At 40.9% G+C, this 144179-nt stretch overlaps 1 non-coding gene and 1 pseudogene across 1 annotated transcript; one reads left to right on the top strand and one right to left on the bottom strand.

The window, feature by feature from the left end:
• Positions 1 to 300: 300 nt before the first annotated feature.
• Positions 301 to 84467, top strand: LOC129121179 (chloride channel protein A-like; annotated as a pseudogene).
• On the bottom strand, positions 33581 to 33653 carry TRNAA-AGC (transfer RNA alanine (anticodon AGC)). The gene has a single exon. It is a non-coding gene; the product is annotated as a tRNA-Ala (tRNA).
• Positions 84468 to 144179: the final 59712 nt, after the last annotated feature.

Below are 144179 nucleotides of genomic sequence, written 5' to 3' on the forward strand. Positions count from 1 at the left end.
TAAATGATGTGCCTTACTCGTAGATAGTAAAGTAAAAAAAAACATTGCAAGGTGTGAAGCTACCAATGGCCTTGACTGCTCTCCTCTTCCTGAATGCAAGCTGAGAGTATTTTTCACCAAGCAAGATAGAGTCAGCGGCACATCCCTCAGCTGTTATCAAATAAATGCATAATGCATATTCCTCCTTAATGTTTGTCACTGTATAGGGGATACCTAAAGAAAAATTCTAGTACTTATTATGACAATTGATCATCTATAATGGTAAAAACTGTATAATTTAGACAAGTGTTTGTGTTCTACATGGTTACTGATATGGTGAGTTTGTAGCTAATTAGTAGCTTTTGGGACAATATAGCTCAAGGCCTAAAAATATGTTACACTTCTATTATGCTCTCTTTTGATGCAGAAGGCACACTTAGTAGGCCACCAGATAATTGTCCTGTGGTAGAAGCAGGATGTCTGACTACTACTTGCTTTAATTCTGGCCTCTAGTTTATGAAAACTGAGCCAGATTGCCCTGGTGTGGCTGATTTCAACTGCTAGAGGAGGAGCAAACTGGTACTAAGCAAGTCTGAATAAGCATTACTGTACCAAAGAAAGATGACTTATAACTCCTGTTGGTCTTTTATGTGAGTAAAATTCCAGATAGATGTGTTTCTAAATAATGTGTTCAGAACTCTTTTGTGAAGCTTGAAAGATTTATGAGGTGGGGAGGTGTTGGAGGAACATGACTGTCTGTAGTCTTTATTTAATAATAATGATAATAAATTGAAAGAAAAAGCTGTAAAACTTGTTAATCTATCTGTTTAAACTCTCTCTGTTGAAACAGTTGTGGGAGATTTTTTTTTCTGTTTGTTGTTCTGCTGATTGCCTTATTCCTGAATCAATGTGCTCTACATTTTCTGTTGAAGACCCAACTGATCATGGGCTAAAGTATGAAGGATGTAATGCTGGAAGCATAAAAATAACATACTTGATGCTTTAAAAAACTCCCTACAAAATAACTTCTTACATTACCATAGTGTTACTGTCATAGTGGTTTATAATTTTGTTGTTTTTTTCTTTTTACTTAAATGGATGTATACTTTCAATTTCTAAAGAGCTGTAAGTTTATGTGCAGTCAATTCTGTTATTTAAAATACACATAAGCCAACTGTCAAGTAGCATTTCCATGTTCAAGCAGTTCTATAAAGTTTTTTAGTCTTTACCATTTAAAAATAGTAATAAATATTTTAAAATTATTTATATAAGTGACAAACTGTATAAATGGGTAACTTAATGGAAGATGTTGAGATAATGCACATATAACATAGAGTGTTTTGGATCTCTTGATAAAATTTGTGTTTTCTATACTAATTTATGACTTTTCACCACTTCTTAACAGCAGCATCCCAACCTTCTGCTTTTAATATAAGCAGTATGGATTAAATGTAAACATGGTTGTATAATTTATAATTTAGAAACTTTATGTAGTTTGGGTTAGAGAACCCCAAACTGTATATTTGTTAAATCAGAAGTACTGAAGGAATGGCTGTGCAGTCATACTATGAAAGTTTTCCTAAGCTGGTTTGTGTTTGTTCCCACTCTGCTCCCTGGTGATTGTTACAAATGTGTAGGTATGCTGATTTAACATGTTGGCTATTTCAATTTTAATATTACTATTATTATATCCTATTGTTATTTTTTTAAGCGTGCGGGAATGACAAGGGGAGGGGGAAGAGTTTGATTTCCCTCTGCAATTTCTACTAAAAATTACCAAGAAAAGAAGAAACATAGTAAAGGTAAACACATCTCTTACTGACTTGACTTGAAAACAGCACATGAAAAATTTTCTCTATTTTTCCAATTGTCACAGAAATAAAGATCTGTTTCAATTAGGATGAGAGCACCTCAAACAGTGGAGCTGTGAAGTTGTCATGAAGATATGGAAGAAGGTGTTTCTAGCAGATACAGCATCATAAAAATTGGGTTAGTATGGGAGTGATGGTTCAGCTTCACAGAATTACTTTGGGAAATGATGTAGCATTTGGAACTCCTTGAAGTCAGCCTCACATGATTTAACCCAATTCTCTTAATCTCTTACTTTTTTAAGATAGAGTATTCCTGCATAGAGTTGTTGGGAGTTGTTGCATACAGTTGGTGAAGTTGCATACAGTTGGTGAAGTACAGCAGGTTGAGATGACTTTGTTTCTCTTCAGTTTTGGCAAAACCTGCCACAATGAGGAGCTGTGTAAACCAAAAGCCTGGAAGTGTGTGGTGGTGGCAGCTGGCTCTTTAGTTTCCACATTCATCTAAGTGGTTGGTGATCAGCAGTTTCGGGTTTAAATGTGTGTGTGTAGTTAAGAGAGTCTATACTATTCTGAGAAAACCCTGTACTAAAAGCTCTGCTTTTGTAATGGTATTGGGAAATTGCCAACAGCCCTGCCCTTTTCTGGCTGACAGATTCCTCCAGGGTTTGTTGTTTGCACAACTGCAGTTTTGGGAGAGGGCATTATTTCCCATCTTTGGGAGGTACGTTGCACTTTGAACTCTGGGACTGTCTGCTTCTGAGAAATCTAAAATAACTCCTTGCCACAACATCACAATTTGAGGATTTGTGGAGATGGTCATGGTCATCTTGGGTTCTGTTTTCTGAAATGATTTCCTGTCATATGTACATTCTTTTTCTGTCTAAAGATTTGCAGATTAAATTTACTTTAATCATATGATACTACTAACTTGTTGCACTATGTGAGATTTATTACAGTGTTATCAGAAAATGTTTCAACATCTCTGTCCTTTAAGTCAGCACCATGTGTAGGAGTTGTTGCATGTATAGGAAAATTCTCATGCCAAGGTAGTACTATACTTTTAATTCCTTTAATGCTGTAACTTTGAAATAACTCTGAAATAATATGAAATGAAAGTTAAAAGCCATGACGTTTCTAGTTAACAATGTCTTTATATCTGTCCAATGACTGTGATAATTATTTGCTTCCTTGAGTTGTCATTCAGACTGAGCATTAAACACTCATTATTTGAAGTCTTTGAGTGTCACCTCAATTAGTAGTGTAATGGTTTTTGATCTTTGGAGTGGGATGCTGTGAACAGTATTGTTTTGGAAGCTCTTCATTCTACCACCTTGCTTTCAGTCTGTTGAAAAATACATCCTGAACTGCTCATGTTTCTTAGAGTAGAAACTATTTCTTCTGGCATTTGAAAACCTCTTGACTTTTACCTTCAGATTTGTTTGGAATTGATGTGTTACTCATGTAGTGTTAACAACATTAACTCACACTCTCTAATCCTTTATTGTATTTTTGTGATTGTATGATCCTATAATACCTGTATGATTCTAGTATTAAAACTGAAGCCAGCAAGAATGGTGCTCTGCTTTCCTTGACAGATGGACAAATCACATGTGCTCCACTAAACAAGCCTGTGGTTGAAGACAGAAGGGCAGTGGAGAGGGAAGAAATTACCCTTTAAGTATATACAACTCCTGACACCATTCAAAAAGTACGTGGTTCTCTGTCTACTTAAAACTGAGATGCCAACTAAGTATTTGCCTGGTTTTTTACATGTTTGCCACTACAGAGTTAAAATTACATTATAGAGCTAGAGATAGCTTCAGATAGAGGGGTGACCAGTAGCTTGTGCTCAGGCAGGAGAGGTTTAATGCAATCATAACAAGAATTAGAGTTCTGTGGCAGGTGCTTTTGTGTGTAAAAGCTGGAATCTGATTTATGTCTGTATTATTTAAAGTCAAGTGGCAAAATGTCTTAGTATTAAATTCATGCTATCTCTACTGCCATTTGGTGGGTAGTTCTTATTTGCTCTGGCTTCTAATTTAGCAACTCATTGTTTTTTCATAGTGTTAGTCAGGGTTATTCTTTCCTGGTCTTTTAAGGGATGAAGAACACATGTGATGCATGCATGCACATCCTCTTTCACTTACAAAGCATTTAGGCAAATAAAATTGTGTTGTTCTGTCTTCTGAGTTGTTTGGGAGAGGAGTTAGTTGAGCTAGCCCAAAACCTTTTTGGAATGGCCAGCTGCTGATAGTTGTAGCTGCATTTCTGCTGTGCAGCACACCTTGCCTGTCACCCAGTTCACCAAGTAGCAGAGGTACAATCCTTTGCTGGTCTTTCCTGTTTCAAGGGATCTACTTCCCAGGTCCTAACTGGGGGCAGCTTGGCTCAGCCTGCTTATGTTTACCAAGGAAGACAGAGCTGTGCCAGTGTCTGCCCACCCTCCTTATTTGGCCATCATCCTTTTGCAAAGAATCCCATGGCCTGCAATAGAAGCTGCTCGGGAGTGGAACAAGGAGCTCTGTGGCTCCCAAATGGGGTCTTGGCAGCTTAAAAGCATGGGTTCTTCCCACATTGGTCTTTCAAAATTCTTTCCTAACTGAGAAAAATTCAATTTATAACTTGACTCCTCAAAGCATTTATGCATAGAAGTGTGTAGGTAACTTTTAGTGGTGATGAACACAGATTCCTTCTTCCCCTCCTTGTCTCCACAGCAGCTATTCCCAATTAGGCTGTGATGAGGTAAGAACACTTTTAAGTCAAGTAGCACACCTTGCAGAAGTCAGAAATTAGTAAAAAATCTGGGAACTGGTTGCAGCCTGGATTCTCTGGTCTCCTTACATAGGAGGGGATGTTTTATCTTCCAGTATTGAGAAGGTATTTTTCATCATTACCTCTGGTTTTCTTTATCCATGGCAAAACTTGAGTTTTGGAAGCTCTTCAATAAGCAGAAAGATCCTTGTGTGATGTTTGGAGATAAAAACATCGCAGAAAGTAGGATAATCCTTATGCAAAATTCACAGAACTGAGAATATATGATCTGAAATACTTTTCAAAAGAAAGATGAAGACTCCTGTTCTTCACTGGGAGGTGTTAGTGTATGTAACAGTGACAGCCAAAATGCATAGGTTTTGGGTCAAATTCTTACAGGCTGATTAAGCAGTATGTATTAGGAGAGGAATGTCTGGTGCAGAAACTTTTACAAACCCAGTCTGCATTTGCCTACATGGCTCTCAGTCTTCAGGTTTTATCATAAATGGACAAAGCTTCATGTGTGTATGTGTTTTGTAAGGCCTTGTTTGTCTTGTGGAGATTTGTCTCAACTCCTGCATCTTAGGGATACAGCAATGCCCCCCTGCAACCTCAAATCTTGCTTTGTTTTTCACCATCTAGCTTTTTAACTGGCCATTTGTGCACTGCTTCTCAGAGGTTCATGAAATACATTTCAGATAAGTGGGTGTACTGGTGGGTTAAAGCTGACTGCAGAGGAGCCCATGGGGAACAAATAACTATGGGTCGAAGTTCAAAAACACATTCTTACTCTATTTTGATTTTTAAAATTTGAATGCACAAGAGGGTGTTCGTGAGAATTTGCAATACAGTCTGGTGGAAGAGGACTTGTCAGCTTTGGTTTTCTGGCAACTGGGGACAGCAAAGACAAATGCTCAGGTGTGCTCTTAGGGATGGGAATGATATTCCTGTTTGGGTAAAAGCAGCCATCCTGTTTATGTAACAAGTCATTGTGGCATGGAATGAGGAATATCTGTGTCATCTGCGAGCAGTGTGACTTGACCTCATCTATTTCCCCATGAAATGTACCTTTAGTTTCAGTGTTCCTCTCCCATCCCCTGTCTGTATTATTCAGTGGATTTTGTATTTTTGTTTGTGCTGCAATCTTTATAATAGCCAGATCTATTCATATTTGGTCTAACACAACTAGAAAATGACATTATACAAATTCCCATGTTCCAGAAATAAATGGGCTAAATGGCAGCCTTGGGGTAACCAGTCTGGCATACCTGAATGGGATCCCAGCCAGGAGCTCTGCTCAGGTGTCTGCTTTTCTTGCCTGGCTTCTGCTTTCTTTTGCTCCATTTTAAACTTGAAATAGGAGTAGTTAAACCCAGCTTTTGTGCAAGCAGAAATTAGCAATCTAATCTCATTTTTGTGTTTAAATACAAAACTAAGATTTGAGCTTCTGTTTGTGAAGTACCACTTTTTACATTATTAGTGTACATAATCAGTTGGACACCTGCTGTTACTTAATTCACCTTTGACTGGAGGGGTTTAATTGGTCACACAATGTGTATTTGTTGTCAGATAACTTTACTGTGGAGGTACTGGTGGCAGATACATTTATTTCCCTGTATCTGAAGGAAGGTAACTTTTCTAATGCATTTACTGTTTCTTGTAGCTATTCACACAGTTTCCAGCAACAATTATTTTCTGCAGTCTTTGATTTCCACCGAGATAAATTCTCTTCAACCTGTTCTCTTTTTTGTCAGATTGATTGTTGCCAAGTCTGCAATTTGCATAGTACTTTTGAAGTCTCTAGAATGAAATGCCTGATTGAGCTGGCAAAAAACCCCAGCCATGGTGTAGGAAATTTGGCTTAGGCCATTGCTATATCCTAACATGGATGTACCTCCTGCCCTGGGCAGTATTTCCTTCATGACCATGTGTTGTTACATCTGAGAAGGGTGAGTAGTGGGCTACAAGCAAACTTTCAGCATTGCAGAACCATAGGTCCAGAAGACTATTTTGGGTAATTTGCATGTGGCTTTTTTCTTCTCTCTTGCCCTTTAGTACTCACTGATTCACAACCAGGAGCTATTTATGTTTCTTCATTGCCTGGAAAAGAGAACGCTTTGGGCTGACCCAGTTGCAGCCTTCCAGTACCTGAAGGGAGCCTACACAGGAAAGATGGAGAGAGACCATTTACAAGGCCATGTAGTGACATGACAAGGGGGAATGGCTTCAAATTGTCAGAGGGTAGGTTTAGATTGGATATTAGGATGAAATCTTTCACTGTGAGGGTGGTAAAGCACTGGAACTTGTTGCCCAGAGAAGCTGTAGATGCCCCACTCATGGAAGTGCTCAAGTGTAGGGGGATAGAATATAGGAAAAATGGTGTAGAAAGTAATCTTACCCCTAAGGAGTTGCAGCTGGGCCAATTATCAAAGATTAGGAACAGGCCTGACTTTAACAGGCCACAGCTGTAACCAATGAGAAGAAGAGTGCTATAAAAGAGTGGGGTGGCTGGTTGAGAGGGGAGCTGGAGTCAGTTTGCCACTTTGTGAAGAAGAATGAGTCAGTGCTCTGAGGAGCTGCCCCTGAGAAAACACCAAGAAGGTATGGAACTTTTGTGATAAAGAGACAACAGTATGGAACCCCTGCAATAAGATGACAACACTCAAGGCCAGGTTGGATGGGGCTCTGAGCAACCTGGTCTAGTGGAAGGTGTCCCTGTCCAAGGCAGAGGGGTTGGCATAGGTGATCTTTAAGGTCCCTTACCCAAAACCCAAACCATTCTATGGTTCTACAGTTATTTGAGATAAGACCTTTCCAAATTGGTCCAAATTCCAGTTGGTGGAAAACAGCAGAAATCCTTTCTTACTCTTTCTTTGGTAGGCTGAGGTCATGCCTTGGAGGTGGGAAACACGCAGCATGCTACTGATTTTGATTTACAGTGAACGCTTCACATGCGTTGAGTCTTTTGCTCCTCTCCAAGCTGCCAATGTGCAAACTGCCTGGGGTAAAGCACCCAAGCTGTAGTACCTTTGGTAGAGAGAACACCTGCTAGCCCATGAAAGTCTGGGTTATTTGTCTTCACACAAAAGGCTTTAAAAGAAGGGGCTACAAGAGAAAACATACAGGTCAACTTACCTCAAATAGTGTAAAGTTGCCTCTAAAACTGTGTGTAATTTGGACACTCCAGGGATATGCCTGACAGCAGAAGGAATTAAGAAAAAGTTATTTATCGTTTCTGTGTACAGGAAAATATTTTGAATGTAGAAAGGGGCCAAGAGATTAAAAGCATATTTTGTGTTTATGTCTTTGCTCTTTATAACTTACTGAATATGAAAATGAATTCAATTATTAACTCCTCAATGTATACAACTTAAAAAGAAGAGACTTTGCAGAAGTTTGGGTAAATGTTCTCTTACTGAGACTTCTTGACATGAATTATAATTAAATTTTAAGTTACAATTAACTTTTAAAATTTCTATTCAAAGTAATTAGTTTTAATTTTTTTTCTCACAGCATAATCTGCAGGAACCATAGTGTTTGAATCTCAGTAGGCTTGCTCTAGTCCTAGGTGATTCTTAAAATAAATCTGTCATTATTACTGGTGCACGTTATTATTAGAAGTGTAAGTTTAGGAAAGACAGAAACTGGAGGTAAAAGTTTGCACATTTACGTGATGGGTGCTCAGTGCATTATTGCAGTTGAAGGAAACAGGGATTACTTTGAAATGTGTTCCAAGTGCTCTACCAAATGTTTAATTATGGGGTCATATAATTGATTTTGATATGGCATCAAGCATTCAACATCAGAGATCAGACTGCATTGGTAATTCTCTATTAAAAAAACCCAAACAAATCCAAAACCAAAAAATTCAACTGTATTCCTTACCCAAATGAAAATGATTTTCACCTGAAGGTAAATCTTTGTTGAGTGTACACTTTTAAAAGAGGTATTGGCAAGAGAAGCCTGTTGTTCAGGCAGTCACAGGTAATATTCAAAATGCTCTAAAAATGGAATTTTTGTCTTTGTGAGAGGAAGCATGGCAAATAATCCTGTTTTATGGTCTGAGAGGTAACTGTCTTCCTGTTTCTAGAAAAGAGTGGGATCATGGCTGCTGATTGGGCTAATCAGAAAAGCAGTGAGGGTGCTGGGATTTTTGATTCATCAGATAATTAAGTCTCTCATCAAATGGAAATGGAACCTGCAGGTGAGCAAGAGAAAGTCAAACTACCTGCAGGTGAGCAAGAGAAAGTCAGAGTGACATTTTCTGTGTTAGCTTATTAGAATATGCACAGTGTCAAGCTTTAACAGCCTGAAGGTGCTGCCTGTGGAGGGGAGTGTGGAGATCGGATCCCCTTGTGGTCCTTTGTGTACACACACGTTGGTGTTCTTTGCTACAACTTGGCCTATAGTACACTATATTATCTGATTTTGTTCTTGTTATGGGATTGATGAAAGCAGTCTTTGATATACTGTCACCTTCCTCTTCTTCCATGTACACCAGAGCATGTGCTGCTTTAGGTCTGGGTGACATCCAAGGGAAGGGATTAACTTTCTTTAAGGTACTTAGTGAGTGTGGACCTGGTATCAGACATATTATTTCACTCTATGCCTGGGTCAGCTTTATTTTCAGTAATAGATTACTGTGGAATTATTAATTTGTCCATATGGCTATCAGTATCTCTGTGATAATGATAGCCATCAAGGAATGGTGGTGGTAAAATGAATTGATAAAACCAATGTAAGTCTTAAGGCATCTCTGACCCTGACTGCTTGCTTTTCCTCACCTGTAGAGAGAAGCACATGGTAAAATTTTCACTTGGTTTGTGATATCTATGGTAGATGGTATAAACATTGAAGAGTTTCTTGTGAGGAGGGGTTTTTGAGCTTTTGTTCCAGCTGAATCCTGACCAGGCAGGGTCAGGAACCCTGGCAGCTGGTGCTGGGGGGAGCCTGTAAAACCATCAGTCATAGCATGCAGCCAGCAGCCCTTTGTGCAGGAGGAGGCCAGGGTCTGGGCTGGCAGCGCTCTTGTGCTCAGCAGCACTAGCAGGGAGCTGCCAGAGGTGGTCCCCAGCACTCAGCAGAGAAATTACCCCTGACTCAGCAGAGGCCACAGCCCAGAGCAAGCTGCTGAGGAGGGTGCAGCTCTGCAGATTTGGGGCTGGGGGTCTCTCACTGAGGCTGGAGCAAGGCAGATGAGCTCCTTGTCTGCACAGATGTGGAGGGATAGCTGACAATAGAGGCTCTGTAGGAAGGCCACACCAAAGTTACAAGTAGGAAAGGTTGGAGCTCTGCTTTGGGAAGAGATGAGTCAGCTGAGAGCTTGCAGATCAGTGTTGGAGGGCACACCAACACGTGGGGTGGTGTTGTGGATGCCTGCTCTAGACTGTGAGGAATTAGACAAAGCTGTCATCAGATATTTGGAAGAAGTCTTGTGGTCACTGGCGCAGATGCTTGTGGGAGTCTAGCCAGACGTCCCAATATGTGCTGGAAGGACAACACATCAGGGCATGAGCAATCCACGAGGTTTCTGGAGTGCATTGATAACAACTTCCTGATAAGGTGATCAAGAAGCAAATGATGGACCTTGTACTTGCAGAGAAGGAAAGACTGATCAGGGATGTGAGGGTTGAGGGCAGCAGTAACCATGAGATTGGGGTGTGTGGGGTCCTGAGATGAGGGGGTAAAGATGAAGGACTGGATTCAGAAGAGCACTTTGGTCTGTTCAGGGATTTGCATGGAAGAATCCCTGGGTTCTCCTGGATCCTCCTCTCCTTATGAGGAGATCATCCTGGAGAGCACTGGGATCCAAGGGGCTTGATTGGTTTTCATCTGTGGTGAGGAGCTGTCCATTCCAATGAGCAAATCAAGCATGGATTTACACTGGACAACAACTTTCTACAATGAAATGACTGGAATAGTGGCTGGTTTTTATTTCTGCATTAGCAAGGCTTTCATCACTGACTCCCATAACAGTCTCATAGACAAACTAGTGGTGTATGGATTAGATGTTTGGACAGTGAGATGGATTTACCTGGGAGAACTGCTGGGCTCAAAGCATTATAACCAGTGGCAGAAGTCCAGCCAGAGGCTGGTCCTCAAGAATATACACCAGGGGTCAGTCCTGGGGGGTCAAATGCTGTTGGATATTTTCACTAATGGCCTGGATGATGGGATAATGTTTTAGTGCACCCTCTGCAAACTTGCAGACAAAAGTAAAATAAAATGAAGCAGTGCTTGATAGACCACGACTGGAGCAGACACCCTCCTGGGCTGCATTCAGAGTGTTACCAGGAGGCTGAAGGAAGTGATCCTTACTGCCTCTTCAGTACTGGTGAGGCCACATCTGGAGTACTGGGCCCAGTTCTGGGCTCTCCAGTGCAATGGAGACATGGATGTGTCCTCCAGTATTCTGTGGACTCAAGATAATGGAATAATACCACCAACTGCTGAAGGACAGACCTCAATCACTTAGCAGAAATGCAAGGGAAGAGTTATTCTGCAGAACAGATGGAAGCTGAATTTATCAGAGGAAATATTAAAAAAAATGAACAAGTTTAGGTTTTCCATGAGGAAAGCATATATAATCCTCTTGGAAAATTATTTTCCTTTTTTTAATATACAAACTACATGTAAGTTTATAAAATATATAAACAGTGGATAAATACATATGCAAACGTGTATATATGCATTTGTATGTATATACAAGCATGTGTGTATATATACACACTAAAGCGTAAGTAAATAATACATAGAAAGAAACCACACTTTGACTCCAGGTCATCACAACAACTGTTACACACACTCTTGGTCCTGCTCTGTTATAAAATCTGTCCTATTGTATTATTAATACAGAAGGGCAGGAGGTAAGCTCTGACATCAGTACAAACATGTAATTCCTGCCCTGGAAGATCTCCCTACCTGAATACTCCTTCAGCTGCAGATGAGCAAAACTCCTTTTTTGTGCACTTTGCTGTTTGGCTGTGCTGCACGATGCATTTACAAAACACTTGATGGGATGTGCTGCTGGGAAGGCTGTGACTCTGTGGCCTCAGAAACACCAGGGATGTGCTTGACCTGCACCCACAGTGTGTCACAGCTGAGCCCTGTGGAAGGCAGCAAAGTGCGTGGGAGCTGAGGAGGTCTGGAGACAGCACGGCCGTGGTCAGCCCAAACACAAATAAACAAACCAACCAAAAACCTGGGGTGACCAAAACATGTGTTTTGAATGTGAGAATGCCCAGTCTGAGAGATGGCCTGCTGGTTAAAATAAAGCAGGAAACAGCTAGCTCACTTATATTCTGCCTACTAATAATAGCTTCAGCTTCATTAGGGTAATTACTGATGTAAGACTTTGAAGGCTCCATTCAGGAAGAATGCCTGAAGACTCTAGAAGAGTGTGGTTTTGTGCTTATTCTTAAGGTACTTGAACCTTGCTTCTGACCTGAAAAGGGCCTTGAGGAGTAACCATGTTTCCCTTATAAAGTTTTTAGAGATGGGCAGGAAGTCCTGGAAAAAAACCCCATGACTTAGCTCTGAATGTCATGATTCACCCTACTTTATTTGCTCCCTTCCTTCTGAAGAGCCTCCATTGCTTGTTTTGGTTTTCCCCTGCCATGTATCTTCTGCCTGCAGAAATTTGTAGTACAAAAGATGACTGAAAAGCCAGACCTGGTCTGTGGGTGCTGATGACCTGGCTGTGAGTGCGTCTGTCTGGGCTAGTGGTTCTCTGGGTTCTGTGCTGGCAAGTGTGAGTTCTCCTATGCAATAGCCAATAACACTGTGATGAACTAATTCTCTTACTCTTCCATATGCTTGTTGTTTCACTATTTTATTAAAAAAAAAAAAGAAAAAAAAGCCTCAATTATACAACCCCACTGGAGAGGTCTTTCTTGGCCTTCAGCCTAAACCTGGATTCCACCACCCATAACTTGTATAGAAGTGTCTGGGGTGAAATTAGTGGTGGTGGCAATGCAATTTACACTTAGCATGTGGTGTTTATAAAATAAATACAAGTGGCAGCTGGTATAACTCATGAAAACTCAGTGTTTGGAAGGGGTCTAAGCCAAAGACCATCAGTCCATATAAAAGTTCCTGTTGGTTTTAGATTGATCATTTAGCTGTGCTATGTGGGTATTGCATGTGGCCCAGGTTAGTACTTTATGAGGCACCAAAGCTAAAACATTGAGCCTTTCTGTCATTTACTATCCTGCTGTGTTCAATTTAATTATAAACAGGCAATTAACAGCATAGGTGAGAGAAAAAGTGAGTAAGTATTTTACTAGATTTACCCTGAAATCCACCAACAGTAGGAAAAGGGAATTTGCTGTTACTATACATACCATAACAGAGCAGGTTTAAACTTTCTAAAGACTGAACTGACTGGACAAATCACAAAGGTTCACATATACACCTTGCCCCACAGACAGCCTGTGCAAAGATGAGAGGCTGATGGGCTTCAGGCATTAGGATGGAGGCTGGGGCTTGGGACAGGCGCCCTTGTCAGTTGTTTTCCTCTCTCCTTAGCTCCAGTATGTGTATGGCAACACTGTCAGGAGCTTGAACTTCTGTGCATTGCCAGAAGCTATATGGGCATCTGTGTTGGCTGCTAATTCTGGGAAAGTTTATTTGTGAACAGAGCAAGGTGAGGGTCACACTGAAAAATTGTCCATAGACACATCTGACACATCAACATCTAATGATTGTTGACTCTGTTTCTTTTTTTTTTTTTTCCCTTTGCAGTTCTTTTGCCAGCAGCTTTGCTGTCTGGCTTGCCAGAAATCATTGGGTATTTTAAATGGCACTTCTATTCAACATCATTTTAACATCAAGATATTTTTAGGGACATTTCTCTCATGCATGATGGCTGTAGCCTACAGGCTCCTCTGTGAGCCAGAAGGTCCCATGATCCATTGGGGGTGAGAAATAGCAATTCTCAATGTTAAAGCTACCAGGCTGAGAGTATGGCTTTGCAACATCTGTCTTAGTAGCAGCAGCACTGGCTTAAAAAATACCCTGCACCAGTAGCTCTTTTCACCTGTGCTGCTCCCCATCCCTTTTTCATTTGCACAGCTATTTGTGCAAATGCAGGGAAGGAAAGGGTTTGTTTGCTGTGTGTTTTAAATGCTGGCTTGGTTCCTTAGTATGATTCCCTGAGTGATACTCAGCAAGCAGTTATCTGGATAACTGCAGTCAGTTTTGTTTCTGCAAAGCCACCTGCCACACAGCCATGGCCTGTGGTGAGATGGTTTACATCTCATGTTTTCACTTGTGCAAAGTCTGTATAAAAATAAAGCTGGTGTCAAATGGCTTCACACAACAGGGACAGTAATTTTAAAGCCTCCTGCAGAAGTGGCTGTGCAAAGTGCAGACTGATGTAGTTTGTGTGTCCAGCTTGGGAACAGCCAGCAGTGCCAGCTGAGGGACCAGGTGCTGCTCTGCAGGTGACAGATTGCAAGTTGGGTTGGAGATGCTTGTGGTTCATGCAGTGGCGTTACACCATGTTTCTAGGTGAAGTAGAAAACAGTAGAGTTTATAGTCTTTCTAAAGGATAATTTTTTTATGCTGCCTTCTTATGTGCAAAGAAAGAGAATCTCCATCACCCTGCTGTTGTCCTTGGCCTTGTGAGGGGGATAGAGGAGGCTTGCCTGGTCCTCCTGTGTAGGTCAGAGAGGATCTTAAAATTTACTATGTTGCAATACAATCAAATTTGGTAACTGCGGGGCCAGATTTTGGGCTTTTTGTTTGTTTTGGAAGGTGACATAATTTCCTTTATTCATCATTCAGAGGAGAATCCTGCTGCACTTTATTATCTGTCTGGAAGCATATCTTGAATAGGGATGGTAAAATTGGTCTCTGCTAAAAGTATATAGATTGTTTGCTGGCTGTTTTGCTGGTTTATTTCTGATCTGTTTTGGGGTTGGAAAGTGTTTATCCTTGAGGTTTGTTCTCCCTCCTTCACCACCCTGACCAAACATGTTTCTCCCCACGAGCCATTCGCATTTTCTGTTGCTCTGTTGGTTTATCCTTATTTATTTATTTGCACAGAGGTGCAGCACCCTGGGGGATGACTCAGATGTTCAAAAATAGGAGTGCATGGTTAGTCAGAGGTGGCCACAAACCTAGACAATGCTTCCCAAGGGTTAGCTCTCCCTTTTGGTTTCTTTTGTTTTCTTTGCTTTCAGACATTTGTCTCCAGGAGCTCAGAGACTGCAGCTGGGATTTCTTTTTTTCCTTTGTGCAGGGTTGGTAACCGTGATTTGTGAGCCAAAAAGTTGAATCATATTTCCATGAATAAAGTCATCACAGCATCAACGTGATGCCTTTTCAAAACACAGGAATTAAGAGCTAGTTTAATTTAATTTACTTGGAACCCTCCACCATTTTTATTAAATATAAACACAACGTAAGTTGCTAAAAGCCTCTGAGAGATTTATTAAGGCTCCTAATTTAAGTCTTGTAGAAAAGTCTTCCAAGATTATACAATGAATAGATTTTTCATTCCACTAAGGGTTTGGAATTTTTTTTCCCCATTTAAATGTAATTTGAAGTGCTGCCTGGGAACACACTGTAATAATTTAAATCATCACACATCTTGTGTTAGAAGTAGGGCTGCTCTGGCTGCTGTGGTTGTTAACCTGGGAACAGATGATTGGAATGATGGGCTCTAGTCTGATGTGTCACCACATTTGGGCAGATATTAACATGCAATTCTTCAGAGACACTGCAGGGACTATCATAATCTCTGCAAAAGAGACATTGAAGTCTCTGATAGTCTCTAGTAGCTTCCTCCTTTATGTCAATGGGACTTTGCATATTTAAAAGACATGTTCAGTATTTTCCATGCTTAAATCTGTTGAAACCAACCTGGCTTTGCTGCTGCATGTCAGCCAAGGCTCTGTCCTCCTCTGCCTTTAACTGACTTATGAATAATTTACTAAAGAGTGCTCTCAATTATGCAACATCACTTTTAATGCTCCCTTGGGTTGTGGCCTGAGCCAGCTGCCGTTGGACACCATTGACATCCACCTGATCTTCACCAGCTGATAAGTAAGAGATGAGCAGAGGTGTGGGGCTCTGTGAGGGCCACCCTGCCTCTGCCCTCGATGCCCCAGGGGTGTCTGGTGAGTCCCTGGTGAGCCCATTGCAACTGGAAGGGAAACAGAGGTGCTGCACCAGCAATCTTTCAGCATTCCCGCTGTTTGTCCCTTTGGAATGGGGAAAAAGCCACCCACTCTAATTAAAAAAAGGTTGTTTAATTAAAAGATAGTTCACGAGTTGTTTAATACAGAAGACATTTTCCTATTGCTTTCTGGGCTATATAGCGAGGGAGAAATAGCAGGATTCTTACACGTGGACTTCATCCTTAAATTAATGATGCTGTCCCAGGAAAAAAGAGATTATGGGGATTGCTCAATGTTCACAGGGGGTCTTTGTTTTATTTTTTGAGCTTTGAACTTTTTTAGTCTGGCTCTTCTTACTCATGTGTCTCTGTGAGATAATGCTGGTACAGTTCTACTGAAATTAATTACATTAGCTTCCAGGAAAAGAAATTGCAAGCACTTTATGACTTCTGGATGATATTTATTGTCATGTTAGCTTACAAAACCTTGTTTGTTTTTTTAAAGTAAGGATAAAAAAAAAGAATCCTGTGTTAATTTCCTCAAAAAATAGAATTCTAATGAACAGTCACTTGTGAATTATCTGTAGCTTAAAAGTATATCAAAAAGCATCAAAGGGAAGATATGGGATGTCCTTTACTTTTAGTATTTTGAGAACAGTAATTTAAATAAATCTGAGATGTGCTGGTTAAACAAAATGTTACTCATAGGAAAAATCAACAATTGTGGTAAGAAAAGTGGGCAAAATGTTTGTTTGTCTGTGCACAATCCAGTTAATGAGAAAGAAGCACTAGCTTGCAGTCAGGAGCCATCCTGGGGGAAGCAGGTTGTATGGAAGTCCCCTTCACAGAGAGGGCTGTTGGTGGGCAACAGAGACAAATGTCAGTCTAAGTGAGACTTCACTTCTTTACAACGCCCAGGGTGACAAGCTCCCACTCTCCTGGTACCTGCTGGTGCTGAACAGGCTCCAGAGATGTACCCACTCCAGGTACAGCCACAGGCAGGGCAGTCAGCAAGCATTAGGCTGTTGAAGGCACTTAAGGCCTTCCTCCATTGGAGAGCTCTACTGGATGTGTTGGAAGGGTCCAATTTCATTGTTGATACCACTGGTGGAACATGTAGCATGTACAGCTGGCTTGGAGCAAGAAGTTGGGGATGTCCAAGGAAAGCTTTCCCAGCTGGTGCTGAGGCATGCAGTACCTCTTGAGTTCCCTTCTGCTGGAAACAATGTCACTGGGAAAGCACCTCATGTAAGTAAAAATCCATGCACAAAAGTGTCTTAACATTTGTGAGTTGGGAAATCAGTCATGAGGTTCCCTGTGTGACTTTACTGGTGAGCTTTGTTGAGGGCTTTGACACAACCTAATTAATTTTTTCCCATACTTTCTCTCCTTTATCCTCACTGCTACCTGTCCTGGTACTGATAAAACTTGTGAACACTATGGAAAAGTTAAAAGGTCCTCCAGATGATTAGAGACAGCTCTGATTGTGATTTTTTTTTTATTCTGAGAATTTGCTGTTTGTTACTATTTAAAGTATTCAAGTGTTTTTTACACTCATTGACTTCAGCTGGTACCGAATGCTCAGCACGTCTACAAATTCCCCCTGAGGTGTCAGGTAGCACATCCAGAGGATGCAAGTTTTATAAGCTCTTGAGCACTATTGATTACTTCATTAGATGTATCAACATCACTCCAGTAACCCCTGCAAAGGCTGGACTTGACTCTGTTTTTCTAAGAGAGAATTCAAGCATAATTTTATTTCCCCCTTCTAAAGCCTTTCCTCTGTTTTGCACATTGTGGCCTCCCTTAAAAATGTAACATTTGCCTCATGCAGGATGTTGTTTTAATAGAACAAAATGGGTGTTTTGGAAAGAAAATTATGTTGTGTGTGCGAAAATATATAATATAAATTTTTAAGGAAGACTGCACATTAATGCCTTTTAAAATAATATTATAATTATTTTCCTTCCCCTTTTTTCTCCTCCTTTTTTTTCTTTTTTTTTTTTTTTTCTTTACTGGAACTGTCTCACAGTTCTGCTGTGCTCACAGTTCTGTCTCTGCTACTTGAGCTCCTGGTGCTGCTTACAGCAATGGAGTTGCTCCTTGGGGCACATGTGGGCTCCACACCTTTACAGGGAGGGGACAAGGCATATATGTTCCATGTGGCTTTCTCAGACATTTACAGACAGGGGCAGCATGCTGAGCCTTCATGAGAGATGTACTCTCATTCTCTAGTGAACCCCAAGCTGTCTCACCATTTTCTCACTGCAGTATCTCACTCCTGTGAGTGTGCTGTTCCAGGATGGGAAGTGGCACATCTGCCTTGGGCTGTTTGGTGCTAGTTCAGCAGCTCACTGTCCCATGATATGCCTGGTACCCAAACAGTGCTATGGGGCTGAGGACTTTGTCGAGGCAAACATGTCTGAACTCGCATCCTAGAGATGCAAGGCACTGTAATAACTCCATAATATACCAGCAGGCTTTGAGAGGAAATAATGGTGGTTTTTATTTCTCTTTTTTTACTCCTGTTGCAGACTCAGTTTCATTACAGCTGGTGCACAAGCAGGCACAGCTTTGGTATTTTGTGCTGTCATCAGCAGACTCTTCCTAGAAGAAGTGGGACATCAGGCTGGCCTGGCAAACCTGCTGCTGCTGCAGCTTGGTGGCCGTTTCCACTATGCATTTACTTCTCTCCTCTTCCTCTCCTCTTCCTCTCCTCTTCCTCTCCTCTTCCTCTCCTCTTCCTCTCCTCTTCCTCTCCTCTTCCTCTCCTCTTCCTCTCCTCTTCCTCTCCTCTTCCTCTCCTCTTCCTCTCCTCTTCCTCTCCTCTTCCTCTCCTCTTCCTCTCCTCTTCCTCTCCTCTTCCTCTCCTCTTCCTCTCCTCTTCCTCTCCTCTTCCTCTCCTCTTCCTCTCCTCTTCCTCTCCTCTTCCTCTCCTCTTCCTCTCCTCTTCCTCTCCTCTTCCTCTCCTCTTCCTCTCCTCTTCCTCTCCTCTTCCTCTCCTCTTCCTCTCCTCTTCCTCTCCTCTTCCTCTCCTCTTCCTCTCCTCTTCCTCTCCTCTTCCTCTCCTCTTCCTCTCCTCTTCCTCTCCTCTTCCTCTCCTCTTCCTCTCCTCTTCCTCTCCTCTTCCTCTCCTCTTCCTCTCCTCTTCCTCTCCTCTTCCTCTCCTCTTCCTCTCCTCTTCCTCTCCTCTTCCTCTCCTCTTCCTCTCCTCTTCCTCTCCTCTTCCTCTCCTCTTCCTCCCCTCTTCCTCTCCTCTTCCTCTCCTCTTCCTCCCCTCTTCCTCCCCTCTTCCTCCCCTCTTCTCTCTTCATTTTGGATTTTTGAAGCTGAGAAAAGAGTTCTGCTATGGGTATGTACTGTGTGGGTGTGGGGGGAAATAGATGCAGGGGTTTAGGCTTGTTTCTTTCAGTGTTTTTGCTGGGGGAGTATCAGAGAAGGGGGACTGAGAAGGGGGAAAGCTGGAATACGGACAGTTATCAGATCAGTGGGTTTTGGAAGCCTTCACGCTTTATGTCTGGAAATCACTGAAATACAACACAGAGTGTTTTGTTCTAAATCACAGTGAAGAGACAGAACATCTACTGTTTTCTTATTAGCTATTCATAAGATAATTTTCTGTGTTGGTGCTGTATAGAAGAAGATACTTCAAAGTAAAGGAAAAAGCAGAGAAGCTCTTAAATAAACTGTCGTCCCCTTCTGTAGCTGGCTCAAGCACTCTGTTGTTGTTGCAGGCATTGCTGTACTGTGCCCCTGTTCCTTGGTGCTTACAGATTAAACATTTGAAAAGATGCAATCACTGGTTGTTCCCACTTGCAAAATGGAAGTGACCTTCAGCCTCAGCCACCTTTGCTTTATTCCTTCCAGCATGACACAACCTTTTACCTTATGTCTACCTAAAAGTAGTTGCTTTTATTTTCATGTCTGTCATTAATTTTTATTGCTCCTGATGATGATGATCCAATAGTGATGTGCAAGTGTCTGGATCTTCACTTCTTCCAGCCTCAATACCCTTCTTTGTATTTGACTTGGAGATCAATTAGTGAGCTAGAAATAAATGCCTTGTATTCTGAATCCCAATCCCCTTTTTGCTACTTTTTACTATAGGTGAATTTTCCTAAAGTAGTGGCTGAATCTCTTTCATTGATCTCTGAATTTCTTCTGGCTTGTATCCCTCTAGGAATGCAGAAACTAAAGATCCTGCCATTTTCCACATGTAGCAGTACCTTGGTTGGGAAAATGGGCAATGTTTCTCACATGCATGCTCCCTGATATATTTGCTTTACCACAGGTTTAGCAGGGGAAAGTGGAGAATACATTGGGCTTCCACCCAAATCCTTTTTGTGGACCAACCCATAGTACAGGTGCCCCAACAGCTGCAGCTCCACACCAAGAAGATAAGAGTTTGTGGCAGAAAGGTGAGGCTATGGGGGCAGGGAAGAGGTCAAGGCTTCTGAAGCCAGATTAATTGTTGAAACCAAAGTATTGTGTAATGAACAGCTGCGTGCAGAGGGGAAAGTGGATTCGCTTCTGTTGCTATTTTACAATAAGCTTTGCTCTTTTAACACTCAGTTGAGGATGTTTTCTGAAAAGAGCAGTGGATTCTGTCTCCTTCTATCTTCTCTTAGTGTTACTAGAGGGAAAAGTTAGCTAAAATTATTAACGACATAACTTCTGGCAGGGTTCAATAAGTTTTTGGCTCTTAATGTGGTACAGATGAGCAGAAACATTTTCATTTCACTGAACATGAGGCTCAGGGGAAATTTTGTTTCTTGTATATTTTGTGGCATTAACAAAACACAGTTTACAGTGAATAAACTGAGTTGAAAGCTTGTGGGTTATGTTTCTCAAGAAATTATTTGGTTTTTTTAAGTTTCATTCTACCTAGCATAATGCTACCAAGGGAATTTATTGTACTCCAGAGCATGAGATTTTCAGGAAACTTCACTTTATTTTTACAAAGACCATAGGATTAATTCTAAAGGTGAAACTTACTCTGTAGGTACCATTTTTTTCTTGATGACTAGCCAAAGCTTGTGGTTTGTATTACAACAAAAACAAAGAGTATACTGTGCCACCTTTCATTTACAGCCTGTGGAATACTCTCTTGACTCCATCTTTACTGCCACACACATACAGTGTCATGTGCATATTTTACTTGAAAGCAAATATCTCAGGATATCTTTTCCTTAGCAAAAATGGAGGTAGAGAGAAAAACCAATAAAATCCTGTATGCCTATTTTTAGTTTTAGTGCAGGATTGGAATTAAGTAGAATATAATGCAAGATATTTGGACTCTGAAGTAAATAAAACAGATCATTTTTCTACTTCAAATAAAGCTTGTTCCCTCTGTATTCCAATACCTTAAATATTAGATCTCTTTAAATCCTTTGGAGAAAGATGGATATTGTTACAGCTATCGGTAAAAATAGCATTATTAAAGTTTTGCGTAGTACACAGGGTACCTATGTAGGTGCTTGTTATAATCCTGGTTCTAAGGCATGATATACCTTGAGTCTCTCCCTGCTCCCTGTGACTGCACATGCAGGTGTTGAGCTTCTGGTGCCTGGGAATGGCTGCTGGGATTCTCCCTCTTCCAGACCCAGCTTTTCTGTCTGCAGCACTCTGTGGACCAGCTCTTGAAGCCTGAATGGATTTTGACCCTGGTATTTCCCTTTTCAGAAAATACCACCCATGTTTAGTGCAGCCACAGGGTGAATTTTTTAAACTCTATTTGTAGCAAGACCAAGATTAGTGGCAAGAAGAAAATTAAGGAGAAAAAATAATTTGAACAATAAGAGGACCTCACACTCAAGCAATTTAAGTCAGGCTGACTGTTTGTCCAACACACTAACCCCAAGATTAGACCAGTTAAGGGTTTTTTGCAGGCAACTTTTGACATGTGACCTTCCCAGAGCCTGGCAGGTACCTTTTCATACAGCTTATGATCTCTTACTTTGTTCATATCCTAATTGTGACAAAAAGCTGTGTAACTCTGAACCTGGGCTAGGGAAATAATATTCTCACAGCTTTTAATAGATTATCACTGACCTCTTGACCCCATTTTGTTGCCTGGAAGATAAAATTAAAATGTGATTTCATCCTTGCTGCTTCTTGAGGAGTCAAGCAGAAAATTCAATTACTATTACAGCTGCCAGATTATGTTCTGTGCCTGTGATTTGTTGTTTTGTGAGTTGTTCTAGCTCAGCATGAATTTCCACAGTTTCACTTAAATAAATTTACTTATAAATTATCTCAGTGCCCATGGATGCAGATTGACACTTAAGAAATGAACATTCAGGAAAGCTCTGATTCAGGAAAGCTCTGATTCAGCAAAGTCTTTTGAAGTGCTCATTAAAGCCATTATATTGTGTTATTTAGATGTAACCTGAAGTGCTGAGTGCCAGTGGTAAGTGCAGTACATCACAGTTTTCTCCTATGTGTGCCAGCACCAGTGTCTCACCTGCTTGGTTCCACATCTGTGAGGTGTGCAAGAAGAGATCAGCTTTAAATGAATTAGCTGAGTTCTCTAAATCAAAAGGGAAGATTTATTTCCTCCATGGAAATTACTTTGAGGTATCAGGTTTTGTGAGAGAGGATGCAATGATTCATGTCACTGGCAGGATGCTCAGAACAGTTTTCTCCTTTCTTTGACTCAGATTACGAACTTGCTGGACATGAACATCTTGGCCTTCATTCCAACCATCCTCCTTGCAGTCTTTAGAAGTCTTCTAGGAGCTTCCTTTTTCCCCCTAAATTTAAAGATGAATCAATTATATATGCAGTTCTTTAATTCAATTCCAAAATTGTCCCTTAGAAAAACAAGCAACCTTTTGAAGACTGTGCTTATCTTTGTAAAAAAATAATATGGTTCTCTTAACTATATTACATTTACAGATACTAATGAGGGTGAGTCACAAACTGCTGGATGGGAACATGAATCTGACCTGCTGGTACTTAACAATGTGCAACAGAGTAAAGAAAACACGGATTTTCAAAATGCATGCATGTGTATTTAATGTTGGTAGGAATATAAGAATAGAGAAGATGTTTTTTTCTTTGTTTAGTTTGATTTGATTTGGTTTGTATGCTTGAAGTTTTTTACCTGCAGAGTCATTCTCCTGCTGCTCTTCTACTCTGCTGACACTTTATCATCTTAGTGGCACATAGCAGTGGTGTTGGTGTGCTTTTGCATTTATTTGCAATCTATGGAGAGCTCCAATGTCCTGATAAGACATGATGGGGCCACTTTACATCTAGGCTTTGGAATTTCCATTTGGCATCATACATTTTTGGGGAGAGTCATGCCATTGGTGAAGAAAGGGTATAGGCAAAGGGTTCCTGTATTTTGAATATTTTAATGCTTTTCAGTTTTATGCTTTGGTTATAGCTTAAGCACGTTGTTATGAAGAACATTATGACCTTAACAATCCTATAAAACAGGTTGAGAGAGTTAGATTTGTTCAGCCTGGAGCAGAGAAGGCTTTGGTGAGGCCTTAGAGCAGCTTCCAATACCTTAAGAGGTATTGGAAGAAATACCAATAATACCAAAGCCTCTCCAGAAAGGCTGGAGAGGGACTTTTTACAAGAACACATTGTGATGGAATGTGGGGGAAGGGCTTCAAACTTAAAAAGGGCAGGTTTAAATTCAATATTAGAAGAAATTTTTGGCTCTGAAGGAGGGGAGATACTGGACAAGGTTAATCAGGGAAGTTGTGTACTCCCCATCCCTGGAAGTGCTCAAGGCCAGGTTGGTCTAGTGCAAGGTGTCCCTGCTCATGGCATGGGTATTGGAACTATATGATCTTTCAGGTCCCTTTCATTGCAAACCATTCTATGATTAAATGTGAAGAAAGAAAATCTTCAGAACTTTTCTACTGCACTTTTAGTAAATTTAGCATATTTGAGAAGTCTCTTTAGAAAATACCTACTTGTCAAAAGTTTTCTATATTTCCATTATTTTTGAGGAATTGTTTCTGAGGAGTTTTCCAGTTTTTTTTAAGTGTTGAGATAACCTATCTTTAGGGAAACTGGTGCATGCTGAAGGCCCTTTCTTCTACCCTCTTACAGGCAGACTTTCCAGTATGTTTAATGTATGCTATATCTGGTTTTTTGTATATATTGATTTCTCTTCTCTCCCTGCTGGAGAGAGGATTGCTCAACTGAAGACCAGTGAGTTGGTTATAGAGATGCTCTCCTACCATCAGCCCAGACATCCCTTCAGCAGCTCCCACTCTGAGCCAGCAAAAATACATATGTTTCAGGGAAAGGCAATCACCTTGACTTGCATTGACAGCCTGCATGATCCTGGGAGGAAAACAAAATTTTGAATATGAGAGAGGAAACTTTTAGAGCTGAGAGTGTAAGTAACTGTAGGTTGAGGCACATAGTCAAGTCTCTGCAAGCTCTCTACAGACTGGTACAGATGCATGTTTCCCAATGGTTTACCTCTCCATAGGGTCAGGAAGAGAGCATTTCATTTAGCTTTTGGAAGTTCTATGTGTGCTCTGGCAGCCCACCACCTCCTCTGCCTAGTCGTGTCTTGGTCGGAGGAGCAATCTGCTGTTGGGTTCTCTGCTGGCACATCAGAGGTGAAATCTGACCTGGCGAGAAGGAGGAGGAGGAGGAGGGATCCCGGTGCAAGGGCTGTGCTGGAGCATGCCCGTGCTGAGGATGACAGCTGAATTTCAGCTCCTCTTAGTGGCAGGATGCTGGCATTTCTGTTGGCAGTGTGTTTGCTCACCCTCCAGTGAGGGAACACACCCCGATGAAGCTCACTTCAAGCTTTTTGCTTCTACGTTTGCAAGAGTGAGTAAGGTCAGTAAGGAAAACAGGAATTCTCAGCTTTAGGGAGAGCCCTTCCCCTGCCCAGCCTTCTCACGTTGTGCTACAGCTTTGCTCCCCCATCTCTCTAGATTCATGGTTTGTGCTGTTGAGCACTGCAATGAGATGTCTTAACCAAAATCCAGTTTTCAGTCCAGCAGGGCAAGGAGCAGAGTCCCATGTGTGACTCCCATTAGTCCTGTGGAAATGCCGTGGCTTCCCAAGGACCTCTGTTTGCCAGGGGCTGGGTTTGTAACCATTACTGTTTAACAATTTGGAGCTGGAGTCCTGTGCTTGACAGCCATTTCTCCTACCATTGGGAAGCCTTTGGCTTTCTCATGGTGCATTACAGAAACCTTGCACAAACTGCTTGAGCACGTAAAAACCACTGCTTTTTGCTCTCTGGAATAAAAACCAAGACATGCACCAACACAAGCCAGTGAGAGCCAGTGTGTCAGAAGACACTACAGAATTGAATGTAAGACCATCTAGCAAAGATTTAGTGCCAGACATAAAGAAAACACTAAGAAAACACCTCAGAATTATTTTATGTTGTTCAAGAAGTGATGCCTTGCTGGTTCCAAAAATTCATGGAGTGGTTAGCACCTTGCCAGCTCATACCTGAAAATGGGAGAACAGCATGTGTTTTGTAAGGCTGTGGTGCTTATAAAGCTTTTCCATATATATTTTTTCCCTTAATCCTGAATTTTTTTTAAATTCTGCTTTTTATTTTTTTAATGTTAACTTTGTAGCATGAACTCTTATTCAGACTGTTTTTCCTTTTCTGTTAGCTGTAGAAGATCCTGCTCAGGTCACAGTCCTTATTTTATTATAACTTGGCAGAAAAAGGCAGGAAAGAAACTGTTTGATCTGAGAGAGAACCGTGCAACTTTTTTTTTTTTTAATAAACTCACATAATGAGGCAGCTGAAAGAAACTATGTCACAGTGACTTTAACCAAAAATAATCTTGTATAAACCAGCTTGCATTTAAACTTGGAAAGAACCCATCACAGTATCTTCCACACCCACAGCATAACCCGGAGTCCCATTCCTTTGACTGGAATTGAATATCTAATCTTCAGCCCATAGATTAGATGAAGCTGTCTTCTAAGAGCCCTACTGCCCCTTGGCCTGCATTTGCTTCTCCTCAATTCATCACCTTTCTCTCTGTGAGGAAATCACAATGTAGATAATGTTTTGCCAAGAATCTGGCAGAGCTATCTTTCTTTTTCTATTTTTTTTTAAATCACGTTGATTAATGTTTCTGTTCCAAAAGCTCAGGGTTTCCATGGGCAGGGTGGAAGCTGTCAAAAGCTGTCAAAACTTTAAAGGGATAGTTGAGAGGATTATTTTCCTTTCTCCCTAGCTGTGAAGACAGGCTACTGCTTTAAATGTGTAGCCACTGGCTCTAGGCTAGCTGTCCTTCTAGCTCCCTTTGGACTTCAGAGTTCTGGCAAAATGTTGACCTGGGTTTGAACTGTCCCAGAGTCAAGTTTTCAAAAACAAAACCTGACCTGAGCTTTGTGAAGACTGAGCTACTCCCAGTTTCATCTATCTGTTGTAGATGTATTCTGCCCCTAAGCTTGTAATCTTTGAGATACAGGGGAACAAAGGCTTGAGATACAATTGTCTGACAACTTGTCACAGCTGCACACAGCTGAATCTCAGCTTGAAGGTTTCCATAAATGTGCTATCTGAGCTGTTTAATACCTATCCACAGAGGGGATGAAACCTTGTGCTTGGAAAATATATTATTACTCTGGTTGTGTGTTCCTGTAATTTTTCTCCAGACATCTACTGAAATATTTTCCAAATATCTTTTTATTTTGGGTGTATCTTCAATTGGTATAGAAATGCAAATTAATCTCAATTAAGATAAAACCCTGAAGATTAGTTTTGAATGAAATATAACTGTTATACTGAACTATATTGTGATGAAAAATGCAGCACTGAAATGCAGTGCAGTCATCTCATGTAAAAACTCCCTTTGCTTTTGGTGAATGCAAAGCAGCCAGTGAAAACCACTTCTGCTGTGCTGTGTTCTGTTTCAAATATTTTTGGTTTCATTCATGTTTACTTCATAATGAACATGTAGAAAACGAGAAGGACCTGATAAAGTATCTTCAGCCCTTTGGATTGTAAGTCTGTGTCTCCACCACATAGCATATAATTAGCTCTAGGCTTTATAGCTGTCTAGTCTTGCTAGGATGTCTAGGAACATTTTCTGTTGATTAACTGAGTATTAATCCTGTCATAACATCCTCATGAGAGAAGGGAAGCAATAAGTTTGCAAGTTAGAAACAAGTCTTTAACTGTTCATACTGACCAGGGACTTCAGATTTGCACAAATGGGGAGGAATTTAAATTGAAATAATGGACCCTTTCTGACTCACAGCATACTTGTAAGTACCAAGGAAAGATGCACAGATCCTGAGTCCCTGCTGTGCACAAGTGGCAGCCTGCAAAGAACTGGGTCTGGCTGTGTCTCCACCATCTGCCAGGGTGCAGGGTGGGAAGCTGGCCGTGTGTAGAGCATTCCATGGGCTCCAAATCTCCATGAAGGGACCAGTGGTCTCTGCTGGCCACAGAGCCAGAGGCCAGTTCCCTGGCTGCAGCAGTCGCATCCCTGAAGTTAGATTGGAGGAGTCTCAGCTTTACTCATTGCTAATGAGCAAATGTGGGATACATGGGCAGGACAAAAGGGTATGATTCTTGTGGTAAGTGGTGGCATTAGTGGGTTTAGACACTTTTCTTTCTTTGTTTTGTCCATCCTTACATCTCAGAATGGGCTGTTTGCTTAATGCCTGCAGGTATGCTTGACAAGTATTACAGGATATTTACTGTATTTCCTTCCTTGTGCTCTTGTCTTGAGTGTGAGAAATTGCCACATGAGAAACAACTCAGAAACATAAGTGGGGAGGATCACCATGAGCCTATCTATGTGAATACAGTTATTAACCATTTCTTCCAGTTAGTAAAGATTTCAGAGGGAAAAAATTCAAAGGTGTGTCAGACCTGAGTATTTAAAATGAATTCATGTAGAGACGAAAGTAACACTTAATCTTTTAATCACTGAAATTTAATCACACTTAAACTTTTCCAGTAAGAGGCATTTGCTGACATGTCAAAATAAGGGCGGGGGGGGGGAAGGAAAAAAAGAACTAAAGGGAACTAAACATGTAAAAGAGCATGAAACGTGGCTGTATGTATCACACAAGTTCTTCTTCAATTTGGAATCCTAATTCTGCTTTGCAAAATGTAAAGGCCTAGTAGATAGGTATATAAATCTATAGAAGACAGGCTGTGTTTGAGCTGGAAATCTGGAACTGGAAACTGATGAAAAATCTTTGTTGTTCTCAGCTCCAGTTGGCTGAGGGACATGATTTGATCAGTCCTCTCTGTGAGGACATGAATAGGTAACCCAGTACAAACTGTAATCCAGGAATTTAAAATGGCAAGTATTGTGCTAATAAACAGGCAGGGAATATGTGGCTGAATGGCTTGGGACTGTGTGGTTAAACACCTGAAGATATCCTTGAATCTGATACAGGCTTTGCAGTACAAGTATATTTCTTAAGAAATACAGGTGAGGAATCCAGAGGAAGTAGAAAACGACTTAGACTGAGGTTAAATTACAGCTTGATTTCACAGCCATTGCAAATGGCCACTGCCATCTTCCAGTTTTGCAAATTCACAAATTTGTAAAGTGTATTTTTGTCCTTCCATGAGGGCAGCATCATATACACATTGCATCAAACAAACTGTAAATACTGACTAGCTTGCCATTAGTGACTGGACTAATTTCATGGTTTAGGAATGGTGTTCCCCAATTCAGTACTCCCATTAAAAACTATGAGCTGCTCCCCTTCCCTCTCTGGTGGGAGAAAAAAGCAGAAATTGCACATTGAGATAAGAGCAATTTACTGGAAATAGCACTGAGATAAGGAAAAAGTAACAGCAACTAAAGTAATAACAAAAATATACAAAGAGAGGATGATTTACATGCCAAATGCTCATGAAACCCAAGTCAAGGAAAACAAAGGTGGACAGACCCTATGCCTTCCATGCTTACTCCTTCTTTGAAGAAAAAGAGCCCCTTTCCCCCTGCCCCTAGCTTTTCAGATGTCCCTGATATAAAATGGTATTGAATTCCACAAGGTCTTTGTCATGTGCCATCCCACTGGGCCAGAACCAAGACAATTCCAAACAGCTTATATATACTAAAATAAACTTATATGTACTTATATAAACGAATATATACTTATATAGAAAGGATACACACTTTCCCATGCTTGCCACCAATTCTAGTCTGTTATTTGACTTGTAATACTTGATTCAGTGTTGTTTGCTATAACATGTATTTACATTTGATTTGTAAAAGCAGCCTTTGTCACTTAGTACTAGGATTTGGTATCTCTGGCTATTTGGGTTGCTACAGGAAAAGTCTTTTCCCTTACTCTGACATACTTTTTTTCTCCTCCTCTTTATTTTAAGGACTAAATGCTTGCAAATGTTATTTTTCAAAACAAAACTATTTTTTGCTGTTAAGGAAAAAATATCTGAAACCACAATAATTATTTGTCTGTCTCTGAATCAAAAATAGTCAGGCTGATCCAATCTAGAGGCCTGGATGGGCTTAGTGTCAATTTTTCATTTGGTGGGGCTACAAGTTATAAAGAGTACATAATGTGGAAACTGGATAGATCTGAAAGGAATTAGCATCAAATTGATCTGAACTTTGAAAGGTCATGCATGTGCTGAAGGTAGTGATGATGTCTCTAATGAGCTTGTAATAAGACTAAATGTGGAAAAGTCGCTTGTTCACTCTTCTCTTTTTCTTAGGAATTGAAAAAGGGAATTATGATTGCAGCTTTAAGACTTTAGTTAGGACCATTTAAATTTGGCTCATTTCAGCGTAATGTGAGATTATCAATCAGTGCTCCAGGAGCAGATAAATACAATTACCCTTTTGAGATCCAATGGATTAGCAATAAGCACTCTTGCCACTTTAGGAGATGCAATATGAACCAAATAACAAAGAAATTGTAAGGTGCTGAATTTTGTCTTGTGTATTGATTGAACCCAGTCAAGTGAATGGTTTTGCTTTTAAACTGTGATAGTGAAAGATTGCAGCTCCAGGTGAGGCTGTATGTGGCTATGCCAGCATGACAGCTCTCCTTCTACCATAGCTTCTCCTCACACATTTACACTGAACAGTGCTTTTGGTAGTGTTTTGTAGCTCTTCTGGCAGGCATTGACATTCCTTGGAGAAGGAGGAATAGGAAGTCACGGGAAGGCAATAGAAGGGGTTTAAGAAGCAATGGGGTTTTTCCACCAGCAAGTCTCAGTACTGCACATGTATCCCTGCAGTGTGACAGTGCAGTTCTCCTGTTGCCACCAGGGAGAAATCTGTCTTTACTAAATGCACTGACTTCAAACAGGAAGAGCTAGTGGTACAAAACCCTGTGTGTAAGCAAGCCCTACACCTCCACTCTCTGTGCTTTGCTCTTCTTGCTCAACCATTTGTACTTTAATTGTAAAAACCCCACTTTCTTCTGTTGTTTCTCTCTCAGTTATTTTGGCATTGCTGCAAGCTTCGAATTGCTTCTCAGATGTGCTGGTTTTGAGTGTGCATTCCTTTACTGGTAGCAAAGACCTATGTATAGAACTTGAGGCTTTGATATAAATGAGTCACACAATCATATGGCTTCGAAACCAGGGCAGAGTAATCAGGTTTTCTTCTTTTATTGACCATTATGAATTTGGAATATATTCTTGTTTCAGAGGTTGGAATAATGTGAAAAGCAAATACAAGACTGGGAAGCATCTTGTGTCCCTTTGGTTGCCAATCTGAGGTCTGGAAGAAATTTTTCTTGTGCTAGATATTGGCTGCATTTTAATTTTTCCTTGTAGCTCTGAGCAGGGATCAGGTGGGTCAAATACCACAGATCTCCTGCTCTTTGTTCCAGGAACAGAGTTCATATTGTTACCGTGTAGCTCGTGGTGATGTCCAGAGCACGCTGGCTGCTTTCCAGACTGGAAGAAGGAAGCTGTACCTGCTTGGAGAGTTCACTTGTTCCGGATGACAGCGATTGAGAAAGCGTCCAGGAATAGCAGAGCTGTGGAGGGAGGCTGGTTGTGGCCAGCATGATAACTGGCAGTCTAAGCTGCAAAATGTTGAAATAACTGGTGCCACTGTTTACCAAAGGAGAGTTTCAGGAACGTGTGGGACAGACGTCTTTGAGGTGTGGTTTGAGTATAGCCTGTGCTGCTGTGGAAAAAGGAAACCTCTGTGTCCTTCCAGCTCTCCATGGCGCTCTCCAGCGCAAAGCTTTCTAATTGTAAATGCATCCATCAGCTCTGAGTGCTGTTCTTAGCCACTGAAGTGCTCCTCAGGAATGATAATTCTTGGTCAGCTAATCCCCTTTGATAGAGTTACAGTGTTGTGTGGGCAAAGCAGTCAAGGCCAGTCTCTATGCATTTCAATTTTTTCCCCCTCATTTTCTGTGTTCAGACAGCATAAAGTAATTCCTGGTTTTGAGAATTTGGGGTTTCAGCAGCCAGAAGTTTATTAGAGGAATATAAGCATTATGATACCAGATAGATTAGCACAATAAATAACAAACTGATCTAGTAAACTAGATTTGTTAGTTAACAAAACAACTTAATTGGGATATTTAAGGGAAAGTTGGCTTTTTGTGTAAATCGACACATCCTATACAGGCAGCAAGGCAAGTTATATTCATCCATTTAATAATTTTCATTTTGTTTTGCTTTTAATATTTAAGCATAAATCAACTCAAGAGGGAAATTTCAGAAACGAGCAGTTCATCAAGTGTATGGATTGGTCCAGATGGAGTCAGATATTCTAATCAAGCCTTCCATCAAGGGGAGTTATGTGATTGATACTTGAGAAGAAACTCAAATAACTTGAGAGTATATTAAACTATATTCACTCATAGGGCAAGTTTTCTTTAAAGTAATGTAATGCTCCCTTCTGACATATCAGAACTAGTTGAGACAAATATGCTGGGAAGATCCTGAGTTGCTACCTCTGAAAGGAAGCAGGAAAGAAGTCCTGCTCAAGTAGTCCAGTTGCCTGTCTTTGGTTTAAATCACTGCAGGTTCTCCTTATTTAGATCAGGATTAACATCACACAGACCAGACTGGAGAGAACATATATTCCTTGTTTTCCTGGAAGTGCCCCAGATGCTGAAGCTGTCATGTAAACTCATTACTTTTTAGAAATAAGGTTAAGGCAAATTAGGACTACTAAAAACTGCCTTTTTGTAGAAGGAACTTTTAATGTTTTGTATCTCTGCATGTCTCTTCCTCTGTGTTGCAGGTGCTGTGCTTCCAGTTGAGGGTGGGAAGCAAGGGATCACATCACTTTTTAACCGTGGGACTCATAAAGAATCTGGATGCACATCCCTCTGCATTGCTTTGGCATTTTATTTCATCCTTGGCTGTTGAACAGTGGGTTCTGGACTTGCCAGTGGCCTGGTTATTCCTATACTTCAGCTCTGCTTTGTGCTCTCTGTATGAAAGGCCTGTGTCAAGTAGCAACAATCTGAATTTGTAGATTGAAACTTGGCAATAGTAAAGCACCAAGTGCTTGGAGGAAGCTGTACAGGTAGAACAGGATGAGTTGCTTGGAAAAAGATGCTAAAACTGGGGAAAGCAATGAAGAAATATCATCTGAGAATAGCTGTGGAAGGACCATAGCCAAAACTGTGGACTTTCCAAGTTTAGATCGTTTGAATCCTCTGGGGATCCAGAAAGAGTCTCAACTTCTGGCTCCATCTCTGTAACTGTGGGACTATGGGTTCAGATCCAGACTTTTCATCTGTTTCTTATGTATGTAATAGCTTGAACCTTAATCTTGGACATAATGCCCTGAACTTTGGAGAAAACTGCAGCTGGGTCTTTGTCATAGTTTTTAGAAAGCTGTTGTGGCCTAGAGCAAGGTTCTTGCAGTAATGCTGAGAGGCTTAATGTTCAGCAAGCAAGGGGTCATGGCTGGAGAGGGCATAATGCCATTCAAAAATATTGAAAAAATATAGAAAGAATTAGTTGTGTGCACAACCTCCTGCCTTTGCCCTACCCCTGTGTATTCACCTCCAGCCCTCCCCAAAAATGTTGTCTAAATCAATTCTTAATATGCAGTGTTTGCTGAAACATGGTGTACTTGGCTGAATAGATACAGACAGTTAAGTCTATCAGTCAGCACTCGTGTTTTTGACCTGATAACCTAATTTTTATAACCAGTCTAGAACTACACAGAGTTTTAAAAACCATTCCAGAACTTTATCCATTAATAAAATAGATCAGTTGTATGATTAAATGGAAAAAAGTTGTGTAATGGTGCAAGATGATGCTCCTTAAATAACAGAATCATAGAATATCCTGAGTTGGAAGGGACCCACTAAGATTATCAAAGTCCACCTCCTGGCCCTGGACAGGACACTCCAAGAATCGTATCACGTGCCTGAGAGCATTTTCCAAATGCTTCTTGGACTCTGTCAGGTTTGGTGCTCTGACCACTTCCCTGGGGAGCCTGCTCCAGTGCCTAACCACCCACTGGATGAAAAACAATTTCCTAATATCCAACCTAAACCCCCCCTGACAGCTTCAAGCCATTCCCTTGAGTCCTGTCACTGGTCACATAGAGAGGAGACATCAGTGTCCATCCCTCCTCTTCCCCTCACAAGGAAGTTGCACACTGCGATGAGGTCTCCCCTCAGTCTCCTCAAGTCTGAGCAGACCAAGTGAGCTCAGCCACTCCTCATCAGACTTCCTCTTCAGACCCTTCACCACCCTTGTGACCTCCTTTGGATGCTCTGTAAGCGCTCAATGCCTTTTTTTTATATTGTGATGCCCAAAACTTCTCACAGCATTTGAGGTGAGGCCACAGAGCAGAGCAGGACAATCCCTTCCTTGCCTGGCTGGCCATGATGTGCCTGATGGCCACTAGGACAGGGTTGGCCCTCCTGGCTGCCAGGGCACTGCTGGCTCATGTTCAGTGTGCCATCAAGCCCTGGGGCCCTTCCTGCAGTGCTGCTCTCCAGCCCCTTGCGCAGCAAAATGGGATGCTGGAGAATGCGGGCATCGATCCCGCTGCCTCTCGCATGCTAAGCGAGCGCTCTACCATTTGAGCTAATTCCCCCTGTGCACAGGCAGAAAAGAAATAACTATATAATACATACAATAAAAATTACTATTGTATGAATAATAGTAATTCATGATTTCTGGGAAGTGAATTTACAAATCCTGTTCATTGTCTGACACTTGAGTCTGTATATCTAATTCCTTGCATTTGGGATGGAATGCTGTGTATCACATCAGCAATTACCTGCACAATTGTGCTACATTTTGGCTTAGCTCTTCAGTGTAGGTTGGTTTGAGGACTCCTGGGTTCTCTTCATTCATAGTTTTGGCCAAGTCATTTATACCTTTTACTCCTTTTTGCCCATTTATTATATGACTGTAATATTTTACTTGCCAGGTTTATGGAACAAATGCAGCCTTAATTTTGAGAAATTATATAAAACTAGAGTTCTAGAAGTGTGGCCTTTTAATCTGAAATATCTCAGTATGTCCTTCTGTGACCTATACTTTTGACTTTTGCTATAAGGTTAATTTTATTGTGCTTGGAGAGCCATGAAGACAGTCATGCTGTTAGTCCTATTTTATCAGAGTGTGGTAAATCTGGCAGCTTCATGCTTGAGATTGGCATAAAGTAAATGGTCATACTACGGAAGGTTGCTAGAGCTTTTTGTGGGAAAGTAGTTGCTACAGAACCTGAAAAAATTAATCTGGAATGAAAAGAATATTAAAGCATTTCCAGAAAACACCACTACTGGCAAAAGGATTGCTCTTTTTCTTCTTGTATACAGGTGCAGAGGAGCTTTGTATGGCAGAACAATGGGCTCAATCCTTGTTTCCCTAACTGCTGTTCAAACTAGTGAGTATGGATTGATACAGGTCTCTGCTGCCATTGGAGCTGCCTCATTTTTCAGAGGTGTTTTAAGACTGATCATCCCCCTCACTGTGATAATGGTAAGTATGTAGAGTTTCCAAGTATTTTTGTGGCCTTGAGTTGAGCTTTTGCTGCTGCAGCTAAAAGAAGCACTGGTACCTTGTGCACATTGAACCAGAGATAAATAAATTATTGGCCTGTCTGTTTCTGGTTTGCCCAAAAAGGGTTTTTTGTTTTGGTTTGTTTTATCTGGGAACTTTTAAATGTGGATTGTAAGTTTGGAAGTAACATTTTGATTGAGAAATCTGACCATCTCTTGTTGTCATCTTATTGTGAAACTCCCATACCTTCTTGGTGGTTTCTCATGGGCATCTCCTCACAGCACTGACTCCTTCTTCACAGTACAGCCAACAAACTCCAACTCTCTTCACAGCACAGACAACAAATTCCAATTCTCTCCTCCCCCAGCTACCCCACTCTTTTGTAGCACTCGTCTTCTTATTGGACACAGCTGTGGCCTGTTAAGGGCAGGCCTGTTCCTAATCTTTGGTGATTAGTACAGCTGCCACTCCTCAGGTGTGAGATTACCTTCTGCACTATTCTCTTACATTCTGTCCCTCCACAGTCTCTTTCCCTATTTTTAATTTTTTTGAGGTTAGAAAAATGATAATGCCATCAGTGGTTTACAAAGAAGAAAAGGGGTTTCTGCTGGGTTACAAAACAGTTGTAGGTCACACTGCTTACCTTGTAAATTCCCTTCTGTGGGGGATCAGGCCCTTGTAAAATTCACCTTTTAATGCTGGGGTTGAGTATGGCCTCATGGATGGAGTAAGGATTTACAGTATAGGCAAGTGATCTAATGGGAAACCTCACAGGTCTCTCTGGTCAAGTTATGCCTCAAAGATTTCAAAATTTTGGGATTCATTTGGAACACATTTCACATATCTGTTTCCCCCTCCTTTCGTAACAGAACATCTTGAGTCCACACTACAATACTTTCCAGACAAACTTCTGAAAGCTGAAGTATTTGCAAATAATTTTCTTTCACTTAGAGAGGGTGTTTTTGCTCTCCCTGATTGCAACACCTGGGGACAGCGAGTTGTAAGGCGCAGCTGAAATTCAGCTTAATCAACAGAGAAGTGAAACTGAGGTCACAAGGGGGAACTTTTCACCCTTCCAGGTCAGGACATTCAAGGCCTGTGAGTGTTAGTGTGTGTGGAAATTTCACCCATGACTAAACCCAGACTTGGCTGCCCAGCTGGTTTTGCCCAAAAGTATCTCATTGAAATCTTTGCAGATGTCAGAATTCACACAGAGTGATTAAGCCTGGATTTTCCCTCCTAGTGGGCTGTTGCACAGTATTGGATAAAATGGCTGTTCATTGGCACTCACACCAAGGGTCCTTGTTAGTGTTAGGTTGTGTAAATTCTGTAGGAAGCATTTATTTTTCTTATATTCTAGATTGAAAGTTGGTGTGTGTGCAAGAAACCCTCTCTATTGTGAAATAATAATTAGATTGATTATGGAAAAAGTCCTCCTTCAGTGTTCTCTTGGTGCTTTAGCACTTACTTATCCATTAAGTAATTAAGTAAAAATGACCTCTACTATTTCTGCTTCTGTTATTGCTGTTATGCATATCTTGGAAGTTACTGGGTGAATTGCTGGCCAACGAAGTCTGTAAGACTTGAAGAGGGGAAAGTTGATGCCTGCACGCTAGATGCAAGTTTTCTGAGAGCCCAAATTATGACTAAATGTAATGTCTTTTCCAAAGTAGGCCTGGATTTTCTTGTAATGCCTCAGTACAATTTAAGTATCATTTGTACACCATTACTTTACAGTCTTTCTGCAGGTATAATTCTTTAGGGGCAAAAGCAGTTGATTGACATTTTACATTTTCCTCAGGGGATGAGGCTGTGCTCTATCACAGAGAAATGAGAGGTGATTATATGCCAGAACACTTGCTGCTCTTAGGAGTGCCAGGAACTGCTGTCCATTCAGCTCTGGTACAGAGGAAATTCCTACATTTTCTTTCCATCAGTTTCTCCCTACCTTCCCCACTACCTGTACTTGTTCTCTGTTCTCTAAGTGCCTCTGCACATGCACATACAGCGTATGCAAAGCAGTATCTGGAAACTCTTAAGAACTGTAGGGAACCGAGTTGAAAAGGCCCTGGAAAAATGAGGAGGATTTCATTGCAGTGCGTTCTGAATTCCCCTAGGTGTCATGTTCTAACCCTTCTGAGCCTCTCTCTGCACAGGCAGATTCTGTTTCAATTTATGTTCATCCAAGATAAATAGCTGCATTGCTTGAGGAAATATTAATTTTTGAGGAGAAAAAAGGTCTTGGACATGACAATGCAAACACATAATTAAAAGGTTGTGCCCTCAAACCATAAAATGCACATATTTTTCCTATATTGTCTGATGGGTTCAAAAAGAATTGGAAATGTTTGTTTTGGCTTTTCACAGCCTTCCATTTGGAAACAGTTATGAATGTGGGACTTGTAGTGAACAGGTTTGTAAGATGCCTTTTTCCTTTTTTTTCCCTCATGGCAGACCCCACAGGCATCTGCCCACCTCTTCTTTCTTGGCTGCCTGTTTCTACCCCCCATGCTGACACTTGACCCTCATCCTCAGCTTTTTGTGGTAAAGGGTAGATGTGGTGACATTTTTTTTGGCAAGTACAAGGAACAGCCTTATGACTTGTCTTCCCACAGCCTTCTGTTTCCCATGTCTTTTTAAGTGTCATGTGTCCTGGGCTTGCAGGCCTCAGGGTGCTCTAGACGTGGAAGAGGAATAGCATCTTTCTACAGTGTGTTTGCTCTCTGGCTAATCCTGTGTTTTTACCATTCCTTTTATTTTTCCTTCTCAATAAAAATGTCTCACAATTGTTAAAGAGGAAAGGTGGCTCTGGGCTAGCCTAGTATCTGTGTCCAGTGCTGTTGATGTGCCTATGTGCAAGCTGAGAGAAGTTTCATTTGGAATCCAATTTGGATCCTTTGTCCTATAAGCTGTTTTTCCTTCTATTACACATGATAGAAGGCAACCCTGACTCTCTCCCCTTTCTTGCCTGTTCTGTTCAAACAGAATTAAAGCAGCATATCACTTTATTGGCCAAATTTATTTCTCCAATAAATCTCTTCTGATGGATATGGGAAATGCAATTAATTCTGAAAAGGTTAAGGCTCTAAACCCTTCTCTGAGTGTGAAACACTGGAATGTCAGGCTTTTGACAGATGCAGACTAAAGGAGAAAAGAGACTGTTTCTTAGGATTTGGAAGTGGAAGTGCAATGTTGTTATATAAATCAAAGGGAAATCTTCTCAGGGGATTAACTCTCCCAAGAGAGGCTCTGTCCCAGAGTCTCTTCTGGGAATGGTGGGTGTGGCTGCTGTGAATGAATGGGATGTGCTAAATGGGCATGATGTTGGTACTGAAATATGAAATATACTGACCATCTGATGGGGCTCCAGATCATTATGACAAGTTGCTTGTTAATGTCTGTCTGAGTCTGCAATATGGCAGAAATAAAAATCTTTATGTTAAATAATCTGGTTCTTAAGACAGTAATGAAGGCTCAGAAATGAGGTTTCTTCATGCTTTCTGTTGTTTGACACCTACATTAAAACATGTTATATATAATAAACTACATTGCTGTAAGTGACTACTGTCCTAGAGTTAGGAAATTTGATGTGTCTTTGCTATGCACTTTCCATTAGTAATGAAAATGAACTTTTCTTTTTTGTAATTTGAATACCTCACTTGTAATGTGTACTTCTGACATGTTCCACAGTATTGCCACAGGTCATCTGGACTAAGTGTCATGAAATAGCTCTGACAGCACGTAGTAACAACTAAATCCTCACCTCTCCCCTCTCTGTGTATTCCTTCAGTACTTCTAATTTAGGCAAAATGTACTTAGCTGAAATTATAGGCAGGATGGATTGTTGGAAATTCTGGAGTTGCCTTTCTCAGTTCCTCTGAGAGAGACTCTCAAGAAGCTTTTGTCCTCCTTTCACAATAAATTTAAGTGGGACATTGTTTTATGGGTGTGACGTGAGGATACAGCACAGCCAGCCACCCAGTCCAGGTAACTAGAGAGAAGTTATAACAAAATCAGAATGGTGATATAAGATGTTAAAAAAATAAGCTCAAAACTTCTAAAAGGCATGTTAAATCTGCCTGGTACCAGTGCAGGTTTTTAATCAGACAGCTGCTCGGTGGTTGTAAGATGCAGGATGCTTCATTTGAAACCCTTTGCAGTGATGATGATGCAAGTAGGAGGGATGTTTTAGAAAATGCTAGCACAAATATAAATTCTGAGTCTTTCCTTCTTGAGATGAGTAAGGTAATAGTGTATAGCTGATGTTTGAAGGCCAAACAGGGAAAATAATCTCTGGCTGCTAAACAGACCATCAGGAGGCCAAGAATCCTCATTGACTTAAATAAAGTTTCTCTTGAGGGAGTCCAGATCTAATGGACGAGAGCTCTATTCTACAGACAAAGATGGATAAACTGTACATTTACCGGGCAAGAAAATAGTAATATGTATCAGGCTTGGATTAAATGTGAATATTAATTGGGTGTAAATTCTCTGGTTTCTTCTTGACAAATGGGATGCTAGAAAAAGTCTGTATAGCTGTGCCTTTGAGCCTCATTGTGGGTCCCTTCCAACTCAGGATATTCTGTGATTCCTCATTACAGTGACACAGCAGTGCCTTGTAGCCTTGAGCAGCCCCTGCCTCCATTTGGGTGAGGGCTGTTTCTGCCACCTTGACCTCTGGTTTTTCCCTCTTCCCGTCTGCTCCTTAAGCTGGAAAGGGTGAAAGCAGCTCACAGTGGGAAATGGTTTATAAACCTCCCTGGTTTATGAGTGCCTGCTGGTACTTGGTGTGCTGTGGAGGCCACGAGGAGAGCCTGCAAAGGGAGCTTGGGGTTACTCCAGGAGGTGCTCTGGCAGAGCTGGCCAGGCTTGGAGGTGCAAAAGGTTTTCAGTGAAAACTATGTCTTATGTGAGACTTGCTCGTGCACTTGCTGCCTTAGAACTTGCTATGGTAAGAGAAAGGCCAAGGTCAGGTTGGATGGGGGTTTGAGTAACCTGGTCTAGTTGAAGGTGTCCCTGCGCATGGCAAGGGATTTGGAACTGGATGATCTTTAAGATCCCTCCCAACCCAAATCATTCTATGATTCTATGAAGGAAACAATAAAAATACTCTTCAAGCAGCTGACTTTAGAGTCAACTAGAGTGCAGGTGCCTTTCTGTGAGATTCAGAAAATGGAGACCAGTCAATCTTGATCCAGGACAGGTTTCCAGGGCAGGTCTTACGGCATGAGGAATTACAGGAAGCAGGATATTTTGCAAGATGTCATATTAAATTTTGTTTTAATCAGTCCTTTTGGTACTAAAAGGAACAAGTCTTGTTTTCAGCACACAAAACATGGTGTTACATCTGGCTAGTTGAAGAGGAGGGACTTCCCTTCCAAACTCATAGTGCCATCCAAAGTGCGATCCTTTCCTTGATAATGGTTATAGTTTGCTGAAGTGTGAAGAGAAAAATTCTCTGAGAGCTGAATATGCTTTTGGCATACCAGGAAGCAGCAGAACAGGCTGATTTGAACTAAGATTAATGTGATCTTATGGTCAAATATAGTAAAATAACTCTGTGGTTGGAGTGATGGATGCAGACTCTGAAGCAAGAGCTTGTTTTTTCCCCACCACCTGGTTTAGAATGATTTCAAAAAGTTTGCTTCTCCTCTCTTTTTGACCTGAAATGAGAACTTCAGATTTTTTTTTACAAAAACCTTGGAAATTTCATCAGAAAGCTGAACATCTGAAAAACTCAAACTACAAGAAAAATTAAAAAAATTTTACTTCTCTTGCTATAAACTTTGTTGTTCCACATTAACATTTTTCTTTAAGGAATGAAATATTTGCCTTGAAACACCAAAGAAACTTTCTTGGTCTATTCAAGAAGGAGGCCCAATACATGGTGCATCGTGGGAGATGTAGTTTAATCTGAGAGGCCAAACCAAATCCAATTTTAAAACTCTCAAGAGATGACAATATAGCATTCCAAATGAAAGCTTCTTGGGTTCTAACCTGAAAAATAGGGATGATAAACAATTTGTCAGGTCACCGGAACACTTGATAAAAGATGTATGTTCGTAGGGAAAATGAAATGAACTCTTTTTTTCTTTCTGGATGGTAGCCTTGTGAACCCAGCCCAAGAAGGTCAGAACAAGTCCCCTCTGAATCCTTCATTCATCATCTGTATAGAAGAACTGCACCACTGGGACAGTTGGTTAGCCTGCAGGTAATTCCCAGACTAGAAGAGAGTCCAGCTTTATCTCTAATATAGCTGTGTCAGCTTTGGTACCAGGTTTTATCAGTAAAATAAACAGACATGACTGAATTGTACATGGACTCAATTGGCACTGAAAGTTCTGTTGTGCATCTGAAATATTGAAATTGAGATTGCATCTCTCTTTTAAATACACACATTGGAAATGAAGTTGTAATTTGAGAAGATAACATTTTTAGATAGTCATTTTTCTGGCTCTAGCTATCAGTAGCTTTAAAAGTATTTTATAAATAAAAGGTTGAAGTGTATTATAACATGCAATGGTACATTTGGGACATGTAACACAAACCTTAATGAAAGTTCACAAGAATTTAACATGCAGAAGTTATTTTTAATTCATGTTATCTTATCTGTTTTCAGTTCTTTTGAATTACAAAATGCAATTGGGATGTCTTAAGTACTAATTCTTTGCCAAATTTAATTTGTTTCCATATTAAAGGTATTTCCCAGTTACATTGACATGAAAAGCATCTCAAAACATTAAATTTTGCTATATTTTTAACTTTAAAACCTTCATAATGCTGCCAAGAGTGTTTTTAAGAAATTTTGAGAAAATTATTTTTCTCTGGGACAAAAGCTACCATAATAAACTTTTTTTTTTTTTCCTGGCCTGAGGAGTTCATAATAATTTTGAATGAAACTCCCCATGTAAGTGGGTGCTCTGATGAATGGGGGCTTGGGGCCAGAGATCCCCATTTGATTACTGGGCCCTGCTGAAACAGGAGCAGGTGGTTACAGAACACAGCAGCAGCTGGGCTGGACATGGTGTGTTGGTGGGATGGAGGCTCCTACTGTCGGTCCTGAGAGAGGTAAATCCCTAAGGAAGGACCCTGGTCCTCACTTGGGCAGAGCAGCATGTTTTGCTGCTACAGTTTCTACATGTCCTCTGTGTTTTTGGAAGAGGAATAAGGCTGGATTCAGGACACACATGGCAGTGAACGTGGGTGAAAGGTGTACTGCTACCAGGAGCAAGAGTGAATGGAGATGGGCATCAAGGGGAAGCTGTGAAGGTATGTGGAAAAGTAGAAGCATTGAGGAAAAGAGGAGCATAAATGGTATCCAGTGGAACCTGTCCTGTTTTAAAGATGTCCTAATGACAGCTCTTCTCTCATTGTGAAATACCAAAGAGTGATGATGGAAAAACTCTTGAGTGTCTGATGGATGTGGCAGAGCAAAGCTTGCAGAGCCAAGCCTGAGCTCTTTTCTTATGTCTCTAAAACAAAACCCCACTAACACCCAAACTGGCAGTGGCCAACCAGGTTGTTATCCACTGGTGAGTTGTGCATCAGCAGGTGATTTCTGCAGTCCCTGGTGCAACGTGTGCCCAGCAGTGCCTGATTTGAGAAAGGACAAAGTTGCACAGACTGTGGAGATAATTTGAGTTGTGTTGTCTGGTGCTTCAAATCATGTAGCAAATGGTTGACATCAGGTCGCTCTAGTTATACTGCTCCCATTTCACCCTGTTCCTCAGTCTGACCCTTGTTTAAAGAAAAGATAATTTATTTGGAAGGCTTGAGTCATGTTTTTCCCTTTCTCCCACTTGTTTAGCAGAGTGTATGCAATACTCAGGAGGCAAGAGACGAAGACAAGGGAGAACTGGCTGTAACAAATGACTGCATCCTCACAGCACACTTTGGCAGCACAGACCTTGGGAGATTTCTGATTGTGCCTTCCTGTGACTTGCTCAAGATGGAAGGGCGTGAAAGGGACATTATGTTCCTGGAGCAGACATGGAGAGAAAATGATAGGGAGCACATTCTCTGTCAGGGGAGGCATTGCTGTGTGAGAATGCAGTAGAGGCTCATGACAGGTCATGTTGTGCTACATAGGGGCAGATGAGAGAGGATTTTGACCCTTGTTTTAGAATGAGTACACATGTGTATGCCCTGGATCAGGGGGCATTTTTTTGCAGTGCTGGCTAACAGGGCATGTGCTACAGAGTCCTCACCGAAAGGGCAGGAAGGCATATGTGCCCACCCAATAGGCAAGTTCAACTTGTCTCCTCCTTAGTTGCTTAAAAATAGTTCAAAAATAGATGCCTTAAATGCTGTTACTCCAGCAGGATTACTCAATAGTGAATTTAGCTCTGGATTCTCTCCATGGCCACAGTCTTAATTTTAACTCCTCATGAAAGAATGCCACAAGGCTGCTTTTCCATCTGATTTTGGTGGGGAAAGGAAAATCTTTTGCAGAAGCTGGGAAAAATGAGTAGTATTCAAGATTTTTCACATCGTGTTTCCTTAAAGAAGGCAGAGGAAGTGCATAATTATTTGGAAAATAATTTGGCAGGTTCTTCCCAGTGCTAGGCTGTTTAATGCATCAGCCCGTCACACTTAAACAGTTTAGGGATCACTTACCATTTTTTGATTACACCTGAGATGGTTCACAGAAGTTGTTTTGACAAGGGCTAGCTTTCTGTTACTGAGCTACCTGACATTTTTTCTAATGAAGAGATTAAACCCTAGTAAAACAATTTTTCAAAATCTTCAAGCCTGCAGATATTCCTAACAGGGTAAGCATTTGCTCTCCTTCCACTGCCTGTTGTGAGGAGCCCAGTGTGTTCAAATGGTATGTTTTGCACTTTTTCAGATTTCAGCCTTTTTACAAAGAAGAGATGCAGAATAGTGTGGTACAGACTCTAGCCTTGTTCAAAATAATCCCAAAATAATTGGTGTAACCATGTGTAATCAGCAAACACCTAGTGTTCAATACACTAGGTCCTACTATTTTCTGTTGAATTTACTCCAACTAGGGGAAGAGCACTGTGTGTTTTTTGGCAGTAGCTTTTCTGGAAAATGAAATAAGTGAAACTATTCTCACAGAGAAGGGGATGGGGAATGGTTTCAGGACCTCAGATTTTGTAATGCAGTTCTTTAAGAAACTGGCAGTGAATGAATATCTAGGCTCGTTTTAGAACACAGCAGGATTTTGTAAGTTTTCTATTATTTAAGGTCTAATCTCCCACTGAAGTTAAAGTTGAAATGAGTTTCTCAGCCTGGGGTGTACAGAGTTTATCAAAAAAGCCTTGGTAAAAACCTTGTGTAGCTGCAGTTGTCTGTAGTCAAGTGTCTCTTTCTTCTCCAGCCTTTTCTAGACCTCAGGAGCTGGGGACACTAAGAATTCTGGCATTCTGAAGATGTTTGTTTTAGCTTCACTTAAATTCAGCAGAGATTCACTGCAGTTGTCTACTTTATTTAAAAAAATGCTCATGAGTCATAATTAAAAGCATTCTGCAATACTGTGAGTTTAAAAAGTACCAGGTTGCTTAGCTGGGTTATTATACAGTACACAGCTTGTTTTGAAAAGATTTAATATGTGAGCCTGCTGAATGTTTGGGCATATCCAGCAACACACATACACAATGCTGCTCTTTTTATTAATAGAAAGTTCACTTGACACAACACACACCAGTGTTACCTTTCTGACACAGATTTAGGCGGCTTTGAAACCTCCTTTTAGGGTTTCATGTCTGCTGTGTACATAGGGTGAAGAGCCAGCTTACAGAAAAAAGCACTGATAGATGTCTTTCCAGGGGATCTTGGCAAGAGTCACTGCTATCACCAATACTGTTTCTGGTATCACTTGCATCCATTGCCACAACCTGTCAAAACAGGTGTATTTATAGGCCTTGAGGGACTGAAAAAAGAAATCAAACATTTGCATAGCATTTTCCATCAAGTTCCCAAGGACTGAGACTCAAAGGATTTTGATATGTTTCCAGGGATTACTTAGCTGTGCTAGTTATTTCTATCTTCTCTTTTGCAGTCAATGTCTCACTTCCAGGTCTGAGGAAAAAAGTATTCTCTCTTCTACCAACGAAATCATCAACAAAATGCTGGTTGGCTTCAGAAAAACTCACAAAAATATTTAAATTCACATCAGAGAAAACTGGCATGAGAGCTTACTTAACACTACAAATTAAGTTAAATTAAGATGTAGTGCACCAGTGTGATTAATTAGAACTACTTTGCTTAAAAAGTATGTGCCTTGCACTGAGATATTTTTTCGTGCTCTGTCTTGGCAGCAGTTAAACTCTAGGGTACGAGAGGCTGCCTACTCCTTGTAATGGCTTGGAATAGTTAATGGTGTTGAGTTCTGGAAGAGGAAGAATCCCACTAATTGTGCAATCCTCCTGGCACTGGGGTTTGGCAGGACGTCCTCGCAGTGAACCTACGCTGGGTGTGCCGCCCTTTGTAGAGTGTGATGCACAGCTTGGTGTGCCTCAGGCTGCAAGAAATAATCGTTTTCAGCAGGGTGAAGGAACTTGAGTGCATAACTTTTCAGGGCTAGCATGACAATCATGACTTTTCAGGAGATTTATGTTTACTGTAATGCAGCATCCCACTTTTCCAAAAATTTTTAGCGGTGATGGTGGTGAGTGATAAGGAGACAGTAAAGCAAATTGAGTTAATGAATGTAGTCCTAAGACTATAAAGGATTTCTTTAAAGGTGAAGTGCACAGGAAAGGAATATTTTTCACTTTGTTTTAAAGAGAGAGATTAATTCAAGTTCAGGAAGGGAGTATTCAGTTGTATCGATATGTGAAGAAGGTGCCTCTTTTGGCATAATCCCAGATGGAAATAGTGGATCATGATAACAGCATTTTAATTCATGGTTTGTCAGGACATTATTAAGTGGCAATTAAGTGACTCAAGAGTTCCAACACACAGGTTGCTGAGGGCCAGCAGATGATAAGACCAAGATTAAAGAAACTGAAATGCAGATCTACATTTTCTATGAAATGGTTGTGAAAATACAAGCAACTTAGTCCCGGTTGATGTTACTTCCATAAACTCCTATTCTCAAGAAAGCTTCATGTGCAGCTCTTTTACTTCTGTGACTAGGGAATTGTAGTCTCCTTCCATTCTTTACATCAAATTATTAGCTTGCAGCCTTGCTCGTATTTGCTCCAAGAGAAGAATGATCAAAAGTTTTCTGCTGGCTACAAGCCCTCCACCCTTTGGAAATTTTCTCTTGACCGTGAAAAATTTTTTCTTGGTGTCTTTTATGAATAGGAGCAAAAATTTCCAAGGAGGGAAGTTCTGGTTGTACACGTGAGAACTGAAAGGTGCTTTCCAGGGGAGTCTGTACTCTTCCATGAAATCTGGGAGAAGACTGGGAAACTGTGCCCAGAGGTAATGTATTGTGCCAGCTGCAGCCTCAACTCCAAAACTATTTGGTTTGGCTGGTAGTACCGAGACTTCAAGTCCCTTCCCATCCACCTCCTTTTTAAACTTGCTCCCATATGTACTGTCTTGTACCTTTGTCCTGCAGCTACTTGTTTGTTTTTTTTTTTTTTTCCCTAAATGTTTTCTTAATTCCAAGCCTTTTGGTTTAATGTAACCTTGTGAAAAAGGATGAAATAATTTCTTCTGGGTTGTTTGCTTCTTCCAAGGATGATGATTTTTATATTATCTGAAGGAAGGAGATTTTGCCTTTTCTTTGTTCAGTTGGCCAGATAGCTCTTCTATTTGAACAAATCTTGAAAAATTAATTAAAATACAAAATAAATATATATATTTTTCTCTTTTTGATGGGCCCTCACTTCTGCACTTGTCCTTGTAAGCTGCAAGTAGCAAGAAAGATCTCCAGTTAAGTGGGTTTTCAGTAGATGAAAATTGATTTGCACTATGTAGCTAGCTGATGATTTTTTCCTTTTATATTATTGGAAATATCAAGGGTTCAGGGAATATTCACTGTGTCAGCAGCCTTGCATCTAATGAGGTTGTTTGGACTCTGCTCTCTGAGCCAGAGTAAAATCTTTGAAACATGTTAGTCACGATTTAACTGCAACTGGGGGAGGTTTTTAACAGTGAGCTTTAAGTAAACTGCATCTTTTTGAATTTCCTGGGCAGCTGCTTTTCTCTCTTTGATGTACTGTGCCTGGTGATGCTGTTAATGAAATGCATAATTATGTGTTACATAATAAAACAGAGCTAACATGAAGGTGCCTAATAGATTATAATGATGTGGAGCCCTGAGAAACTAAAGACTATTGGGGTTTGTTGAAAAGTTCCTCTGGTGACAAAGATGATGTCTAAAGAAGTTTGAATAACTGTGCTGATAAATTAATTGTGGTCTCTTTGTGTGTAAATGACATTTTTCAGGATTTTGTATATAGAGAGATTATTGAAAAAAAAAGACAAGTACAATTTACTAGGCTGCTGATGTATGAAGTGTCAGCGCCGAGTGCTTCCAGTGCCTATTAGAGCTGCTGGCTTTGGACAGACGGGTGCCCTAGGCAAAGACATTTTTTGGCACAGCCTGTCTCACCCATAGGATCAAAAGGAACAAAAAAAAAAATCTGGCAATATGCACAGAGAGTAAATTGCATCCTAAAGAGCAGCCCCTAGAATGCAGTCTCGGAATGAATATTGATAAATGAAACATTCCGCTTTATGGCTGAAGAGTTGTAGGTGTTTTGTGACTGCTTCCAACTTTGATCCCTTCTTTCTCTGCTTTTGTCACCTACATTTTCTCTCTCCCTCTGTAATAATCTGTATAACTTGTTCCTTTCAGAGAATCTTTAGGAATTGGTTTCTACACATATGTATTTTTAAAGGAGAGGGTGTATAAGCTTCCAGCCCTGGACCACATGGGCTCCTGATGGTGCTGGGCTGTGGCTGGGCTTGCTTGGATGCTGCTCTGGGATCACAAGAGCGTGTTTGCTGGGAGAATTAGCATGCAGGGAGCTCCAGTATGGATTTACTGCCTGCTAGTCACTTGGCACTAATTCCCTTGGGTGGGTGATTCTAGTACCTACTAAGAGTGCTTTTGTGCAGGTTAGCTTCAAGAGTGCTTTTGTGTGAGTTAGGCAGGCTCCTTTTTGAAGGTGAAATAAGCTGTTTTTCACTTCTCAAGCACCAAGGGTACCCAAATGGGCAGTCAGTGCTGAGCAGCTAATATGCAGTAAATTCACACCCAAGCTCACTGAGCATGAACTTCCTCATGCAGCCGAATCCCGAGGCTCTGCACTTTGTCTCTCTCAGCAGGGAGCAGATGGCCCTTCTCTAAACAGGGAATACCAATAAAGCCTTATGAAGAGCACAGATACTGTGTGCATGAAGATTCGTGCCTGTCCATGTGCTTATATGAAATGACTTGAATCTATCACAGTTCTTGGGTTAACTTCTGCACCCGTGATTTTTGTTAAGATACTTTAAGGTGAACTTTGCTGCTGAATTGCCATCATCCTTGTCATTAGTAGACACTTTTAGTAGCAGGTTTTGATTTCTTCCTTATTCATCAGCAACAAGACACCATACTTTTTGTTATATGAATGACTACATCTTTTGTGTGTGAATCTTTATTTGTTGCAATTCTCTTTCCCAGAATTTATTTGAACTCCAATTAATGGCTTTCTCTAGGTTGCTAAGTACTAGGATGTGAAATCAAATAAATTTTTAGATAAAACTTTGCTTCAGGCTGGGATTCATAAATAAGTTGATCTATAATTACTGTACAACTTCACTTTATCTTAAGATCACATAATGGGTTAAATTTTCTTGCTAAGTTTTCTTGAAATGTTATAAATTATTTTATCTGTTTTTTATGCTTATGCTTCAAATATATCATTGATTTCTAAGTCATCTGCATGTTTTCTTTATGTTTTTCCTCCAGTATTGCCTATACCCAAGAAAATTTTGCATCACAGAAATTGCCTCTCCAACTTCCATCTATAGCAAGAGCTCTGAACAACTCCACCAGCACTATTGTCGCCAAAGTTTAAATTTACTTATGTACAAAAGATATTGCTCAAAATGCTTTTAACATGTCTTTTTAGAAATGACCTCAGCCATCCTAGCTTGCCAAAGATAAACAGCATTTCTGCTCGACAGGCGTTAACCCTTGGAGGAAGTGAAGTCCAATGCTGAATGCAGAGGCACTTGCTCTGAGCATTCAGGCTGCTGTTGTAGAGAGGAGCCATCCTCCCTCCAGATCCCAGCACTCAGGAAGGCTCCAGGGCTGGGGAAAATCAGCACAAGCCCCAGGGTTTCTCAATCGCAGATGTAAAATGCTGCTGAATGTTTCTGACAGTAAAGGAGGAGGGTCTGGCCCAGGTCAGCTTGACTGTTCCTCCTAGAGGATAGAAGGGTAGGAGGAAGGCATAAAGTGGGATGAAAAACAAGAAGGGATGGCTGGTGAGCCAGGCTCTGGTTCTTGATGTTCTGAATATATTCTGTATAGGTTAAAACAATCACTTGAAAGTATTTTTTAGAGTTTAAGTTTCAAGAAGTTTTATATTTAGAGTTTCAGAGTGCTTTTATAGCTTTTTATAGTCATTTTTACTGTTGGTTTTATTCCAGAAGAGTTTCCTGTAGTATGATACTTAAAAAAACCTTAAAAGGAATCCACAATAAGGATACTCCATTTGTGTGAATGAGTTGCAGCAGATATGATGAAGCCATTCTTAAAATCCCACAGTTGCTGTTTTCCTTTCAACTGACATGTTCCTGTTTTTAAATAAAACAGTTGAATGCTAGGTTTAAAGAGAAATTCAAAGAATGCTGTGGTGTTATTGGAAATCTCTGGCTATGTCCAAGCAGAAAGGACAGTTGCATGACTCTGTTGTACACGGCTGACCATGCTATAGGAGTTCTTTGTTGGGATATGCTGTTAATCATCCTGAATGTTATCTTTTCAAACTGAGAACAGAGACAGAAGGAGGCTGAAAATTTAAGTCTGGATAAATTTCCTACAGCTTATCATTCAGAAATGTGTTTATTGGCATTCTTTGAATGTAGATATTTGAAGTGCTTAACAATCTCTAACTGATGAGGTCTATTAAATGGCCATGTGCTGTACTTCACTTTGTCTGAATTGGAGAAAAGTTCCTGGGCAAAAGCCTCCTAGTCTTACGAGGAAAGGTAGCATATTTAGTCCCAGGGGAATTGCTAATGAATATACCTCTTTAATGGAATGCAATGATAGGGGAAATAGTGGGATGTGAAAGGAGATGACATTTTTTACTAAAAAACCTTAGTAAGGTATTATAAGGACAATATTTCTGTGCAGTGGTTTTCACTATGAAAAATATTTGACTTAATTTTGAGTGTAAGACCCACTTCATTGTGGGTCTAAATAACATTAATTACATCCACATGACTCTCTATTTTGTGTAGGAGGATTCACTCTGAATCCTTTATTCAAAGGCAGTTGTACTGGTGTGCTTTAAGTCGCTTCCCCCACAGCTGTTAGACATTTGCAGTAGCAGGTCAGGTGAACCTGGACTACCTTTGTGCTTGGTTATAGTGGTTGTATGCAGCCATGGAGGCAAAAACAACCAGTTCAAGGGAAACAAAGTATAAAAACATATTATATACCTCACCACTCTTCTGAACATACAGTCACTACACAGGGAAAAAGGACAAGTACACTTAGAAGAGGTGTTTGGGGTGAGATACCATAATTTGTACAAATGATTTTCTACAAGCAGAGCTTCATGCCAACTCACAGGTTTGTGATTGTGGGGACAGGGATGCCTGCACCGTGCCTTGTACTGCCCACCATTGCTCTGTGTGGTAATTGATGTTCCTGCTGCTTGATCTCCTGAGCTGGACTTCTGTTGGAAGCTGCTTCATCCCCTTCCTGGCATCCTTCAAGACAACGTTTGTACAAGGAGCTTGTTCTGTCAGGAAGCAGGAGTAAGGGAAAACAAGTTTATATCTCCTGAGCTCAGCAAGAAAGAAAAAAATATTTGAATTTGTTTGCTTTTTAAAATATTTGTCACAATGCCAAGCTATTTTAAGCAATCTGGCTACTTCATCTCTACTTACTATCCTCTTCTACATCCGAATTATCATAAGCCACCTGAAATATGGGAATCAGATGTGAATTTTAATGTAAGAGTCATGCTTCAAGCTGACAGGGGTGGGAGGGGGAGCTGTCACTGCATCAGCCAAGATTCTCTGGTGGAAGTGTTGATTGATAACCTATACCTGGGAAAGGAGGGGAGCACCCTTCCCCTTTCAGTGGACTGAGTTGCTTTCCATTCCCTTGTGAAAGAAGTAGGTAGCCCTTTGTAACCATTGCCTTCATCTCCAGATATATGAAAAAATGCAAAGTCCTTTGCTCCATTTTTTCCTTAGGTAGAGCTCATAAATGATCCAGTCCTCTCCACTGGTAGTGCTGGCTGTCATGCTGGCCAAGATGGTTGGTGTTCAACATGTCCCTGTAGGGTTCCCTCATGAAGCTGAAATGCATTCCCTACTTGGATGTGGAACCTTTTGTTCATTACAGGAGAAAATGGTGAGGTCTCTCATGCTGCTGATCTGTCATTTTTCTGTGTCGTGTTTTCCACAGAGGCTGTGTGACTTCTCTGAGACCTGGAGCTTAGAGAGAAAAAGGGGAAAGGGGAGACTCTGATCCTGAACAAGGTCCCCATGGTGTGATGTGCTGTACAAAGAGAATGAAAGACTCCTTTTCTCTTCAGGCTTGTGGTAGGTTTTGAATTACGACTGCCCCTGGAGTCCTGAGAGCAGTAAGTGCTCCATAGTGCCCAGCTGGATGCTGTTTATTAAGGGTCCAACTGAGAATCCAGTGGAGGTTTTCACAGACCATTGTCACTGTTTTTTGTGAGCAAAAGCTGTAGAACAGAGGAGCAACAGCAGAGTATGGTGGAGTGTGGTTTGACTTCTGGATGACTGGTCTGAGCTTCCTGTATGTTGGGTACCATAAGATGTACACTTTCAGGTGGTGATTCCTGCCATCTAAGGACAGCAATTAAAGGGAGGTAAGAAGAATTGTTTTTTGAAAGTGCTTGCATTAACTAAAGACTAAATGTACAGCTTGGAAAAAAAAGTTGCATCCTTTATTTTTTTTTTTTAATCTACATAAATCCATTAAGTCTTGTGTGTCTTTCAGTGTATGAACCAGTATCCAAATCTTCATTTTTTCATGGCATTGATGCCAGGTAATAAGTACTGTTTCCTCTCCTAAGTGTTGGTGCTGGGTCTGTATTTATCCTAGCTAGTGACAACTCTGTACTACTGCCTTCTATAATATAATTAGGAGAAATGCTTATTCTTTGAGAGGTTCTCTAGGAATTAATTAGGTATATATCCACAGCCAAAGCTATTTGCAGGACACTTCACTTTTCTCCCAGTACTGAGGTCTACTGGGCAATCTTCTAGCTTCAAATGACCCTCTAGAAAAATAAAATGTTGGCGATTCACTCTGTTCACATTTCTTCCAAATGTAGCCATGTCTGAAAGGTTTTAACAAGCACACTGAATGCTGGGTATAATCTAACTGTGTTTATCATGAGAGGAAAAATTGCCAGCAATGCAGTAGGAGGAAATAAAAACAATCTGTGACATTATGGATGACTTCTATATGTACCACGGCAGATAAAACAGAGGGGAAGAAGCCATAAAGTTTCCCATGGTATTCCAATTAGATGACAAGCCCATGGAAAGAATTATAACTGCTTTCCTGGTTCAGAGTGAGGTCCTATTCACTTGAAGGACATATATATATACATTTATATATATATAAAATTTCATTTTACTCCCACTCCTTCTTTTTTTTCTTCTCCAAGCACATTAAAGAAGGTTTCTGGACAACCTGATCACAGACTATACCAATACTCTAAAGCAAAATACATAGCATCACAACTTGGTAAGGATTTTATAGCTAGACACTTTGCAGACTGCCAAGTTTTAGCCTAAATCCTCTTAGACATAGTCTGAGTAGGCTGATATATATCTCAAATAGCAGATGTAGTTGCTAAGCTGCTCTCCATCATATTCAAAAAGTCATGACAGCCAGGTGAAGTCTTCAGTGACTAGAAAAAGGGAAACTTCATACCCATTTTTAAGAAGGATAAGAAGGCAAACCCTAGCAACTATCATAGACAGTGGGATTGTAACCTCAGCAAGTTAGTGGATGATGAAAAACTGAGTAGTGCTGTTAGTCTCCTTGAGGGACAAGATGTCATCCACAGGGGCTTTGGCAGGCCTGAGGAGTGGGCCACTGTGGACCTCATGAAGTTCAATGACATCCTGCACCTGTGCTGGGGCAATCTCTGGCACCAGTACTGACAAGGTAATGAACAGACTGAGAGCAGCCCTGCAGACTTGAGGATATTGGTTGACAAAAAATCAGATATGAGCTGGTAGAAAGCCAATTGTATCCTGGACTGTGTAAAAAGGAATGTGACCGGTAGGTTTACTCTGCTCTTGTGAGACCCCACCTGGCACATTGCATCCAGCTCTGGAACCCTCAGGACATGGATCTCTTGGAGCAGGTCCAGAGAAGGTCCACAAAAATGATCAGATGGTTGGTACCTCTCTCCTGTGAAGAAAGACTGAAAGAGTTGTGGTTGTTCGGCCTGGAAAAAAGAAAGCCTTGGGGACAACCTGTTGCAGTTTTTTAATGCTTAAAGGGGCTTATAGGAAAAATGGAGAAAGACTTTTTATCAGGGCCTGCAGTGATATGAGAATGGTCAACAGTTTTAAACTAAAAAGAGAATAGGTTTAGATTGGACATAAGGAAGACATTTATTATGATGAGAATGCCTCATCCCTGGCAGTACCCAAGCCCAGGCTGGATGGAGCAACCTGGTCTAGTGGAAGATGTCCCTGCCCATGGCCTGGGATTGGAACGAGATGATCTTTAAGGGCTCTTCTAGCCCAAACTATTCATTCTATAAGTATATCATTCTATGTCCCTGGACTCTCTCCATACTTCTTGGATGCTCTGTTACCTTGTTATCCTCTCAAACAAATGATGCTTCACCATTCAGCCACCTTAGACCTCTGGGATTTGGACTGATCCCCAGCTCTGTTGTAGCTTGGGCATCCCAAACCCTGAATAGTGACTCAAGAGATTTCTGGTCTGCCTCTTAAAGTAAAAAATATAACAACTGAAAAAAATTATGAGGTCTACCATTAAGTCTTTGTAACAATTCCAAGCCTTAGATCTTGTTACTTCACCTGGCATGAGAAATCCACATATAAGGATAAGACAGTAAAAAAAATTAGTCTCTTTACGTGTTACCTTATCTCTCTTTGCTCATTGCTTCTGAGCATCCTTGAAACTTTAGCAGAAGTTCTGGAGCAGAAATTCTAGAGAAAGGCGTCTGGCAATGATCTTTTCTTTCCATGTGTGTTCCTCGTGGACCAAGGTTTCTCTTTCTTTTTTCTCTCTGACTGATCCTGCAGCTAACAAGATGCTGTGGGAGCCTGCCTATTTGCTTCTTTAATCTTTTATCTCAGTGACCACACTGTTTATGTAAGGGTCTGCTGTTTCTAAGTTCCACTTATTTGCTACACTTTAGTACTATTTTAATCTTCAAATGCCTCCACTCAGATGTAATTTTACAGAGACTGTCCTCTTCCTCTGGTTGTGTCAGCTTGGTTGGGGGTTTGCTGCTCTGGGAAAGCGTGGGTGACACAGTTACATTTGTGCCAGATTCTGCATCTTCTTTGTTCAGTATTATTCTGAAAGATCACAAGATGTATAAACTGTGCATTGCTGGATTCCCCAAACCAAAACAGGGACAGGGGTCAGCTGTGTAGGAACTGGTAGCTAGCATGTATTTATAAACAGGTGATAAATTATATTTGCATATGCAGAGTGAAAGATTCAGATAACTAACAGCTTGCTTAAATGCCACATAAGTTTGGATCCTTTTTCAATGGAAACTGAAAAACCTTTGGTAAACAGCACCTGGTTGGTAGCAGAGAGGAAAAGTGACAGGCTCAAGAGAACATGTCATTTTAGCTCCTCAGCACTGGTACTGTCAAAGTGTGGATCTTCTCTTACTTAGTTCTTCATCAGTGTTGAGGATGATGAGACCTTCTGTGTTTGATCATCTTGTTGATTCCTCTTACAGGTCTGGATGAAATCCCTAGGCAGAAAATATGTTACACACTGAACGGAGAAGAAAAACAGCCCTTAGATGAGCGAGGTGGCGGGCAGCACTAAGGTCCAGCTTCACAAAGGAATGTGACTCCTAACTGCTGCAGAAGTCAGTGGGTACATTGAGAAGCTACCTTATCTACACTGTGAAGACATCTCTGTAAATACTGTTTTGTACAAAACTGGTGGAAGTGAGACCTGGATCTTCAGTGGTATTTCACTGCCTAATTTGTATTTAGGCACTGTCATCTCTGGATGCTCTACTTCCTATGGAGCAGGGAGGCTTAAGATTTGTTTTCTTAATACTCATTATATTTTTGGAACCTCATTGATCACCCTGCCTGTTTTATTCTGTGCTCTGGGTGATAAGGCTCCAAACACAGCTGTATCTAGTGCAGGGCTGCTACAGTGCACTATGATTTCCAGCTACATTGCACACCACTGTAAACACCCCCCTTATAAAATCTGGTTCACTGGAACATTCAAAGCTGCTTGCTGCCAGGGAATGTTCCTTAATGAGGGTAAGGAGTACTTGAACACATCTATGACTTGGCAACCCTTCCTGCTTTTTATAAGCTACTATACACTTCAGAGAGAAAATATCTTAGAGGCTACTTTTTAATGGGACAAGTTTACTTAAGAGCTGAGTGGAGTTGGTGCCAGTAGTTCTGTTTTGTTCTAGCTTAATATTAGCCTTGTCAAAGTTCTTATAGCGTCTCCTGTGTGTTTCTGTATTGCATACCATATAAAGCTGGTTTTGGGAGCCAAGAATTTTGGCTGGAATATATATTATAGTGGTCTCATTATATTTTTCTAAAGTGTATCAGAGGTGGCCCTATATTAAATCCATGGAGTGAGGCTGATTTTTTTTCTTTCTCCCTTCTGGTTTTGCCTTAGCCCACACTGCAGACATTGGATCCAGAATTTGAGCCAACCCGAGTCTGAGGGTTATTTGGGATCCAATGTCTTGGTTTGGCCTGTAATAAAAATGGGTAATTAGTGATTTTCTTTTTTTAGATGATACCTTAGATTTTGAAAATCACCAGACTTTAAGGAGGGTGCTTTTGGTTTGGGCCTGCACTAGCAACTACTACACGAAAATATTCCTTTCTCATCCTGCTGACATAAGTATTCACTCAAAGCCAGCTTGCCAACATGGTGAAAAATGTGGTGCATCCTGTCTTGCCTCTCTGAGAAGATGCGTGTTTTATGACTGCTTGGTGCTTTCTTACTGACAGACATCATTAGGTGGTGGACTTGGCAAAGTTTTCTTATCAGAGGGCATCCAGCCCATCTTTTCTAGAGTGTTTGTGTGGGAAGCTGGATCCTCTTCTGGCTGCACAAAGGAAAAAGGGAGCTGCTGTAACAAGACCATACTTTGTCTTGGAAAAATCCTGGCTACCACAGAAAAGATGGAGAGAATGTGTTGAGATGTGAGTGAGATTTGTTAAAATTATGTTTGGGCTTTAAGCCTATGTCAGGTTTAAGAAAACATGGCAAGGAACCATTTTGATTCCTCTTTTTTTGCCTATTCTCCTGTGCTGGGTTTTGAGTTTGGTGTGATCCCATTACCCAAAAAGCAGCTGTATGAGCCACAAACAGTGGAATTGAACCCCTGACAAAAATATTTATGGCAGAATCAGGTGCTGCTTTATGTGCATGGCAGAGCAGCAGCGCAGGCTTGCCTTGGTTTCAGTGTGGTGCAGTTGGTGGTGCCCATGTGGGATGGGTGAAAGGATGCATTGCTCCCTCCTGTACCTACAGCAGCTCTCTGTGGGACAGTCCAGCGTGTCTCCCTTCAGGATCCTCTTAACCTGGCCGGGGCTGATGCCAGCTTGCTTCGCTGTACACCAGCTTTCAGACTGTGCTTGCAACCAGGTGTCCTGGACTGCCAAACAGATAGTATTCTATTTGCCATCTGTATGGCAGCTGTCTTCTGTTAAGTGGGCAGTTTTCCTTATCTCTTCCACAATCACTCCTCCCTCCGGGGAGACATCTGTTGATAACAGGCTATTGAATGTCACAGCAGGACTGATAAGAACTAGAGCATCCCATTGTGAGACGCTCTGCCCAGAGGGAGGAGCCAAGCATTCCTACCCAGATATAATCTTGAGGTTCTGGAACATCAACATGGCTTCTTCACTGGATTTCCCAGAGGAACAGCTGCCTCTTCCACTGGATCTTCAGAGGAAGACTACACCTTTCTACAGGATCCCTGCTCCAACAGAACCACACCTGACACTCCAGGAGGACTGCAGCCACAATTCCAATTGGACTGCTACCAACACCCTGACCAACAGGGTGTCAGGTTGTATTCTGACTCTGTCAGTGTTATTTTAGTTTACTGCATTGTTTATTTTATCTTTTTATTTTCTTCCCTAATAAAGAACTGTTATTTCTGCTCCCATATTTTTGCCTGAGAGCCCCCCTTAATTTCAAATTTATAACAATTCGGAGGAAGGGGGTTTACATTTTTCCATTTCAGGAGAGGCTCCTGCCTTCCTTAGCAGACACCTGTCTTTCCAAACCAAGACACCAGGTTATCCAGAACTGCTCCTAAAAGCAACAAAACAAAGTGAGGAGTTGATGCACATGAATCTGTGTGAAGAATGTTAATCTGAACATGAATGTAAGGCAAACTTCCAGCTGGGCAGAGTTACTGGTGTTTATTAACCCAAATATTTATGTTATGGAGGCATGCTTTTCTGACAGGTGGTGGTAAACAAGGCTATTTTGCTCTATAGTTTTCAGGAAACCTGATTTTCTCTCTTCATAGGAGTTTTGGAAAAAATCCCAAAACTCAGTGATACTGAATGAGCTACAAAGATGAACTAATGGGCCTTTTCAGCTTTAATCCTTAGAGAACAGAGACACCATTTTCTACTGTTAAATTTCACCCTAAATTTCAAAATTTTCATGAAGTCATTTCAGTGTCTAAATCCATTAGGAAAAAAAGTCACATGCAACCAGTTTAATATTATGTGAATATTCAAAGGAGACAGGGAGAGGAAGGCTATATGGAGGGAGTTCTGTTTTCAGGCCTGCCCTGTTTTCTCACGTTGTTTTGGCCCAACCAGCTCATTTTTCAAAATTCTCAGTTACAGAGGGGAAAACAATGCCTCCATGTCTCATGTGGCTTTCAGTGTCCCTTGTCTTTGCCAAGTATTGTCAATTTCTTAAACAAAATGCCTTATGTAAAGGCAGAATTTCTTGTGAACTCTGGAAGATGATTTTTCACCTGGCCTCATTTTGATTATTTAATGAAGCTACTACCTAAAGGTAGTACATGAATCAAAATGTTTTTATCTATTTGGATTGGTGAAACCATAAAAAGAAGCCCAAGATTCCAGTTGCATTACTGTTTATTTTTAGAGCAGACTCTGAACAAATGAAACAAATTGCCTTTCCCATGCTAGAGTAAATACCAACAGATATAACCCTTCCTCTAATCTAAAATAAACCTTTCCCAGTCTTAGCCATTCCCTTTCTAAAATGTGATGAGAGCTGGCACTGTGCCCTCCAGGTTTGGAGCTGCAGGCTTCCACAGAGCGGTGGGTGAGGAGCAAGTGTGGAGCTGGCTGAAGTCAGGGATTGGAAGGGTTGGAGGGATTTGATTGGAAGGGCTGGAGGCTGAGTTTGAGCACATTGCTGACCTACTGCCCTTGGAAGTGCACTGGTAGTTACTGCAGTGCTCATAACCGAGGATATACAATAGAAGTTAGAAATACAGGGATAGTGAAGATGAGCCAACAATCCGTCAGATTGAAATCCTTGAAGGACCTCGTAAATACTTTAATGTTTACACAGGGCCTGTATATTTTCACAATTACCTTTCCATGAGCCCAAAATGTTTTAACACTGGAATGTTTTCAGGCTTTAAGAAGTTATATTTTCTGATACGTCTGAAAACTGCAGGCTCAGCTTCTCTGTAGGCCCATTTTTTCTCATGAACAATTAAAGCTGGATTCCTTTTTACCCCCAAATATGCAGAATGTAAATAGTGAGTTCTACTAAAGTTATGTATTGATTATGATCACCGTGTAGTGAGAAGAAAAGGTTTGAATTTACAGGAGAATGTTGTACCATAAATTGGCAAAAAGATGCTTCTACAATATTTGCCTCTATTATAATTAAGAAGTGATAAGAAAAATGACTTTTCTGTAGAGAGATTTTTGAGAGAAACAAATCCATAAGAAGTTTGAAAGGTTTGAGGCAGTTCTTTAAAACCTCAGGGTGCAAGTTTGGAGGCATGAAGACATAGATCAAGTGTAGGGAATTTTGCAGCAGCTGAGTGTTCCTCTGGTTTCTGTCACAAGGCGCTTCTCTTTTCTGTCCAAAACAAGGCTCCTGTTAGAGTGTGAATGGGACTGTCATGGAATTGGCACACCTGCTGCATGTATTAGACAAGCAGTGACAATGGATTGGTACTTAATATGAGGCTCTGGCTCTTGCTGTGAGGTCCATTGTGAATCGGCTGTAAGGTCCATAGTGAGTGTAACACAGATCCCTTTTGGCTCATGGACAAGACTTTCTGCCTGATGTTGAGAGAGGGATAACAAATCCACAGTGAATTTTGGTGGTGTTTTCTATTTCTGGGGAGTCCTGAGAAACCAAAAGAAGTGACTTCTGCACACTTTCTGCAGAAGGAAAGGCGCTGAAGCAGCATCTGGAACTAATAACCTGTGTTTCACAGCTCACTGGTGGGCAGCAAGGGAGCCGCTCCGGCTCCAGCAGGCCCTTACGTAAAACCTGCACACAGTGATTTTCAGCTGTGGGAAATCTGAAACGGCTTCTGCTGGCCCAAGGAGGAGGAGACTGCCTGACTCCCTGTTGGTTCACCTGGGACAACAGGCTCCCTGCAAGGGCATCACCACAGCCTTCAGATGTGGTAGCATGCAGGTGGAGCATGTACATACACACACACACACACACAGAGGAAAATCATATCCAGCCATCAAATGGGGTATTCCACTAATTGGAAAGTCTGTTCTGGTGTCTGGCCACCATTTGGCAGATACTGACAGTTTCCACTTAAAGGCAGCCAACCTCGCCAGAAAGCCAGCTGTGCGGCTGATCTCATGAAGATGTCATTGAACAACTCTTTGAACTCCTTCAAGAAATGGTGGGTCTGACTCGAGGCAGGCTGGAATCCCCTGGGGGTCTTTGCTGGATGTGGGAATACAGACATCCATTGACGTAATAGTTACACCTCAGCGTTCCTGAGTTGCATGTAAGGATATCATCTTCATTCTGGCACCAGGGACTCCTTCCACATTCACCTTAAGCTGAAACAGAGTCCCTTTGCTGTTCATAGGTCACTTTTTCTGTTCCTGTGAGTGTTGCTACGTCCTCATAAATATTGGTAGGTTGTCATAATGATTGCCATGATGAAAAGACTTATTTATTAAAAAGAAGAAACAGATGGCACAAAATACTTCAATGAATTTCAGCGTGTTTGAGAAATGAAATACCTGTTTTAGAAATACCAGTTTTGAGAAGGTGGTAAATGCTATCTCACATAATTGTGAGTACACTGAGTGTATACAGAGTGACAGCAGAAGTAAGGCAAAAGTAAAAACACATAGAATGGAGTAGTTTTATGAAAAGCAATGAAGAGATGAGCATAGTTTTATTCGCTGCTGCCATTTCAATACATGGAGTTCTAACAGTAGTGAATGGGACACAAAAGCCACGTTAGACAGAAAAAGCCTGAGGAAGCTGAATCCTGGTGTTGGGGAGAAAGGAGGAAGGAGAAAGAGAAAGCAAGTCACACACACAAAAATTCTGTTCCCAGAATTGTAGGTGCATATATCGACCACATTTCACTATAAATAAACTGCCAGGTGCAGAGACAGCCACTTATTTCCCGGAAGAGCAGAAAGTAATACCAGCATCCAGGGCACTATTTTTAACATGTTCTGCACTTGTAGTGGAGGGTCCTTGCTGTAAGGCATAACTGAGGAAAAGACATGTGCTGCATGTGAATGGTATGCAAAAAGCAGGGGAATTAGTTAAAGGAATTTTTTTTTTTAAGTGATGAAAGTTTATAGAAATTTGTAGCTCAAAGTATTTTTATGAAAAATTACTTATGGTTCGTAATGTGAAAGAGCTTTAAGAGGAATATAGATTTTTTAGAAAAGGGAATGCTGAAGAGTTGGAGGGGTTAAATGCCTTTCCCATGGAAGTTGATTGTACAGCTGGAAGGAGAAGTGCTTTTGCTTGAAATTCTGGTTAAAAATGTCAAAATTTACTGGACTGGGAACAGGGTATAATCTGTATCTCTAGGTAACTAATGTTGTGTTTTAATAATCTGACTACACTTTTCCACTACAAAGTGTCTGATTTTCGGAGGGATGGAGAAATTTGAAATATTTGTTGTATTTTTTTCCTATCTGTGTTACTTTAGTTTACTTGTTTTGTAATCTATTAGACCGAAATCTCGATATTCATTTTGACTAAAACATCAATTGATAATCTGTGCCTGTAATTATTAAAACATATACAGCTGTCACTGTCCATTCCCAAACCTTTTAAAGCCAGAATTTTTAATATACTAGTTGGTGCTTTCTTGGACCAGGGAGAGTGGAAAAACGAAGGTGGCTGGTGCAGTACATGAGGGTGGAGGCCCTGAATGAAGCTTTTATAAAAACTGTCTCACAGGAGATTTCCTCTCTTCTTTCCAGTTTGGATTAGGTTTTTTGGCATACGTTTGCAAGAAACTCATCATGTCTTTGCATTCAAACTGCAAAAGCCAGCTTAGTACTTTGTGAATTTCCCTTGGAAATTGCTCTGTAATGCTTCATCCAGAGAAGATGCATTTCCCTGTTTGTTTGGTTATAAGCAAATTCACAAAGCATTTATTTTAGTGCTCAATTTACTTGCTTCTGTCACTTCTCTCTTCTCCATTCCTATGGGAAGTTTGTTTGAAATATTTCTTTGAATTTAGATAGCTTGTACTGGTGTCTTTTTGAGAAATTACTTTCTTTGCCTCTCATTGGTTATAATGCCAGGGCAGATGGATTTAACACAAGCTTAACCCTTTTGTTTTTGGAAAAGATTAGTAGAGGCTTAGATAATAACTTGGAAAATACAAGGATAGCTGAATCATTGCCATTCTTAATACAGTAATAATCAGCAATGTGTTCAAGGGTTAGCCCACTGGACATTGAGATAGCTAATCTGACACTGGATCCTTCTGTCTGTGGACACTTACACACATTCAAACGCTCTCTCTTGAGCTGGCTCTGCCTTACTTGCAGGGATCTTCTCTCCTGACCATTCAGCTGAGCAGCCTTGGCAGGAGGGTGCTTGCTCCTGGCCCCCTGAGAGCCTGGGTGCTGCAGCATCCCCATGTCTTGGAGATCCCAGGTGAGGGCTCATAATCAATTCCCACAGCTCAGGTGAGAACCCATTTTGGATTTTTTTGATGTTTCTACCAAAAGTGTGCTTTTACAGGCTGGATGTCTGCTGGGTGCCACTCCTCAGTGGCCACGGTGCAGCGCCTTCAGCTGGACTTGCAGAGCTGGTGAGACCAGATGTGTGTCAGACAGCTGCTTGTTGGAAATGAGACATTTCCACACCTGCTACTAATCACATGGAGAAATGCCCAGTTCTGGACAGAAACACCAACTGAGTTTAGAGGCCTTCAGGTTTGGGTGGAAGCAGTGAGCAGGTACTGTTAATAGCTCTGAATATTTAGATGCCTGTACTCCCCTAAATACTGACATGGCTAATGAAGGCTGCTAATTACAATTTGTTATTTGTTTTTGGACTTATAGGGTGAAAACTTAGTCAAGAACTATGACTTTTATATTTTTACCTATGGCTTTGCAGGTGGTGAGTTGAGGCTGTAGTGGTTAAGTTGCTGTTTTTATAGTTCAGGCATGTGGATCCACTTCCATGATCCTTTACCTGTTTATCCCAAGGTCACATGCACATCCTAATTCATTTATTTGTAGCTAAATGCCCTTGCATAAACAACTGCATCTATACAAAGTGGGTAGAACCTGCTGTTCTTCTAACTTAGCAGTATTTTATACTGATGGTGCTGGTGGGAAAAACTTCATAAGAATGAAGGAAAAAAAATATAGAGGAACAGAAAAGCACACTTTTGGAAGAAAATCCCCAAACTCTCAACATTTTCCCAATCTTTCCCACCTCTCATCCTCCTTGTCCCAGTCCATCTCTTTTCCAAAACACAGAGACCCTTTTATCTCTGACCTTTTTTCCTTTTTGTTCTGCAATTTGTCAAGCATTAGAGAGAGACAATTTACCAGCAGATTATGAGACCTTGTGGAAATCCATTTTTCTTTAGTGTACAGTAGTTAAACATATATAACTTTCAAATCCTCTCTGGGAAATAAGTGACAGGGAGACATTCAGCTAACCCAAACAACACATTTCATAGTAAGTGCTGTTCTACCAAAGGGCCTTTAGACTGAATAGCTAAATGTCCCCCCATTTAAGGATATTGAGGGAGCCAGGATCAGGGGATACTGGGAAGCTTGTTGTCTTACAGTCAATGTAAATATTTGTAGATATTTTGAAGGGAGTCTGAACCCTGAAAAATTTCTGACTCCTGAATTAGCCATAAGGATTTCTCACTTGGTTTAGTGCTCAACTAAAATAGAGACAGCAAGGAGTCATAGGCCTGGTCTGCTGTGCACAGTTCCACTGAAGAATGATTTTCAAGAGAGCTAATTGAACAAAAGCACATCATAGCATGCATGCACTTACATCAAGGCACACAGAGATTTTACAGGTTTAATTTAAGTTTAAATCAGCTTAAATGTGTCTATTTCATGGGCTAGCACTGAGTGGACAAATCAATTTTAAATTTAATTAAAGTGGTGTTCTTTTCCAGTGTAAGGAGGTCTTATAGGCTTTTCTGTTTCCCTTTATTGATCTCAATGGTATTCTATGAACATGCTAAAAAATCTTTATTTTTCACACACCTTACTTGAAAAACTACTGAATTCAGTCATCTGCACATGACTAACATTTTTGCAGTATATATGTACTATTCTGTTACACAGTGAGATCCATGTTGGCATGTAATTTTTGGATAAGGTTTTTCATAGTTTGTTTTCACTAAATATCTTGTTGAAAAGAAAATTGGTGGGCCTGTGACAAGTATGTAGAAATCTTTTTTATGACTTTTAAGGCAAGGAAAAAAAGAATTTGTATTTAAATGTAAGCAATTTCCTGTGATGTTGTGAGTTTGTTCATAATGGGGTAACCTTAAAGGTGATAGATAGTAAGAAAGCTAATATAAAAATAAACTGTATTTATAATGTAGTAGCAGCTACAGGTCATCATAGCAGTGTGGCTTGTTCAATACTAGAATGAATATTCTGTTTTTCCAGCAAAATGAAATGTATTTAAAAAAAAAGAACTTTCTAGTCTCAGAAAGTGCATGAATAGTGGAGATTAGAACAGAATAGCTCTAATACTTGTCAATGTTCATAACACAGGTAAGTAATTTTAACATCCTTCAACCTGAGAAGTTCCCCTTAGTTAATGAGCCTGTCCTCTTAATTGCTCAAGCTTCTTACCATAATGAGACAAAAAATCACCACAAGAATTAAGCAACCCCCAAAACATTCTCCTGAGGACTATTTATACAAGATGCAGTGGTCAGTCATGGCAGTAAAACAGTGGTTTACAAGAAGCCTAAATAAAACCTAGAGCTGTCCTGAGAAGGATGGCCTGTGGCGAGTCAAATGGGTAAACATTCTCGGTGCAGAAAGAAAAAAAGGGGAGAAACAGCCTAAAACAGATGAAGGAAAGTCTGTCAATAAATCCAAGCAAGCTCTATTGCCTGTGTTCTTATGCACCTTAATCCTTGTCATGTGTTTGAATGAGGATTATGCTTCTCTCCCACCCACCTTTAAGTTCTTTTAATAATCTGAAACTTACATAAAATATGGAATAAATCTATTTGAAGAAAAGCTCTCTTGTACTGCAGGTTGTCTAAGGAAACCTCCGTGTTATGATTAGATCTGTTATGGTTAGATCCTTAACAATTTATTTCAGTGGGAAAACTTCCACTGGATTTAATAGCAACAGGGTCTGAACTACATTTTCATGAATCATTTCAAGACAGTTTGCCATTTAGGAATAGTGGCTTCTTACTAAATTACTTTTTCAGTTAGATCATAAGGCAGATTGTCTTCATTCCATGTTATATCCAGTCCCATGGATGTGGTCTTGAAAGCAACCTGAAACTTGGATATCATAACTTTGGTGAAATACCTTAGTACTTTAACACATTATGCTACTATAGTGAGTTATATTTTGGGAGAAAATGTTCTCACATGTCTTATAAAAGAAAAATTTGCACTGGATCTATTTTTGTAGTGTGGCTACAGCTCTGTGTCTCTCTTTGAGGTAAATTTATTAAAGTAAGACAGGCCTACTTGATAAAATCCAAATGTAAGTACCCTGCATTATTCCATAAAAAGGCGTTTTCAGCATGGTAAATGAAATGTCCTTGCTTGAAACTGCATTTCAACACCAAGACCTTTGTTGCATCAACACAAGCGTGCAGCAGCAGTGGCAGTCACCAGCTGAGCAAAGTGTCCTTTGGGAGGCATGTGGGCAAGCTTGTGGTTGTGAAGGTTAGCAAGGTTTTTGACACTGTTCTGCACCATATTCTTGTATCCAATGTCTTCAGTCTGGGGGCTGAACAGCCAGATGGTAAAATACCTGGTGGGGTGGTTTGCCTCAGAGGGTGCTGAGCAATGGGACATGCACTGCCTGGAGGCCTGACATGGGGAATACTGCAGGGTCTATCACTAGAAATGCTTAACAGTTCTATAAATGACTTGGAGGAGACAGTGGAGTGTGCTTTCAACAGAACTGCAGATGCTGAGAAACTGGAATGGTCAGGGCTGGACCGCTCATGCTGTGAGGCTGCACCACTGAGGCTTCTTCATCCTGGAGAGGAGGTGGCTTTGGAGGCCCCTAACAGCGTGTGCCCTTCTCCTCCCCATCCCCATAGTTATGGGGTTGGAGGCCCCTAACAGTGTGTGTCCTTCTCCTCCCCATCCCCATAGTTATGGGGTTGGAGGCCCCTAACAGTGTGTGCCCTTCTCCTCCCCATCCCCATAGTTATGGGGTTGGAGGCCTCTAACAGTGTGTGCCTTCCTCCTCACCCCCATAGTTATGTGGGGCCATTGGGGATGTGGAGCCATGGTCTCCACAACAGGGCATGGTGGACAAGGAAAAATGGCACAAGTTGAAATGAGATGTTCATACTGGATATGAGGAAATACCTTCCCATCATGAGGGCAGTGGGGTAGTGGCACAGGCTGCTCGAGGTGGTTGCATAGCCTTCATCCTTTGGAAGTCTTTAAGACCTGACAGGAGAAATGCACATCATTTGAGCTCATGGTGGAGCCCCACTTCAGCAGGAGGCTGGTCCAGAGAACTGTTGAGATCCCTTCTGACTTGAACAATCCCTGATTCTTGTGATCCTACAGGTGCAACTACAGTTTGGCTTGGTGCTTACCTGAGAAACAATATATTGGTAAAAGCTTTCTTTAGCCAATTCTTTTAAAAGATGCCTTGGCCTTGTAACATTCTTTCACAAAACAACTCTTTTGCCTGCTGGTTTCTTACACCCCCAAAGCAAAGTTATTCTTTGCAACAACAGAATGAAGACTTCATGAAAGAAATGTCACTGATGATGAGCAGTGAATCAGCACAGTCCTTTGTGTGTTCTCATCTCTGCAAAAGCTCACTGATGATAATGCAAGGGGTATAGTAGATGTAGGCAATAGACACACTTCATAATACCAGACAAAACCAAGATCACAGAAGCATATAACGAGATAACCCTCACATTTTTAGAAGTGGTTGCTTTGACAAAACAGAAGGATATTTCATAGGTTTCTACAATAACGTGGAATATTTGCTTTCCGTGCAACAGAGAAAAACTGTGAAGTTGAGAAGACTGAAAGTTTACACTCTTATTTCTGCTAAGAAATACACTCTAAAATTGCTGGAATGAAACAGTATTCACACTGCTCTTATTTAAAAAACATTTAGGGTTTGTACGTAGTTCACGTGATTCAGGAAGTAGCTATTCTCATTGATCATGTTTTTACATTGTGTTCACTGTGCTAGGTCTATCATATTCCTAGACAAAGCTTAAGGCAGGCAAATACAGATTTTTATCTGGCCTATGGAAATGAAAAAGAGGCAGAGGATGAGCAGGAATCTACTCATTTAGGAACAATGAAATTCCTTTGGTGGAGTGTTTTACACAACAAGCAGCCACAGTGGCACAATTCTGACAGCAGCTTGTCAGCATCTATGGTTCCCTTTGAGTTTCACCACTTGTAGTTCATTAATTGGTAGAACTCAATGAAGTTAAGAATGAAAAAAACACATCTCTTGGGGACTTAAAAATTTTGTTTATTCTCCACCCAGCCACTTTGATTTACAAGGTAAATTGCTTCTCATTTTAACTAAAAACAAAATGCAGTTCAGAGAGGTTCATTTTTTCCATAAATTGGTGTGCTTGGTCCCTTGAAATGTGGCTCTATAATAAGATGATGTTCCAAATTTATATTGCCTGAAGTCTGTTTCGTATAACTGGGGATGGGTATGACGTGTTTTGATGCACATAAGACTTTTTTTTGGGATTCATTTAAATCCATCCCAGTTTACAAGAAGAAACTTACTTCAGCTTTGTAAGTGCCATGTATGAAGTGCATTGTCTTCTCAGCTCATTTACTCTTAGACAGGTGGTCATATAACAAACCATCAGCATAACTGGCTTGAAAAAACAACTTTGTGTCTGTCAGGAGGGAGGACAATAATTAATAGCATATGGAAAGAGTTTCTTTTACCACAGGGATGAAAGGTACCATGGTAAAGCAGGATGTGGGCAAATGTATGCTCCAGTTGTCTCTGTCTGTGGTTTGTGTCAGCCTGTTTCTGACCAGGAGGTTCTGGCTTATGGTGTGTCCAGATGATAGTCAGAATAATTAATGGTATTTTTTTTTTTTTTTGAAAATAGAAACTATGAAACAAGCTTATAACTAGAGCAGTTACTTGATTTCAGTTTTAAGATTCTGGCCTACTATAATTCCATAGAAATTACTCTTAAATTTTGCAGAAAGTATCTTTATTTTCCATTTCACCCAACTGTCAGAAATAGGGGGTACACATGTTTTTCAGTTTTGTATGTTCGTATTTCCTGAAACTTTGCCTAGAACATGAAAATTATTAGAAAATACTGGAAGAGTCTGTATATGATTTGTGAACTATCTTTGAAAGGGCAGTTTTTCTAGCTGCTACTGCTGCAAAAAACCAACCCTATTGCAACGATAAGCGTAAGCATGAATTTCTCCAAAGTGCTTAACTTTAATCTATTTGATATCATCCAGAATTCCAGAGGATTTCAACTCAGATTAAAAATCTTTTTTTACCATGAAAAGTCATGCAAATTGATAAGTGGGTCTTACGACATCCTGCCTAGGATGACCAAGTCATGCATATGGTAGAGTTTATCACGTATCTCACACAAAGCAAGGCAATGCTTGATAAGCACTTTTATTGGGTAATTACATTTTTTTTTTACATTTGCAAATAAAGCAGATTGATTTCCATCTTGAAGTAATTTACTAACACATTATAAACTCGTCAAACGCTAACGTGGTGCAGCATGCCATTTCCTGTTTACTAAGTAATCCTTTGGCCGTCTGCTTTGCGTCTTTCAGGTTGAACCTGGAGCTGTTCTCTGCCAGGGACGTCATGGAGCCTGGCTTCAGAGCCCTCCACCTGAAGGAAAACATTGCCTCCTTGGCTTGGCTTCTTGCAAATACAAGCCCTGGCCGATTCCCAGAGGTTAGCAGGCCCAAGCCAGAACGTGCAGAGGTGTTCCAGAGAACTATTAAAAGGTAAAAATGGTACCAAATTGATGTCATGCGATGCTTCTGGCTGCTTATCAGATGATTTCTTTTTTTATTTAAGCATCTGTTTGTGAAGATTATTTGGGATGTATATGAAACTCGTTCTTACTTTCTTTAGCATGAAAAGCAGGTGTTCTTTAAAGAAAGGACCTAGGTCCTTTCTAGCACAAGGTCATCTATTGCATCAGGAATTTATGGAAAGAGCAACAATGAAATGATCTTATGGGAACAGCACAAAAAGGGAAAAATGCCCTTTGGAGCCTTAAAGGTTCACTGAAACAGTAATTTAAAAGGATTTGAATCCAGTTACTCATGACATTTCCCATGCCAATTCAAAGCTGGCCCGCTCTTTCTTCACTTTTTTTTTTTTCATTTTATTAGTGTATGCTTTTACAGGAAATGAGTTAACATAAATCATATTACAGACAAGATAAGCAACAAAGTCACTGGAAGTAACATGCTAGGGTAAACAAGAATCAGACTAAAGGAATCCTTGCCATATGGGGCACTCTCAAAAGGCATATAAAATTTCCTGATAAATGAAGTATTTGTGGTACTGTATTTCATATGACAGCAAGAGTGAATTCATCCTTTTAGGAAGGGATATTAAGACTGTCCTTTGAGTGGTGGGTCATGAGTGGGAGAGGCAGTGACTTAATTTCCACTTTGAGTATCCTAGAGAAAAGGAGAAGATGCATATGCATCTCCTACTGCATTGGAGGTCACACAACAAAGCCCTATGAATTCTGTTTCCAACAACAAAACTGGACACATGTAATAAAAACAGATGGCCAGTTTTGTTTTGTAATATTATAATTTTTCATAATTTATGGTTTCTTTTGTCCTGAATGGCTGTAGTATTCTATATCTTTTCTTGTACAGAGTTCCTTTTTGATCCACTTCTGTTTTATCTCCTTAACTGCATGGCACTTGGAGCTACCTGTGAGCAAACAAGCATAAAAGTATTTTTTTTCTGTCAACGTGGATTCTGGAAAAAACTATCTGTGCATTGTTGGTGGAGATTTGATTAGGACTTGCCCATTTGCCTACTTTTTAACAAATTTTCGAGGATGAACTACCAGCAGCTGAGTGAATACTTAATAAAAATTTTGAACTTGCTTCAGTGACAAGTGAAACAGTTTGTCTTCCTTTTAGGAAGACAAATATCTTGTTGCAATGAGAATTGTACAGTGGGAATTCTTTGAGTTTCAGTGGCCTGGAGGAGTAATGACATCAATAAGTGCAGTATTGTATACTTGTGTATGATACATATGCTTGTTTCCTCACAGTGATATTATCATAAACATAATTAATACAAAATGTGCTAAGGCCCCAAAACCTAAATTTCTGAGTGGTAGTCTGCAGTGTGTACCAGTCTGAAGATATTATAGAACATAAACTAGTGTGCTTTTTTAATTCTCAGCTGTTCACAGCAATAAAACTAGAAAGCACACTAGCAATAGCTACAGCTGAAGTTCCTTTAAAATTCATTTTACAGGCCCAGGCTGCTGAGGCATATGCAGAATTCATGTAAATACTGTTGTGCTTTATAATGCAGAGCAAATTGGTGTAGGAGGAAGCAAAAAGGTGGAAAGGAAGGCTGATCCTAGGACACTCCAAAGAGAGGTGCCTGTAGAGAAAAGCTGATGCTCCCTGAAAATTCTGGTGGGCTTGTGGTTTTCTGTCCTCAGAGCTCTTTGGTGATACATTCTGTTGGAACTTTTTCAAAGGGATGAAGGAAGAAGTTTGTTTCCCTGTCACTTTCAGCATAAATGAACTGCTGTTAGACTGTTTTGAATAAAACCAAGATAATATTAAAAATGGTTGACAAAGAAGAATCAAATAGCTTTTTTGGCTAGTTGGTACCTCACTCCAGTGAAACACATACAGAGAGGTTGTCTGGGAGCAAGAATTGTGTTCTGGGGTGCTGTGACAACACCCCTTCTTGCCCAAGTGTTTGCCCAGTGGCTTGAGGACTTTCATGATGAATTCTGAATGCCTTGTTCCCAGCATGACCACAGGTGACTTTGCTGTTCTTCTGTTCTCACCGACACTGGGAAAGGAATGTTCTGCAGACATCCTCTTAAACAAATCTCCAGTAATGTGATGTGTCATGGAATTTGTGTATTCATGACCAGAAGCAGTTAGGGTTTAGGTTTTCCATCTTACTCATAAAATTACAGCTCTTGCAGCACGTAACTCTCAAGACCAAGATGACAAATGCTGTGAACTCCTTAAAGGAGAAGGGTGCTGTTCAACCTCTTACCCTATGGGACCCAAGGAAATCCCATGTGGACCGGACGTGACCACAGCAGAAAAGTGATAAGTTATTTACCCATCTTGTACATCAATAATGTTAAAGTGGAGGATGTGTGGCTTGCCTGACATATCTTAAAAAGGTGGCTTGGGGAAGATGTAAAAAATAATTGCCATGATGTTTTTGTTGAGAGTTGCCTTGGATGTTATTATTGATTCTCAAATATGGTTGTTGAGTTTTTTCCTCTCTTGAACAAAAATGTTGTTATTAGGTTTAAAAGAATGGAGTAACAAACTAATGAAGGGAAAGAAACAAACAATCTGCCAAGCTTGTATGAAGGCAGTGGCAGCTCATAATTTTGAAATAATGTTTCTCATTTATATGTTTTTTTGTACCATTTTTTTCTCATTAAATAAGCATGGACAAAACACTGTATATTTGGTCCAAATGTAGAAGTACCTGGCCACACTTGGAAACTGTAGCAATGAGAGTTGCTGTATATGGATGAGGTGTTGTTATGTTTCATAACACATATGAGTGATTCTGACCCTTTGAAGAAAAAAAGTCAATGCCAGTTCCTACAAAAGCAAGGATGGTGGCGAAGCAATGTTGGCTGGAATTTGCATGGGCCTACAAATTCACCTTAGTGTTGGCCTGTAGCAAACATGTAGATATTCCAATTTTATTTAAGAAAAATACAGACGTGCCTCCCCCTCTCCCCCAAATCTTCCAGATCTGCCTAGCAGGGCTAGATTTTTCTCCTACCCTTTGTGATCTGGATGGTTACCCACTGGGGATCAACATGAGATCACCAAACACGTTTTTCCATGGGTGACCTAAATCTGAAACTGTTATCTTCCCCAGCTGAGCAAGCAGTGGAAAATAAAAACAAAAGCAACTACTAAAGAAAACTTCTTGGCCTTAAAATTGTTAAAGAGGAAGCAAGCTGTAGCTGAGAAGCAAGTTTCCAAAACAAAGATCTCCTTAGAGTAATACATTTGACACTTTGCCACAGTAAGAGCTCTGTGCATGCCTGGGAAACCCATGCAGAGTTCAGTTTGAGGAACGTGTGGCTACGTGTTCTTCAAACTGAACCCTGCAAGGGTTTCCCAGGCATGCACAGAACTTGGTGGTGAACTCGATGCATTGATGGTTGATCGATTTACTGTGTGCAGCACAGAGGGCTGAGGAACTGGCTGGCCCCCTTCATTTCTCCCATAGTAGTGATGATACTTGCACATCAGAACAAAACAGGCTATTCTCTCGCACCGCAGCTGAAATGCCTCCCCTGTTGCCCCCCAGTGACTGCAGCTGAGCTGAGCTGTTTATGAATGTGTTAGCCCTGAGTCTGCTGAGAGCTATAAATGTCATGCCCTCAATGACATGCCCTCCTGGCTAGGTGGAATTCATTCTTCAGAGTGACCTGAGGATAGGACTACTGCCTTCCTTCCCAGGCCGTTTCTGCCAGAGAAACAGCATGAGGCTGTAAATGCATATTGAGGAGTTGTTGGGAGGTCCCTTGGCTCTCTTTTGTCTTGGCTGCTCTAAATTGTGGCTCCAGATCCTCCTCCAGTGGGAAAAGATAGATTTATGCTTCTGCCTAATTTCTGTGAGACCAAATCTGAAAAAAAAGGCTATTTTTTAATTTCCACATGTTACAATGTACTGGTGCAGGGCCATTGTGGGGCAATGGAGTGGTTCTTTGACATGATGAAGAGATTAGACATATCATCACTTGTGTTTTGCTGCTCCATCTTCTTTGCCAGAGGTTACTTCATAATGTAAAGCACAGTAAAACCAGAAGACATGGAGGATTTGAGGAGAAAAGCTGTAGGTAATGAATTTCTTTTCCCTGTCTGTGAACATGTCTGGGATATAACATGGAGGGTGATGATACTCCATGGTCAGCAGCAACACCTTTGCTGCTGTGCTTTGCATCCTCTGATTGCTTCCCTCTACAGGCATGTGTAATGGATGACAATGTGTTCTCTACCTCGGTGCTTTTTTCCTGGGATGCTGTTTATTCCTTGCTTTATGCAGGTTTCCTGTGTCACTGATGAGTACCATGATCCTCCCAGGGACTGTTCTGATGTTGGTGGCCTTTTTTGCCTGTGCCTTCACTTTTGCCAAGGAAAATTAGGGAGCAGCTTTTCTGTACTGTGGTTAAATCCTCCTGGTGTCTGTTGAAGTAAAGCAGGTGCCTGCTGGAGTCTTGTTAGACCGGGAGCTGTCCCCTCTGTGTCCTTTGAGGAAAAATGGTGAAGAGAGTCAAAAGCTGGACTGCTGCCCAGCAATCTTAATTTCTGCCTTGAACACAGCTGCGAGACAATTTTCCTGGAGAAAATACGAGGTTGACAAATACCACTGAGTAGCCTGTTTGGGAATTTTACCATAACAAATAAGCCATTCTGTTCACGCCTGAGGCTCTCAGATCTGTACCATACGTACCTCTCCTCCTGTCAGGCTGAGGGCTGGATTCCCTGTGCTTGCCTCTGTATTCTTACCTACACAGTTGTTAGCCATTACTCTACATTCTGTTTGTCTATCTTTTAGATAAAGGAATTTTTTTTTTCTTGATTTAATTTGACTGGGATAAAGTAATTATGCAGAAACCACAATATCTCTGATGGTAAGCAGACTGTACAGAATATAACTGTCTAAGAAGAAGTGGGTAAAACTTGGTTTTATGCTACTTCTTTAGGGGGATGTGACATTTTTTGGCATTGTGTCTGCATTTTTGTGTGTATTTTTTCCCCCTAGGAAACCCCATCTCATCTTGAGATGATGGTGGGTGCATCAAGTTTACTGGAAATTCAGCATTTGTGGTTGATTGAAATAGGTACTTTGAAGCCAAAAAGAAATATAAATAAAATATAGAAGGTAAAGTTGTCAAAAATGCTTATACTTTACCATGCTTGTTCAAACTGTTTTATCACAGGTGGATGCCCCACCCCGGAAGCATTTAAGGTCAGGCTGGATGGGTCTTTGACCACCTTGGTCTATGGGAGATGTTCATGCCTATGCAGGGCTGGAACTAGATTGTCTCCAAGATCCCTTGCAATCCAAACCATTCTATGGTTTTACGATTGTATGTTATGGATATGCTATGCAAGAGTGTATTGACTGTGTGATTACCTTACTTAAGTTTGTTTGATATAAATGAAGTGTTTACAGTACTTAATTTTCAGGACAAAGCTGAGAATCTAAGACCCTTCCAAAAGATAAAATACCTCCAAAAGCTGTGGTCTACATGTAGCTAAAATGTTACCAGAGGTTGGACTTGCAGAAATGCATACTGACTGAAAACATGGCTTCCCATCCAAAGACATTTCAAAAGTTTTAATACCCTGGAAACCAGACTCAATCCATCTTAAAATAAAACTTAATTACCTCTGAAGGTCTTGTTCTAAAAGGTGAGTTAAAGCCTGCTGCTCTGTGTAATCACACAAATATGTTTTGTAAGCTTTCCTTAAAAATGTCCAGCTGGCCTGAGCCGAGCTGCACAGGCCTGCAGAGCACAGCATTGCCGCTGGGATGCTCCCAGCAAACCCAGCGGGACTCCAGCGCTCTTGTAGATCTGGACGTGGAAACTGACTTCAGTGGGGCTGGGAGCGCTGGCAAGAGTGCTGAGAGTTACATCTTTCCACTTCAGAAACTCAAGGGAGATATTAAACATCCGCTTGATCAGCAGCAAACTCCCTGCTCCAATTCTCGCTCAAAGGATGTCATGTCTAATGGAGCTGAGCTGCCAGAAAGCTGCACCTGAGTGAGGAGGATTTCTGCCTCACTCAGGTTAATCCCCGGCCCAGATCCAGAAGAACTGCCAGAGGAAGGAGCCAAACTTCATTTCTATATTTATTTATATTTCTAAATATTGGCAATATTTATTTTGCTGCTGTTCTTTGCTGTGCTCCTGTACTTTCTGCTTCCTTTGTGGTAGGAGGAAGCCAGGTACAGAGCAGTGTGTGCTCGTGAACTACTTCTACTCAATGGTCCTGTTTCAGATTCCCTGCTTGTGAGGTGGTATGGGAAGGGAGATACTCTGCTCTCCTCAATCAGAAGACATAGTAGAGCAGCTGTTCCCAGTAACAATAATGACACTATTGCTGAGACAAACATTTTCACAATGATGCATGGGAACGCTAAATCCAAACCACATTGTTTAGCTAATGCATGCTTTCGCTCTGCTAAAGGGGAACGTCACATAACTGAAAGTAAATTGAAGAGATCAGAGTTTAGAAAATATGACAAAGTTGAAAACTTAAAGCTGTAATACACAGTAACATCCTTTAGCAGTGAAATCAATGATCCAAAGTGGTGTGTGCATGTGTATTTTATGGCAGTTTATTAGGTATGACTCCCCTCTGGCCAGTCCAGTGAACAGACACTGTTGTAAGTCAGGAATGCTTTCTGCCAAGCACTTCAGTGAAACTGAGTATAGCATATAGATCTCCTTTCCCACAGAACATATCAGGCATTGCAACATATCATAGATATGTCAGACTCTAGGTATGGTTTCTGGCATTTTCCTTTAATCTGCACTCCCAGCTGGGACTAATGAAACACTGCTCTCAAGGCTTGTGCATGCACATGGTTCAGAGAGTCCTCACACACTGTTTTAATAAGGTAATACTTTTATTTTCGTTAGCAAGAGAAGAGGTACTTGCCTCCAGTAGTGATGCAGTGCAACAGCTTAGAGAAAGGAAAGTTAAAGATGAATGGAGACCTGAAACATTTAATTCATAAATTAATTACTGAGCTAGATATCTACCTTAATATTGTGACAGCCTTGCTGCTGGCACTTTCAAAATAACTGATATGGGTTTGAAAGATCATTGGAGAGCCTTTTCCTTCTGGCACTGTTGTGGAGAGACTGCTAAGTTTAGATCCCAAGAATGCAAAGTTACTCAATCAAACGCAGAAGTCTGCTAAGTTCATGCAATAAATGCAGATAAAAATGGGGTTTTGTTTCTTACCAGAGGATCATGGTGAACTTCCCCCCTTCCTTTTCACTGTGCTTTTGCTGTACGTTCTGGGCAACAGTGATTCTACCAGGTATGATCAAAGCTAGAAACACCTTTGGCAATGGTTTGAAGGCTTCATCTGAACTCAGCAAGCAAAGAAGAAAAAAGGGGAGGGGAAGCACATTAAGGACTTGAAAACTATTTTTAGGTGTGCAGACTAGGGAGCTGACAGCAATATCTGACGGCAATAGCAAAGTGCCTGTGTGATTACTTGGTTTTCATGTTAGAGAGTAGAGTCTGTCAGCACATTGATTGTTTTTACTGTCCAGCCTCCTGCTTTTGAAGAGCTGCTCTAGTTAATTTCAATGATACACTATACAGTAATCTTGACTATTTAAATAAATGGAATTCAGTACCCTCAACAAAAGCTCTGGACATTATGATCCTCCCATGCATTGTCAGGGTCCTGGGGCACTGTAGCTCATGAATAACACAGATGGAGGAAGGTTTATAGAGTCTGTGGCAGTGGTTTTATTTCATATGCAAAGTGCGAAAAGTTTCTTCCAAAGAACAACATTATATGATACTTTTAAAATAAGTAGGCCTGCTTGGCCTTACAAATAATTGTGCAGGTGCTGTAGGGCTTTCTGATGGAGCCCTTTGCAGGGAAAACTGGAGTGTTGCAGAGGCTGTGTGCTAACCCAAAAAGCCAAATTAAAAACGTATGCAGCCACACTGCAGCATGTGGGTGGCTTTTAGGCAAGTGCAGAGGGTTGTTAAATGTCGAAATCAAATATAGGCATGGGGAAAACTGGTGTCTGAATGGAAAGACTGATCACTTGCTTGTCCTGACGTTTAAATGTGTGGTAGGCTCCTCTGAAATTCAAGGTCTGCCTAGCAGCAAGCCAGCTTGTAGGGAAATACAAATCTGATTTTAAATCTTCATACGTTTCTAAAATCTAGCCTTTCTGCGAGTCTGAAAAATAAAGTTTGCCTTTACAATTTATTACCAGCTGCCTTCACATTTTCATGTTGAGGCTGTGGACTTGCTGTCTGCTCATTCACCCTAATGATGTTGCCTATAAAACCTGACAAGTGGCAACTTCAGTAATGAGTATTAACAGTAATGAGTATATAACAAAACATAGCCAGCCCTGACATAGATGAAATCTCTGTATTATAGATTTGAAAACTGAGGTACAGAGATTAAATATTTGCTCAGTATCCTTTGAAAAGCTGTAGCATAGACAGATTTTGATCTTTGCTCTGGAAAACCTCAGCCTAGTACTTGATAGTGACCTTTTTATCATCTTTTAGGTAAGATGCCAAAAATTCGTGCAACGCTCCCTCTTCATTTGAAGAACGAAATATTAAGTAAACAGTAATGATTTAGTCTGCCTAACCTGAAACAACCCTGTAACCCTGAGATTTTATTGTGTAAGATGAAGACTTGGTTGATTTAAAACAGTTCCTGATATGTGATGACCTAGTCCTTATCTACTGTCCAGCTCACCATATGCAGAATACTCTTTTTTACAAGTTTAAAAAAGCACAACACTATTTCAAGTCAGGCAAATGATTGCATTGAATATTGGCCAAAACAACAGATAAAATCAGCTATAAAAAAAATCAAAAAAACAGGTACTTTTGATGGATTAAGGCAGGAGAAATAAGCCTAAAGCTTTCTAAAGTAAATGAAGAAATGATGCTTCATGTTCTTTAATCTCCCCCCCTCCCCTTGTCCCTTTGTGTAGCTATTTTATCCGTTCTGTTTAGGAGTCCTGCCCTGAATGCTTTTGCCAGTTGCATCCCCTTTTTATGTTCCTTCTGTTCATTTGCAGCTACTTTGGAGCTGTAGCAGCTTTTATGTCACTCACCCAATATTTAGAATTTGTAGTTTCCTTAGATAATTGGCCATCTTGACAAGAAGAGTGACACAATCAGCTGTCAGATACTTTTCATTCCTGACTTCCATGCCAAAACTGACATGTGGATATTGGAATAATAATGTGTTATCTTAATTAGGTGTATCTTCATGATACATGCTTTATAACAGATAGAGCACATGAAACTACTGCAATGCCTTGCCAGGGTATCTTTGAAATGAGATTCCCTACTTAAGAGTTTTCTTCCTTCTTAAATAAACAAAGAGTAAACGAACAATTGCAGAGTCCAAGTCTGAATCTTAGCACTTCCTGTTAAACCTCACAAAATAGTGCAAGAAACATGTTTGGTCTGCTTTCTAAAGCTTGATGATGTGATAGGAAGGATGTTGTATGTAACATCAAAGAATGATGTTGTTATACCTCTGAAGCCTGACTTCTGGAAGTCCAAGTGAAATAATGTATGCTCATTTTTCTCCATAACATGGCAGTTTTTAATAGGCTTGGATTCTTATCAGAAATGTTCCAACGATTTCCTTCATTGTGTTTGTGTGTGCTTTTTTCTTGACTATCCAAATTTCTCTCACACTTTTCTAAGTTTTGTTAAGTGACTCCCTGCTGGGTTTAGTTAAGAGCGGTGCTGAGCAAATTGCAAGCTGCCAAAACCAGCCAACAAACCACTGGTGATGAACAAATGTTTCTGCTCTTTCAACTCATGGTGAATGTTACTGTTTCCTTAATTCCAGCATCATGTTCAAGTGGAAAATGGTGCAGTCTGGACAACAGACCTGAACAGTGTTTTGGACCTGAGCAAACAGTGTCTGGCTGAGGATCAGGGTGGATCATAACTTTCACACTTGCTGTCTATATATGTTAGGATTAAAGTCTTGGGAGTATTCCTGGCCCAGTGATCTTTCTTAAAGTAGACTTCTTGGAGCTGTGCATGATGATCTCAGAGCACAATTTAGATCTCTGTATTTATGTCTCTTAGTATGATTACAGACCTTTTTTGCAAAAGACTGTAGAATGTGAACTTTTAGAGAGTCTTGCAGAATGAAGTGCGTAATGCACAAAAGGTAATTCATAGGGAATGACTGGATTAGTTTCTTCTCCATACCCTCTGCTGCAGTGAATATCTTGTGTTTTTCTCCATTTCCTCTGAATATATTGTGTTTTTCTCCATTTCCTCCTCCAATTGTAGTCTGAGTGGAAGAGGTCCTGCCTGTTGTAACATGCCTTATTAGTGTGTTCTCATCATTGTCCTCAAAACAAAGTCCATTAATTGTCTGTGCTACATGTCCATATGATGGCATGCATGTGGTAGGAGGCTTAGGGAAGATCAGTGATTTTGCCAGGAGGGGAGATGTGAGCCCAGGGCAAAGTGTTTGCTCAGTCATTAGCTCTGCTGCAGATTATTTTAGTAATCTGAAAGAGATTTTATTAAAACCAAAGCCAGTCAGATATTAAATTAAGACAAATAAAGTTCCAATAGTTATGAAGAATACCCAAATCCTTCTTTGTCCTGTGAATGGGATGTGCTTTAAAGGTGGGAGCAGGTGACAGACTCCTTGTATTTCTGGCTCTGCCACTAATTTCCTTCAGAACTAATGTTTTTCCACAAGTTATACTCACACAGGCATACTTATTCATAAAAATTCCTTTGAGAACCTTAGATGAGAGACCAAAGCCATTAAAAAAATGCAGATTTCAAATTACACAGTGAAACAACTGACCATTTCAGGAGAAAGGGTCAGTTGTTCTACTCTCCAACGTTAACTTGCGGGAGGTAGAAGTGATAGTTTTCTTCAAATGTGTGTTCCAGATCTGTACAAAAATGCAGAGGTAGATTCTCACAGAATATCTTCCTTTAAATGGCATTTCATAATAAAGGACTTGAACCTAGCTCTTCCATATCCAGTCCCTAGGATCTTTTGGATCAGGCAGGCATGTTTTCTTAGAATCATAGTCATGGAATCATTAAAATGGCTAAAGATCTCAGTGTAAGCCTTGTGCTGTGGAGTGCTAATAACACCTTGAAGCGCACTAATCTTTCCTAGGAGACATTTATGTTAAAACTAGTAAATCCCTATAACATGTTCTGGTTTGAATAAAACAGTATTTTTGGACACAGAAATACTCAGTTAAAAAATCCCCAGCTAAAAAATCCCCAGCTTATACTTGGTGTTCCAATCATAAAAGCCACTTGGTATGTTGTTTATATTTTTTCTGATGCCCTAATGAAGATTAGGTGTCTGCTCTCCTCTGAGTTCATCAAGCACATAATTTAGCAGTGTGTTGCACAACTTTGTACTACTGTATTAACTCCTAGCTCCTAGCTGTAATCACGAAATAAGGCTAGCATGATGTTAAGTATGCTACAAACCAAAAAGATCTGTGGTAGTCCCCAAGGTATCTGTTTTCAAAATGTAAGTTAAAAGTTGAGAAGTGGATAGTATGAATGGTGTGTGTGTGTGTGTGTGTGTGTGTGTGAGTGTAGCAAACAAATACTAAGATAAAAATAACAATTCTATGTATCTTGCTTGTCAAGGCCTTATCTGTGTAATGCAGAAAGGTAGAACTCCAAAGAAAGGTTTGAAATTATAAATTAATTTATAAAAATATCAATTTTAACATTACTAAGTCAGCAATAATATTAGATGTCTTAATGAACTCTACAGTGCAGTACTGTGAGCGAAGGTTTCCCTGATGATTTAAAATAGGCCATAGTATTTTGGCAGATCTTGTTTTAATGTAGCTGTTACTTAAGAAGGATGAGGGAAGCAACAACAGTCTATCTACTTGCATCTAGATAATTGTATTTGCTTATTACAGGTATTGTCTTGTTGGGTGCAAACTACACAGTTCATGAGCTGGTCCTGCCAAGGACAAGGTCAAGGAGAGGTCAAGAAGAACACGTAGGATTGGTGATGTCTTTTAATCTAATATGCCAAACCTAAATCAGCAAACATCTGTGTGATGCTGCTATTGCTAATGGATGTTTAGGAAAGCCAAATGTGTGGTCAGCCCACTAACACTTTAGAATCAGAGAATATCTCAAGTTGGAAGGGACCCATAAGTAATGCTCCTGATGCAGCTTCATTCCATTTCCTTGTGTCCTACTGCTGGTCACCAGAGAGCACATAAGTACTTCCCACTCCGCTGCTGTCCTTGGGGAAGTTGTAGACTACAATGGGTCTGTCCCTTAGCCTTCTTTTCTCCAAGAACAAAAGAAGCAGCTTCAGCCACTGCCCAAGATCTTGTCCTTGAGGCCTTTTACCATACTGGTTGCCCTCCCCTGAACACACTCTAATAGTCTGATGTCCTTCTTATATCAGGAACCCAAACCTACGCACAGGACTTGTGGTGTCATCATACCTCTAATGCTAAAGCATTGTGTACTTGCTGCTTAAAATTTGCTCGTTATAATGAATGTAGTTGTCTGCTCTAACTTCGGGTTAAGGCTGTGCATACTGCTGGAGAAAAAGCACATCTCTGAACTGGAGACAAATGATGACTCTTTCTCCCCATCTCATCTGCTCTCCATGGGAAGGTAACCTCTCTTCTTTCAGTTCTTTCCTTGTTTAATAAGCAAATTTGGTTGATTTAGGATGAGTACTCCATGAATGAAGAGATTATGTAACGTATGTGGTTGACATAAAGAAGGGATCAGGTTCAACTCAAATTTAAAAATGACTAGAGAACTTCCAGGGACATATCTCACAAACTATAATGCCACTCAGAGTCTGGAAGTTGTGCAAGACTGCTGGTAAAGAATTTTTTTTCTCAGATAGGCCATTCCCCTCTTATCTTTCTTGACTTCTCTATAGATAGCAGAATTGCTATAATATTTAATTCACTATGGGATAGCACTTCTCTGAATGATGAGTGTTTATAAAAGCTTTCAAACTTGAAAAGCATGTAGCATTCTTCCCCTTGACAGATGACCAAAGGATTTTTAGGAATAGTAAATGTTAAGCGTAGTGGAAGAAAATTGTGAGTTTCTAAGGCAAGACTAGTAATGTAGTTTAAGGAATTTATACAGGCCCAACTGGGAAGTCATCATGTGTTACTGAAACTTGGTCTGCACGTGGGAATGTGGCTGGCAAAATAATGTTAAGAAGGATCAGGGCAGTTATGTATGCTGAGGTGCCAATACTCAAATAGTTATTCCTATGGAAAATGGCTGAAGCTCAGCTGATGGCAGATACCAGTTTTGTTGCATATTTCTGCACTATGCTATCATGTAATTACCACTTAGTGTGTGAATTTTAACAGCATGAGAAACCTCACCCTAAGCCAATACAATTGACATTGTCTTAACAGAGATACAGTTACAGTAAAGGAAAACAAAAATTTGTAACCGAAGAGTGCTCTAATTTCAATTGCTAATTTAAGTCTTACTGGCAAAAGAATTTATAAAGTTTGGACAAGTTCTGCTGGTGTATCTCTGCTAGAATAGACCCCTTTTTGTTAGGAGTCAAACTGGGAGTCTTTTGAACCTCTAATGTGCTGCACAGAAGGAAAGAGAAATGTGTTCTTGCCTTTTCCAGATAAGAGTGGAGAAGCTGCCCAGTCTGTCGCGCCCAACCATGCTGCTGAATCGCTACGCTACAGATCCCTGGTATCAGCAACTCTTCATCAATCTGGTAAGACTGAAGCCAACTCTAAAAACAAACATTTCCTCCATGAACAATATGTTTGTTATATTTTCTCATTTGTTTATGATGGCTGTGTCAGCCGCACTGATTTACATAAACACTGCCAATCCTGGGACGTTACATTCTCAACAAAAGTAGCTGAGTACAAACAGCATTCCGAAGTTTTAATTCATATTGTATAAACATAACAGATGTTGATAAAATGAGCCAAAAAGAAAATACAACAAAGGAGACCATTTCAAGGGGGCTTTTGATTAAAATACATTCCAGATTGACAAAATGATACAATGTTAATGGAATAGATCATTTAAATGTCATTATTTGGCTCTTATAGTTCTATAAAGCAAATATAAAGCAACGCTTTTGAGATTTAAACTCCATTACAGTACAGTGCCTATACATCAACTTATAAATAAAACTATATTTCTTTTCCTTTTCCTTTTTTTTTTAATCCCTGCTATGACATCGCCACATTTATTTCCTAAATACTGTACTAAAATACTGGGTCCAAAAGCAATAGTAAGTTTGGTATACATACAGAGTAGGGCCTAAAATAAATATATTATAAACAAAATAAATGCAGTTTCTGCCTCAGTGAATTTCCAGTCATTGAAACTGAGATGGGCGACACTGAGAAATCCAGGTCAGAGGCCTAATTCAGTTGGGTTTTCTTTAAAAAGATATAAAATCCGCTCCTGTTAATTCATGTGTAAAGATGATGAGACTTCATTTGAGATCCATCTGGTCTAAATCCCTTGCTCTGAGAATAGCTAGAAGGATAGAAAATTTACAAAACCTGCAATGCTCCTAATATGCATTATCTAGTTTAGTTTGAGAGTTTTCTTTTAATAGATGGGAAAACTCCGGTGGAGGGAGGACACATGGTTTTCCAAAGTTCAAGAGGAGGTCATACATGGAAGTAGAAGTCAGCTCAAACTGAGGCCCAGTCCAGTGCTCATGCCTTTGGGCCACACAACTTCTTTATTATGGGAAACCCATAGAACTCAATTACACTTCATACTGATGTGATCCCTGAAGCAACAAAGTTTAGTATCCCTTTCAACAACTTGTTGTTATCACTCATGAAAGCTCTTTTTCTGATATCCACATAAATGTCCATTGTAAATTTCCTGGGTGCAATGATTTTCTGCGGTGGTGATTTCTACAGCAAAATTACATGCGGTATAGAAAGAGGAAACCTCTTTACTTTTAATTTGTTTTCTTCTTTATGTCTTTGAATGCCTGGTCTGTTCTGTAGATGAGAGAGGGAGAAGAGATGTGCCCTTCTATGCTGTGCACTTATTTATGTTTTATCATGTTTTTGTTCCAATCTTCCTCTGTCTGGGGAAGTGTAGCATTGGGAAGCACAATACACCTTCTTTGACAGAACTGGCCAAGTCACAGCAATAATACTGTAGAATTATGGGGAAAATAAAGTCTTAGTGAACAACTACATACTCTATATAGATCAGCTTGGTTGACAATAGTTCCTATCAAGAAACCACTAGAGCCCTGATAGTTTTCAGTCACCAGAGTTTAGTACTGGTAGGCCTACTTCTCACACCCATGAGATTGTTTCTCTTCCTTGCAGCCTATGTTTCTATGTGAATTGATTTTTATAAGCGTGTACTACAAAATATTATAGAATGTCATAAATGGTTGTGTAATGAGATAGCAGCAATAAAAAAATTTAAAACTTAATAAAAATCGGGGTCACTGACTATTTTCAAGCAAATCTTGGACCAGAAAAGCCTTAGACTTAGAAAGTGGACCTCAACTTTGCTTTTCCAGTCTGTGAAATTTGAGTGCATTCCAGTCATAACAATTTATTTAGATTGAACTTTATTTACCAAAAAATAAAGTGATTCTTTTACTATGGTATTTCCTGATGTTTTAGGTATAATTGAGGATGTGGAGCAGGGAGAGAATCCATGTTCTTATTGGATCCTGTAGAACCTGCAGAACCAAGTGTTTGGAGTGATCAGCAGGAAGGACTTGATGCCTTTCCTGCTGGAGGAGAAGCTCAGGCTGGCGCCACAGAGCCCTGATGCCAGTGAGCAGCCTCTGGATTCAAGGCCATGCATGCCTTCTTAGGCTTTGCCACTCGTTTTGGAGCCCATGTTCTTCTTCAGGAAAACATAATCAGAGCTTTTCTGCTTGATTCCTTCCAGAGAAGACATGCTTAAAAGGTGTAGTATCTTGACATGAGATATTGTAGTCCCAAAGGTGTGTCCCTTCAGCTCCTTGGTGACTGCAAAATTCACTAATTTAAATGCTTGTGAGACAACATGAGAATTCACATGTTTATGGAAGACGTAAAATAAGATGTGAAAGACGGATGTCAAGAATGCTTTTGTCATGCTGTGTCTATGTCTCGGAAAATATCATAACTATCAGCAGCAGCTATGTTGGCAACACCTTTCAGTGAAGACTAAATCTTCAGTCTCTGAGTATTTGCCTATTAAAAATGAAGATGTTTTAGATTTCCTCAAATGATTTTGATGTTTAAATTTGTTCTGTTAAATACCAGAGGGATTCCCACATTTTTGGACATTAAAACCAAACATGTATGAAGGAATCCACCACTATTAATGTTATAATGAATACCAAGGAAAACTAGTAATAATTTATTGGTTATAAAAACTTGCCAAAATTCCTGAAAGTGAATTTCTGGTATTTGAATCATGCAGCTCTGACTTTCCTGTAAGTCAAAGATTTGTTGGATGTTCTCTAGTTTTCCCTTTAGGAATTTGTCTTAAATATTAATAATGTTTCTGTAGCACCACAGAGAAAGTACAGCACTCTTCTTTTAAACTGAAGAGTCCAGTCAATGCATAATACTGGCAGGTCAGAAATGCTTATAGTCACAAGAGACAAGCTCTTTAAGTGGTCGTTTAAAATATGTCATATGCAGGAAAAGAAATGCTCTGCAAATCATCCATCTAAGAGATATGAACATGAATGCTTATGTAGATCCTGTTATAGTTCGTAATCTTTTGTTCATTAGTACACTATCAGGGTCATAGTCACTATTGAGCCATGCCTCACCTACCTGGAAAATGCCAAATTCTTCTTGAAGGAATTAGGGTTTGTGTGATAGCAGAATTATCTAGAAATCCCTAATGATTTCCTCGTAAGGCAGTGAGAATTTCTTCTCTTGATAACTAAATCTACTCTTGGGAACATGGTGTGACCTGTGCAGGGCTGAGAGTTGGACTCGATGAACCTTGTGGGTACCTTCCAACTGAACTTATTCTGTGTGACTCTGGGATTCTGAAATCTGAGTAACCTTGCCATGAATTTGCATTTTTGGTTCAAAGCCCATTGCTGATTTCCTTTTTCTTGATTTATTGAGTACACAGAGTATCACCTTTCTAAGACTTGAGTAATGTAATTTTGTTTTGCTTACCATGTCTTTGGCTAAATGACTCAGTACAAATTGTAGTTGGGGTGTAATTTCCAGAGTATGAGAGCTTGAGATACCAGGATAACAGTAACTTGTTACACAACTTTGAACTGGATAAGGAAATGCTTGGCATATCGCTTACTCTGCCTTTAAATTTGTGAATGTGAATCCACCACAGGTACTGTGAAGAGTATATTTGCAAAAGATGTTATAGGAATATAAACTATTTATAAGAATATTTTGGGCTGACCAGTTGTAAAAATCATAGTAGGGTTGCCTTTTTTTTCCGCCCCTTTTAGTACAAGTGTAATTTCTAAGCAAAAGTTTACACAATTTACACGGAACTTCTCATAACTGTGTTGGGTGGGGCATGGCATGCTGCATTTTTCCATACATTATGTATCTAGTTTCATTGCTAGATGAGGGTTTCTTTGGTTGGTTGGTTTGTTTTGGGTTTAGTTTTGTTTTTTTGTAATGTATATGTGTTTGTGAAGACACACAAAAGAGAATTCCTCCCAGGACAGAAAGGAGTCACTCCTTAATATTCTGGACTCCAGTGACAAACTCATTACATAATATTACATATAGGAAAGTGAAATACATACAGGAAAGTGAAAACAGATGAAAATGGTAGGATTTTTTTCATTAATATGTCATTCTCATGATCTTTCTATAGAACAGGTATTTAGGGAATCACAGTAACATGTAGTCATATCATTTGACTCTTGGACAAGATACTTTTTTCTTTTTGTCTGCTTTAGTGTATGGTAAATTTCTGCTATTTCTTCATACATTTTGAACTAAAAGCTAGATACAGCAAAGAGGCTATTTTATATAAGATACAGTTTATCAATTTTCACATTTTTTTAACCCAAACTTCAGTGACAAAGGGCTTCACAACAAAATTCAAGTATTTGGCATTATTTTTGGCTTTTACTACATATCTATATGTTTCATCTCACTGTCGATGATGTTTTCCTAACAATTCTTTCTCTCTTAAACTGAAATGTATCTTAAAGCACAGGCAGACTGAACTTTAGATCTAGGATTGAAGTACAGTTGTGCAAAATTCCCAATTCAATTAGGAACATTGCCTGCACATTAGAAACACTAAATCATCTACGAACTACATATTCTTATGAGTGAATGTAAACTGTTGTGAGAAGCCTTTTCTAGCATGCAGCTTTAACGTATGGCTTTACAGGTATCCTACAATGTCCATTATGGAACATTGTGTTTTTCCTGTCATGTGATACTTACATACTTTAGAGTTAATTGCCCAGTGTTTTTAAACAGCCTGGTTTATCACACTGGAGAACCTTTCAACATTGTTTCACAATTGATTCCTTTTCACAATTTTAAAATGGGATTTTGTCCTTTAATCACATTTATTTGCTGACTATGAACAGAAAAACCTAAAGGAGGGAAAACAGATGAAGAAATTCTTTGTATCTACTTTATATAAAAATGATGACTTTAAGGATTCAGGGACTAGCATTGCTAAAGGTACTGATAATATGATATGGTCTATCATACCTCAAGGCTCAGATAGCCTTGAGACAAAAATCTAAATGCTAATGGACATGTAGCTGTGCTCTGCAAGGGCAGCGCCTGGAAAATCACTGATGAGGAAGTGCTGCAAAATGTTACTGTTGTCTCTGCTGCCCCTTTTCACATAGCTTCAGCTAACAGAGCTGTCAGTGTACCACTGGTGATCATGAAATCACTTAATGAAATGAAGTGTAACCAGCTCTCTACTAAAATAGTGCTTAATTAAGTGTGACCATCAAGTGATGGGAACCGTAGTAGTATACAAGGGAATGCTTGTTCATTCCTGAAAGGCCTATTAAAGCAAAAGGAAATATGTGATCAGCACAGTTGTCTGAATGTCTAACACGGTATGGCATGGGAATGCCAGCATCAGAGTTCAAACACATGAGGAGTTGCAAGCCAGAATTATTTACACTACATGATTGTAATCAATGCCTAGACACTTCTGAGGAGCCAAAGCAATGAAATGGTTCAGTAACTTGCAGTATCTCATTAAACTGGTGAATTTTGCTCGGCTGAGATCATAGATCATAGACTCAACATTCTGCCACTGAGGCTACTCCTTACTCCTTGACAGCAGAGAAATGGGGAAAACTTACCAGTTTCTGCATATTTTATTTTGAAGGGTTACAGAAAGGAATTTATATTTTTGTGCAGTTTATATTTGCAAAGACCTCTGTAGATATGAAGTACCACAGCTTCTGCTGTGGCGTTGCTATAATTGCCCCTCTTATCTATGCTGGAGCTGAGATGTGGGATATGAAGCAGCCTGCTGAGGACTGGAAAGTGAGTCTGTGGCAGAGCTAAAAGAACTTCAGACTCCTGACTTCTTTTCTTCTCAGTATTAATCTCTTTCTTGCAAAGTGAACCCAAAAGCTAGCACCAAGAGAAGGCATGGCAATCTGTGTGACTCCCATGTCCTCTCACATTTTGGCTGTTTTGCCACACAGAAGTGTTTCTAGTGGGATAGGGCTGTCCCTGGTAAACAGAGCAAAGCCACCCATGCAGCAGGGAGGACTGTAAGGACTGCCCCTGCAGAGCAGGCACTGTAGTCCTGTCTAAGTTCTCTCTCTCTCATTGAGAATGCTTCTTGGAAGTTGCCCTAAGACATGCTGGGCCAGCACAGCAAAGGATGGCTTTCTGTGAAAGCATGAGATGTAAAAAATAAATAAACAAGAGTTGATATCTCTGGCATGTGTGAATATGTATGGATGTGAACATGTGCATATATGCAGGTTAAAAATGAACCCCTTTTTAACTATAATTTGTAATTTAGGAGATAGGCAAAGCACGGTCTCAAAGAATGAGGATACACATTTCCTTTGAGAAAAAAAAAAAAGAGGAGTAAACAAAATATGTGTATCTGGAGCTTGATTATACAATTATACAGGCTACTACCTATAGAAACCTTTTTAATCCTTCAATGGTAAGCAGTAGGATAGAGATTAGTGTTGGTGCAAGTTAAGGGCTGAGAGCATGGCACAGAGGTATAACAGACAGAATCAAGGTCCCAAGAGAGCAGGGTCTTGCAGGATATACAAATAAAAAGTATTACTTTTCTCATATGACTACCACAGCGTAGAATATAAACATTGGTCACAAAAATGACACGGTATTTTTTAATCAGCCTGGGCAGGTTGTGTCTCTGACAAGGATCTTTCTTGCATCTTGTCTTTAAGGTGATGAATATCTGAAAACATCAGCTCTTTGAACCTAGAAAGCTGAGTTTTACAGAATCACTGAAGAATTTACATTAGAAGGGTCCTTTGGGGGTCATCTACTTTATCCCCCTGCTCCAAAGAGGTCCAGCTAGATCAGATAACTCAGGCTATTCAAGCCCTTTACACCCTCAAAGACAGAAAACCCACATCCCCTATTCCAGTATTTGACCATCTTTATGGTAAAAATTTTTTCTTATACTTAATTTGAATTTCTCATGCTACATCTCAAGTCCGTTGCCTATCATTGGACACGTGCAGGAGAATCTGACTCTGTCTTATCTGTAGGCTAAGGACAGGTAGTTTCCACAGTCAGGTTTTCTCTGAGCCTTCTCTTCTCCAAGCTGAATTGAATTATCTCTCTAAACATCTCCTCATGCCTGTGCTCCAGCCCCCTGACCAGTCTGGTGGCCTGCTGCTGGATTTCCTCCAGTATGTCAATGTTTTTGCTGTACTGGAGACTTCTCTTCATCCACAAACTGACTTGTGGAAGGCATCATGCTAATCTTCTCTATCATTCAAGCTTTAGCATATATTCTGCCAACAAAAGCATGATTTCATTAGAAGATAAGCCAGAACATTCATTAGTTTGAAAGGAAGAAACATGGGCAAATGTAAGGTTTTTAACCTATTGCTACCTTCCCCTCTAGTAAGCAATGTGTTCTTATGTCCTGGTCTTTTTCTCAAAATTTTCAGTGGCTTCCTGCACTGACAGGAAGTCTTCACAATCCCCTCTCAGCATCCTGAGAGAAATTTACGGCAACTTGGGTCCTTGGTTGTGATGTCTTCTCTGTTTCCCAGAGCTCTCCTTTCTGTTTCTGCTGAAGGTTCCTACTCCTTGTGTATTTCACCACTCTGTCAAGATTTGTTCTTCACTCCAGAAATTTCTTCCCCAAGAAGTTGCTCAACTGCTCTTGGAAAAGCACAATTTCCTCCTCCTTCCCAAAGATGCCCCCTGAGTACAGCCACATTGTTGTCTGCTGTCTCCTGAAAGGAACATAATGTCTATTAGCACAGAGTAGTTTCAAATGAAGAAATTAAGAATTATACACTCAACATGTTAACAGAAACATCCACAACATTGTTATGAAAAGTTATTCATTAGGGTCTGGCTGTGATTTTGGAAATTACTCAGGGTGGTTTTATAACAGTTAAAACCCGTAAGGTGCTGTGTGTGAGGCTTTGGGGTTTGGACATATTTTTCCACGACTCTTTACATTTGTCAGCAAGAACATACAGCTCTTTTGACAGTAGGACTTGGGTGACTTGGGTGGGCAGATGGCTGCTGGATGCTGTAATAGGAGGTTGGCAGGACACAGAATGATAAACTTACTTGTCAACAGCCTTTCTGGCTTTCTTAGGACAGACTGAGCTTTGTACCTCGGCAACTTGTTTCCCATGTAGTTCCTGGTAATTTTTTTGGTATGGGTTAATTGATTTTGCATTTGCTCGCTGCTTTTATTATGTCTGCCCAACATGGAACCCTTCTCAGCACAGAAGCTCATTTTGTATCTATTATTCCCTGTTTTTTTATGTTGCTTCCCTCAGCCAGAAAGAATTCTTCTTAAATTGTTTGCATGTTGGTGGCAACAGAGATGGGAGACCAAAGAAAATAAAGAAATGATCCACAGTAAATGTTGAAAATGGGATCCATCCAGTGTGTAGCATGGAAAATAAGGCTGCAAGCACCACTAGGGAGATCTCCATTTGGGTGACCGCAGCACTGCAAGTCAGAAGAGTTTACAGAGCACCTCAAGAGGAAGCAGATCTACGGCTCCATCTGCATTTGGTAAGGCTCTTTCTCTGAAAAGCAAGCTACTGGCATAGGGGGAGGCCAGATCAAGACAATCTGCAGTGCCTTTTTGGACCCTGTGTCTGCATTTCCCTTCTATGAGTCCAAATTATTGTGTAAGATTGGTGGTCGCTAAAGTTTCCCATGGCATGGATTTGGGATATTGCTGAGATAGGTGCATGGACCAGGTTGCTAAAACTACTCTTGTATACTGCAGGCCAGATGCCTTTGATGTCCCATTGGTTCATAGTTCATTTGTGGCTCTCTTCAGTATTCTGAGCATTTGCTCTTTCTCTCTCATACAGCACCTTTTTATTTCCTATTAGCTGTGTATTAGTTACAATGCAGTTGTATTAACAGCATTTTTCCATGTTATTTTCTCTCCATATTTCTGCTCCCTTCCCCTTCCTCTTCCCCTTCCTCTTCCCCTTCCTCTTCCCCTTCCTCTTCCCCTCTTGTTTTCTGTTGGACATTATTTCTTCACTTTTGCTACTGACTGCTTTGCATAAAAATACATTTATTTACAGAAATTCTGGAAATTTTGCTTGCTTTGCTTCACAGCCAAGATATTTGCATAGAAAATGAATCACTTTTTATCTCCCCTTGCTTTCCCTTGTTCCAAGGTAATTTTTCCAGGCTAGTGCAAAGCTTTGAGTGCTCCTGTTCTTCTTTTTAAAACAGAGGGCTCTGAATTGCCATTGCCTGGCACACTGCAGGCATGGTCAGAGGGGTTGCATTTCTTGCTCATTCACTGGGCTCAGAATACATCTTGTTAAGGCTACTCAAGGCAAGCTCATAGTTTGCTGGGGGTGAGACATACCCCAGCGAATGTCACCTTTTTTATTAGAGTTTTGTAGACGAATTAAGCTGAGTAGAGCTGCATAAAAGGTCTCTGCAGAAATAAACAGAACAGATCAGGAGCTAAGTGCAGTTTTCCCACGTGATTTATATATTTTAAGATTAGGCCTGGCATTTTGCAAAATGCTGTTTGAAGTTGTTAATTAGGTTTGCCTGAACAGACCAAAACAGACACAACTAATTGGTTAAGATTATAGCTATAAGATTGTGACCTCTCGCAGTGAAATCTTTCAATGTATATTCTTGTTTAGGTCTGTTCTTCTGTGTTTTTTTTTTTTGAGGAGGCAGATAAAACTGCACCATATCACTGAGAGAGTGAGGAATACTTTGGGGAGTATTATCCCTATCTCAAATCTGCTGTTATTTATGGGAGGTTTCTTTACTGAATACCTGTCTTCATTCTACTTCTATTTTTGACAGGAGGAGCACTACCAGGTAACTTACACCTGTCTTTATTTTACTTCTGTTTTTGACAGGAGGAACCCTAACAGGTGACTTTTCAACTTTTTATGAATAAAGCCCAGTAGGCTTTTTACAGCATCAGTAAGTACAAAGTATTTTAATCAAGTCTCATAGTCCATGCAGTTACTGGCAAACCTGATTCATTTTATGAATAATTTTACTTGGACCTTAGTGAGAAAAATGTTCTTATTAACAGTATGAGCAACAAATTTCCAGACAAAAACATGGAGGAGGGAGAGTATGTATAGACACAGTCTGGGGGGGGATGTGACTTCATCGCACTTCACACGATAAGAGGGTTCACTTAGAGCTGGTAACGGGATGGAGACTTGAAAGGCCAGGCTACAGGAAATGGGGATGGTGAGTCAGGAAATGGCAGCCTTCCCTCCGAGTCATCCTTGAACCACTGCCCTAGTGTGCTCAGAGTGGGAACTGGATTAGTAGAGATGCTGTTCCTTCAGAAGAGATTTCAAACTTGGGTCATGACCATTTGGTGTTGTCAAGTGTTACGTGCAGTTTGTCCTTAAGAGCATGGATTTCAACTCCCCCATCTGCTCTGATCCTAAGCATGGGTGGCTGCCTGTGCTCTGTAGCTGTCCCTCTCTGCCAGTGGCAGGTATCCCATGCCTCCTGCCAGGCCTGGCTCTCTGTCCTGGTCCTGCAAGGCCTGTTATGCACCCACCTTGCTTCTTGTCAAAGTCACTGCATGGCAGGTGACCCAGAGGTGTCTTGCACAGCTGCTAAATAGCTGCATTTTTCTGCTAAATACACATTACTCTGTAAGGCTTGATCGGCTTACCAGAGGCAGCAGAGCAATCTGTTAGGAGGCCAATGGCAGTATGTGGGGCTTGCAGGGGCGCTCACTAGAAGGGTATGTGCGGGGAATTCCTTGGTCAGTGTCTCTAAGTACCTAAAGAGGGAGACCAAGCAGATGGAGCCACGCCCTTCTTGGTGGTGCCAGGCAATAGGACAAGAGGCAATGGGCAGAAACTGAGGCACAGGAAATTCCACCTGAATGTGAGGAAGAACTTCTTTACTGTGCAGTGACCAAGCACTGGAACAGATTTCCCTGAGAGGCTGTGGCGTCTGCCTCACTGGATATATTCCAGAACCATCTGGATGTAATTCTGTGCCGTGTGTTCTAGGAAGACACTGCATGAGCAGTGAGTTTGGACCAGATCTGGTCCCTTCCACGTTGATCCATTCTGTGATTGTGTGATTCTGTGTCTGGGCGGGCAGGCAGGAGCCAGGCTGAGGCCGCCGGTCAGATCGCAGCTGGGAACAGGCACCTCAGCTGGAACGCGCGCCGCGCTCGCACCTCTCAGCTCGCCGCCGATAATTGACAGCACGGGGTTACGCTTTGTACCGAATTACGGCCCAGTGGAGCCCGATGGCAGCCGGGGCTGGCGGGAGACCCCCGAGCGAAGCGCGCCGACGGGGCGGAAAGGCGCCACCTGCTCCCGCCCCCCGCTCCCGGCAGACGCCCGCCCGCCGCCTCCCGGCGCCTGGGCCGCGGCCCCCGCCGGGCCCGGAGCTGCCGCCGGCCGCCCGCGGCGGCGCCGGGCGGGCCCCTCCGGCGGAGGCGGCAGCGGCAGCGCCGGCAGCGGCCGCAAGATGCCGCCCTGCCCAACGCCTTGGCGGCCGCGGCTGCCGCCCCGGGCCCTGCGCGGCCGCCCGCGGAGCGCCCTCCCCGCCGCCGGGGCCGGGCCCGGCCGCCGCCGTGCCGCCTTCCCGGGGCGCAGTGCACCGCGCCGCGCCGCCCCCCGCCGTGTTCCGCGGGAGGCACCGTGTCCAGCTACACTCACAGAAACTGGGAATTGTTAGGGTTGGAAGGGGCCTCTGGAGAGCATCCAGGCGAAACCCCCCTGCCAAGGCAGCGTCCCCTAGAGCAGGTGACACAGGAAGGCGTCCAGGTGGGTTTTGGATGTGTCCAGAGAGGCAAACTCCATGACCTCCCTGGGCAGCCTGTTCCAGTGCTCTGCTGCCGTAAATGTAAAGAAGTTCACAGAATCACAGAATATGCCAAGTTGGAAGGGACCCACAAGGACCATCGAGTCCAATCCCTGTCCCTGCACAGCACCATCCCCAAGAGTTACACCATGTACCTGAAAATGTTGTCCAATAGCTTCTTGAACTCCATCAGGCTGGTACTGTGACCATTTCCCCGAGGAGGCTGTTCCAATGCCGAAATGCTCTGCTGCAGTTTATGGCCATTGTTCCTCATCCTGTCACTGCACATCACCGAAAAGAGTCTGGCACCATCCTCTTTGCCTCTGCCTTTGAGATATTTATATGCATTAATGAGATTCCCTCTAAGTCTTCTCTGGACTGAACAGACCAGCTCCCACAGCTCTCCTCATCACCAGACCCCTCATCACCTTGGTGAAATGGTTCTACTGGGCTGCAGGCAGGTTGGGGGTGCCTGCTAGTGAGGCTGGGTGAGGCCACTAAATTCAAGCACTCAGGACCCTGGCACTGGCCAGGATTCAGCAGGCATCTTCAGGGAGAGCAGAGCCACCGGAACTGGGGCTATTTTATGGTGACAGAGGGATAGGTGCCTGTAACTCTAACCCAAGCACTCTGTAAATTAAAGGGGATGATCTCAAATGATTTTTCTTCAAGACGAACCAAAACCAACGAGCAAGTAACTTGGATGTTGAATTTCAGTAGCAGTTGACTGTGTTGCCCTTTTGAACCTTGTGTGTCTCAGTTTTCCCTCATTGAGCATTCTCTTTTAAAGAACTAGTACATTGACTGCATGGTTTTTGGGAGCAAAACTGTCTGAAAAACACAGCCCTGTGCTTTAACAGCCACTTACTCTGTGCATTCATTGGGGAAAAAGTTGAGAGCAGTTAGACCACACTTCCAGACTGGGACTCAAGGAGGCCAAGGCCATTGAGATTTTGGGATTATTCATATTTCAAAGCCAGTTTGAAATACAAAATTGTTTTGAGGCTGAAGGAATGTAAACAATTGTCACATGTAGTTGTTGGGGATTTTTTATGAGAGAGGTTTGTATTACTTAAAAATTGCTTACAATTGCTAATTTAGCATCTGCGTGGAATGCCGCATTGTCTGGACTGCTGTATTTGCAATCAGAGCAGATAGCAGAAGCACAAGCACTTCCTGCACAGCTTCTTGGCTGCGACCTGGACTGACCCCATGAACAGCAAGTCAGGGTGAGCAGTGTTGGGCTTGGATGCTTTCTTCCGTTATTGCTGGTGTGTTAAACCCTGCAAAACTGCTTGGCTACTCTGCTGAGCTTGCCACGTATTTCCAGCTACACTGTAAACATCTGTCTGCCAACTGACTGAAGCCACTGTGTTCATTTTGTGTGGGCTACTGAATAGCTGTCAGATGGGAATGACTTGGGTTATCCCATGTCTTAACCAATGTTCTAGATTCAAAAGATTCTGAATGCCTTTATCTTTGCCTGACTTACCTGTTTTTTGACTAGATCCTTCTGAGCTATATTCCACAATATTCAGTCCCTTAATAGACCTCTGAATAATCCCCAAGAATGGGCTGGATGTCATTCTCCTACAGAGCTCAAGTAGATTAGACAGGAGCATTGAGTTCATTGGATCACTGTGGATGCACTCAGTTCTCCTAACCAGTAGAGTTCCATCTCAGAGACTTTGTGATACTAGTTATGATAGGATGCATTATGCTGTTCAAGATTTTGTCTGAAAACTGTAAAACTATGAGAAGAGGATTTTCAAGATGGTGGTACAAGCAACTGTTGTGGCAAATGAGCTGAGGTCTCTGAGAATTTTATTCTATCATCATGGACATGTGTGTTGCTTTCAAGGTGACGGTAGGGTGTGACTGAGGATACCTGTGCAATGAAATTTCCAAAAAGCACAAATGTCTTGAGAAAAATGATGGACATAAAGTGCTATAGACTTGGAACTGTTTGGTTTGGAAAAAGAGTGCTTTTTGCAAATGTTAGTATGCATTTAGCACTCACCAGGCCTTCTGAAGTTAAATGAGAATTTCAAAACACTTGATCCTGCAAATTATCCGTGTATATGAAGGAGCCTAGGAATGTTCATGCTGAAGTTAGAGGAACAGCCTAGTTGAAGAGATCCTCATACAGGTGGTTAGGCTTCAGGACATGAAATTTGGGATTTATTTGGCTGAATACCCCAGAAGGCGTTGTTAACTTCTGTGACTCATCCAGGCTGTCTGAACTTCTCAATAGAAAAAAGGAAGTAATGAGCAGGTTAAAATATGGCAGAGCTTCCTGTCTTGCCTTGAACAGAAGGAGTTTAGAAAGACCTTTTTAATATTCTGCTGATCCAAGTTGAGTTCAGTGACTGGGCAAAAACAGGAGAGAAAATGCTGGTTGTGGGATGCCATTCTTGCCAAACCTTTTCAGCCTCCAAGGAAGGCTTATTTTGGCCGAATATTAAGCAATGCTTTTTGGACTGCTTTTTATTTGGGGAGGCTGATGGGAATGATGCTCCTCCCCAGGCACTGAACCATAAATATTTGACTTTTATACAACCAAAATTCCTGTGAGTAGACACGGAATAAGTGACAAAACCCCAAGCTTTTACCAAACCTGTGGAATTCATTTCAGCTTTGCCAGGTGTTTGGCTGTAAGACTGTGAGGTCCCATATTTAACAGCTCATATACTTTGCCAATAATATGTGAAGTGTTTCATTATCTTATACACTGTAGTTGGCACACAGCAGTTTGCAGACAAAGAGCGATGGTTTATGATATTTGTGGATTCCATGCACAGTTGTAGGCATGAAATGATGTGTGGTGTATGATAAGACAAATATATAAGAATGAAAGAGTTCACATTGAAAATATAAGATACTTTCAAGTCTCTGATAACTAAAATGATAAAGTGCTAAGTAACATCAGGACTTTGATTTTTTTCTCCTTTTATAATTGCTCAGAATAAAAAACAAATAAGAGGCATGCCTTCAGCTCACCCAAGCTGTTCAAGGAGTACTTGGGGCAGATGAAGAGCTAATTAATTCTGAGACTGCGAAATATCCAGATCTTTTTAGGATATTCATCCTAAAGGCCAAATTTTTCACAAATTAAAGCTTGATTTAGAAGGACAAGCTTATGGGACCAGCTGCATATTCACCCCATTTCCCAGTATCCAGTGAAGTACTTTAATCAGTATTGAAATAATTACGGCAAGATTCCGGTTGTAGTTTTATGGATTTTTTTCTCCCTGTGATGTTTTCACTGTTAGCTGAGTTTTAATCTTCCCAGAAAAAAAAAAAAATCAAACAACTTGAGACTTTTAGCTACTTTTACTTTGATTGAACAAATCTTTAATATGTTGCTTTGCAGCATAGCAGTGTATTTAAGCGTGCACTTCTTTATGTATAATAAATGTTGTGCTGAGGTAGGGTCCAGGGATGAAAAGCAACTGTCTATTTACACCAGCAACCCCCCAGGCATGGGAATCTTGTGTGTTGCAAGAGTGGCGACGTTTTCTGTGGCAGTGCTTGCAGCAGCCTGTGTGGTCTGCCCTGCTGGCCCTAGCAGCCCGTCTGAACTGGCAGGGGCCAGCAGCCCAGGAGACCTTGGTGCCTGGGTGAGCCCTGCACCAGCCCACCACAGAGACACAGGGCTGCTCCCCAGCTGCAGTGAGCAGGGCAGCTCAGGGGCATCTGCTCTGTCTCACCAGCTGGAGTGCAGAAAAGAACAATTCTGGGTGTCCAGAAGAGCAAGGAGGAAAATGTTTGACTATGAAAGGCAGAACAGGGAGCTTCTTGCTTTCATGTCTTCTTCAAGGACTTTGGCAGGACTTTGGTGTGTTTTGTGGTGGTTCTGCTGCTGCTTAGGACCTATGACAGATGCACTTTTTTTTAGAGAGCTAGTGAACCTTTCCATGTGAACAAGAAAACATGTCATTTGTCTGATGCTGAATTTCCATATTTTTATTATTCCCCCCGTTGAGGTGTCTCAGAAGTATGGAAGGTGATTTAAATGAAATTTTTATTGCCATTTCTAGTGAATCTTCTGTGCTGTAAAAACTGAAGGAAAAATTCAAAGGCAGTCCCATCCCTTGTGGGACTGGAGTCTGTTATTAGTCATCTGACCAAAAAATGAGAAAAGATAAGAGTAACATTATTTATATGTATCTAAATTAGTAGATTATCAGCAACTATATGTAGTTTAACAAAGACAAGTGACAGATTGTGCACCTGAGAGAAGGCAACCCTGGATGCACACCCAGACTGGAGAATGACATGCTGGAGAGCAGCACCGCAGAGAGGGACCTGGGGGTCCTGGTTGGTGGCAAGTTGAACATGAGCCAGCAGTGCCCTGGCAGCCAGGAGGGCCAACCCTGTCCTGGGGGCATCAGGCACAGCATCACAGCCAGGCAAGGGAGGGGATTGTCCTGCTCTTCTCTGCCCTGGGGCGGCCTCACCTTGAGTTCTGGGGGTAGTTTTAGGTTCCACAATGTAAAAAAAAAAAAAAGGTTTAAAGAGATTTTAAAAGATTTATTTTAAAAAGATTTAAAAAGATTTATTGAAGACATCAAAAGGAGGTCTGTGAAGATAGTGAAGGGTCTGGAGGGGAAGCCATACAGGAGCAGCTGAGGTTACTTGGTCTGCTTAGCCTGAAGAAGAGGGGAGACTTCACTACAGTCTGAAACTTCCTCGTGAGAGGAAGCAGAGGGGCAGGTGCCCATCTCTTCTCTCTGTGTGACCAATGACAGGACTTGAGGACATGGCCAGAAGCTGAGTCAGGGGCAGGTAGGTTGACTATCAGGAAAAGGTTCTTCACCCAGAGGGTGTTTGGGCACTGAAACTGGCTCCCCAGGGGAAGTGGTCTCAGCACCAAGCCTGACAGAGTTCAAGAAGTGTTTGGACAATGCTCTCAGGCACACAATCTGATTCTTTGGCTTGTCCTGTTCCATGATCCTTGTGCTTCTCTTCTGACTCAGGATATTCTATGATTCTATGATAACACCTGCTTAGATGCAGGTGATCACTAAAATTGCGTATTAAAGTTGTCTGAATTTAGTCGTTCCTTATTATCAGAGACATAGGCAGTTCTAACAGATGTGTATTTGTGTTTAAAAGAAGCAAAACCCAAGAAACTTCCAAAAAGCACAAATGTCTTGAGAAAAATGATGGACATAAAGCTTATCACTGAATCCATCTTATTATGCTGACACTTTTGTGGCTAGTTTCATCTCTAGTGACTGTACAGATATAGTTCATTCATATTCCTGACAGGACAGTTGTGATGCCCTTTTTCTGGGACTGATGATGTAAGAGAAGACCACAGGATTCTTATTCCTGTATCAACTTTCTGCATTTGCTGCTTAACCTCCCTTTTGAGGAAACTACCTTATTTGGAGAAAGTACCATACACAGATCCAGATTCAGCAATGTTTTCTGGCTGATATTGCAAAACACAGTTTTTATTCTCCCAGCTTCCACAGGGGAGTTCACTATTTTTGATTTTATCTCACTTGTCTGGACTGTCCCTGCAGTGGACAGACAGAAGCTTTCCACAGACATAAAAAATGATCCCCAGTTTGACTGTGGAAATCTGTGTTTAAAACAGGCATTGATTTAGAGTGGACTTAAGAGTGCCTTAACTATTAGTCTATCATCTATTTTTTGCATGTTGGGCAGAAAATAATTCAGTATTGTCTAGCTTTTAGTAGTAATATATCATGATTAAGATGTTTATGTAGGACAAGGATAGCAGAAAAATTCTGAGAAGGCTTGCTGAGCCTTACATTTCTGAGTGAACTAACCCCAAAAGTGAATCAGTTACTGATACTCTCTGAACAAAGTGGGAAAGCCAAATCAAATCTGTTTGGGCCATAAGCTCTAAATAGCCTTTGAAAATATAAGCATGAGGTAAATTATGGTTATTGTTAGTGAACTGGTGTTTTAATTTTGAACTACATCTTAAGTGAGAGAAATGTCAGATGATTATTTTCTAGCAGTAGTCATCTGTGTGAAATTTCATTGAAATACTTGTGAATAATTTAAAAAATAAAATCACTGACATTTTATCAAATCTTTGCCTAAGACCTGAAGATCTGATGGAATATGCAGTTTTCATGAAGTGAAATAGAAAGGCCAGAATACCATCTGTCTAAAACATAAACCTGTTCAATGCAGAGAAGGAAACTACTAGTTTAAGATTCCAGGAATTTGCGATGTAATTTCAATATTTGTTCATCTTTTCTCAAAGACATCCATGCATGTAGAAGTAATAAGGTATGTCCTTGTTTCAGTGCATATCATTTTAGGTCTAGGAGTGCAGAGTGTGAAAATAAGTTTTTCTTATGTTGCATTTTAATCAGGGTAAAATGACAGTTTTAGAGTACAGAGTGCATGTAACAAGATAAGCAGTGCTGCTTCAGCACAGCTTGCACGAATTGTTAGAAAGAGGTATGTACTTAGAAAGCAAATGACAGCCCTGAAGTTATGGTGGAATTGTAAAGCACTGGTGTACACTGGTTATCTTTTATATCATTCTTACAACCTTGGCACACATGGTTTATGCTCAAGAATTTAATTTCCTTAGTTTTATATTTTTGCAGTCATTAAAATCTGCCATATATCCAAGAAGGAGTATAGTCAATTAAAGAATTTTGTACAACTTAGTTTCTTGACAGCAGAAATTATTAGAAAAACAAACATTTGTATCAACATTTTATTTGCACTAATGTCCTCTCCATATATTGTCACAGCTCTCCACTGTTGTTGTTGGGAACTGTATATGCAGAAGTCAAGCAGAATTAAGTTTTCATGAGCAGATAATTAACAGATAAATGTATTATCTCTATGTTTTGTAAATTAGACGTTGTTCTTAAAGAGTGGTTTCACAAGCCCTGGTTATGTTTTCTTTTTTTCTTTTTAGCAAAATTTCATGTTCTTACATGTTTTTCTTTTTTAACTGAGTTTATAGTTTTTGAAAACACCAGCATGCTTGATGGTGACTGGTGATTTTTATTTAAACTGATTCTACACATTGCCTTGAAATAGTCTTATATGTCACTGTAGCTTGGAAATATGATCCATTTCTTGAAGTGTAGCTAATAACGCTCTGGACTCTTACTATTGTAATGGTGTTAATTCTTCCCAGTCTCTGTTTTGCTGGTCTGGCTTGCGCAAAGAGTTTAAAAAGGCCAGGAACCCAAGACCACCGGCATTGCAGGGAAATAACATCTGAAAATTCCCAATCCTACAGTCTGCCCTCCTGCTGCTGAAGAGCAATAACAGACTTGATTTGGGTTTATTTGTGGATGCCTATTTTATAAAAACAACAAATCAAAGACATAAATCAGTGCAGATCTTATTGGACATTTTATCTGCTTTGTTTTGTTGGTTGCTGTAGCATGACTGACAGAGAAGGAGACAGACTTGCTACTGAGAACATGTGTAACATTATTTTGTTTATTGTGGTACATTTCTGTCATTTTGCTTATATACTCAACACTTTCTCCCACCTTATTTTACTTTTTTCCTCCCAAATCTGCAGATTTTACAGTCATCAGTTCTTCTTAGTACCCCCCCCTTTGGGTCAATCTTGCAGTTCCTATTCAGTCCTTACTTTGGAAAAAACCTTTCATAATTTCAAGAGGTGGTCTCCTGGAATCACCTCTTGGGTTTTGCCATATTGAGTTCATGATGTCTTTCAGAGAACTAAAGCTGAAATCACTGTGCTTCTTTGTCCAGGTACAATGTGAAAATTGTACATCAAAATCTTTATCACCAATCAGGATGTCCAGAACCACTCTTTGAGTTTGCTCTCTTACTGAAGTCTCATTGAACTACATGCATGATGAGAAGAGCAGTAAATGGAGACTGCAAAGTCCATGCCCTCCTTTGAGAGACCAAAGAAGGAGGCACAACAATGTAATTTGGGACAGAGTCAAACAAGTCCACTGTTGTTTTTTTTTTCTTTTGTGTTGCTTCAGCAGGTGAAATGTGCCTTCTTTATTCAAATGATGTAATGTGGAGATGTCCTTTGCACACCCATAATACATGCACTGTAGGGTTGGGGGAAATGAGATCCTGTATTTGCTTTTATTTCCAGAATCTGCTCTGTTAAGTCACCAGGTTCATTCACCAGGTTCATTCAGCAAAACACCTGCAGAAGCATTTCTGTTTTGCAGGTGTTTTGCTAAAATTATGTTTCATTGTAAAGAACAGGTCTTATCCTGTTTGTATTTTTTAAATCCTACATTCACTGGTGTAATCACATAAGCAATTAATAATAGCCAAACAGTTAACAGTAAAACAAGATGTTTTTGATTTGGATTTAAGTAGTTGAAGAGTCCTTTGCTGAGCCATACAAAATGCTTCAATTGTGTGATTGTTCTAATCATTGCTAATGAAGTTGACACACCCATGATGTTGTTTTTGGCTTTGATACCTACAGGACTTAGTGAAGCAGCTTCAGGGTTTGGTAGTGTTCCACATCTTACAGTGTCGTGGGACACTGGGACAGTAGTTGCTTCAGGGAAGCAAGAGAAAATCAACACTGGAATCATCAGTGTTCATCTTCACTCCCACTTCGATTCTGTTCTGGTTTCTTTTAGCTTCTCACTTCTTTTCCTCAATGCAGCAGGAGGAGACCATCATAATTCAGTCTATGCAGAAAAAAATAAAATACTAAAAATGGCTTAATCTCCATTTTTTAAGTATGTAGCTGAGGAAAAATAGGTGATACTTTAGGGCTCTTTGGTAAAATGGTTTTACAAAATCTAAGTACTGGACATGTAAACCTAATCAGGTTTAACCTGGGAATAAACTGAAAAATAAGTTATGCAAGGGTAAGGAGTTAGTGGGAAATTGCTAAGGTGTATAGACTGTCTATAAGGATGCCTTTAAAACAAGATATCTAAAAGATATGAGCTGTAAATCAACCAGAAGTTACAGTCTGTGTGATTAGGAGGCTGGTCCAAATGGAGATGGGGATTTCTGTCAAATTTCTAGGTTGTACCACAGGAAAGCAGTAAGGAAAAAGGGAAGCTTTTTCTTTTTAAGTGACTAATACCTTCTGACTTTTCTGTCAAATAGGCCAAATATCAGTTGCAACTTGACAAGAATAATAAACGCTTAAACTTTATGGTTTTTTTGCCATATTTAATTCTTAACTAAAGAGTAGGCTCTCTGCAGGAAAAACATGATAATGATGTCTAATTGTTAAAATGTGCTAGTTAACACTGTTGACAGACTTTGCTTAGGTTGTAGTGTAGGAGAGGAAAGCTCCTTCCCTCTCTTTTCTTTAAATTGTTCAGGTCCTGACCTCAGGCCTTACTGTTAAGAAACTAAAGAGTTCACCCTTTCTTTGCTCTTGCTGTCAGTTCAGGAAGCAGTAATAAGGGCCCTTCCAGATTATGCCGATGATGTTAGTATGGGATTTTGCTTCCCTTTCAGCTGGGAAGGACATAGCATCATCCTAGGGTCTTTTTAAGAGGTAATGTGCTTTTTTTTCCTTGCAAAATTAGCTTTTAAACATATATAAAAAGAATAAAAGAAACAAAAAGACATAATTGAATTTGTGGAAGTCATTATGAATAAGGAGCATACAAAGGAGAAATAACTTTCACAAGATACATGTCAAAACAAAGCAAGGTACACCAAAAAGATTTTTAAGAAAATTATGAGAGATAGAAAAAGAAATAAATTCACTTTTCTATCTCAAACACATTAGAAGTTGAAAGTCTACTTCTAAATCTATAGAATATGATGACAGTGTGATAGCAGTTACTGATATTCACTATGGAGGAGCTTACCGCTATTGTAACATTTTTCAGGAGGGGAGGAAAGAAAATATATTCAAATTGAGTCAAAATAGTTTTAGGCTAAGTATAGCATAATTTTAATATTATTCTAAAGAAAAGCACTGTTTACAGAGTAGTTTAAATGACACAAATATGAAATTGCCAGATTTTTAACCGGACTATGCATCCTAGCTGTTTGAGGGTGGAAAGTGGCTGTTGTGCTGCCAGTCTAGAGTCTTTGGCCTTGTGGTAGGCAGACTTTTAGAAGCTAAGTAATAAAGATTAGGTGAGAAGGCACAGGCATATGCATTATGAAAAATTTACATTGTGGTTTTGTAGCACTGCTTTGCTGTTCTACCATTTTTTGGAAGGAGTTAACATAGACTGGTTGGATGCTGTGAGCTGCTCCAAGAAACATGATCCAAAGTCATCACCATTCCTCTTATAAAATTATGATGTTGTTCAGTAAATGGGAAAGTTCCCTTCTCGGAATGATGTGAGAAGTAAAAATGTAACTTTGCAGAGTAAAGGGTTTTTCCGCTAAAGTCTTACTAGTTTAGTCTGCATACATGGGCCTATTGCTGTATTTATGAGAGGATGAAGGACAAGGTAGGCTTGTTCAAGAAGAAGGTCCTTTACAGGTCAGCAGAAAAAAGCTCATAACACTTAAAGACTGAGCTATAAAGTGGTAGATGAAATTCTATGTTAATAAATGCAAAATAATCCACTCAGGGTGGAAAGCCAGCTGTGACGGTACGTTATGCAGTGCTCAACTCCATGTGAGCTGCTGCTGTTCAGGGAAGTCACCTTGAAATAGCTGCAGGCAAGTCTATGCAAACCTTAGCTCACAGCCAGTCATAAAACTAAGTGAATTTTAGGAAGGGATAGAAAGGGGACAGACAAGTAAACAGAAAACATCCCTGACTTTGCTTAAATGAAGGGTAGATTTCTTGTTCTTTGTAACAAGACAAGTAAATAGATGTGTAGTAAGGGTTACTTTACAGTTATGTATTGAGTGTTTTCACAGTAAGCCAATACCATTTAAAAACAGTAGACCCAAAGAATGACACAAGTGTCAAAATGTCTAAATGAAACTTTTCTTCCTCAAAAATGAAGTTTTTTGAGGTCACATTGCAAGTTGCTTCTCCAAGCCCTTGCAGCTGTGGGATTCACAGCCTCCTACTTAAAAAGAATTGTTATTGATGTGTCATACCATAACTACCAAGAAAGATCAAGCTTTTGGGAAATAGTCTAGTGAGCAGCCTATAATCCTTACAGAGCCATTTCAGTATCTCTCAGCACCTAAAATTGTCTGTGATCCACCAAACAGGCAAACATCCCTGTATTTTTTGACTCGTAATGGTATGGAGGGATGTTTAAAAATGATTTATATTACAGGTTACAAGCTAACTCTAAAAATTGATTTTTGGCAAATGACACTTCATGTGACAATCATTAGTTTAATGTTAATTTTTATTAAGGATGAAAGATAAAGAAAGATGCAAGGTGAAAAATGGCAGTAAGGTTTTCTTGTGAGGGAACAGGGACATAGTCATGCAAATGTCATGCATATTAGCCAGATTTTTATCAACAGTTACCTTAGGTTTCTTTTCTCCTTCCCATGCTTTTGGGGATTTGAAGAAGGTTCATGTCTCCCTCTCCTTCCTGTGCAATAAATAGTTAAGAACATGTATATTTTCCTGTCCTGGGGCAGTCCTTTGAGTTAACAGAGGACAGACACTGTGTCAATTACTGTTTCAGCATCTCCTACAGATTCACAAATGTATCCTGGATGATATTTGGTGGTTTCAGACTTGAAGGATTTGAGGTAGCCAGAAGGATTAGATTATTGTAACCAATTCCTTAATGTCAGCATAGATTCCATCAGCTCTGGCAGAAATGATGAGGACAATTGTTCTTCCCTGTGCTTCAGATATGACTGTTACACAAATTTAGGAATATCCATCAGTTTAACTAACTAACTAACTAACTAACTAACTAACTAACTAACTAACTAACTAACTAACTAACTAACTAACTAACCAACCTACCTATATATGTATATATATGTATATATGCATATAGATATAATGAAATCTGTATCCCTTGTTTGTTAACCCTGAACTACAAAAAATTTGGGAACACATTATGATGTCTGTTGCCTTAGCAGAAGTTGCAGTAACTCTGTTTACTTAGCATTACTTTTTTGGATGGCCATATTGACTGCTCAGTTTGACTGACATCAAACTCAGGCAGAAAGTTTCCAAACTGAGGCAAGCTCTGCCAAAACAAAAAGAATTCTGTTATTGTTGAACTCTAGATGCCTAACATGCAACTCTCAAACAGCAGTGCTGTGTTTTGGGAAATACTGATCAACTGGAACCCAGAAACAGGCAACAAAAAGACTGCACTGGCTCCAAATGGCAAATTCCCTTTCTCTGAAAGGGCAAAATGAAAGGAGGTAAGGGATATTTACAGAGTGTGCTTGTTGTTCCTTCTTCCTTATGCATTTCTAAATATGCAGTTTCCTATTTGGAAGGATTTCTTAGCTAGGTAGGACTTACATTTCTAGCATGCGTTTAAAATAGAGGAAAAAAAGAGATAAATAAGATCAGTGAGGCTAGTGAGAATGAGAAGGATTCTAGAGCATACCAGCCAACTTTAATTATATTTTGCAATTTACTGTAAATACCATTATGGTATTTTCAGATACTGGGAGGAATTCTCCAAACTTTTGCTCAACTAACTTCCATGGGAATTCATATGAATAATAACCTTGACATTCATGATATGGAAATAATTATTGTTGTACTGGATAGCTTGTCAGCCTGTCTAGTACTACCACAGATTTTTGCATGTGCTAAGCAAGGCCAAACCTTGAGAAATGAAGCTACATCAAGGTGCTTTGCTTTTCCTTCATCCTAAGGACTGTATACTTCTAGAAAGCACAAAATTCATGCCTAGACCTGGAAATGACCAAATCACTCACCTTTCTTCTTCTTTTTTTGCCCTCTTCTCTTTCTCATTAACATCCTCGGTGTGTTGTTCATTAATTCTTGGCATCTGCTTTTGTCCCTTCTTGGGATAAAAATCTATGAAGAAAAATACCTCCCTACTTGATAATTTTTCCAGTAAGTGCTCACTTTCTTTCTTTGTTAATTTCTGCTTATTTAAGGAATTACCAAGGTGTTGTAAAGGTTAACTCATAATTGGGAGTCTGGGGATGTACAATGTGACATGAGGACCTTGTTCACTCTGAGATACAAACAATGTATGTATGTAAACAGTTTTGCTGCTGGCACTGTGCTAGCTGGGAGGGCCGTGCTTCTCCTAGTGGGAGCATGAGCAAGGCAAATGGAAGAGGACAGGTGCTGAGCACAGCAGTTCTGGTATCAGCAAGGTTTGCAGTGCATCTGTGCTCGCAGCCTTGCCTTCAAGGGCTTAAAATTCACATGTAGCTAGTGAAGAAACAGACATGTCTCAAATCAAATAAAGCCAGAGTGTAATTAAATAATAAAACATGACAAACAGTGCATTTCTAGGGAATTACATCATGCCTTGGGTGGAGTTATAAGGCATGAGGCCAAAGGTTGCATGGCTTTAATCATCCAAGAGGCACAGAAAGCCCCTGATGCTGACAGTGCTAGAGAAAGGAAGAGTGGGATGGTGTGGGCAGTCTATCTGCATACAGTTTAGAAACCAAGCTCTGATTTTATGCTGTTTAGGGGGTATGGAACTGCCTGTATCTCTTGCATGCCTCTTCTGGCCTCAGCTGGTTAACCTGCTAAGACTGCAGAATGATGCTGGCACATGCAACCAGCTAGTTCAGCACCTGAGTACCTCTAACGAGTGGAGCAGAAAGTCTAACCCTGGATCAAGGCAGTTTTTTCCAGCCCCTGTGCCTGGGGCCAGGATTTCCATGAGTAGAGCTCAACAGCAGTGACAGCAGCTGCTAACTTTGGTATGGAGAATGGGGAACTGGGAGAATGAGAGGATCCCTGGGGTGCTGTAAGCTGGACGGCTGAGGGTGAGGCTGGGGAGCCTTGAGGTGATGTATCTGGGGTAACAGACATTTTGTGACCATGGGCTTGGCCAGAGCAGCCCAGAGGATGAATTGGAAGCCAGAGCTGCATTTTCCAGTGAGGCAGAACAAATAATGAATGAGACCATTTCAGTGCTTTTCAGTTTGAATGATTAAAATATGAATCTGATAGCACTCTGTGTCCTGATGGCTAGTGTTGTACTTCTGTGCAGGGGGCTGTGAGAATTCAAGGAGCTGTGGGTAAGGTGGCCAACTTCTTCCTCTTCATGCTCATCTTTTCCAAGTGAGCTTCCAAGGATCTGAAGCTTTACCCAAGAGGTAGGTATGAGGAGATTCTTGCAGGTGCAGTGTTTCTCTTACCCTTTGCTCTTCCTGTTCTTCTGGTGTTTGGCTGGAGGGAGAGCAGACTTCAGCAGAGACATGAGAACCACAGCTGGCAGCAGGATGTTGTCTCTCAGCGAGGGGTAGAAGCCAAACCCAGTGCTCTTGCTGCAGTGGCAGCTCCCCAGAGGGTGGAGAGTAACAGGCTCTTGGAGAAGAGGTCTTGTGAGGTGGGAGCCTTTGTATCATGCTGGTAATAAAGTCTTCAGAGACAGAACATGCTGATTCACAGAAACTGAGACTGTTTGTGGGAAAGAGTTGGCTTTCACAAATATCTTAACTTGAAAACTCTTGCGGAAATAAAAGTTTGGAACCATCAGAATGTTTTGGTAGTTTCTAACTGAATGGCTTTCTCATTTAAAAATACTTTTTGTTTTGAAAATTAAACCTAATAACAGATTTAAGAAGTTGCATTAAAAGATATGTTTTGAAATTGTCAAAGCAAAATGCTGACCTTGAACTCCAGGGTTTTTTCCTTTGCTCCCGGTCTTTAGCTTTGAAAATTGCAATAATTTAAAACTTTACTCCCACTTTGAAGTGGGATATTGATATGCAGAAAACTGTTTATAGGGAAATTGTTTCTCTCTCAGCTTAACATAATGGACTATGTCACTTCAACATGAACTAGCCCCATTTAAAAACAACAAATTTCTAATAAATTCACTTTAAAAAGAATAAAACAATTGTATTGCTACAAAGACACCTTTTACTGTCACAATTATTCTCCCACAAGTACAAGCAGGTTTTCTGATTCTAGGCTTAAAATGTTTACTGATGATTGTAATGCACTCAAAAGAAACTAAATACAGATGGTTAAGTTTGAACAATGTTTTTCTCACACAGTATTTAACGCTCAAGAAAGTCATAAAACAAAGAGGTCCCAATTCAGTACTGTGCAGCATGTCCTGCTGATGTGTTTATTTCCGTTGCCTGGATTTTAATCACTGGGATGTGCTCACTTCAAATGTGATGCTAAACATTGCCTGTTATTATAATGCATTTCCCAGGAAAGTGCATTCTGACTAGCATGCAAAGTGTAGAAGAAAAACTTAGGGGGATTATTATGTATTTTTTTTAACATGGCCTTAAGAAAAACAATGGTTCATTCTTTGAAGCCCAGTATCCTGAGTCCTCTTTGTACTGTTACCAGTTTGGCAAAGGGAAAAGGCCTTCCAGATGAGTGTGAGTTATGGTTGTACCTACAGGCTTGCAGTGCCATAGGGCCATACTCTGAATTCACCTCCCCACAACTCACTGTCATCCTTTCTGCCCCCACTGTGCCAGGAAGCTTCATGTCATGGCTCACAGCCTTACCCACGTGCTCAGTGAACCTTGCAGGGCCAAACGCCCTGTCCCCATCTGCTCTGTGCTGACATTAAAGACACCACTATGCTCTTTCCTAGGAGAAGCTGCAGAGTCCTTGGCTATAATTAGGTCCCACAGTAACCATGGTCCAGCTGATTTGAATCAGTCCTTGACTTCCAGTGGCTGTGTTTTGGTGGTGATGGAGGTTTCTGGGGCACTGGCTGAGTTACGTGGTGAAACCCTGACACTGATGTCATTAGGACTCACTGGTTCAGCTTGTATGATAGAAATGCTTCTCATCATAGTGATGTGGGGGTGACATAAGATGTATAGAACAGATATGATTGCTGGATTTGGTGTGTTTTTTAAAATTTTATTTTATTTGTAACATTCTTAGCACCTTTATAGGACTATATATAGATTCAATATATTGCATTAAAATCATGGTGGAGAGTGGGTGAAGGGTAAAGCAGAATAGTTATGGTGCAAAAGTAGCACCTTTCCAGCTTGTCTGTATTATTAAAACCAGGACAAATCTTTTTTTTTCTATTCACTAGGACTTACTAGAAACAGTATCAGCTCTGACTCAGGCAAGAATGAAAACTGTTCATCCTGTGACTCTCCCCACTTTTAGTGCCCTTCAAGTACATTTTACCTGGTGAAACTTTATGACAGCAATATCTTGCAACATAAAGCATTATTGTCCTACATTGTGTGCTTGGGACTTAACTTTATAGCAGAACACCAAAAGCAGCAGGTTGGCAGATTGGCTGCTGAGCTGCTTGGGTGCTCCACGTCGTTAGTCCCTGTTACAAGTGTTACTGAAGCCCAGCACTCACTGCTAAGTGTCGAGGTACAGAGACAGAACAGAAGTGCTGTTGGCAGCCATCACCAGCTAGTTGTTTTTGTCTGTGATTTCATGATGTTTAAGACACAGCCGAGCTTTTTTCTCATTAGTAAGGTCAGTATGCAGAAAACAGATCTCATGAAGTCCTGGTGTACTGTGTCACCCTGTTCCGTCTTCATTTCAACATCACCCACTCCCACCTTGCCTGAAAAATCACACACTCTGCAGGATGCCTTGGGAAGACGGATTGTTTTCATTTGCAGGGAAGTTTGCAGCAGAGCACTTTTAAAATGACATTGTAAGAAATTGCTACAGTGCAAGACCTGCTCTGACTTTTATTTATGTAAAAAGAGATCTGGGTTAGGATTTCTACTTGGAAGAAACCCACGATTTTACTGGGACAGGGAGGCTCATTCTTCTCTCTTGGCATGCCATGCTCTCTGCAATCTATTTGAGAGGCAATAAAGGAGGTAATAAAGTGGCAATCAAAAACAATGCTTCAGTAGTCCTGAGCCACAGTTTGTGGGAATTCATTTGGAACTTATTTACCTAACCCACTCCCACACATCTGTCTATCTTAGGCACATACAGGAGTCATCTCTTTGCAGGGCTTGAAGCTGTCAAAAGGTTAAATTTAGTTCTTAGAGCAGTCTGGAGTACTTTATTGTTGGGAAGGGGAAGTGCTGAGAGGTAAAGGTATATGGGCACTGCAGGTACAGAGACAGCAATAACGACTCAGTATTCATGAGCAACGCATTTCCATCACTGCCACAGTGAACCAGATTAACTGATCCTCCTAAGAAGAATCCTGGATTTCTCAGGGATGTGCTGGGTCTGGAAGCTTTCTTGCTACCAGATCTGAGTGAGAATTTTTCTTGTCTTAGCATCACACCATGCTGTACTACAGCCAAGTGGTATCCAGGGTGGTCAGAGCTGTGAGTGTTTTGGGTGCTCTGATGTACAAAGCAGGTGTGCCCAAGTGACTTACCTCACAGCATCACATTGTACCTTCTGAGGCCCCCTCCAGCCTTGATTACTCTGTGATCCTGGGATCCTACATTTCCCAGCTGCAGAGCTGTTGCTGCAGGCCAAGGTAATCCCTTCCTTCACCCCCCAGCTGCACCCACAGTAGGACAGTGCTGATACTGACAGTGGTGCTGCTCACCTGCTCGTACATGTGAGCAAAGAGTTCGGAGCAAAGCTGATGCAATATCTTTTACTGACAGGCATATAATACAAATGAGACATGAGCTGATCATATTTTTTTTACATTCATTGCTTAACATATTTTAAAAAGCCCTTTTTCACAGATCTTTTCTCTAGATGTTGATTAGGAACCATTCTGTAAGCATCACCAGGCTTCTTGATTACTTATTTGCAGCTATATATGAGGCCTGTCAAGGTTATGTTTCTGATTGAGCTGGGACAAATTCACAGCATGGCTGGCTTCCATAATCCTGTGTGGATATGTTGGATGCTTTCTCTTATTCCTCAGGATGGCAAGAATGACATATGCTTTCTTGCAGGTTTCTATGCCAGTAGATACTGACCTGAATGTGACAGAAAAAAGCTGAAGAGAGGTATGAATGAACTTAAAATTCCAAATAATGTGGACAGAAGAGGCTTCTTTTCCAGTCTTCTCTACTTTACAGCACTTCTCTGGAAGTTCTTTCCATTTCCTCTCTCTATTTTTGCACGTGTCTTCTGTAGGGCAGGTATGTGTTTAAAGGGTAGAGCTGAGCAGCTAGCAATAGATATCCTATAGGTTTTTATGTGCAAAGGTAGGCTTCTGTCTCTGGAGACTGATAGATTTAAGGTCCTAGGCCAATATATACACTGTTGGGAAATTAGGACACGGTTGGCCATGACTATGAACTTATGCAGAGCATTTAATTCAATTTTAATTATTCCAGAATAAGGGTGGAATTCTGTGTTCCTTGCTGTAGTAAAGTCCTGCTGTTCAGCTGAGTCAGTGTAATGGACAGTTGCCTAAATGCATTTAGAAATAGAAGGCCAAGAAGATTATCTCCTCTTTATTAGCTTTCTTCCTTGCTGTGGGATTTCAGCACATCCCAATCTTGAATACATTTCTCTTTGCAACATACTTTTGGATGGAGGAAAATATTATCTTCCCAAGTCTGCCTACAGGGAATTGACATGGAGAGAAGTGAAAAACTTCAAAACATTCAGGTTTCCAGTGGTACAGGTGGGCCCTTACTCAGGTAGCTGAGCATTTTAAAAAAATGCCCCTAGAGATGTCTTTCTGAAAATGAGCGACGTGGCAGAGCAGGGACTGAACCCGCCCTGGTGTCCCAGATGCTTAGCTAGTGCTGCAAATGCTGGCTTACCCTTCCTGTCCTAAAACTGTACTTAGTCCTGTCACTGCTGCCTTTGATTTAGAAGGGCCGCTCTGAATAGAAAGACTGTACTCAGGGTGAGTAATGGTGGTGAAATTTGTCTTTTTAGTAGTTGATTTTTAAGCCTGAAAAATCTGGCATATTCACAAACCGTGAATCAGTGCATCCAGCTACAGATGTTATCCTCTGGAAACTGAGGATCCTGTACCCAGCCGTACTGCTGTTGAACTACAGAAATGCTCTCAGAACGTGATTCCTGTTTCTACAACATCCAGAAGACAGTTGCTTTCTCTTTGTAGAAGCAAAAGATCAGAGGAGGTAAAAAGCAAACTAGAATAACACAAAGGAAGGGGAAAAAAATGTGTTCAAAAGACCTCTGTCTCTCCCCAGCTTCCTGCTCCCTCCCCCTGCCCCCTGCCTCCTCTTCCTTCTGTCTCTAAGGGTTAAATATGCAGAGGGAAAAAATTGCTAGACTTTATGTCTGTGCTTGGTGGGAACTATTAAATTACAGCTGGATGTTTTTAATTATGCCACACATAAATGCCTGAACACAACAGCGTTTTAATCCAAATGTGAGCCTCATTTATGTGTGTTCTGTGTTTGCTCTGAAATGCACTGGCTGGCACTTGTTTGTGGTGGCCCCTTTGTGGCATTGTAACAGTGTGTGGGGTTTTTACCTCCCCCCCCCTTTTTTTTTTTCCCAAGTGCGAGGATGGGAGCTAGTGCTGGCGAGGGGGAAAGGAAATGGGTAATAAAACAGAGAGCTAAGCGGCTCACTGGAGCCAGCGATGCTGGGATCTGGTTAATTGCTCCGAAATGAAAAAGATTCGGGGGTTTTCATGAAATCCCATAGGTGCATTTGCCAAGCCTCAAATATTAGATTGAATTACAGTTTCTAATTCCTCCCCCCCTTTACCCACAGCCATGTGTCTTATTTCTTCCTAAAGCTTGTCCACTTTTCAGAGCAATGAATGTAAGAAGGAAGCTGAGTAAGGACTGCCTGCCTGCTTGTTTTACACCTTCCCCACCTACGTCTTTTCCTAATCCTACCTTTTATTAAAAAACGAGGAATCTGTCTCTCTCTCCTCCAGTGTATCCTGATCTGTTTGTGGATTTGAGGTTGAAATGTTGCCTATATATTTTGCCTTGCAAGGGGCTGCGGGGAGGGCGTGCTGAGGAACACTGTCTCTGTCCCTTGTTCTCCACACCCACGCACTAGCTAAGCATAATATAATCCTTTTCTGCATAGCCACCAAGACTTGTTTTTTTTAAAGGGGCTTTGACCTGTCCCTCTCGTTTTCAGAAATAATTTTACATTGGCAGCTAGTTGTGCCAGCATTTTTACTATCCCACAAAGGGATTTCAGCACCTGATTTGTGGGTGTAAGGGGACTTCACTGGGAAATGACGTCAGTGGCATGGCTTGGAGGAGTAGCTGTCTCCGAGATCAAATCCTTAAATGGTAGGATTGGCACCAACAAAACTGAAGCTAGAGCTGAGACTCTTCCTGTGTATAAATTATATCCACAAATCAAGATGCAAACCCCTTTTCTGACAGTTATTGTGTTTTGTTAACCAGTGAACAATGTCTATTTTCTTAGCCTGGACATTTTGAGATTATGAAAAGTGCACCTTGGTTATTGGGCTGGTATCCAATCCAATGTTTCTCCTTTTGTGAGGAACTGGAAATCTTTCCTCTTTCTTCCACCCTGGAGCTGGGAAGGCTTTCTGAGTCACCTAGTTATGTCCCAGCTTTGGAATGGGCCTTTCTGCTGGAAATTTCTTGGCCATGTTTTTCTGAGCTGATTCTGCTGGTGCTCTCAGCATCACTCCACAGGCAGATAATTCTGATGTACTTCTTACTCAGGGACCCTTTTTTATTTTTTATTTTTTGCCTTCTACTTTTGTTTAAACTTTCTTGTGTTTTGGGTAAAGGTGATTTGGCATGCCAGCGTCAATTGGCTGGCTCAATCCCTCTGTCCTCCTGGAAGTTGTTTCCTACATTCCTGTGTTATTTCTCACCTTTCTCAGACCACTTATTGGTGGAAGCTCTGCTGGAAAGGAGTGTGTGAAATGTTCCTTCCAAATTATGCACGCACATTAGCAACTAAATGTAAGTTCCTACTTTCAGTCTGCTGTGATTATTTTAAATAATTAAAAATGAAGAGCCCCATTTCCCAATCAGAGGCAAGAAGGATTTGGCCACCATTTAACTGGCAGTGTTTACCCAGCCCCTCATGCAGCCTCTGCTGTGAGGCACTAGTCTGGGCTGCCCAGCTTAAGAGAGCAGAGCAACTAAGGGCATGCTTGAGTAAAGCATGCTTTGATACTTCTGCTGTTTCCTTGTACGTGATCTCATGATGCATTGCTGTGGGGAGATCTAACTGTTCTGCCAACTTGTTTTCAAGAACTGTTTTCAAAGGGAATGGTTTTAAATTGCTCACTTGGGGGGTCATTTATTGTCTATTTTTTTCTTTTTTAGTGCTGGGTCCTCAGGCGTTCGAGGGTGAAATCTCTATTGTTCACCCCACCTCCAGAATGATCAGAAATCATGGATTTTTACTTAGCCACCCACTGTCTTTTGACCTGAATACTTCAATTTTTCTTTCCCACCCAGTGCCTTCCTAATGTTAGCCACAGTCTTCCCATCTTGCTCTCACCCTGTAGGGTAAGGAAATGTGGTTTCATCCATGAATGACATTAATGCCATTGTGTGAATCATTAGTGGATCCAGCATCACAAGCCCTAGGGGATCAAATACTTGCAAACCACTAGAGAGAAATTCTAATATCAAATACGTGGCAGGAATCGTCCTAGCTCGAAGAAAACAAAACAACCCTCTTTAATACCCAGAGAAGGTCATGGTGCTTAGAGAGACAAGAGCTTGTGTAATAGCCTCGAGGGGCCCAGAGGCAACCATCCTGCTTCTCTCTCCTGTCTGTATTCCCTCTTGCCTCCACTCCTCCCAGGCAGCTCCCTCTCCAACAGGCTAACCAGATCCTTCCCACTTGTGGCATATAACAGCAGTATTTGAAGCCCTGACTAGGCTGGTGCCTTGTTCTTCCTCAAAACAAACAAACACAAAGTCAAGACGAAGCATGACTAACTCAGAAAAAATAAAAATTAATAAAGGCAGAAATTGAGCTTTAGTGGTGGGGTGGGAGAAGAAAAGCTGAACACCTGCTGTTCTGCTGTGGTGCCATCCCAATTGCCCTGGAGGCTGCCGTTAGTTCTGCCTTTGCAGGCCTTTGTGCCAGTGTTTCTGCTTTGCCTTAGCAAGTGTAGAAGACAGCACAAGAGCATGGGATTGTCTCACAGCCCGAGGAGGAGTGTAAGATGTAAGTAACCTTGTGATTGCTTGCTGGCACCTCTGATGATCCCAACACTTCAGTAGGTGTTTAAAAGCTGATTACTTTTTTTTTTTTTTAATTGTGTGTAGTGGCAGGTGCTCACACTTTAAAATTTTGTCCAAACATCCTCTGGGATGTAAACACACAAGGCATATTTGGCTGGTGGCTCCTGCAATATGCATTACCTGTGTAAGAACAGGAACACTGTGCAAAAGCAGAGAAAGCAGAGGGAAGTGCTCTGTTATGCACAGATTTCCCTTAATGACCTCCTCCTGCTAAACTTGGAGAGAAAATTCGAAGGTACTGCAAACCCTTTCTCTGTGGAAACGCTTATTCCCGAGTATCAGGCATTAATTGATGAACTTGACATTCCCTGCAAAAATTAGGTGGTTAATAAATTTCAACAATCTATCTAAGTAAATGGCATAGCAAGATCATCCATGCTGCAAGTGGCCAACCTAGAGATGTGTAGAACACCTTAAAATAGCTGTTGAAATATTTGTGTAAAGTTATATTTTCCATTTCTTTTCTTTTGAAGAGAACTATGAATTAAAGTATTGGAATGTGAGAATCTCCAGTCCCAGAGGGTGTGGTGGGACCAGAACTGAAGGGAGGGTTAATTTTATCAGAGCAATTTTGAAACAATTTGAAATCAGATAGGTTGGTTTTAATTGTGTTTGGATCTGAAACTCTTCACAAATTAAACCTGATGATTTGAGTTGGAATCCTTACACTCTGTTTCAAGAGCTAATAGAGATGACAAAGCAATGGAGAGTGGAAATGTTAAAACTGGTATTCTGAGAAATATCAGGTAAAAGCCTGAAGTTTTGAACTCTTTGATACTGGCATCTGTACGCAGAGATTTGGTAACTTACCTTTTGAAACTCATTACCATAGTGAACTTGCTAGTGCTCTGGCAGCTATGAAGGTTTAGCCAGCAATGATGTCAGACTCAGAATTAAAAGTATGTGTGGAATAGATAAGATAAAAGGTGCCTTTTTTCTTCTTTGAACATGGAGAGTTTTCTGGTTATAGTTTCTTGAACCTACTGAAGTTAATACAAGATAACACAAACTATTTTGGGATGGGGAGAACAATCCTTTAGGCACAACAGCAACAACAAAAAAGAAAACAAGGAGGAAAGCTCCTCCTATCCAGACCTCAAATATATGGAAGATTGATTTTCTGTGTGTGTGATTAAGTGTCTTAATTTATTAAGCAAAGACTTACTGAAAAAAGGAAAATTATGTTTAGTCCATGCATACAGCTACTACAGTGTCTGTTTGAATTATGGATTTTTTCCTGCACATCAGTGTTATTACAAAGCTGGAGAAGCATCAAAGGAATATTCTGCTTGCTGTATGAGCCTTAAGTGCTGAGAGGAGACTAGGTTATATTTTCCCAAACTGTGAAGCAGATAAAAATGGGGCTAAAGATGGCTGTAGAAGATGATATATAGCTACAAGCCCTCACTGGTTAATTTTCTAATCAGGATTAACAATGTTCCATTATTTATTAGGAACATGGAAACATAATGGTATTTTAAAAATTGAACTAGATGCTGTTCCTAACTGGAGATCTCTTCTAAATATTGCCTCTTTTGCTATTTCTATAGGAACTTATATGAACTATGGTATAAGTAGTGAAAATGTAAATAGTAGCCAAGACATTTTTAAGTGATAGCTTCTATTAAGAAGGTACAGTATAAACAGACCTCAAGGTATGTGAGCATTCCTTATCAAGCAGAAGTTTACATGATAGCTGAATAGTTTCATGATTTCTAAAAAGCTATTTAAGTCAGTGGACTTGAAGTAACTCTTGTCAAAGTCAGAGGGAATTTTACCAGTGGAAACAGAATGAAGCCCTAAAGAGATCATTTTTTCAGCACCTTTGCAACTTTTCATCTACCACCATTGGAGCCAATGGAAAGGGTTTCATTGACTTTGGCACATAAAGGGATGTTAGCTGTGTAATCCAAGATATCTTGTGAGTGCCAAAGAATAAACGAAATTTAGAATGAGACCAGCTTTGCTGTAATGGTGATGATATAATACTCAAGAGCGAACAACTAATAACCTCTTCTTAAAACAAGAATCCATCATGAATGCTTCAAGACTAAAGGGAAAATTTGCCTCTGGCCTCTGGGATTCCCTGCTGAGCAATGAAAAGAGGAGCTATATCATGCAGAAAATGATGAGGAAAGAGAAAAACCCCTCAGGAGAAAAAAGCCTGTTTCTTTTCCCCTCCTCGTCTCCTGGCATACTTATCTTTACTGCTTGTGTACAATTCCATTGAGAAAAACCAGTTCATGATAGAACAAACTGAGAAAGTGCTAGTTCAGGCAGCCTCTTATTTTCTTTCATGGATTAATGGCAACTGAAAATGAAAGGATTATTTAAGGCCACTTGGGCAATATTAAGTACTGCCTATTGTGTTAGTCTAGGATCACATGTAGCCTGGAAACCAAAGACAGCAAACCGCATTAGGTTAGTGTAGGTGGACACCTAGGTTATGAAACAGGCAGTTCTTGGATTTGCTTGTCAGTAGTTAAAGAATTTCCAGTTTTGAAGAAAGAAATTAAAAAATGGTTGTTTGCAGTCAGTCTTTCTGAAATTCCCAGAGGAATAGCCATGTTACTCAACTCTAGAAAACAGTCCAAGTGACCATTCTCAGTGATCATTTTTTATTTGGACTTCTGCTGGAGATACAAGAAGTCAAAGTTAAATCAAGTTCACTATTCATGTGTGTACTGATATGGGGGTGAGCTGGAAATGGTAATGTTTTAAAGTTGTAGCCTGTTCTTGTCAACCCATTTCAGAACAAGGGGAAAGCTTTCTTCATCAAATCCATTCGGCTGTATTTTCCTGTGAGTCAAATGCAAACCGTTTTCAAGCCTTTACTGTGAAATACAGTTCATAGTCTGGCAGGACCTGGGAAAATAAGAACTTCAGTGAGTGTACCATGGGCTGTATCCATCTCTCTGTGCTGGGACAGAAGCTGCCTTTTGAGCAGCCGTCTCCCTTTGGCTTTTCCTTCTCTCTGTATCAGCTAAAGGTTCTGACTGCTCTGCTTCTCCAGTTCTGGAACGGTAGAGGTGTACTGGCAAAAATTTCCTTGGAACTAGATCTGGAAATCTCCTTGCCTTGGATGGTGTGTTGTATGAACTGACATTTGTTTGGAGGAGTTGAGTGAAAGGATTTAATGTAAGTGTGAGAACTTCCAATTTCAACATACATGAATTTTGGGGGGTGTGGTGGTGCATCCACTCATTCCTAACAGGAGGCCACTGGTCTTGTAGAACCCCGTAGAGGAAGAAGCTTCAGTGATACTGTCTGGAGAATGACTAAAGGAAATGAAACACAGAAATGATCATCAGAAAGCTACTACTTTTTGTTTGCTCTCTGGCAAGTGTGTTGGTGAATGGCCTTCATCCCAAATTATGCTAATTCTGCAGCCCATGCACCCCTATGCTTGAGGAGCTTGGTTGCCATGACCTAAGAGGTTTCATTGGGGATGGACATTACACAGTGCTGGTGTCATATGGAACTTGAGACTCTTCTTGCACAGATTAGGTATTCATTACTGGTGTAGAAGATAAGGGCCAAATCACAGATTTTTCCCAAATGAACTAGCTGCATTACACTGTGTGCTCTCCAGTTACAGCTCTGCATTCTTGAGAATTTAGAACTGATTTTGTAAAAGGTATACAGAAATTATTTCAATAAACAATGAAGAATGGAAAGAATGTATTTCTGCACAGAATACTTTGTGCCTTCCCACCTACTTCTTTGTGTCTTCTTTGTTTCTTCTTACTTCCTTCTTTGTTATAGTTTTGGATGTCTTGCTCCATTGATATTTCCTATTCTGGTTGTTTTGACTCTTGTTAAGAACAGGAAAATGTTCAAATGATAATTTCTATTATTTTCCTGTACAGATGTTGGTGGAGGTTTCTTGATATTTAGATAATAATTATTAAGAAACCCTCTGAATCCCAGGCTAAGGTTTTCAATTGGGCCCAGGCTCACTTTATCCTTTTATCTAACCTTTATTCTTTCAGACTAGAAGAAATTCTTTCCTATTTGTTAAGGAGTGATTTGTTTTCTTCCCAGTCTGGATCTACAGCAATCTCCTGAGTTATTTTTTCTAAGGTCCTTGTAAAGAGAAGCAGGAATTTTTGTTCCCCTTCTCTCATACAGAAGTGAGTTCTTGTTGTCTTTGCTTTGAGCAGTGGGGAGGAAGAATTCTTTCCTGACAGTTGAAAGGACAAACAATTTAGAAATATAAACATTAAAGGAGGCAGGGAGTGTCATTCTTATACCACACTGGTGTAAATCAGCAGCAGGGTCAAAGGAATGTACATCGCATCACTTATTGGGAAATCTTCCTGCCTCCATGCCCATTTTTTCTCACAGGATTTTGGCCCAGTTATGTCCCAAATTCTTGTTGGACTGGTTTGCTCATGCTAGAGTATTCACTGGAAGAAAACCCAGGCCAAAGTGAAGCAGTGTCATGCTTCAGGCGGGTGGCATAAGCTGTAGAAGACATAGAACAGAGACAAATGCTGTGGAGAGCCCTGCCTCAAGGTTTGACCACAGGGAACAAGGCTGGGGTGTCTTCACAAAGGGGTGTATTGGAAAAGGGATAACCATTCAATCAGCAATGCCTAACATTACACAGCTAGCACTATCTATAGTACACCCAAAATTATATCTATAATATACCCTGAAAACTCCAAAACCAAATTTTGCCTGGATTTATGAGTTGTAGGACAAGAGCCAAGTAAGCTCTTACTCAGTCTTGATGTGTTTGGAGCGATCTCATCTTTATATGTCTGGAACTTTGTTTTCCTGACTTGGTTTCTTCATATCTCCAACAGTTTTTATCAGACTGTTAACAATGACATTCTTCCTTTAATTTGGCTTAGGGTCAGAAAAGGGGCTCTTAAAATATACACATTTTGTTTATTGGATTTTTCTTTTAATTTCTTATTCAATTAACAGATATTCTCTAGTCTTTAAGATTTTCAATTACCCTTTTCCTGCCTACTCAGGAAGTGCTTGGCCTCAATTTTTCAGAGCAATTGTACCTTTTCCATTAGTTTGATGTCTGTGATAGCACTCTGCCATGACACATGCATGCACTCACCCACCCATCAACCAGTCACATACAATGGAATCTTTAAAGGGGTCCATAGTGTGTCCATAGAGGTAAATCTGATAAACTTTTACAACAGAGACCATCCAACCTCTGGTGTACATCACAGCTCTCAGTCTTTTTGTAACTTAGTCCATTCCCCTTATGGGGAAAACTTCTGTCTGTGTCAAGTTGACTTTTACACATGGAAGGTTTCCCTGAAGTTGGTTTAACCCTTATCAAGAAGGGGGCAGAGGGTAATAATAAGTATTTTTTGCCTATGACAGTATTATTTCCTCTCACTTTGTTTCCTTCTCTATTTTTCTGTCTCTATGTCTCTAACAAATTCTTTTCCTGAGAGATCTTACATTTTCTGCCCTGTAAAAGTCTACACAAATCTGACTTATGAGAAAATTATCTTTATACCTGCTCCTTGGATCACATCAGACATCTGCTGCTAACGTTCCTGAATGTTCTTCATCCAGATCATGCAGCTGGCCATGGATCAGTTAAAGTTTACAACATCAACTAAGGATGATCTCTAATCTTAAAGGTGCTGCTCTAAATTACTTTTAGTACTGTGGTACATCTTTGGATTTACCAGAGTTCATATCTGATAAATGTCAAAGTGACCCTATGGAATACAGGGAAGATTGCAATTGATTTCTTCAGATTTAAACCTCATTAAAACATTGTTTCTATGGCATGTGTTCTATGGAGTATTTCTGCCATACTTAAAGATGATTTTTGTTTTTAATTTTAGTTACCAGCAAATTCTTCACTAAAAGCAATGAATATGCCCTATGATAAGATAATTATACAGCCACCTTCTCCATATTTTTCTTGGGCATTTTGTTCTCTGTTGGCTGAAAAAAAATTAATGAGATTTTTTTAAAGATATGTGGTAATTTTATACTTTCAGGTATGAATTAAAGACAGTTAAGATTTAGATGCTCAGAAGATGTGTATCCTCACTGAAATGACATGGATCTGTTGGTGTGAGTCCAGAGGAGGGTCATGAAGATGACCAGAGGGCTGGAGCACCTTTCCTATGAGGAAAGCCTGAAAGAATTGATGTTGATCATCCTGAAGAAGAGACGGCTCCTGGGAGACTTTATTGTGGCCTTTCAGTACCTAAAGGAGCCTTGCAAGTGAGCTGGAGAGCGACTTTTTACAAGTGATACAAGGGAGAATGGCTTGAAACTGAAAGAGGATCAGTTTAGACTGGATATTAAGAAAAAAAATTTAATTCGTAAATTCTTCTCACTGTGAGGGTGAAATTCCTACTCTGGAACATGTTGCCCAGAGAAGCTGTGGATGCCTCATCCCTGGGAGTGTTCAAGGTCAGGTTGAATGAGCCTTTGAGCAACCTGGTCTAGTGGAAGGTGTCCCTGCCTGTGTCAGGGGGATTTGAACTAGATGATTTTTAAGGTCCCTGCCAACCTAAACCATTCTGTGATTCCATGAAATGATACCTTTCTGTACCATATTATTCATTATATATCATAAGTCATTATAAATAAAAGTAATTTGATTCAGCATGAGTGTTCATTTCTGGGTTTTGTTCTCTGGAGCAAATTTTATGCTAAGGAATGATCCACATTTTCTACTGTAACACCTTATAACTGCAAGTGGTTTTTTTTTTGTAAAATATGTGTCCACAACTGCATCTGTAGAGAATGCATGAATAGCCAACAAAAGCCACAACAGACCAAAGTGTGTGATGTAAATATTTATGTACAAGCACATGTATATGATGTCTGTGTGATCCATTATAGTGTGTAGCTCTGTGTTTGTTACCTGGGCAAGGAGGCAAAAGATGCCAGTAATTTCAGAATCTGATTCACCATTGCACTGTGATTGCTTTGGTCATGCAAAGTAATTGTAAACCTGGCTTTACTGGGCAGTTAAAGTGGGTTTACAGCTGTCTTGTGTCAGGGGACTGAATAAAGCAGCCAATGAATTCAGCACAGAACTCCTGCTGTTGCAGTGCGGGGGAAGCTGCACCCCAGACATCCTTGCCAGGGAGCATCTCCTTGAGATTGGAGCTGGGCAATAGCTGGAACAATTTGTGTTTTCACAGCACAACAGTGAGATCCTTTGAGACCTTCAGTGAACCTCAGTGTGTTCAAATTGATTGTTGAAGTCCTGCTTGCTTACAGGTCTAATCCTACTCAGAGGGAGCAAGTACCACCACATTGTCTGTCTCTGCTCTGCACAGAGCAGCATGAGCTGTGGTGGGTTTGTGTGCTTCACTGCTAGGGTGGCTGCAAGTCGTGGCACCTCCTCAAGTATTTGCATCATGCTTACAGCACAGAGTAGGGCTCTGGACTCTGACAGTGAGAGAACAAACCAGGTAGAAATACCCCTGCCCACGTTGTTTTTCAGATCTCTTTCTAAAGAGCAGTTTTTCCTTCCAAAGGGTAGTGCTGGAGGGCAATCTGTGCTTTTGTGCTTGAACTATTCCTTCGTCCTGTTCAGCTGTTCCTCCATCAGTGCTGCCAAATAAAGGCTGAACTGTACTACAGCTCACCCTGGGGTGTCCAAGCACTCCAGTGCTGTGAAAGAAAAGAAGAAAAGGTGGTGGTGTTTTTTTTTTTTTGTTTGTTTGGTTTTTTTTGTTTTGTTTTTTCTTTTAAAGGAATAAATAAAATAGGAAAAAAATTACATAAACTATAATAAATAGATACAAAACAAAAATACACTCAGAAGGCGCTGTGCGCACAATAGCTGGAAAGCAGGAGTGCAGCCCTGTTTTCCTCTGTCAGTGGGTCAGTGTGTTCTGTAAGCACTTCCATCCTGTCGGGTCCCTGCTTGGTCTCCACCTGCTAGCCGGCTCACTCCAGAGGCAGCGCTGACCTGGCCGCTCCCTCATTTCGCTGGCGCCAGCGGCTTGATGGGCCTTGCACTTTGATTATTTGTGTTAACAGTTAATTTAGCACCATGGACACGTGTGCCAAAGCTGCCTCCACTTCCTGCAGCCTTCCAACAAATGGGACTTTTATGAGATGCCTTTCACAGCTCCCCCGCCTCCTCCAGCTCAACTCATTTGCCTCTTTTCTCCCCCACCCCTCCCCTGCCTTCCCTCCCCACCCCATCGTCTCAATCTCAGCTGTAATCTTTTCTACATCTTGCAGGAAAAGAGCTATTTCTGGCAGCTCTGTCTCAAACACTCGCCCCACTCAAACTGATTTAATGGAGATTTATAGACGCGAGCCCATGCAGCTCTGTGGCGCTTTCCTGAAAAGTTTTTCTGTGCCTGTGTTACGTATGGAATTTATTTATTTAATGTTTGGTGTTGCAGCTACAGTGTCAACTGTTTGCATGACATATTCCACATACTTTTTTTTTTTCTTTTTCTTTTTTTTTTTTTTTTTTTTTTACAAGAATTCCAGCGAAATCCTGTTACGCAGCACATTTCTGGTCCAATTCATCCCAGCTGCTGACTTTACCCAGCTAAAATCTGACACCCAGGTCCAATTTCATTAAACCCCAGCCAGCATGGTTCTTTGTGATAATACTGACTCTTGTCTAAGGCAATATGTATTTTGGCTCACTGCTACAAATAAATCCTGTCATAAGTACCTTCTTCCTAGTATGCAGCACACTGCAATGGTCCAGAAAAAAAGCAGCTTCTGTAAGAAGTTGCAGAGAGAAGAGAGTCCTTTGTAATAATTTATCATGATTTTCCAAATAAGCTCTGTGCTATCTTAAGAAATTATGTTCTCTAAAAATAAATGAGAACTTTAGTTGTATATAACATGAAAACTGCTGTTTCTGTTGTGATTCCAGGTTTGATTGATGCACAGTGACCCAGACTGGTATGTAAGGGACTCTATTTACAGCCCAATACATGCAACATATTTATTCTGTGTTACCCTTTTCCAAGTGCCCAAGTACTAAAATTAGCATTAAATATTCAAAACACAGCCAGGTAAGAAAAAAGAAATGTACTGTTAAACTCCCATTTCCTCTTCATTATTGGAGTGTGCTTTGTGTAAATCCTCAGAAGGGTATGTGCTGGTATTGGGACTCCTCCCAGACTCCTCCAGCAGGCACACGTCACATCCAGTCCCACTTAGCCTCCACATGAGACCTGGCTTTTTTGTGGACTTTCAGCCTGAGGGTTTATTCACTTGACCTCTTTCCCATGCCTGAGTGGGGACACACATGGCTGGTCCCCTGTCTGCTCACAGAAGCAGAATCTGGGGCATCCCCCTCCTGCCAAGTGCTTCACGTGGCTGCATCTCTGATGGCTTCAGGTGCAGGAGCCTCCTGATCCAAGCTGCTTACAGGAGCTGGGGCATAAAGCTGTTTCTCAGTGTCCTCCCTAAGTGACAATTATTTTCCTTTCTTAATGAAATTGAATGAGCTAAGTGTAACCTGTTGAGGACAAATCCTGTACTCTTCTCATTTTCCAGAGAAGCACTGTGTGAGCCCTAATTCTGCCTGCTCTCTTGCCTCCTGCTTGTTTAACAAATGGTATTTTGAAATAATGCCATAGTGTATTTTTAAATATCAAATTTTGCTGTGTTTTGAAATTGCAGATTCCATTTGGTCAAGAAGGTTTTGTCCCTGTGTTTAATATTTTGTTATTATGGTCTCTGCTAAGCTCCAGGACAGCACATTTTGGAGGTTGCTGGTGAATATCCTTTGCTTAAGCTGAGGCAGGTACTTTCCTGATGGATTTTTTTTTTTTTTTTTGTGTGACACCAAGGGAAAAGTTAACACGTTTGAGGAATACAGATTTTACCATTTCAGATCAGACCAGCTGTGCCTTGAGACCACTCTTCTGCTGTGAGAGTAGCTAATCCTGGATGACAGGTTTTTTACAAATTAAACATAGTTTGGGAATGATTATCCTGTGTAAGGGTAGGAGTACTGGAAATTAAATGGGTTTTCCAGTCTGCCTATTGTGCAGCACATTGCTTTAGACTTTTTGGGAATTTACATTTGTTCTGGTCAGTTATAAGGTTTTACAAAAGACCTAGGAAGTGTTGAAATTGCAAGTTCGTGTTGGACCAAGTGTTGCAGAAACATGGTGTTTCAACACTGGGCACGTCATGAACCTGTAATTTCAACACTTTCTAAGAGTCACCAGAGTCTCCCAGGCTGAACTAGAACATAACTAAGTTTTCTCCCCTGAACACTCAACTATCCTTTTTTTTTTCTTCCCTGGAAAATATAATTTGAAACATCATTTGGCTGACATTAAAGAGTTTAAAATTGTTTTATTAATAATGAAGGAAAGTCAGAGTAAAGGATTACTGCAAATAGAGAAACTTGCTGATTCAAGTGGTAGCCGGCGTGAGTCCTTCTGCTGGATAAATACAGTGGACTAGGGTTGCAGATTTAATTATGGATTCACTTGTGAGGGACAAAGCTGAATTTTTACAAGCTGTCTGTGGTTATGCTTCTGCCTTATGTCATTGAACACTGGTTCTGATATCAAGTGTTAAACTCCTGCAAATTACTTCTGCCTCCGGGCTGTATCTCCCTCAGGCTCAGCCAGAGTGGGGAAGAAAGGTGTGGCACAGCCTCGAAAGCAATTTTAAGCAATTTCTACCTGCCCTGCACAGACCACAGCAACACAGCTGAGACTTATGCATTGTGGTGTGTGCCTTCTCCTTCACTAGTCCCCCTCCTCAAATCATACACAACAAGCATCCAGGGTGCAACCTTGCTTTTAAAGACATCTCCTAACACTGGAGAAGCCAGGGCTGCCACAGCTGCAATAGTAAGAAGGGACAAGACCACCTTGCCCTGTAAGACATCGTGGCCTTGTTTCCTCAACTGGCAGCCTGTCTGTTCAGTGACCTGATACTCCCATTCAGTGAAAAAATTCCTTGGTCCTAGCAAAACACTTTTTGTGCGCTGACTCAAAGCATTTTGCAAAGGTTGAGCAACATCCCTTTATTAGATTGAGAAATTGAAACAGACCAGAGCGATTGCTGAAGTCCCCAGTGAGGGCAGCAGAGGACGGAGCCCCAGTAGCCAAGCTCTTATTCAGTAGCCAAGCTCTTATTCAGTAGCCAAGTTCTTATTCAGTAGCCTATTCACTTGGAGACACTCTCTCCATTCACTCAGCTTCCCATCATCCTGTGATGGCAGGAGAGCAGGCAAGTATAAGGTGAGTTCTTGATGCAAAATCTTTGTTTTGCACTTTTCCTTATGTGTTGGCCCAACTTCAGTAACCTTTCAGAAGCATCCTCCTCCTTTTCATATCCCTTGATATTCCCTCAAGATCCAAATCACCAGTATTTTCTTAAAGTATAACATTTTTCTCTTTTTGCATTTATGAGATGAATTGGGAAACTTCCTGTACTATCCCTGGGAAACTGGACAACAAGCAGGACAGGAACTCCTGCATTAACACAGCTTGTATTTAACATGCACTGGTGTGTCTGTTTCTGAGGGTGGGAGACAGAGAACTACTGGGAATAGCCAGGATTTCTCCCTGTTGTAGGCAAGGCTGCTGAGAAAGCACAAACCAGCCACAGTGGTGAAGTCATGCAAATGCAATGCTACCAAAGGCCACAGGAATTGTGGAAAGATTTGTGTAAATATCTCATGGATTCTTGTGCTCTAAGGTTTATGGAAACAAAAACCACAGTCACAGAGCCCATGCCACATTTGCTCGTCCCTTCCCCCTTCTGTTTCTTCTTCTACAGAAAGGTTGTAGAACAGTTTATGTGAAGCCAAGAAACTGATCTTTTTTTTCTTTTTGTGGTTATTAGTAATGTTTAAAAAAAAAGTGGGAAAGATGGTAAGCATAAACAAAGTTCAGCAGGGTGCAAGGGGAAGGGTGGCTGATTTGTGAGTATCATGTGAAGTTCTTTGCTGTAAGCATGCCTGGAAAAATACATGCCACACTCATGTTTCCTAAGTCATTTCAGACAACAAATTTTCTCTATCACCCACCAACTGGACCCCCCTTTCCCTGCACCATTTCATTTAGTAGATCGTCCATGCAATTTGCTTACCCTCAAAGGGAAGACACTGCATGTTTACCTTTCTGCTTCATTTTTGAGGTTTTATCATGCTGTCTTGAGAGGCTGACAGTACCTGAGTCTAGACAAAACCAGCCCTGTTTATTCATGTCCTGGTGTCCATTCCTGTCTGTTTCTGACTGCACCAAGGACATTCTCCCCTTCTTCAGATGTTTTGTATCATTTCAGATAGGGGTATCACACTAGAGAGGGACAGTCTGCATGAAGGTTCTTATGAGTAAATAGCTCAGGGGAATAATGCACCTGCTGTTGGGGGATATATGGGTTGGTGCTGCTGCTGCTGCTGGATGTGAGCTCCTGGGAGCTGGTGATTGACTACACAATTAGTAGTCAATCACCAGCTAGGAGGGGGAGAGCACTCCCTCACAAAAAGAAAGGTGCCCTTTCATTTTCAGGTCTTGGCTTCTTGCAGTCCCATACTGACAAGAGCGAGGTCAGGAAAACCACAAAAGGAGCTGGTTAAAAGATATGTCTTTAGTCTGTTTAAATTAACCACCCCTTTTCAAGTGTGAGGGAGCTTTGCCATCTTTTGGGTGGATCCACAAACCAGAGTGCAGGGAACATGTGAGCAAAGGACTCCAGCAGGGGCTGGAAGCTGTGAAATTACTGAGAAAGGAAAAGAACAACTTGTATTGTCTCAGGGTAATAACCAGCCTGGCTGCTGGCACAGAGACTGCTGTGACCCAAAGGCGATCGTCTTTCTCATGCCACAAAACCCAAACCTCTCCTTCTTCCCACAGTGCCACAGCACGCAGTGTGTGCCACCCTCCTGTCCCCTTCATGCATTGGGGTGCATTTTTCGTTTCCAAGAGGAGATTTTTACATGTAGGAAATTGGTCAGGATGAGCTGGTGCTGCAATGCCAGGCTGAGTGCAGTGGCTGTGCAGCTGGGCCTTCCTGGGCCTCTTGGAAGGACATTGGCTGTGGCTCTGAGCAGCCTGGGTGCTTCAGCAGGTGGCACTGTGAGTCCTGCTCACCCACTGTGGGGCTTTTCTGCTTCAAGAGGTATTTTTCTTTTGGATGAGGAATAAAGCTGAGGTTCTGACCACTTGTGGTCTTTAAAAATGCCAAGGTATTTTTCAAAATACAGGGGTGCTGGCCTAGGCATCCCAGCCAAACTGCAGCTTGGGTAGCATCCTGCCAGTTCAGAGCTACACCAGTGATTCCACTGGGATATGATTTATTTCTTCACTTCCTGTCCTGAAGGAACACCCACAAAGTTGTGAAAGTTGTGCACAGAGTACACAGTGCAAAGGAGGCTGCACTGATTGCTAGGTGAGGGTTAGCTTAGTAATAGCTGGCATTTCTGGAGTGGCTCTTCAGAACAGAAGTGAGCAGGAAAGAAATAGCTAAGCAGCTCCTAGTCAAGGGTGTCACTGATATACAAATAAAAAAGGGGACAAAATGCTCCAACATGTCAGTTGTGAAACATTTATTAAGTTAACAAGCCTACAAGGACCAATAACGCCATCCTCACTGTCTGTTCCTGCAGCCACTTATGGGCACAGGCTTTAGTCTTGCTTTAACAGAAGCATGAGGAAGTTGGTGCTAGTTATCCTGCTCTGGTCTTTTCCAAGCACCCAACTGGCAAAACTCAGTAGTGGTGATTTATTTGCTATCACTTGCTTCGGCGGTGGGCTCAAAAGACAATTATTTGATTGTATTACATAATCAGGGTTTTGTTTGGATAGAATTTTATGTTCTAGATTTTAGTGGACAGCATCATCACTCTTTTTCTCATGAGGGAGTCCCTTGCTCACAGCACAAGATTTGGAAAGTTCCAGAGAGCACTTGCCCACCTGCTTCCAGATTCCCTCCAGCTTTTCTGTCCTCCTCCCTTCCGTGAGTGCTGCATGTGGGGTGCAGTGCTCCTGACCCTTGCAGAGTGCTGTTTGCTTATTTTATCTCTGAAAACAAAACAAATTTCTCTGTGTTTTGTTCTATTTCCTACATGATAGAATCTTTTGTTTTCACTTGCAACCTTTGCAGCTTCCAAGAATTTTTACTCCTTGTGCTTTGCTGAGACGTGTGGGGTTCAACAGTCTGCCACCAGGCCCTGGCCCAAGGTCGAGGATTCCCTCCTTTTCCTTCCCAGTATTGTCCTGCATCCTGCAAGGCCCTTCTCCTTACATTGCTGTGGCTGTCGTGACAAAGGGGACTGGCACCAGGCACACTCCTGCTGCCACGGTGACAGCTGCTGAGCACTCGCCAAGCTCTCATGACAATAGCATGACCTCAGATACTTTATTAAGAAAGTTTTTTTAACTTGAAAGGGAGGGTACACTTAAAAGCAGACAATAACACCTCGTCTCAATGCAGTGCATTGTTTTTGCAAGCCCAGGATAGAAGTGCTTTAATATAATCTTAGCCTATTGTCACCCAGTCTCCCTACCCATTTTATGCACAGGTTCATCCACATCCATGGTGGACTCTAGTTCTCAATAGCCTCTGTGTGACTCAAAACTCTGCAATAGATGTTATGGACCACTGGGCTCAGTATGATTCCAGGCACCATGTTGACCAGGCAATACTTTTACTGCTGCTGTGACACTGGTTATTTCTCTGTGCTTCACTTTCCCTGGGGTGATAATGAAGTAAAATTGGGTGATGGTGCATTAGTTCCCACAACAAAGCCTCCTGAGCAACGTGGGTCTGGATGGAGCTGTGCTAGGGATGGTGAGGGAGGCTGGGAGCTGTGCTGCTGCATGGAGCTTCTCTCCCACAGGGACATGGAAGGGGAGGATCCTGGTGGGCAAGAGCTTGTTTTGAGCTGTGCCTGAACTCTGCAGCTGGGATGGCTGTGGCAGAAAACCTTTGCCTGAAGCCACACAGAAAGTTTGAGAATGAGTAAATAGGCTTGGCAGAAGGAGGAAGTAGAGCTGGTCAGAAAAATTCTGACTAAACAAGTTTTCGTTGGAATTTACCGATTCATCAACATCAAAGCACTTTGTGGAGAGGGTCCAATTTTGACAAAGTTGCTTCCAAAACCAGGCAGGGTTGAAAACTGCCTGCTAGGCACATTTTGGAAACCTGGCTAGTTTTATGCTGATTTATGCTGTCGGTTCCTTAGCAGTTCAGCCACTGGTTGTTAAGAAGTGTATCTTTCCAGGTGTAACTCTGAAGTGACTGTCTCCAAGCAAGGAACCCTGTGGTGGTCAGTGTCTGTGACCCTGTTCCTGCTGCCTGTAAAACCCCTGGCTCAGGGACATTGGCTCTGCAGAGTGCTATCAACTTTAATCAGACTCTCCTTTTTATAATACAGAGAAATCAACTGACATAAGAGTTGCTGCTTTCAAGTCTGGGACCTTTTAATTAGAATACTGAAACAAAATGTCTGCATTCCATTTCTTTTTTATACATGCTAAAATAACTCCATTGATTTAAACAGAATTACTGCTCAGCTGAATTTGTGTAAATTGGAGAACTTCAATGAATTGCTGTGTAACCTTTGGAACAGAATGAAGCCTACAAAAATACCTAGATATTTATCCTTTCCAGTTGGAGTGAACAATTCTTCCTTTGCTTCTTAGGATGATACTGGTGGTAAACCTTAAAAAGAGAGGAAGAAGAGGAAGAAAAAAAAAATACTACTTGCTGGACCTGGTTCTTCTCATCATGCAATTACTCTTCTTTTATCCTTTGCAACTGGGTTTGTGTGTGCATGTGTGCAAGATGGAGAGACAGAGAGGAAGGGGTATTTCACCTTTCCCATGATATGTTTTGTTTGGGATTGTGATAGCTGGATTCATTGTGCATAAACTATAAGGCTTTACAGAGCATTTCTTCAGCTTGTCTTCATGGAAGGAAAAACTGCTTTGTGTTTTCTTTTTTTTTTCTACAGAGGACTTCTCCAGTGTCTAATGTGCACATACAATACTGGAGAAGCACAGAAATATGCCATTGCTTTCAGGCTTGCCCAGGTCCAGATGTGCATCCCAAGATGTGCTAGCTTTGGGGAAACATAAAGCAAACTGAAAGGAACAGGATTTTACTGAAACAAACAGGATTCTACAAAAAGAAACAGACCAAAAAAATCTGTGCAGAGAACATTTTCTTTCATAGTACCTACAATTATGCAATTGTGCTAATGCAATGTACTTCAAATGTGCCTGTATTTTGCAGCAGACTCTTTCTTATTTTTTTTTTCAGTTGGACACAGGATAATCTTTTAAGTAATGTGTTTATTTTAGCTTTGTTTTTCCCACTCCCCAAGGTCTGCTAGGATTTCTCTCCTATCTTTTTTATGTGCCAATGACATTGCTTGTTACAAGGTCAGGATCAGGATTCATTGTGGGGGGCAACAGTGCTATAAGGGCTTGACATGAGATCAGAAGTAATACTACAGTAAATGTAAAAAAAAAAAAAGTTAAAAAAAAAAAAAGTTGCAAGGCTCATGGTGCCGAAAGATCTGGGTTTCCCATCCAGACACCATCTGTGAAGCACTTGGGGACAGTGCCTAATGTCTGAGTCATCATGTTTGGCAGTCCTTTACCCAGTGGTCTGTTTCCCTGGGGGGAATATTCATTGGGGGAGAAAAGAAATGGTAGAAGGATGGAAGATAAACTGCCCTTTAGCCCCATGATTTATATTTGGTCAGAGTACCCCTGTTCTATTTTCTTTTACTTGGAATGTATCTTGGACATGTTTTTTCAATATGAGACAATCAGCTGGGCTCTCAGAGGAATGTCCCTGGAGACTCAAAACAGCCTCCCAGTAGGGTAATATGTTCAGCAGAATTCTAAGATGTATTCTCCAACATCTGCAGTCTATTTGTGCCTCCAGAATATTTCCCATCAGCATTTGGGGAATCAAAAGGCACTTTGAGAGATGGTCACCAATTCTACACTGCATGATAACTTGTAAAATGTTTACTTCTTTAAACTTCTACTGAGCTGGTGGTTGTTTCTTTTTCTTTTTTTTCTTTTTTTTTTTTTTTTTTTAAGGGAACTAACAACAGAAGGACATGAAAATACACTTTAAATTATTTTTTCAATACAAATGGGTTCTGAATGTAGTAGTAACTTCCTGGGAAACAAGAAGGCTTAAGGAGTTATCATGAACAACGCAGTCAATGTCTCTTCTGGGTGTGTGACAGAAAAAAGAACTTGTTCAGCTGCATATTAGAAGTAAGTAGACACTCAAACTGAGAGTATTACATGCTGCATCTAATATGCCATGTCCTCATTTTATTATTTCATATGGTTTTAGTAACCCCATGCAAAAAAACAAAGGCAGATGCAGAAGTAGAAACCAACTCCAGGCAGGTAGTGAAAATAGCAGAGAACTACATCGAACATATTTCTTGTAGGAAGAAATTGAAAATATTAAGATTATTTATGCAGGAAAGTAAATAGAACAAGAGAGTATACAGCATGTGTCACACAAGAAATAATAGACAGTATGCAGAAAGCCAATTTAAACCTCCTTTTCAACCTTCTCAGTGATATAGGAATTAGGAATGTTCAGAAAGAAAAGGAAACATTAATTGACACAATGTGCAATCAATCTGTGGGCATCGATTTTGCAGGGTATCATTTGTACAAACAGCAGAAGGTTGCCTGAAAGACTGAGAAAAATATTGTACAAATATTAAATGAAAATGTCATCTAGGCAAGATAAAACCAAGTCCATCTAGCTTTATTCAGGAGGGCACATAAAGATAAAAGAAAGATGAGCATATTACCACAATGACAGGAGCACAAGGGAGTGAGTGTTCTTATGGCAGGGGGTCTCTCAGTCTCCTGTTAGTATTAATGGGAAGCTGTCTTTATCCATGACACTGATTGCTATTTGAATTCGTTGACTGGGAGCACTTAATAATTAAGAAATTGATTAACTTCTTTCCAGTTGTTGCACTTCCTCATGAGCTGTAAGATTTCACATGGGTGAGAGGAGGCATTTGTCCATGAAAGAGCAACAGTGAGGAATTGCAGGCAGCTCTTCCCTAGCATTGCTCTTATTGGCTGTGTGCAAACTATCAAACTCAGTGGACCAGAAATAGGTATATTATGGCAATCTCCTATTACAAGGCAAATCGAGCAAGCTGTGGCACTGCACATGAAGCACATGAACCCACACCAAACAATAAAGAAAACATCTAAGGTTTGCTTTCATTCATCTTTTTTTTTTTTTCCTGAGATCCTTTCTCTGTTTTGGTTCTGTGAAAGCCAAATAAAAGCAACAAATAACTGAAAAATCGCTAAACAAACAATTGGGGCTTTGACTTGCGAAACTGCATTTGCATGTTTGTTCTGAAGAGGTTCCCATAGCCCAGCTCCGACTTTTATCTATCCCCACAGGATGTACTCCTACACTTTTTCTTCCAGGGTCCCATGCTTCCTGTGGGTGTTCTCACAGCTGCCAATTCAGACAGCTCGAGTCTGGAATAGACTTTTCACAATCCTGAAGATGCTATTCTCTCACTAAGTCAAGTGATTCCACACAAAAATATGGCAGATGTTTAGCATCAGGAATCAAAACAGCATTTTCGCACCACACAGCACATTCTTCTCTTCCAGATACCTTTCATTTCCTCTCTACAGGATATGGAGCAATTTTCCTCTTTTGCTGCTGTTCATGTGAACTCAGGAATCTGTGAATTACACCAGGACATTTGAATTCCCATGTAATCTTTTTCTGAGAGGTAACGGGGCTTGGTTCACTGATGTCTCATGCTTCGTTTTTTCCCTCCTAGAAGATAAATACAGAGGTAGTAACACTGGATTGCTTCTTGTCCTTGATTTTTCAACACGATCTCTTGAATGTAATCTGTACTTCTGAGTAAGAGTAACAATGGGCCAGAATAACCTAAATTGGGTATTAATTGTTTCTGCAGAGGGGTCTGCAAATTTTGGAGCTAAAAAGAGCCAGATTCACTGATGCTGGCAATGAACATTCCTAATGACATTAAGGGGGATATTCCAACTGAGATTTCAGCCACCTGTGGCCTTGGATTGGCCTGTGGTATTTTCTTACGGTGATCTAGCTTCTTTTTATGAGGTCTCATGGAGCTATGCATGTGGCCCTCTTCACCAGACTTTTCCCTGGCCCAGAGAAAGGCATGTGAGCATTGTGCTGGGCCCAGCTCACACCATTCCCCACCTTGTCTCTGGAGTTCCTCAGTACTGTTCAGTGCAAGGTTGCTGTGATACTGTATTGCCCACTGGAAAATATCTTAAGTATATGTATGTAGTTCAGGGTGAAACAACTTGTAAAAAGCTGTGCCTAACAGTCCCCATTCCAAGCAGCAAAGAGGAATTAATTAATTTGCAGTCTGATTCTCTGTCACAGAGACCCTGGGCTTTCCACACATTCTGAGTTTAGCACTGTGACACACTGTGTTAAAGCTTTAGACATAAAAAAATGAACACATTGCCTAACAGAAGATAAAAGAACTGCATGGCTGTCACATAAATTATCTAAGCCAGTAATTAAATTACTTTCTTTGACCCCCATTCACTAAATTACTTCATCAAGAAATTGCAAGCTCTTTCTCTTCTCCTAATGAGTCTGAGACCAAAATAAATAGGAAGTACATTACAAAGTCTTCGCTATGTGAAATGCTGTTACTAATCCTCATTTTTACAAAGAATTTTTACTATGCTGCCTGTGTTAAAGACAAATCTTTAAAGGAATCTTAAAAAGAAACCGTTTGGAAGGTGGAGAATTCATGCAGAATTATCCTTTCTACTTTTTAGTGTAGTTTGGTGATTAGGATTATCTGAAAGTTTTTAAACTCAGCATTTTTAACAATGTAACATTCTCACAGAAAAAAATGCCTGCTCTCTCTGCAAATTTTCAATTTTGCTTTAGAAGATTTAATGTCTTCTGTAGACTATAGGATTTTAAAAGCTTTTCAGAAATATTTGGTCTTTTGCCCATTTTTGAAAAGGAGGGGATGGGACATTTTCAGACAGCTATGCAAAACAAGCCCCGTTTACACCAAACCCTTAACATAAACATATCATGCATAAGCTTAGCAGCTGTATTGAAGTCAGCAGAGAGAGTGGAAAGGCTTTTGAACTCATATTTCCACACTGGACAGATCTGCAGTGTTAGTACTGGTGGCGGATGAGGGATAGACAAGACCAAGCATACTTCTGAGGTTTGTAACTGTGTCTTGTATGGCTTCCCCTCCAACATCTGGAGCTGGGGGAGAGGTGCTACACAAACCTGTATGACAGATTTCCTACCCAAGGCTTCCCATATGTGATGGGCAGCCTAAATAGTCTTTGTTGGTTTAGTGGTGGACTTGGCAGTGCTGGGTTAATGGTTGGACTCAATGATCTTAAAGGTCGTTTCAAATCTAAATGGTTTTATGATTTTATGATTCTATTCTTTGACCATACAGAGAAGAATGACTACAGTTTTTATCAATCATACTAAAAAAGGGGCAGGAAGAAAATGTTCAGTGCTTGGCCTGAATCTTGCAGAGATCCCTGCATATTTTACCAGACACTTGCTGTGTTCTTTCAGGCTTCTCAGGAATGTCTCTAGCAGCAATACCATAGGCAGTGTGTCATCCAGTGTGAGCATCCTGGAGGAAAATGCAGGTCCTGGTCTGTACAACTTCCTCCCCATAGATGACTGTTTCTTTACTTCTGCTCAAGGGTAAAAGAAGGACTGAGGGTCAGTATTACACTTCATTCTATAAAATTTATTTAATCTGCAAGATTTCTAAGAAAGTTTTCACACTTTTGAAAATCCAATATACTAGAGATATAATAGTTCTACTCTGGTTTACTCTATTCACACACTGTGCTTTTGTATTTCAGATTCTTGTATGAGTCTGCTAGAGGCAGTAAGAGGAAAGGACCTTTCTCAGAGTCAGAGATTGCAGATGACCTCATGCTGAGGAGACAGGATGCAATGCACACAGCTTCTGAGGTACCCACAGGGCACCACGAGGAACTTGGCAGATTTGTGACACTTCTGTTTTGATTTGCAATATAGAAGGTCTGTATTCCTGAGTTTCCTGGCAAAATAAATATTTTAAAGCAATATTAATGTGGACATGTTCTGGACTCAGTAAAAATTAGGTGTGCATATTTCAAATCAGTTTTTCTTTCAGTACAGACTTTCCAGGATGAGAAGATGTATAACTATATTCTTAAATTTTCACTATTCTCTACAAGATGATTCCTCAATGGTCAGTAGGCAGCAGTGTTTTCTCTTACTGAAGGTATAACCTAAGTTGATTAATTGAATGTCCTTCAGGAAACTCATCCATTTTAATACATATGTTGACAAAAATTATTCGCAATCCATTCTACATTGGGAATTAGTCTAAAAGCAACTTCAGTCTTCTTTCTGATGTAAGTACAGCATTTGGATCTTTCCTGCACTTCTCTAAAGAAAGTCTGTAACTTGGTGACAAATTGGCACTTTAGCTAGTGTTCATGATTCTTGCAAGTGGACATAAGGATGACAATGGAACTTTATCTGGCCTAGACCACGTAGCAGTTACAATAAAGTCTAGTTTTAGTAAATAGTGATATTACAAATAGGTCCCTAGTAATAAACTGGTTATTTGCTGAAAGAAGTGCTATACTGGCTGCTAATTACAGCCCTATGCTGGATATATTGCCAAGTACATATTCTCAGTGTTAGCCCAGAAGGCACTGGTTTCCAAAAGATAAAAGCTCTTCCAGTAAATTCAGTTGTGAGACTGGTGCCTGAGACTAATGGCACCAGACAGAAGCTTAAAAAAGCTGTGGTACCTCCCCCTTAATCATTTGGATGTCTTTTTCCTTAGATAAATTAGGGGTTATTGACTAACATACTTGGGAACACAAACTCTGTGAACTACTCCTTGAGTTTGAGTTGATCTATGCAGGGATCAGTCACGAACCAGCAAGGCAACGGCGTCATACATTTTACAAGATGGGAAAAAAGTAAATATTACTAAATAGCTATGATGCCATGGAAAGGGCAAAAGGTTATGAAAATTATTGGCTTGAGGAAGGAGTCATGTATACAGAAGGATGGAAACACTTGGCTAGTAAGTGTGTGGCATTCCATGGCTGTGATATCAGAATTCCCAGTACCAGGCGACTTCCCTTTTCTGAAATCTTCAGCAAATGCCTAAATTTCCCACAGATAAAAAAGAAAATCTAATGGGAAAGATAACCCTCTGTAAGTAGGAAAAGTTTTTGTACTAGAGAACAGCGCCACTATTCAGTTGGGTGGACACAGCCTCCTCAGTGCAGTTTAATATTTTTAAGGACCCCAAAGAAGACCCCTGATTTTGATTTGGATACATTTTTCTCTGTTATTTGGGCTGGACCAATTAAAAATGCCTATGGTGCTTTAACATAAAGGAATGAAACCTTGATGACTAATTTCTGTCCCGTTTACTGCCATCTGTGAGTTTTATTGTGTATTCCTAATCACCAAGTTCCTTAATACTCTCTCTTTTAAGAAAAAGATATTGTAGCTTTATTTTATAGATATGCTCTGGCTGGGTATGTATCTGCTAGGATTACTTGTGAGACCTATTTCATACATCAGTATACTGTAAAATATGCTGCTGTCTCCATCTGGCTGCTCTGAATCCTGGTGTGCAACCCTAAAAGGAGACCTTGGACATAGCAGCTCCCTTTGTGTCTCTTGCTTCTTCTAGAAGCCTTGTGGAGAATTGCCCTATTTACTAGATAGAAACAAGGGATTTTGCAGCTTGTGGTTGTTTTTTGTTTTTGTTTTTTTTTTTCTTATAGTATGTTTGTTTGAATAATTTGTCTTGGATAGCATTGTTGCATGGTGATGTGGCTACAGAAAGTGCTTTACCTACTGTAAAACTTCCATACAATGTGAAAAGATTGTAGGTAGAAGGGCCTCAAAGAGGTAACCTTTGATGTCCTAACTACCAAAGTAAATTCAAGCCTGTCACCAGTTAATCTTGTACTGAGAGAAGCATCTAAAAATATTATAAGTTTTTTAATTCAGTGCATTGATGTGGATGGAAAATTATGCTCTGTTAGCGTGGATGGACATGCTGTGGCTCTGCTTTCCATCTAAGAAAAAGAGGTTTCACCTTATGGTCGCTTACCCTGTTGACTTAATGCCAGTTCTCAATATTCCACTCACTTATTTTGGAATTCCTCAGGCACTGACTGTTCCTCTGAAATGCCAGTGAGCCTTCACAAAAGAAAAACCCGCAAATGAGCAGTCATTAAAAAAAGCTTTATAGCTGAGAATCACTGGTCCTGCCATTTCAGCCACCTGCTGCCTGGTGTGGCACTGAGAACAATTACCTCCCCCTCAGCCCCTTTGTGTTCTTGGTTCAGGCAGCTGCAGTGAGAATTCTTCTTCAGGCAGTCCAGCAGTGCAGGCTGCCAAGGTTCATCTCCTGTGTGCTAACCTACAGGGCCTCTGTGTGTGAGAAACATGAAAGTATGACCCCTTTCCAATGGATGATCTAAGGAAAAATACATAAATGAAAATACAGCAGAGTCCGGTCATCTGTAGTTATAAATAACTTCTGCTGTTTGGTCAGCTGGAATCACACAAACCTGCTATTGTTAGGGGCTGCAAGTGTATGCATCCAGATTCTGAAATAGGAATAATGCAGAAAATGAAGGGAGTAATTAACCAGATAAATGCTTGGTGTCTGTCTCACTCTGGCCATCCTACAGACGGGCACGTGAAGAGCTGCAGTGCTATCGGTACCTTGGCCCTCGGCCTTCACCACATGCCCAGCTCTGCCAGTGTGGAGAGCTGCTTTGATTGACTGGCTTCCTAGAGAAGAGCATCAAGCCAGGACTTCTGCAAAAGACAGGCACAGTTCCTCCCCTCCCTTTAGGGGTAGGAGCTGGATTAGAGTGGGGAAGATTTGGAACAGCAGAAATTGTCCTTACAGGAGAAGGAGGAAACTAACAGAGCCTTGCATCTCAGGTCAGCTTGTCTCTACGTTTCCCCCACCCTTCTTGTGAACAATAAGTCCATTTGCTATCTTCTTTTCCTTCCTTCCCCTTCTCTCCCTGCAATACTTGGCCTGGGAACAGGGTGAAGGGGGTTTTTTGTAGTAGTACCCACAGCAAGCAGGAGGGTGGAGGCCATTCGTAGCCTTGGCCAGGGAAGGGCTTGGAGGAGGCTGCTTACAGCCACCAGCTTTCCAGTCGGGAAGGAATGGAGTGAGGAGTGTCTCTGCCACACAGCAAAATAGAAGAGCAGTTTAATAAGCACTGGAAAGCCAAGGGAGTGTTTTAGGGCTGTGTGATTGGCCAAGCTGGAATCTTTGTCGGGGAATTGCTAGATCGAGTGCTGGGCAGGCCTTAGGTGCAGGCTCTGCAACAACTGCTTATCAGATTGGGGTCAATTTTTGCTCTGGGAAGATGTCTTCTAATGCAAGAATTTAAAATGTTGCAATAGTATGTTCAAAGATTCTCAGATCTGCTGCAGTGTGGTGCCACATACTTGAATAAAACAGTGAGCTGCATCTTGTTGATGCAGCCTTTTGTGCCTAAAAGCAAAGAAGATGCTCCTCATTGCTTCCTAAGAACTGAGAGAGACAAAGCTGAATGCTCTGGGAAGCTTAACAAGAACCTGAGGAGACACAAAGGCTGCCTTTTCAGAAAGGAGCAAGATAGAGAGAATAAGCAGATTTGGCCCCAGGCAATTTATATTTGTTTCTCTTCCCTTCTGCCTTGTGCAAATATTACCCTGCTCTCTAAATTTTGGTGTTTCTGCCCTTGCCTTGCAGACCTGTGGAGTGGGAAGTCAAGCAGGCAGCCCAAAGGCACCACAGCCAGAAGAGAAACAGGGGGAGGATGTGGAAATAATTGGAAATCCCTGGGTTCCAGAAAGTCAGCGGAGAACATGCCAGCACCCTTAAGCTAAGGAGGGACCTGGGAGAGGGTGCAGTTTGCATGTTTGGAAGGAGAGAGGGAAGTGCGTGTTAATAAGGCAGTGTGAAGGTCTGTGAACTGCAGGAGAGGCATTCGAGGTGGGAACCACACCCTGTCTCTAATTCCCTCATCCAATCTGGCTGCAGCAGGAGCCCACACAGAAAAGCTCTTTCAGTCCCTTACAGTCAGTCGTCTCTGCAAATGGCTAAAATGCGAAGCATGGGTGGTGTGTGTGTGTGTGTGTGTGTGCTGTGTTTTGTGTCAGCTTATAAAGCTTTGAAGTTGAAAACTTGTTTTTAAAATAAATTTCCTCATGTTGTGAAGAACAAGCAGCAAATTTGCTACCTGAAACAGCCCTCATATCAGTTAAATTATCAAATGCAAATGGCTTATTGGAGTAATTCAGGGAAAAAAACAAAACTACTTCTTAAGAAACAGGCTATACATTTAAAAGATTTATATTCTTCTCACTCAGGAACAGTGTGCAAACAATATGGATGCTCCCAGCTCTGCTGGCTGCCATGGTTTTTATCACACTCTGACAGTGTGACAGGCTGAGCTGAAGAGTTTTAACTTGTTCTGCAGGACACTTGGCTGGAGCAAGGAAACTCCTCCATAGCCCAAGACTTAAACAGGTTATTTCATGTGTCAGTTCAGCCAGTGCAGAGGAAGTGAAAATCACCCTCAAATGCCCCTTTTTGGAAAGTCCTCTGGAAGACAGGGAACTTCCCAACTTTAGAGTACTGCCAGAACATCCTATTTCAGCAGACTCTTCCAGAATAAATGCTTTGTTAGACTGTGCATTTCCTTGGGACACTCATCTGGGAAAAATTAGGATAATTTCTTTAATCAGGCATTGTGGCTGGGGCAGGGAGAATCGGGGAGCCACATGACCTCTCTCTCATATGTCTGTCCTTTGTGGCTGTGTAGGACTGGGGGGAATCCATCCTCTACTAATGTGCCACTGCAGGCTTAGACAGCCCAATGAACCATTCTGTTTGCCCTCAGGCTCCTCCAACTTGAAATCAAGCAACAGAGCCACTTTCCTGCATGGAAGCTGCTCAGCAGGAGAAACAGGGAAGAGGTAGCAGCTGCTTAGAGCTCTCCCCTTTTGCATCCAAGCTGCTTGCTGGCCCTGAGGTGCAGGGAGGGGGAAAGGGTGATGGGAGGCAGCTGGGGAATGTGATGCCCTCTATATCCTTCCTGTAGTGACAAGCCTTATTCAAACACTTCAGTTTGAAAAGCTCAGAGTGCAGCTCCAGGAGAATGCTTTCAATTCATAATCAAATATGGGGCAATAACAGATGGATAAAACAAACAAATGTGGGGGAGGATGAGGTACATTCTCAAACACTCTGGAGTGTGTTCTGGGAAGAAGACACCCACTTTCTACATGTTTTTTTCTCATTCAGGGTAATCTATGGGGTGAGTGAACTTTGGTACCTTCTTCACTGTGCTCAGAAAAATTGCTGGAAGATGCACCTCTTTTTTTTTTTATTTTGTGTGTGTGTAAAACAGTTCTCATGTCCTTGCAGGCTTTGAAGCTCTTCCTACCCCTGCTGTATTACTCCTCTCCTTCTTACATGAGGAAACTGAGCAAGTAGCTTGTCTTTCTGATCAGCACTAATCCTCCCCTGTCACTTTGCCAGCAGATGCAGCCTGCTGAGTGGAGCCCTGGCACAGCAACCCCTACGTGCATTAGTGCTCCGCGGGCTTCATTGTGTTACACTCCTCATGATCCCTGCTCTGCAAGCTCTGCAAGAGGCTCTTCTGTCCACTGGTGCTCTGGGCTCCCACTGCATGTGCAGCCAACTCCATTGTTCTGTTGGTGATGATAATACATGGGCTTTTACAGCTAAGAAAGCTTCCATGCAAGCTGGGGGGCTTCTCAAGGCACAGCAGGTCAGTCACCAGAAAAACAGCAGAATGCTAGAGGAGTCTGTAATGATTTATCATCTCAATGTGCTTGAGTTCCTATGGCTCAGGACTGCATATGAGATTTAAAACCTGCAGCAGACGTGCAGACGTGGGGACATTGGTAGTAAGTGAAGGTCCTGACAAAATGGTGTAAGGTGAACTTTCTCAGTTCAATCTTGTTAATCAGTACAGGGTTACTGAGCAGACAGGGAGGATCTCTGCAGCTGGCAGGCCTGTGCAATAGTAGCTACAAGTGAAGCATGTCAGCATCTTGGAAATCAAGTTTTTAACTTCATGGGTTAATGGCACATAGATTATAATAGCAGAATTTCCCTCCTATTGTCTGTAGCAAGAGATCTCTCACCTTTAATTTGTTTTCAAATGTGATCCATTTCTGCCACCTGTCAGCCAGCCACAGATACAATGTCATACCTGTAGTGAGGTAAAGGACAGAACCAAGTAGTCAGTTTGAGGAAAGGGTAATATACATTTCAAATCAGCAGCAGTTTAATTCTAGAAACAATGACAAAATGCTTTTAATTTTTGATCTCGAGTTCAGTTTTGGAGCCTTGTTTTGAAAACAGAACATTCTCTTGGCATGCCTCTACTGATTTCTTAAATGTGCCAGTGGAGGAAACATCATGCTCCTGTCTTCAGCTTCTTTGTAATAAGATCCAGTTAAACAACTAAAGATATTAAAAATTCATTAGAGCATTTCAATGGTGTGGTGAATGAGACCTGTTGTTTATCAAAGCATTTCCAGCCAAATAAAATGCCTTTTTTTTTTTTAATCATATAGGGGAAGACATTTGTTCAGAGTGCTTTGTATAAAATTGATTTTGTATTTATATGGAAATCATTTTACACTTCTTTAATGAAGCAGTAGGTAAAGTTAGGTAATAGGGCAGATCCGTGAGAACATCTCAGCTTCAACTGCCAAATTCCCCTTTAGGTCAAACAGCACAGGTGAATTACATCACAGTACTTGGGCGGTACTCAGCAATAAAAGAAGTTAATTGCAAATGCTTCATTAATTGTCTTCCTCATGAAGGGTTTTTAGGGTACCTTAAGGTTTGCAAGTGAAAATAC

Source organism: Agelaius phoeniceus, chromosome 1, assembly GCF_051311805.1.
Source record: "Agelaius phoeniceus isolate bAgePho1 chromosome 1, bAgePho1.hap1, whole genome shotgun sequence".
In the NCBI taxonomy this organism is placed as follows: domain Eukaryota; kingdom Metazoa; phylum Chordata; class Aves; order Passeriformes; family Icteridae; genus Agelaius; species Agelaius phoeniceus.